The following is a 119,885-nucleotide window of genomic DNA, read 5'->3' on the forward strand; positions in this document are numbered from 1 at the left end:
GCTCAAAGGCCATTGCCTTTTCATCAACCCTTAACCCTAGGTCCTCACTCTATACCCACCTGTGATACTGTAATTTTTCTTGGTGTACATCTTGACTGCCATTTAAAGTTTAATCTCCACACTGATCACCTCAGAAAGAAAACTGCATTCGGAATTCGGGCTATAATAAAAGCTCGTGAAGTTTTTCATATAAACGTACTTATGTCTCTGTATTTCGCCTTCATTCATTCCCATATCATGTATGGTATCGCTGCTTGGGGAAACACGTATGACTGTAATCTATCACCCATTCTGAACATACAAAATCAGGCGATCCGCATTATCACTAATAGCTCACGATACTCCAGTGCAGGCCATCTACTCCAAGACAACAAAATCCGACCTGTTCGTAAGTTATTTTTTTATAGCATAGCCGTTCTTCTGTTTCAATTGCGCAATGCACTGCTACCGTTTGAGTTCATTGATTCAGTTTTCTTACAAAACAACAATGTAACCAGATTTGCAATGAGCCTTAACTTTTTGCTACCCGCGTCGCGCACAAATTATGGAAAAATGACCACTGCCTTTGCGGCCATTACTTTTTGGAATAACATGCCTCTTTCTGTTAAAACGATACCCACATTGTCATCATTCAAAAAGTCGCTTAAAAGTTTTCTGTTAAATTATTAGCTGCCTGTATATGGGCTTTTTGGGGGCTTTGCGTTTTTGGTTATGCCATTTAGATCATTGCATTTCGATTGACAATGTCCGCCACTGAACGAGATGGTTTTTTTTTTCCCATTCTTTCTTTTTTCTTTCCTTATTTGCCTTGCTTTTTGTTGCCTGATGTGTCACTTAGCCTATAATAATTAGTTATCACTCTATATGGTATAATTGATTTCCATTCACTCGTTGCTTGTTAACTTGATCTGATTTATTGATTGTTATAATGCATCGAGGGTCCCGTTACAGTTTTTAACTTTGGGACCCTCGTCTGTATATTAATATTACTGTACTACTTTTTTGAAATGAATAATAAACTGAAACTGAAACTGAAAACACGCGTGGCTGTCTTAATAATAATAATAATAATAATAATAATAATAATAATAATAATAATAATAATAATAATAATAATAATAATAATAATAATAATTATTATTATTATTATTATTATTATTATTATTATTATTATTATTATTATTATTATTATTATCATTATTATTATTATTATTATTATTATTATTATTATTATTATTATTATTATTATTATTATTATTATTATTATTATTATTATTATTATTATTATTATTGTACTTGCACGCCCCAGTACCACAGGATGATTATGAGAGACGCCGTAAAGGAGGAGTCCGGAAATTTCGACCACCTGGGGCTCTTTAACGTGTACCTAAATTTAAGAACGTGGGGCTCAAGCGTTTGCGCCACCATCGAAATTGCGACTGCCGCGGCCTGGATGCGAGTGACTGTATAAAGTACCCTGAAAAATCAAGAGCAGATGGCGCAATTCGTTGACTCTGCTTCGAAGTATAATTTGCTGAAGATATTTGGGACAATCAACCCTATCGAAATACAAAAGTTTTATCGTGGTCCTTACCACTATTTCATGAATCAGAAGAAAGTCATCTTAAAAATGATTTTCGAATAATTTGTGATAAAATAGATGAACACATGCAAAAATCTTCAGATTTACTTTGACGGTATTATCGAAGATGCAAAGAAGTGCCTAATATACAGACGGGCGAGCATTATTCCTGCCAGTATTCCTGCCATAAGGCGTAGCAATTGCTTAATGTGTTCAGGCATGACTGAACATTCGCATTTGTGGATTTTAACATCGACATCCATGTGCAAGATGGCCGCTACACAATTGCCTGTTCGCGTGCCACCGCCTTGCCATGCTTTCTCGTACGAAGAACAAACCACTCACTTCCGATTGGTGGCCTCAATAGCCGCCGAAACTTGAAAACGCCTATCGTTGACGTCACTTGTTCGCACTTCACGTAAATATTTGATGTGCACACGCCAAGGCAGCAAGAAATTACTAAGAACCTTGCGCCACTCAAACGCATACTGTGTCACGCATGTACCCATCAGGAGCCGTGTACACAGTCAGAATCGGAGTCATTTATTTCATATCAAGCAAAGGGTTATGTGCATCGTAAGAATGTACACATAAGGAGGTTCCGTAGTCACAGACTGAAATGGTACCTCCGATGGTCGAATAGAGTAACTGCATATTCGACCATAGAGTAGCTGGTATTGCGACCATGGACTAACTTTGTATGCTACCTTCAGGTAGCAGAATAGCGCATTTGTTTTCCAACGCCGCTAGCAGCCATTCGCTGCGGGGAAGCTGGTGCACAGGCTGCACCACCGAAAGCGGTCACCGTCCACTCGGAATCTGTTAAAGTAACCATCATGCGCTCTGCAGCTCGTTAGCTGCGAACTCGTGCTTTGATTTGCTTTAGGTTCATGTCCTTAAGCTTCGACAACAATGTACTTGCGTGTATTCGGTCCCATCTTCGAACAACATACTGAAATAACCAATGTTGTAGGCTAATTAATAGGGCGCTCTTTTAATCTCGGAGGATCTACATTTTGTCTTTGTGAGTTGTTGCTTATCTTCCATAGATGGCGCCACATGACCATGCAACAGTGGCAGTGCATGTTGTTGGGCACTATGCTGCGCCTTTGCGCTTTGCGTTACCACACCGACTAAGAGAATGCTTTTGAGCTTCCGTGGCACAGTCCCGAAAGCAGGCGTTCCTTCTTCGCCTGTTGTTCGAACGCCAGGCACGTCGACTAGCGATCGGCGACAGGCTTTATCGAGGTGCCTGCAAACACGGAGCTTGGCTTCGCCGCGCAACCATCGTTGCTAAACAGGCAAGATGGCGGAGCTATGCGCTACTCTGCTCCCGTATGGGGCATATACAGTAATATAAACTTACTCTATGGTCGAAAAGGCTGCCGCGCTGTTGGCGAAGCTCTTGTATGTGGCGAGAAAAGAATAGTTTTGCGCTTTTATATAAGTTCGCGTTGATTTGTGAATGTCGAGCCAAGGTGCGCGAGAGGCAAAGTCAATGCTTGGGCGTATATATTATCTAATCGGCTTTTTTGCTGCAGATTTGAGCCGCCCATATTAGAGCACTTATAATTGCGATACCTCTGCACGAGATCCGGATGTGCTGGAAACTTACTGTACTTCGATGTTTACAGGCTGTATAGTATGGAGGGAAATGCTGAAAAAGAAAAAAAGTGTACCCTATGAACAGGCGAAGTCAGAAGAATGCCGCGTTCTCCGCTCACGGGTTACACTCGATTGAAGGGGTTGATTTTTAATTCCTTTCAAGGAACTAGCAATGCTTTTCATCGTTGCCAGAATCCTCCTGTCGAGCCACAGGAACAGGGAGGAGGGTGCAGGCGGTATCTATGTGTCTCGACTGTCTAGACTGAACGTCGCCGGTTTCGCGACGACCACGGGCTGGTTACAGGTACGTTTTGGTCTCCTATAATCGCCCATTTGCACTGTGAATTTTACGGTCTTCAATGGATACGTTGGACAATGTACGAACGAACATAGAAACTTTTTGTTGCATACCGTGTCTACCGCTTCGTATTCGGTCCAATAAGTCTTGGTTCGCAATACTCCCGTCGTGGCCTCTATCAGTAGAGAACTATCCCGAGTATTATTATGGATCCTTTCCTTGACAATTTCCTGCTTAACAGTTCGATATATCTCTAGTGCCGACTTCTTAATCATGTCAATTCTCCGCGTTGCGGTCTTCGATTCCTTCACCTTATTCTTAACCGACATTTCTGTTTAGTATGGCACCCTACTGTTTTCTAAGTATTTATTCATCAATTTTCTTGTTCGCTTCCTCTGTTTTGTATCGGCGTTCCTCGTGTATAAATAGCTGAATACTTTCCTAGCCACACACTCCTCCACCACTTCGCTCAATCGCTTTTCAAATTTTATCTTGCTGGTAACTTCCCTGCCCTCGAATAATGTTAATCCCATATCACCTTGTGCTCCCTGATTTGGTGTATTCCTCTGAGCTCCTACTTCGAGCCTACCTATTCCACGCTGTTTTAATTTCTAATCTTGCTTAAACTTCTGAATTCAAGCACAAGACCGCATTGCCGAACATCAGACTAGGAACCATGACCCGTTTCCAAATTCCTGTCATAACATAATACCTAATGTAATGCCACTAGGATCCGCGCCCTCTCGCGGTAGCCGGGTGCGTGAGGCGATACTCGGTTTTGCTGCGGAGTGCGGCGATTGGGACGGCTGGAGAGAAACAAGCCGCCCGCCCGCCATCTCGGAGGCCATGCGCAGAGCATAGACACGCCATGCAGACAGTTTAAATAATTTAATGCCACGCTGGAGAGGGAATGAAGCAAGAAAAAGCGCCAAACAAGAACAACCAAACCAAAACATGGACTGATTTTATATAAGGTAATCCACACAGCCGTCAACAGAACCTCGAATTCAAAGGTCTTCCCAGGAAGCCCAATGAAAAACTAGCTGATACAATTTGATAAGTTTGCCAGAAAAGAAACTAGATCTTTCACTGACATGCACAGATGTAGGCGTAAGTAATCTAGTAACGAGCGAGGAAAAGGAACGGCCAAACGTGGTCGCGAAGTTCATATTTCATTCAGTCCGAGATAACGTTTTGAAAGGTGCTAAAAGCTGAAGGCTTGCTCCGTCATACTTTGGACATGAGGGAAATCACGATGTTTATATCAATCAACATCTTCGCATTGAAAATAATTTGCTTCTTGATAAGGCTACTGCACGCAAAAAGGGAAAAAAAAGAAATGGAAGTATACCTGGGTTGCAAACGGGAAAATTCTTGCAAGGAAAGCAGATAATTCAAGTGTTCTACATATTTAAATTTAAAAAGATCTACTGAAGATCTGCTAACACCCACAATAATGGCTACGAAACAGTTATTGAGTGATAACAGTAAAACTTCTATTTTGTTCTCTGGAGCAATGCAACGTGCGCAGCCTAAACAAAAATATTGGCGCATGCACTATGCTCTTTCTTAGATATGAATTTTATTTTATTCTACTTCATAGCTGTTTCTAAGATCTGGCGTAACTCAGGTGAACTCCAGAATATTCCAGGTTACTCATTCACTTTTATTGGTAAAATTCTCGCGCATGAGGAGAAGGCGTTGGTCTATTTAGGAGAGCAAACATCAAATGCGAACTCGTCCTTCTGTTTTTTTTTTTTTACTCTTATCTCCAGGAATTTCAATTTCCTGTCGTGAAATCAACCTTCGTTTTTTTATTGCTGTTATATATCATGCTCCGAACCAAACCATGCAAACTTTATGAAACATTTAGAGGCATTAGTAGTATATTTTACCAACATCAACTCAAAAATAATCATTTGTGGTGACATTAACATTGATTCCCTGAAAAATTGGCAGATCCCATGTACCGTGGGAATCGATGACCTGCGAAGCACGAATGAGGAAGGGTGATAGTCACTTTAAAATTACCACAACGTTGCGAGGCAGACGTAAATTATGCCGTACGTGACTTTCATGTCGTGATTATCATATTTTGACGTGTCATTTACCTTCGTCATGCATTTACGTCCCGTAATGCCAAATTTGGCACATGTGAAGCTAGTGAAACAGCCTCGAGCGCATCATGAGTACGGCATGTAGTCATGTTATTACATGACACGCATGTCATGATTATCACGTTTGAACGCGCGATTTGCCGTCGTCATCCATTCGCCTCACGTAATACCAAATTTGGTATATTTGGTATTCGGTAAAAGGAACAAACTTCCTGATAAACGTTTACTGTTGGGCAATAAGTATAAGAGCTCGCGTACACGAAACGACCAGTCTCACACGGCCACACCCACAGATATTCAGTAGTGAAACTCATTTAATTGAATTTTCCTGTAAAACAAGCGGAACCATTCCCTCACCTTAAAGGCGTTCATTGCTCTCATAGGCAATTCGTAGCAGCCACATTTAGCTTCCTCAAACGGCTCTCAATCCAACGGACACCGTCCACCGCTTCCTCGGGGGCTGGTTGCTAGGCAAGACTGGCATAGAAGGTGGCCGCAAGGAAGCACGAGAATCTTCTTGGGAATCATGCGGCAGAGGCAACACACACGCAGACTGGGCACCTCGTCGACAAACCGAGTCGGTCGCCAGTTGACGCCTGCGATGGCCTGGTCGCGGACACGATGCACTCGTCGAAAGTTGGACATGGTGGTGTTATTACGGAGCAATATACTTTCGTGAAGACTGGCCACTCAAGTGGCTGTGCAAGAGGCACAAACGAGCGCTTAAGAAAGCGCGCGTCCCCGATATATGACGGCGGCGCGAATGCGAGGCACCTATCTGACGCGACAGAAGCAGGATCAACGAAAAAACAAGTATCAGAAGACGCCGCGCCCGCGCCTCCTCTCCCCTTCGACACGGCCACCGCTAGGGGGTGTTTCACCAAAAGCACAAGTGAAAATTAAACCCTTCACTGCAAAGTACAAATCCTCAACCTCAAAATTTAAAGGGAAAAAAAAAGATAAATCTAGTGGTTAGTTCACTAAGTATTACGGCTAGGTGGCGTTAGCCGCCGCCCGGTCTAAAGGGTACAGCCACATCCATCCATCCAACCATCCATGGAGTCGAACACCGAGTGAAATCCAGAACCATCTAGAACAAAGCGTGACAAGGAAAAGATGATGCAACGCCAAGTCACGCCGCGATGCGTTGAAACTACCAGAAAGGAGAAGATCAGTCTGGAAAGCTTCGAGAAACCAGTGGCGAGCGGATCAAGGCTCCCCAACGCTGCGGATGGATAGATGGATGGATGGATATGGCTGTACCCTTTAGATCGGGCGGTGGCCAGCGCCACCAAGCCGTAATACTTAATGAACCGAAACCTAGATTTATATTTTTTCCTTAAATAGTGAGGTTGAGGATTCGTACTTTGCAGTGAAGGGTTTAATTTTCACTCATGCCTTGACTTAAGCCACCAATCAGATAACCTCCTTCTAGTTAATTCTACCCGCTTAAAGTCTATTTTGCCCTCACTGTCCCTAAACCCCAGTGCTTTGAAAAGCTCTGCGCCATCATCCTGAACTATAGGGTGAAGCCCTTTACAGAACATTATCAAGTGTTCGGCAGTTTCTTCTTCCTCTCCACACGTGCACTGCATACCGTGTCTGCCCCTTCGTATTTGGCCCGATATGTCTTGGTTCGCAATACTCCCGTCCTGGCCTCAAACAGTAGAGAACTCCCCGAGTATTATCATAGATCTTTTCCTTGGCAATTTCCTGCTTAAAAGTTCGATAGATCTCTAGTGCGGACTTCTTAATCATGCCAATTCTCCGCATATCGGTCTCAGCTTCCTTCACCTTCTTCTTAACCGATAATTCTTTTTGGTTTGGCCCCCTGCTATTTTCTAAGTATTTACCAGTCAATTTTCCGGTTCGCTTCCTCCATTTTGTATCGACATTCTTCATGTACAAGTAGCTGAATACGTTCTTAACCCAACGCTCCTCCCCCATTTCTCTCAATCGCTTCTCAAATTTTATCTTGTTGCTAGCTTCCCTGCCCTCAAATGATGTCCATCCCATATCACCTTGTAATCTTTGATTTGGTGTATTCCCGTGAGCTCCTAAGGCAAGCCTACCTATTCCACGTTGCTTAATTTCTAATCTTGCTTGAACTTCTAATCTCATGCACAAGACCGCATTGGCGAACGTCAGACCAGGAACCATGACCCCTTTCCATATTCCTCTCACAACATCATACCTATTGTAATTCCACAGTGCCCTGTTTTCATGACCGCTGCATTCCTGTTACCTTTAGTCGACACGTATATTTTGTGTTCCTTTAGGTACTCGGCCCCATTGCTTATCCATACGCCCAGATACTCGGCCCCATTGCTTATCCATACGCCCAGATACTTGTATTTATCTGTTATTTCTAGCGTGACCTCCTGTATTCTAAGCTCACTACCTTCATTGTCCTTAAAAATCATGACTGCTGATTTTTCTTTACTGAATCTGAAATCTAACCTATCTCCCTCATTACCGCAGATGTCCACCAATCTCTGCAAATCTTCCTTGTTGTCGGCCATTGGCATTATATCATCTGCGTACATCAATGCTGGTAGTGCCTGTTCAATGAGTTTTCCTTGTTTGACGAAAAAGAGGTTGAAGCCCTGTCCACTTTTCTCTAATTTGGCCTCTAATCCTTGTAGGTACATCATGAATAATAAGGGTGACAGGGGACACCCCTGCCTAAGCGCCTGTTTTACCTCTGCGGCTTGGATACGTGTTATTCCCCCTTTATAGTTACCTTGTTACCTTTATAGATATCCTTTAAAAGATTAGTGACTACATCTTCCACGCCTAGTGTATCCAGTATTCCCCACAATTCCTCTTGAACCACGCTATCGTACGCTCCCTTGATATCCAAAAATGCTAGCCACAGGGGCCTGTGTTCCTTTTCTGCTGTTTCGATGCATTAAGTCAGTGAGAACAGATTGTCTTCCAACCTTCTGTGTTTCCGAAACTCATTCTGCAGTTCCCCCAGCAACCCCTCATCCTCTATCCATGCCTTCAGTCTTTTCTTTATAATCTGCATCGCCAGCCTGTAGACCACTGATGTCATTGTTATAGGACGGTGACATCAGTGGTCTCAGGAGAGGCAGCGCCATCCCTGGCAGAACTGGGAATAAAGTCACGCGTTTTCCCGCTTGTTTCCGTGCGCGTGCAGAGCTCTCACGCTGCCCTTGAAGCAACTCGCAATCTACAGCTTGAAAAAAAATCTGCCAGCTGGACAGAAGCTTCGAAAAGCGAATATAATCATAGGAGAAAAGTTACGTTTGGGATGGCGAACAAATGATGGACGACAACGACGCCCGATAGAACACGAGATACTTTTCCGAAGACCGTGACATTGCTGTACGTATATGACGGTGTGACGTTGAATAAAGAAGAAATTTAGAGAAGGCAAACTGTAGCCTTGACAATAGTACGCAAAATAAGCAACGGTAGCGCATGGGACTACTGAGGGCACTTCGGAAATAGAAAGCGTAGGGATATGGTGGCTAGAAGAAGAGGTGTCAGCATCGTCCTTGCCGCACCTTGCAGAGAAGCGTGCTGCTATTTCAGTTCGCCGTGGAGCGACGCGCAAGTCGCCACCGTCATCGGTCGAGAGCACTCGCAAGCCGCTCGCGCGGCACTTTTGATCGCTTGCCCGTGTGCTCGCAAATTGCAACGTCTATGCTTTGCCCATTTGGACTTGTTCGGGATCAATGCGGGCCAATGTGATCATGCCACAGTGATGGGTAAACAGCAAAGACACTGTTTTGCATCTGGATGCAATGCGGTATATGTTTCGGCCCGCAAACAAGGGAAGAAAGCGTCTCGCTTCTCTGCTCCCGCCGTCGATGAACGGCACAAGGCCTGGGAGAGTGTGATTCCTCGCGCTGAGAAACCACTGGAAAATAAGTACGTTGTGTGTGAAGCTGATTTTGACGAAAGATTAATCATCCGTAGCTACATTCATGTTATCAACGGGTTCTTAGCAACTTGGGAAATAGCTGTACCTAAGAAGGGTGGGTTGCTGAGTGAATCAACTGCCGAAGGACTTTCCCCGCTCTAACCAGCATCCTTTCCATCCGCCACTATGTCACGAAAACCTTGGGCTATAAATACTTGATGACGTCTCGCTTGTGCCAATAAGCGCTTAAAATCTTTTTCGGAACTCTGAAGCAAATGTCTAGCTCGAACGATCACCCTTCGCCGGCACAATTTTTTATCTCTGTGAATTGCCTCAGTTTTTACAGCTTGGCACAGTCACCCTCCAGTGGAAACATACCTTCTGGATTCCTGATCATCCTTATATGTCCCGCATCCACACTAATTCAATAAAATTGCAGAAAAGCTGGATGAGCTTCTAGCTATGGGGCACCTCAATGAGGTTCATGAAATGATTGTTGCTTGTGAAGCCCTCTCTGACCACACTGATCTCATTGGACGCAAAAGTGCCTGTCGGATCACTTATTACGTCAGTGGCTATGTGGCCCATAAGATGGTGAAAAAGACAAAGTACAAAGAATGTAGCCGGTTGTTGCTTCACTCTGAGAATTCCTGCTTGCTTCCAGCAGAATCACGCGTTCTGTACCCGTTTGAGTCCTTAACAGACCTGGTCAAAGCTATGGAAGATGCATTCACATATTGCTTCAGTTTTAACAAGTTGAAAAGTGACAGCATAACAGACCTTATCTCTTGCCTATCTGTGAAGATGTTAAAAGTAGTCGGCTCTGAACACCACAAACTGGAAGTGACGAATCAGATAATTAGATTATTTACAATGACCAGAATGCATTTTCTCGTTGCTGGAGAAAATGCGTCCAATAAAAAAAGAAAAAAAAATGAAGTTCTTGAAGTTGAGACGTATGACCTAACTGTCATAGCGTTAACTCAGAGAACAAGGTTTTATTTTATGGTATTGTGCATCACTCACACTGTGTTGTTTCTTGTGATTTTACTGTTGTCTTGTTCAGATTGCAACAACTGTGATGGCACTGTCTGGCTGTGTTTCATATGCAGAAATAAATTTTTTCGTGAACTGGTTTGTGTCAATGTTTGCCGTGAACTGGACAATGTTTGCCAATCAAATCTCAATGGCATGTGTGTATGTATGCCCATTGTATCATCGTATATTTACTGTTCTTTTTAGTTGCCTAATTCACTTGCTTTATCTGAGTTTCTTATGATTTGCAGTTCTCTCCAACCTCAATGCATTGGTTGTGTTTATTTTTCATGTTATTTTTCGCTTTTGTGAAAATAAATATCTTGCTTGTAAAATTGGACCTTGATTGCGCAAGTCATAAAAATAATGGTTGCCGATTCCTTTATATGCATTGAGACTTCACGAAGAACACCGCGGCATCGAAGTGAAAACTGCACGGACTTTGTTTTGGTGTCAAGCTCACGGCAAGTTACTTGATTCTCGATCTTCTAAGCTTCGTTGCCCGTATACTACGAAGTGAATTGAAAACACTAGTTTTCAGTGACAATACGTGCTTTACAGCGCCCCGCCAGAATGGTGACAGGTAGACTTGGTTATAATCCGCAGAATAACGTGAAATATTTGCAACGAAATACGACTGATACGCTCGTGCGGGTGTGAGGAGGGTCATCTCGAAAGCGACTGCAGCGCCGCTGCATCCGGATGAATTCTCGCTCGCTCTCCGGCACGCCGATGGTGACACCTCTCCTTCTAGCCACCTTAGTAGGGTTCCTCGATGCTTGCTTCTCCGCTCAGAGTGAAGACATCTCCGTCGTCTGCTACGGTGGCCGCCATTATCGCTTCCGCTGTATACCGGTTTAGCGGCTGCAGGAAGTAGCTTACTAGTTTAACGCGGATGATTTTTGCACTCAGGAACGCGATATTCACGCATATCTGGCCAAAAAAAGTGCCACGTGAGCCCTCGGGCTGGCTGAAGACGCTGCAGGTACTACGATGGCGGGCAAAACAGTGCAAAAAGTGGTAGCACCCTGAGCGGGGGCGCGCACATCGAGGCACTCTAAGAAAGTGGGAAACAAAATTTATTGTTTTTTTGTTACTTTTTAGGTAAAGAAAGAAAATGGCCGCCTTTTATTTATCAATATAGCGGGTGAATGCGCATACGCGGGTGGCTCGGCTGCTTCTTTATTCTATTGTCGTACTTTTTCACCAAAAGTGGGCGAAAGAAACCGGGGCTCGTGCAGGGCTACTGGGGTCTCGTTATCTTTCGCTCGCTTGTTTTAAGTGCATCGATACGCCCAGCAGCATGCCAAATCGTCGGAACGCAGTGCCTGTGCGTACAAAGGTTATGTGGAACCGAAAGGCATTCATTGGCAGCTGGCCTCAGCAAAAAGAATTGATGAGTGAGTATGGAGAACAATATGATTTACTGACAGCAAACTGGCACTGATGCTTCAATGCGAAAAAAGTAAATCTATCTGGTTAGAACCTTTATGAAGAGTTCGCACGCGGCACAACTTCATCTCCAAAAGGCAGAACGATCAGAAAAGCGTGTGCTGCTTGTAGAAATTATCATTGCGAAACAGACGTAAAATGCAATACAACATGCTTCGCTCAATGCTCCGAATTTCAGCTCTTGCTATCACCGAGCATGGCTTAACACTGCAACTTTTTTTGCATTACGAGATAGTAGCGTCAAGCTGAGGACACTAGTAGGGGGGGGGGGGGGTTTGTAATCAAATCACGGTGGAGCGAAAATCGAGAGAAGCGGAAACATTAGAACCCGTGCAGGATCAGTGCAAATGTGCATAGTATACAAATACACGACACTGACGGTGGTAACAAGGCCTCATCACCATAGAACTTGCAGAACTCGAGCCATACGCAGCTATACAGTTCATGCGGCCCCATACAACAGTACACAGCTTTTGTGACATACGGAAGCGAATAAAAAATTGCTTGAAAGAAAACGGAACGCCGAGGAGCACGCCAACCATCGGATGAAAACTAACTGCGTAAATGCGCGGCCTGCGTTGAAGAGCGGCGGTGCATCCATTGAAAAACATAAAAATTAAGAGAGGTCACTCTGACCAACAGCGGCGGCGCTACGCAGCTTCACGTCGGCCGTGAGATGGCAGCACATCTGTCACTGCTTCAAGGAAACGCGCGCCCTAGTTATCTACTATAGTACCTTTTTCAGTGCATTATACGTCTACGTGTTTTTCACTAGCTCGCATTGCGGCTCTTAATCCGTCTTTATCACCTGCAATTATATGGTGCGATATCGTCGGGCAGAATCTCTGGCATGAATCAGATGCCATAGAAGTGCACGTGGCGTCGACGTGACGGCGACGTTGTTGAGCTCCGTGTTAGTGAGCATTTAAGGCAGTGAAGTACGGACAGCACCAGGAGACGCCATAAAATATGCGCAATAACGTGCCCGGCATGCGTCATGGTCTTCGCTCGTTTCATCTGGCCCTTAATTTCGCTGCTGCCAAGTACGAATGCCATCAAAACTTTGTAATGTGCGTATTGCATTTGTCATTGAAGTCTTAACCTAATATTCCTGGCATTGTGTTGTTCGGCGCAGAGATATTTCGATGTTCCTCACTTCACGTATCATTTTCGCTGATTGCTTAAAGTAAAAAGATGTCTGGAATACTTGGCGGCTCGATTGCGAGAAAATTGTTTCTTGGCTCAAGAAATTGAGTCGCCGCTCGCGTTGTTAGGTTTTCTTTCTGCCGATACATGTTTTCGAATTCACTGCTTGAGTGAGATTTTGTGAAAATTGCAGCTATGCTTAGTATATATATATTTATGTGGCGTTCGCAAAGTGCTTAAAGCACTAACTAGCGCGATAAGGCAGACGTGTTAAATCTAGAAAAAATGTTTGTTAGCTAACTCTAGGATGTAATCTTTGAGTAACTACTCCGGCCTCGTTAACAGCTTGCATGACACATAAAATGGCTTTGCTTTTGCTGGCGTAACTGCTTGTGACTGTTTTTCGCGACTCAGCGATGTAAAATGTGTAGAAGAAAATTTGTGCGAAGGTGGGAAAGAAAATGTAGCCAACATTTTCTTTTTTCGGTTCATGCCAGAATCAAGTGCTGAGGCAACTACTGCTATGTCACTTTGTGCAATGTATGTGTATTTGTATGCATTTATTGCAGCTTTACTCTTTTGTGGGTCTTCTTATAATGTTGCCTGTATGTTGATTTTCTTGCGTGTAATTTATAATCATGATATGGCAGCTGTAATTGCGCGTCTTGCAGTGTAATGAATCTCTCTTCGCGCCTGCCTCCACATTTACATCAAACATCAACAAAGTGGACATGTGCTTACGAAGAATATCATTTGAAATTAGTAGCATTCGCTCCTCCAACGATTCTCATGTTTTATTTAAAATGTATACATAGACATACATTGGCATCGTGCGCTTGCAGCTCTGGCGGTGCAGCTTACACGAAGCTAATCTATGCAGGCAAACGACGCGTTAAAAGACATGAAGGTGTAGCCTCGGAGACGAGCACGCACATAGAAGTGGTCTCGGAGGCTCTATAATATTTCTATTCGCTAGAAAATGGCATTCGAGACATCCTTTTCTGCGATCTCCCATCTCTGAAGCTGCGAAAGTTCGCAACGACCGTTTGAAGCGCTGCGAACCTAAACCGGCCACAGGGGCCTATGGGAGTCTCCCCTCCTAACCTTATGCGTTCCTCTATATGGTGCATATGGTGCATAAAGAAAGCAACAGAATACCAATCAAGAAGGGTGTAAGGCAAGGGGACACAATCTACCCAATGCTATTTACCGCGTGCTTACAGGAGGTTTTCAAAAGCCTAGAATGGGAACACTTAGGGATAAGAGTTAATGGAGAGTACCTTAGTAACCTGCGCTTCGCCGATCACATTGCATTGCTGAGTAACTCAGGGGACGAATTGCAACTCATGATTATGGAGTTATACAAGGAGAGCAGAAAGGTTGGTCTTAAAATTAATCTGCAGAAAACGAAAGTAATGTACAACAACCTCGGAAAAGAGCAGCGCTTCGAGATAGGTAATAGTGCACTTCAAGTTGTAAAAGACTATGTCTACTTAGGGCAGGTAATAACCGCAGAGCCGAACCACGAGATTGAAGTAACTAGAAGAATAAGAATGGGGTGGAAAACATTCGGCAAGCACTCTCAAATTATGACAGGTAGATTGCCACTATCCCTCAAGAGGAAGGTATATAACAGCTGTATCTTACCGGTACTTAGCTACGGAGCAGCAACCTGGAGACTTACAAAGAGGGTTCAGCTTAAATTGGGGACGACGCAGCGATTAATGGAAAGAAAAATGGTAGGTGTAACCTTAAGAGACAAGAAGAGAGCAGAGTGGATTAGGGGACAAACGGGGGTTAAAGATATCATAGTTAAAATAAAGAAGAGGAAATGAACATGGGCTGGGCATGTAGCGCGAAGACAGGATAACCGCTGGTCATTAAGGGTAACTAACTGGATTCCTAGAGTAGGGAAGCGGGTTAGGGGGAGACAGAAGGTTAGGTGGGCAGATGAGAATAAGAAGTTTGCGGGTGTAAATTGGCAGCAGCAAGCACAGGACCGGGTTTACTGGCGGAACATGGGAGAGGCCTTTGTCCTGCAGTGGACGTAGTCAGGCTGATGATGATGATAATGGTGATGATGATGATGATGATGATGATGATATGGTGCATGTTTCATCGCCGCCACCTATAAGAGAATCCATAGCAGAAGTCACATGACACCACGATCGCTAAACAAATTTAGTGCTCTTATAAATACTACGCACAACGCGGAATTGAAATGTTACCCTTAAGTTGTTTAGAAAAAAGTGATTTTTTGCTAAACGTATGGCTCTATTCGCTTTAAAGCTTGAGCTTACTATGGTGCCCCTAGTGGATTTTCGCCATCACAGAGGGCAGATTTGAATGGAGTCGCTATGGTTCTTTTTTAGCTTTTGATTTTCTTCGCCCCCCTACGGCGATGGGTGGAACTTGGGACTTTCCATGACCTATCAAGGTAAGCGTCATAATGTTGTACGTTAATTTTACACAATAATCTATATGCAACACGAAATCAAGCCACCCACTCAGTCAACGTGCCACGTTGTCAGCAATAAAAAACATTGTTTTTTTTGTTTTTTGCGCATGTTGACAGTAGCAGACGTGTACTGTCGCGAACGAATTTTAACGGCGTGCAATAAAAGAAACAAAGCCATAAAAGGTCCTATAAGGTTAGAGTGATGTCCTCCGTACCACCGAAACATCACCCGCTGTGCTAGCTTAGCTCTAAGGGTTGCGAAGCAAGTTGAACTGCTCGCCTAAGTGTTTTTTTTTATTATTATTGTTTTCGCGTCGTGTTTGTACAATGACTGTACATATACTAGTACTGTACTGTAAATATATTAGTATATCGACTGTACAGGTGTGTGACGCCTGCCGTGCGAACACGGCTCTGCGTGGGAGGTGCCGAATTTCAGGCGCGATGCATTATCGGGCGCGCGACGAGCTCGTGCAATGGGCGCATACTCGAAGCACTCGATTCTTGGCCAATCCGCCACAGTGGGTATGCGCCACTAACAATAGGAGAACAACAACAACAACAACAACACTGTACGGAGCGTAACACGCTCAGACGCGACACTCGTGAAAGAAAACCGGACATCTCCCACGGTGGCAAATTGCAATAGTTGCACTAAATGCCAGTGATATTTAGCGGCTCGAATAACAAAAAAAAACGTCAGCCTCCACGGAAGTCGCAGCACAGTCACGGCGAAAGCTAAAGGAGTGGCATTTCTGAGTCTTTCGAAACACTCATTGGTTAACTACTGCAAGCACACTTGGGTGGTAGTATATATAGGCCGGCATTCGCCACGCTATTTTTCGTCATTCTTCTGAGAAGCGTGGTATCAGCTGAACACTTACAAGGATTTTCGTGCCAATTGTTTATGCAGTGGCTGACGACGATGGGGAATTATGGCTGAAGTGGGCATGCGCAACAGTTAATAGGGGAACAAGAACAAGCTCAACACTCGTCATGTTCACACGTGGTTTCTTACACCCACGCGTACGAACTACGGCAAGGAGATGCTGCGCTTTCTATTGCCGTTCCATATGAATGAACTAACGCTGTAAAAATATTGCTAAAGATGCGTTTTTGTCCTACCTGTGTAATGCCATTGTATTTCTTTTTTTCATTTGTACACTCCCATTGATCTTTTATGTGATTATCAAAACTGAAGTTGGTACATTGTTTTAAAGGTTTATTTTTCGATCTGTTTCACTTGCATTTTCTGTCTATATATGTTTATGTGTAAATATTTATGCATTCTTTACAGTACTATTATGCATTCCTTTACAGATCTAACTGAGCGACATAGTTGTTGTCTGATTTAATTTATACTATAATGCACACTCGCCTATCCCTGCCACTTTGTACGGGGTCGTGGTCCTAGTCAAGCCCGTGAAGAGGCTTTTTGACCTCGGTCCTCAGCATCCCTAATGATGGTATGTTGGAAAATAAAAAGTTCAAAATGAGCTTTTGTAATGGGTTGGGGCACTGGATGACCCACTCATTACGGTATTCGCATTGTGCAGCGACAGGTTGTTCTTTCTCTGTTTTAAAACGCTTTAAAAGTCGTATTAACGCAATTGCTTACCAGACATCAAACCTGTCTAAGGCAAGTTTGCCCGCAAGTCACAAGCACCAGCGTAGCTCAGTGGTGGAATACTGGGCTGGTACCCAGCGAACTCTGGTTCGAGCTCCACTGTGCCTTTGGTGCTAGGTCTGCCAACAAGTCACAAGCACCGGCATAACTCAGTGGTATACTGGGCGAACTCTGGTTCGAGCCCCACTGTGCCTTTGGTGCTAGGTCTGCCAACAAGTCACAAGACCCGGCATAACTCAGTGGTATGCTGAACTGGCACCCACCAGACCCCAGAGTTAACTTTTTTCCCTAATTTCGCGCGATGTGGTTACGGACACAGGCGGCGGCGGAGAACTGCGCGTGACCCGAATTGTGATCTCATAACAGCTTTCGCTGTAAAAATAAACTCGACAGACAACCAAGAATTTAGTGCACGAGTGCTTGAAAAAAAAAGAAAGTACAAAAGCAAAATGAAGTTTGTGTGATATGTGTGGTTTAACGTCCCGAAACCACCATATGATTGTGAAAGACGCCGTAGTGGAGGGCTCCGGAAATTTAGACCACCTGGGGTTCTTTGACGTGCACCCAAATCTGAGCACATGGGCCTACCACATTTCCTCCTCCATCGGAAATGCAGCCGCCGCCGCCAGGATTTGATCTTGCGACCGTCGGGTCAGCAGCCGAGTACCTTAGCCATTAGACCACCGCGGTGGGGCCAAATTACTTTCCTTTACGAATGGGAGCATAGTCGCGTGTTGTTTTTCATTATTCGCGGGCTTTTTTTATAAACAAGAAAAAAGTGAGCAGGCAATTAGTACGTTTTTGAAAGTAGCACAGGCGTATGTTTCAACATGCGTACCTCTGCCTCAGTGACATTTTGGCAGTTTGTAGAATTATATATATGGTTTAATAAAATGAATTCTGAAAATGCAAAATAAGGTAGCTACTTTTTAGGAGAACACGAATAAATGAGAAGCGGGAACCCATTGCAAATAATTTATTTGAGCCTGACACTTCAATAATAATTTCGCCAATCAGGTTAAATAAAATTGCCCTTCGCTTTTTTCCTCATCTTCCTTCCCCATTTTCCTTAATGCAGGGCAGCGAATAGGATGCCCCAATTTTTGTTTAACATTCCTGTCTTTCCCTCATTTTATTCTCTCTCTCTCACCAAGCAGGCGTAAAACTTCATGGTGAAAATGAAATAAAATGAAGCTTTAGCAGCACCATTCGTGCCGATGGCAGTGTGGCCGATTCTCCTTGTAGGTATGAACCAAGGTCTTTTAGGCGACAAACAAACGAGCAAACAAACCCTTGACTTAATCTTGACGTTTCGCTGTCGCATCAACTACAACGCACGAAACTATTGAGCCAACAAATGAAACAGAGGGCACGACCAGTGAAGCGCAACTCTTGCAAGTTCAAGCGCCTCGTAATGGCTGCAAGTTTCACGTGAAGTTGCGTGACATATCGATTTCGAACATCATCATTCCGTCCTTGATGTAATCATTTGGTTCGTCGCAGTCAGCTGGGAAACGAAATTCGTAGTGACAATGTGCGCGAGTGTCTTCAATATGTTTACAGACGCACTCCCATTCGTAGCAAGCCATCGAAACCATGCGCGATCTTCTCCAGCAGTACACTTTGACGTAAAAAAAAGGTGCCGCACATGAGTCTCCAAATAACCCTTCAAACTTAATACGTACACGAACATACCCATAACAATTACAGACTTCAACTGTAAAGTAGGCATCACTCGTGTGCAACACTGTGATCTGTGCGATCCTCGAGTAGTCCGCATATATCAGATAACCAGCGTCTACGAAGTAGAGGTGATAACTTATGTTTCTGAAAGCTTCCCTCCACGTACGCACCTTCGCCGACTGCTTTGATAGGCATAAACGACATTCAACTGTCGAGCCACCGTAGATCTCAATGAAATGCTGCGGATAGTCCTCCCCCGAAGTTTTCCGCATGCCCAGCAGTACGTCTGCCGGCAAATTCGGAAAGTTGCCAAGCTCTCGTGGCGTTACCAGGTTCTCTGACGCCGACTTGCCATCCTGGTTGATGCGATCCCGCCCAGAAGCACGTTCCAGCTGGAACGTGGACGATGACGTACTCGCCGCGACTTGAGCCTCTAGCGACCCTACGCGTTCCCCGACCTCGCGAGTGATCTCGGCGAGCGTGGATTCTTGTTTCCTGACTTGTTCCGCGAGTTCGTTCACCTGACTCTGGATCACGGGCAGCAGCTCGTCGCTCTTGGAGTCATTCAAGAGCGACTTCATTTCCTCAAAGGCAGCAGTGACGTCCTCCAGGGTCAGGGCTCTAGATTTCGATGGAGTCTTCCCAGGGCGGGCTGTAGCACCAGCGACACTGCATTCTGCCACGTAGTGCCCGGCCAGTTCCTTGTGCAGGACTGGCTCGCCGCATCGTAAACATTCCGCTAAGTGGAAGGTGCATTCAGTCTCGTAGTGTCGAAGCATGTCTTCCATGGTGCCCGAAAACTGGCACCCATGACTTTCGTTCCAGCAGTAAACCTGCAAATGAAAAGCGAAATAAAAAAAAGTAAAGCACGACTTTCTATGCAAGTATGTGCAACCTCATATTATCCTTCCTAGAGGCGCGAAAATCGAGTGGGCTGTCTTAAGGCAGTACATGCAAGAATATAGATGGGGAAATTTGCTGAAGGGGTTCGGGACAACCTGCATGTGGAAATTCGAGAGCTTTATCATTGTCGTCAACCCTCCACTGCATCAATATGAGAATCATATGGAAAATTATTTTCGTAGGTTTTATCACAAGTACATGAAGAACAGATGAGAAAATTTTTTCGGAATAGCTGTTAGACTTACCGGAAATACACGTTAGGGCCAAATATACAGATGTATGAGTCAGTTTCGCTTCTCAAAAGAGCGTGGTATTGCTAGCGCCATCATAAGTACATGGAAAGCGAGACGTCAAGTGCGTGAGTGCTGTGGTGTTTGTGTTGGCGGCTAGTTCTCCGTATCATCCGCTGCAATGGCACCATTTCCTAGCTTGAACGAGCTCCTAGTACTCTCCGATAAGCTTTCCGAGCTGCTTCCGCTGAACAATGAGCAATATTTTGCACCCTTCAACGGGTTGGACGAGCAGTTTGGCTTGTTATGACTGGCAATGCATGTATCCGGCCTGCAAGAGACTCATCGGCATGCCCTCTCGACGCAGTCCGCGTCCTGCACGAACGCAAGAGGTGGCTCTGTGCGCTGCAACATAGAGTTGCCTAATATACACTAGTGGGAATTCTGGCGGGTTCCCTCACGTGTATAAAGAAAGAAAGGGAAGTGTATTGTACACTTAACTTTTACGTACACGAACGAAACATCGAAAACAAGTAAAGACAGTGTATACATCTTACAAATGAGCACCAAAATCTAATTGATCACTGGGTATCCAAATGTTACAAGTCAAAGGAAAATTAAAACGAATCAAGTTAATCGCATTTTACAGGATAACATTTATGCATGCGTATACTAGAGTGGGCGCATGGCTAGTACGGGACAACTGGAAATCTCAGCTGGCCCTCTCTTACTTTGAAGAAACGTGTGTGCCATCGTCTAAGGAAGGCCTCTTCGCCGTGCGTTTCCAGCTGCTGATCTAGGTAATTCCACACAATGAGCAGTATATTCTGTAGTGCGGGATAGGCGCCTCTGTGCGGCTTGTGCCGTACTTCCGCTAAACAGCGTCGCCGCCACAGTACGTACAAGGTTACTGCAAAGACCAGTCTTGCAAACTGCCCATGTTCTGTTCCCATGCGCGCCGTGCGAAAGCCAAGGAGGCGTTGTACCATGTGCCAGACGGCCCTTGCCAACGAGCACTGAAAGAGAACATGTTGGGTCGTCTCTCTTTTGCCGCAGTTTGGGCAGCGGTCATTAGGAACGACTCCCCAATGTGCTAACCGGTCACGCGTAGGCAATGCCCTCCATCTTCTCAACCAGTCAAATGCTCACCTGGTACGTTAGGTACGCGATTGCAACGCCATCGTTTCCATTTTTTTCGTGGAGGATGCTGTTTCTTCCTGTTTGCTCATTGTGCTACTTGTCACCATTTCGCTTATTTCATGCGATGAAACATCTTCGAAACTTCCAAAAAAGAAAGGATTTGAAGAAGCATATAAGGATGGCAGTTGTTCACGTGTTGAACCCGTGCATTGAAATATAATTCACGCTTGTCTTCTATGCTGGTCCGGGTTTCGGAGGCGTATTAAATTTAGAGAGCATACATGGTTATTACTCTGGCACTCTAACCTTCTGAACTGCGTCTACAGCACCCGCAACAAAGACTATTATATATAATTTGTATGCACGCCATGCAATATAGGGTTGAGCGAACGTTGTGCGAAGCCCAGATTTCGGTAGCTATGGCTAGGTTCACGAGAAAACACCAGGTGTCGGTGAACATTCCTGGATGCGGGTGTACACATGTAGGCTCCCGAGCATCCGAATTTCTATCTGTTGCTTTCCTGTAATAATTGTTTTATTATTTTTATTGCTATTATTATCCACATTTCACCCCGAAAAGCATGATATGATGTAAGAGATGCCGTATAGTGAAGGGCTGCGTGAATTTCACTCATCCGAGTATTAACGTGATCCTAAATCCAGGCATACTGACCGCTACTACCATATTCACGCACATAATTTGCACCCTCACATAATTTGCGCACCCCTAATAGAGAGTGTCAGCAAGCTACGGAAACAGGTTACGGAAAGGTGGCAACACGGAACCGGCTGACGGGTGCGCATGCGCGAACATTGTATGCGCGTACGTAAAGGAACCATGTCGTATTTCTGTAACCTGTTTCCGTTGATTGCCTAGTGTTTGCCTAGTGATCTGACTAGTGTTTTTTTTTCTTCGTGAAACATTTTTTATGTTGTTTGAAGTGCTTTGTTCTGTGTTGACTGCAGTATTGTACTGTTGATTTTGTTGTACTATGTACACCCACTCTGCTATGGCCCCAAGTTGGGGCTAGCAGTATTGCTAAATAAATAAATAAATAAATAAATTGCTAAAACTCGCTAATATTTTGCCAGCATAGCCTCCTAGATTTCTCTTGCCTGCCGGATTATCGGCGGTCACTTGAAAAGCGGCCGTCATCGGAACTATGGTGGTGGCGCCACCTAAGTAGGGGGGTGTCTTCAAATAAGTTTTTACGTTTTTGGAGCTTATATGCAACAAAAAATAACGTAAAAGGGTTTTAAAAAGGCATAAACGTAATTATAGTTGACCCTACATAAGTGACACCGTCATTCAACAGGCAACTCCTTCAATGCAAGGCATAGCCTCTGAAACTGGTAACAAACGTCAAAATTGCCGATCTCGAAGGCCGAGTACAAAAACCCTTACGCCTACGTAGGCAGCGCCGCCATAGATGACGAGCGTTTCGCGCTCATCCGTCAGGCAAGGGAAATTTAGGAGGCTATGTTTGCCAGCTTTTCAGGGGAAAAAATATTCACTGGCATATTTCGCGCGTCCCGACCAGCCCGAACCAGCTCGCCGGTGCACGTAACCTTTGGACATTTCGACGATTCGGCCGGGTGCGCGCCTCGCGGAGCAGACGAGCACAGTCAAACAGTTCTGCCAGTGCAAAGTCTTGTCTTCCGAAGACTTCCTCCAAACTAGGGTCCCTAGAATACCGCACCCGAACACAAACCTGTCGACGGGTCGCCGAAACTGCTCGAGCGTTTGCCTTCCCCTGTCTCTCCACATCTACCAGCGCAATAATGGCGGGGATGCACGCTCGCGTCACGGTGCAGCCGACTTTCTGCTTCAGAGGTGTACGAGGGTTTGTTGCACCAACTGTTCTCGTTCTCTGCGTCCGCTCTGCAACGCACCTTGATTGATTTCGGAAGTTTAGGTTTCACCATCCGGCCGACGCGTTTTGGCGGTTTCCTTGCGATGTGCTTCAGTAAATGTATATATACGGCGAAGTTGAAGCTCGCCGTTGTAAATTTCGCTAAAGAAAACGGGAAGCGGCCCACCGCAAAGCACTTCAAGGGGTCGTGCAGACTTCTACGTAAAGACCGGCGTGATCGGTACGCGAGAAAGCAGAAGAGAGTGCGCTTCCCACTGATACTTTCCAGCCATTGAAGAAGGCCTTTTTAATTATGTGCGGATGCTTAGTTTTTTCGGTATCGCCGTGTCATAGGACCTAGTTTCTCCCTGCATTGTCGAAAGAGCTTCAAGAAAAGGGGGCGTTCGAACGTGCTCGACGGAACCGAGGACGTTGCGCTTCGGGAGAGCGGTGGCAGCGGTTGCGACGATGGTTCTCAATCGGAACTCTTGATCAGTGATTCCCGCTAGACCGCGTGTGACCGGGTCGGACTGGTTAAAGTACGCGCCGATTCTTTCGAAATTAACAAGTACACTTTGTTTGCGCTCCAATTCATTTCTCCTTTTTAAATGCAAAGCATTTCTTAGTGAACTTCGGCGACTTTGAGCGTATCTATCTATCTATCTATCTATCTATCTATCTATCTATCTATCTATCTATCTATCTATCTATCTATCTATCTATCTATCTATCTATCTATCTATCTATCTATCTATCTATCTATCTATCTATCTATCTATCTATCTATCCACTTACGCTTCCGTGCTCTCGTGGTCACACCCCTAACCTAGCGTGAACCAAAATTAGCATGAGAGGGTAAGATGGTTTTACGAATATGACGCGCTAGTCAAGAATTGCATAATGTCACAATCCCGTCGCGTACGTCGTCAAACATTTCCTGTCACACACTGGCAAATACCCACGGGCGTGTATGTGCCACCGGTATGCGGGTATGTGCCACAGGTGATCAGAGCCGTTTCACTTATTCGATCTGAAAGGGGAAGAACTTACGAAAAGGATAAAAGGGAAAACAAAAAAATAAAAACAAAGTGGCTGGTCATGCCCGTCAATGCCAATCTTCGGGCGCCTCTATTTTCCCCGTATGAGAAAAGTGCAATACCTTTTTCTGAGAAGCAGCCGAAACGATTGCCTCACCTTCAAAGCATTCCATTTCCTGGTAGGCAAATCATAGTCCGAGCATTCCGCTTCCTCGAACGGCTCCTGATCCAAGGGACACAGCCCGCTGCAACCTTGGCAACTTCCTGCGTGGCACGACTGGCACAAAGTGTGCCGGCATGGCAACAGCACAATCCTCTTCGGAATCATGCGACAGAGGCCGCATACACGCGAACTGGGAACCTCGGCGACAAAGCGAGTCGGTCGCCAGTTGACGCCTGCGATGGGGTGCTCACGAAAACGGTGCACTCTCTCAAGATCCGGCATGGTGCGTGTAAGGGCAGACACGAATGCTGCAGACGCGGCGACTCGAGCGTGGAAGAGACGTTTTTTTCGGGAGCTTAGCGCTATCTGGTGGGTCTCTCGCAGTTCGGGTGTCGTATTCACTGAACAGGTTGAAAGAGGCCCCCGTTGTGTTTCGTTATCGCGAGTGCGATAACGTTCACTGCTCCAGCCTTGACATTTGCCGATAATGCGTTCGTTATCACCGGCCGCAGACGTTTTGTAGATACCAGGTGCGGAAAAATACAACTAATAACACAAATATGTCCCCTTCCTGATAGAACTAAGTGCCGTACCGATTAGCACGCCCGCTGTGTAATGCCATCTTCCCTTTTGACGCCCCTTCCGATACGACGCACATGTCTGTAAACGGTGTTGCTGCAGCCGCCGCACCCTCACTACCTGACGAAGACGTTCTTTCGCGTAGCGTGGATACCAGTGCAATTGGGTTTTTCAACTGCTTAACCGTTTACATCCCGACTTCGACCACGACCAACCTTCCCTGGGACGCACGTCCCTTGTCGCTCACCATGTCAACACGGATCATGCATGATGAGCTGCGTCAACGTCTCTAACGTATCTCACAGGCTGAGTGTGGCGTCATCACTTATCACTTCAACGACATCCTTCGACGGGGCGTCATCCAGCACTCACACAGTCCTTGGGCTTCTTCTCCGGTGGTCCTCGTGAGAATAGAAGACGGCTCCATAAGATTGTGCGTGGGTTATCGGCAAGCAAACGAGATCACATGTGCAAGGAGGAAGTTTATCCCCTGGCACGCATTGATGACGCTCTAGACTGCCCTCAAATTGCGGAGTTTTAAGGGCTTACTCGTCAAGCTTCTTATGCTCCCGCCTTGTCCGTTGTTGACGGCGTGTACACTAGTTTCATTGCTCCCGCTAGAGGCACTGCTATAGGCCCTCTTGGATAAAGCTCTCGTGGATCCGGTGAGTCGTGCAAGCGGCGCGACGCCGGCCACGCCATAATTTAGAAAACCAGTTTAGAGAAAAGAAAGTATCCTTGACAACGGTACGAAAGGTAAGCAGCGGCTACGCATGGAACTACTAAGGGCACCCAAGAGATGGCGTTGCGCGAACAAGACGCGGAAAGTGACAATATTTGTCTTTTGTGTTCTTTTTTAGGCAGAACAGAAAAATGGCCTTCTTTTCATTGAGTACGGGGTGTATATGGAATTACGAGGGTGCCTCGGCATGGTTCTTTATACTGTAGCCATTCTTTCCAAACAGAAGAAGGCGAAAGAAGCCAAGATATGCATAGGTCTACGGCTGTCATAGCGCCCGTGTTGTGTTCTTGCTGTGTCCCCGTGTAAATCTTTCACCCGTTTGTTTTAAGCGCGTCGATACGACCAGCACAACGCCAAAGTAGACTTTGGAACGCCATAGCTGTGCGTTCAAGGGTTACGTGGAACCGAAAGGCACACATTGACAACTAGCACAGGTGAAAAAGATTCACGAGTGAGTACGGAGCAGAGCATTGTTCACTGACAGCGAAGCAGCGCAGATATTTCCATGCAAAAAAAATAGATTTGTCTTGTTACAAACAAAATCTTACAAATGGCCGCATGACCCAAGCCGCCAGTGGACGCGAAAGAAGCTACTAGCGCATTCCACTTACATGCGAAGCGGAGAAGCAGAGCTTCCGTGGCAACCCTCCTCCTCCCCCCGGTTCTTTTCTCATTTCCCTTTATTTGATAACCTCACTAGTGACGTCATGAAAGAAATGTTATGTTCGTGATTCATTTCCAGTAGGGTGCGTGGCAGCCGCCAGCGATAAAGGCGGCGCTGCCACTGCGTATCAGCATACGAGTTTCCGCCCCTGGTTCTACCCTCTCTCTCCTTTTCCTGATCCTCTCCCTCGCTCCCGTTTTCCGCCTTTTTACCACATAGAAACATACTTACATAAAGGGTGGACACTCCCGTAGGGCCCTGCGGCCAAGCAACTGCGCTGCTTTCAGCGCCACGAGTTGCTGGTCAGACCCGAATGTCTCCAGCCTAAATCAAATATTTTTTTTCCCTTTCCGACGCTGGAATTTGAACCCGCACCCTTATGCTTCGATAGCGAGTGTCTTTACCACTACGCTACACACCCATGCTTCCACAGAAGGAATACATGTACAGTAGATCTAAACCACATCAATGTGCCCTTCTGCGCAAAACAAATGCAAAAAGACAGCATTTTCTAGTCACACTTTACTGTTTTCTGTCCTAAGACAATAAACGTCCTCAGCGGGACATGATGTAGAACGAATATGTAAAATTGCTCAAATCAATAAATGTTGCTCATTGCAAAAAAAACTGATGCCAAGCTTGGGTAATCACTGTCCACTTGAGGCGGCTATTATGTGTATTAACAAAGTAATAAAAGCGAGCATGGGTCTGCCGTCGAGTAGTTGGTCAAACCCGTTCTTACTGGGCCGCAAAAAGGCTCCGAAGGCCATTTATATAGTATATTTATCTACTATCTTACCATACAGTACTGTACGTGGCCAAACTATGCTGCTATAATGGCATGGCCGCCCCTCATCCCGGACAACATCAGCGACAAAAGACAATGCCGGCGTGGGTTCAGTTGCTGGAATTAAACCAAGCTGCCGAAGCTCCTCCCTCAAAATCTCCCGGATGACTTCCCGCAGAGGCCTGTCCTTGTCGCAGAGGCCCCGTTTGGTGGTCTATTGGCTAAGGTACCCAGCTGCTGACCCGCAAGTCGCGGGATTGAATCCCGGCTGCGGCGGCTGCAATTTCTATGGGGCACACTGTAGACCCGCGTGCTCAGATTTGGGTGCACGTTAAAGAACCCCAGGTGGTCGATATTTCAGTTGCCCTCCACTATCAAGGGCAGAAACAGCGCACAAACTCACGGGACGAAGAGAAGAGACATAAACAAGCGCTGACTCTCAACTGAAGAATTTATTGAAATATACAAGTTATCTGAACACATAAGATAAAAACGCATAGAGCATGCACAGAAGGCCGGCGTTCTATGCGTTTTTATCTTATGTGTTCAGATAACTTGTATATTTCAATAAATTCTTCAGTTGAGAGTAAGCGCTTGTTTGTGTCTCTTCTCTTCGTCCCGTGAGTTTGTGCGCTGTTTCTGCCCATAATGTATCACCAACTAGCCCAACTTTCAGTCTTGCCCTCCACTATACGGCGTCTTTGATAATCACATGTTGGTTTTAGGATGTTAAACCCCACATACCAATCAAGGAGCTGCTTGGCCGATAGCCGCTTTCAGCCAGGCCCGCGAACCGGCAGATCTATAAGCAAGTATGGAAAACAAAGTATTGCTTACCAGGTGCCTCAGGTTTTAAATACCCTTGCAGATCAATTGAACTTTAGGGCTAGTAGTGCGACTTTCAAGAAACAAAGAACTTATTCATAACCACCGGTCTACACTGTCGAAACTACGTATTGGAGTCTCATGCCTCTACAAATGCTTAAATTGTTCATAAACTTATAAGTCAATTATACGAGTGTATACCGCGGAATTCATTGTATCCACATGCCTCTTATGTCTGTTTTTGAGTTGTTTTATTGATATTGTTTAGTTGTGAATTATAACGAGAGTGACCTCTAATTTTTTTAAATGTGTTATGTAAACTTCTTATGCTATTTATGTTTGAATTTTGTGTTTACAATTTCAGGTTGCTTGAAACTAATGTATTGAATATATATATTGTTTAAGCTTGCACTGTCACGGACTGCGGAGGGACAAGGGCCTTTGTCAGGCTGTTCGCCTTTAGCCCTTTGCCCCTGCAGTGAGCTCTGTATCTGGCTTACTGTAAATAAAAATACTACTACTACTACTACTAAACAGCTGCATCTTTCAAACCACGTACCGTTCCGAAACTATCAGTGACACGAAGCACACGTATTCGACTGCCCTTAGGGCACGAACATCAACCGCGTGCAGATAATAAGGTATCAATGAAACAGTGCAGAAGATAAGAGATATAACTTCCTTAATGAGCCAAGGCCTCGACCCACGCCTGTCGTGCAGTAGTGGCGAGGCTTTCACCACTTGTCTTTCATTGAAACGCCGTTGAGCAGCAATGTGTAGCTCATTTGCAAATTTTGACTGTCAGCGCCGCTTTGTCTCCTTGAGACTTCCGGGTGCGTTAGCGCATCCGGCGTCGAGCATGCGAAATTTCGAATGTATATTTGCGTTTAAAATAGTCGAGGCTGGACGTGAGCTGAAAAGAAAGTGGCACTCTGGTTCGACATGAAAAAGGGAAGGATGGTGCACTACTGGTTCAGTCTAAACGCACTTCGTTTGAAGTGAGAGATGCAAACTGCAACATCGCTTCTGTAGGATAGATGGTTTGCCCTGACGGTACTGAAACAGCTCCGTTTGAGCACCGACATGGTAGGACGTCAACTTTGTTATGTCACGTCATTGTTATGAGTGTTATATCGACATCGCCGGTCGGTTCTTTCGTTATCGGTGCACAAAGGTCAAACAATGTTCCACCAACGTCGTTATTACACCAAAAGAAATTAATCTCGGTGCTACAATGTTGCCATCAGAAACGTTGTAGCGTTGAAGTAACACAAGCGATGAGAAAAAGAGGGAAAAGGGAAAGTCAACCACAAAAGCTTTGCGGACTGCGCGAACGCGTGCTGAACTGCACGTCCGTGCCACCTAGAGGAGTGCCATCTACCGTCGACCGCAGTTCTAGGCCGGAAACTGCTCTTCTTGTTATTCACTGGCCCGTTTTTTTTAGTTTTCTATTGCCGCGAAGCGCATTGTAAGTTCCAAGTTTTCACGCGAAGCGCTGATGTTCAGCATATGAGCGTCAGATTTTTCATAGCGAGGCGAACGCTATCACGGTCTGCCTCGAACGGCCTTCGCTTGGCTTGGTATCTCTTTGTGACAAATATTGCGACTGATAACAGTTATGCTCATAAACTGCTCTCGAGGTAGAAGCGTGGAGAAACATATTGTCGCCAGGTGAAAATAACAGAGCACAGGACGACGGTGCGACCAGAAAAACGAGGTCTGTATTAACAGAACAAAAGAGCAGCCACTTCGACTTCTTCTTTCTCAGAGGAATCATGGGTGCTGTCCACGCTCATCACTTCGTCGTCCTTTGTCTTCTTGCCCGGCCTTTAGCCGTGACATTAGCCTCCCATTCAAGAAAGCATCGTCCCGATGCTTTATAATCAAAGCGGTTTGTACTCGTTGGAAACGCATGAGTTCATTCGGCGAAATAAGGCTTCATGCGTACCACGTGCACAACTTCTGGAGCATACCTTCGACGCCTTGAAGAGTGCGCAGTATCAGGAACAACCTCATAATTAATGTCACTGAGACGTCGCAGAACTTTATAGGGACCGAAGTACCGTCTTAACAGTTTTTCTGAGAGGCCACGGCGCCGAATAGGTGTCCATATCCAAACTTTCTCTCCTGGCTCGTAGGAGACTGGTCAGTGACGAAGGTTGTACCTTCTTGAATCGTAGTCCTGCTGGCGACTAATACGTAGGCGTACAAGCTGTCGGCCTTCTTCGGCCAGCTGAGTGATATAATCAGCATCCGTTTCAGCGTCTTAGCACTCGTGCGGCAGCATAGCATCCAGCATAGTGGTGACTTCACGACCATGAAGAAGGCGGAATGGCGTTGTTCTTGTTGTTTCTTGATAAGCCGTCTTATAGGCGAACGTGACATACGGCAAGATCTCATCCCAGTTTTTATGCTCCACATCGACGTACATGCAGAGCATATCCGCTGGTGTCTTGTTGAGACGTTCCGTAAGACCATTCGCTTGCGGATGATACGCCGTTGTTCGCCGGTGGGATGTGCCACTAAGTCTTAAAACTGTCTGTAATAGTTCGGCTGCGAATGCAGTTCCCCTGTCAGTTATTACCACTGATGGAGCACCATGCCTCAGCGCCACATTCTCTACGAAAAATCGGGCTGCTTCACTTGCCGTGCCCCTCTCCAAAGCCTTGATTTCGGCGTAACGAGTGAGGTAGTCGGTGGCTACTATAATCCATCTGCGACCTGCTGATGAGGTTGGAAATGGGCCCAAAAGATCCATTCCGACTTGAGCGAATGGAGTAACAGGCACGTCAATAGGATGGAGGAGGCCTGCTGGTTTGACGGGTGGAACTTTTCTGCGCTGGCAATCAAGGCACGTCCGAACATAGTGTTGAACGGTTGCCGTCAGTCGTGGCCAGTAGTATTTCTGCCTCACTCTGCACAACGTACGCGTGTAACCCAGGTGGCCGGATGTTGGTTCATTGTGGCATGCATGTAATACTTCGCTCCTTAGAGATGTTGGGACGACGAGTAAGTAGTCGTTTCCGTGTGGCGTGAAGTTCATCTTATACAGGACGTCGTTGCGCAAGCAAAATGACGAAAGCCCTCTCGCAAACAGTCTAGGTACAGCTGAAGTGCGACCCTCTAAAAAACGTATTATGGGTTCTAGTTCGGGGTCGTCTCGTTGCAGCTGTGCGACAGTTGCCGTGTTTACAACTCCGACAAAGGCTGTATTGTCATCTTCTGCCGTCGCAGGTTCGTATGGCGCACGAGAAAGGCAATCAGCGTCTGAATGTCGCTTCCCCGATATGTAGACCACCGTCATGTCAAATTCTTGAAGCTTCAGGCTCCAGCGCACCAACCGTCCTAAAGGGTCTCTTAAATTCGTCAGCCAGCAGAGGGAGTGATGGTCGCTGACAACATTAAAAGGACGACCATACAGGTATGGGCGAAATTTTATAACCGCCCACACCACCGCAAGGCACTCTTTTTCCGTAGTGGAATAATTTTCTTCCGCACGTGAAAGAGTTCTGCTCGCGTAAGCAATTACTCGTTCAGCGCCATCCTGCCACTGCACGAGTACAGCTCCTAAGCCGACATTGCTAGCGTCGGTGTGCACTGTTGTCGGTGCGTCATCATCAAAGTGTGCGAGGACTGGTGGCTTCTGAAGGCGTTGCCGCAGCTCGTCGAATCCTTTTTGCTGCTCTTCATTCCATACGAATGCGACGTCTTCTCTGGTAAGGCGAGTCAACGGCGAGGCAATGCGCGAGAAGTTCTCAATGAAGCGTCGGTAGTAAGCACACAGTCCTAAAAACCGTCTGACGGCCTTTTTGTCAGTTGGCGCTGGAAAATTCGTAACGGCAGCTATTTTTTCAGGGTCAGGCCGCACACCTTCACTGCTGACAAGATGCCCCAGGAACAGAAGCTCTTCGAAGCCGAAATGGCATTTTTCCGGCTTAAGTGTTAGTCCAGCGGAACGGATAGCTTGAAATAGTGAGTGCAGTCGCCTGACGTGTTCGTCGAATGTGGCAGAAAATACGATGACGTCATCTAAATACACTAAGCACGTCTGCCACTTGAGGCCTGATAGTACGGTGTCCATTAGCCGCTGAAACGTTGCCGGTGCTGAGCACAAGCCAAATGGAAGTACCTTAAATTCAAAAAGGCCATCAAGTGTCACGAAAGCTGTTTTCTCCCGGTCTCTTTCATCGACTTCTATCTGCCAATACCCACTCCTTAGATCCATCGACGAGAAATAACGCGCGTGCCGTAGTCGATCGAGTGAATCGTCGATACGTGGAAGTGGGTAGACATATTTTTTTGTCACCTGATTCAGCTTGCGGTAATCCACGCAGAAACGTAAGGTGCCGTCTTTTTTCTTCGCTAATACAACCGGCGAAGCCCACTGCTTTTCGACGGCTGAATAACGTCGTCTTCAAGCATCTGTCGCACCTGCTTTTCGATGGCTTCACGTTCTCGCGGAGCTACCCGGTACGGGTTTTGCCTGATGGGTCTGGTCATTTCGTCCGTTATAATTCGATGTTTCGTCAGCGGCGTTTGACGGACCCTGGAAATTGAAGAGAAACAATCTTCAAACTTGTTAATAAGCTGCATGATACTTTGCTTCTGCGACGGCAGCAAACTTGGGCCAATATCAACAGATAGAGGTGCAGGGGTGAGATCAGTTGAATTATCTTTTTCAAGAGTTAGGCAGTCTGTCATCTCGGCGAGCTCTTCCACGTACGCGACTGCCATGCCCCTCGTTAGATGTCGGCGTTCAGAGCTGAAGTTCGTAATAAGGACGTGCGTGTGTCCGCATTTTATGCTTACGACGCCTCTTGCGATAGATAAACCATGGCTGAATAGCAGTGTTGGAATTTGCTCGGCGATGTTTTCAGAATCGCTCGACGTGTCACATGTCACAGCCACGAGTACACTCGACCGCGGTGGGATGGTCACGTCGTCTTCGAAGACACGCAAAGGCTGACGTCGCTGGTCTGTACAGGGCACATCCGAAACTTGATCTGGGGCCGTCCAAAACGTAACCGATCTCTCAGGAATGTTGATAATGGCACCGTATTCACGCAAGAAGTCCATGCCCAAGATCAGGTCTTTGCAGCACTCCGGTAAAATTACGAAAGTAGCGATGAAATCTGAACTGCCGATATTAATTCGAGCTGTACATTTGCCTGTCGGCGTCACCAATTGACCCCCTGCGGTTCTAATGTTTGGTCCCGTCCATATTGTTCTTACTTTCTTTAGGCAGTCGGCGAGTTTACGGCTGATAATAGAGAAGTCCGCACCAGTATCTACCAGTGCTGTTATTGGGCGTCCGTCTATACAAATGTCTAGATTGGCGCTTACGATTTCCGTTGATGTCGGTGACGTCGTATCGTCCTTGGTATCGTGCGTCGTACGATCCGTGGTATCATTCGTCGTATCACGTCGTAGAGAAGATGTTGGGGGTGTGTTAGCATCTCGACGGGCGGCAACCTTCCCCCCAAAAGTCGCAGCTGTTAGTTTCCCCGACGAGGGCTAGGAGATCTGCCCCGGACCACCTCGGAGTACCTGCGCTGCGGCGGCGAGTTCGGTGCAGGTGAAGGAGAGCGGGGTCGACGATACGGCACTTCGGGTTGCTGTGCTTGCGGGCCTGCACTGCTGTCACGGCGGTTATCAAAATAGGCACGAGGGGAGGTTTGTAGAAAGTTATGATGTCTACGGTCACGGTACGGGCAATGGCGGAAAATATGGCCGGCTTCTCCGCAATGAAAGCAAAGTGGTCGACGGTCGACGGTGCGCCACAAGTCCGTCTTACGGATGAATGGTCGACTGGTGGGCATACCTTGCGACCAAGATGCAGATGTCGGCGGAGTGTACATTGGCGCCGTTTGCATAGGCACGTTGAACTGTGGATACGGCTGCGGCAGATTGGGAGCTGGCGCCCACGGCTCGTTGTAAGGCCCTTGGCTCACGTCACGATAAGCCAGTGGTGACGAGTTGTAGGACACTGGAGTGGGTCGACAGACAGCTGATGCGTAGCTCACAGACCACTGGTCTGAGGGCGATTCGGGCAACGAAAATGCCTGGCGGAGTTCTTGCCGCACAACTTCTGCAACGCAAGCCATGGTATTTTCTTGCGGAGTCACTAGGAGGTTTAGGATCTCCTCCCGAACGACCTCACAAATGAGTTCGCGCAGAGAACACTCACTACCGGCACTCAAAGCAGAGAGACTGGGAGATGTTTTGATTGGTTGGTCATGGTATCGGCGCCATTGCTGCAGTGCTCGCTCGATTGTTGTAGCCTCTTTGACAAATTCGGCTACGCTTGTTGGTGGGTTGCGTAGGAGACCGGCAAACAGCTCTTCCTTGACGCCTCTCATCAAATGTCGTAGTTTTTTACCTTCAAGCATATCGGGGTCGGCCCGCTGAAATAGGCGGGTCATGTCTTCCGCAAACATGGCAACGCTCTCGTTTGGTTTCTGTATGCGTGCCTCGATGAGCTGCAAAGCAGAATCACAGCGGTCGGTGTTTGCGAATGTCCCGAGAATTTGCTGCCGAAATTCTTCCCACGAAGACAGCGTTGACTCGCGGTTCTCGTACCACGTACGAGCGCTGTCTGCCAAAGCAAAGTAGACGCGCGATAGCTTTTGTTCAGTTGGCCAGCGGTTGGATTTGGCGACTCGCTCATACTGGGCTAACCAGTCCTCGACGTCTTCATAAACCTCACCGTTGAAGGTCTCAGGAATTAGAGGCTGATCAACAGTAAGCTGTGAAGGCCCTCCGGTAGCCCTTTCTCCCGGTACGGTGTGTTGCTGGAGAAGTTCGAGCGGGATCACCTCGGGACTAAGGCCTCGCTGTCGGCGACTGTAGCAGTGGACAGGAGTATCCACTGCAGGAACGGATTGCGGTAGTGGACTCGATGTGCTAGGGCGCGGAGGTGTCCCAAGCATGAGTTGGAGAAGTCCAGCACTTCCACCAATGTCGCTAGGTGAAAATAACACAGCACAGGACGACGGTGCGACCAGAAAAACGAGGTCTGTATTAACAGAACAAAAGAGCAGCCACTTCGACTTCTTCTTTCTCAGAGGAATCGTGGGTGCTGTCCACGCTCATCACTTCATCGTCCTTCGTCTTCTTGCCCGGCCTTTAGCCGTGACAATATGCTAAAACGTACGTCGCGTTAAAAGGGGAAAGGTGAGTGGGTGAGTGAGCTAGTGAATGAGTGAGTGACTGAGTGAGTGAATGAGTGAGTGAGTGAAATAACCTTGTTTAGGTCCACAATGGACGCGATTTAACTCAGCGTTACCTGGCTAAGCCCACTCGGGGGCGGTCAGATTTAAACCTGACCGCCCTCGCACAAGGCCTCTTGGACGGCCAGGATTTGATAGGTGAAGTCCTGGGCCTTAATCAGCTTGCTCCCTTCCTCTTGTTGAAAAGAGAGACCGGCAAAGGCACAGCGCCACAGGACATGCTGGAAGTCCACATAACCGTCACACAAGGTGAAAATTAATTGTACCCAGTCAGAAAGCAAACATGGCCATAGATAAAGGGAGGGATGTGACTCGGGCGCTGGGTGCTGTCGATCGCCGCTGCCGCAGCGCAAGTGTCGCGAAGAGGCTTTTGGCCACGCACTCGCACGGTCTTCAAATTTTTGTGGTCGACTGTACATATATGCAGGTTGTGGTCGCGGTGACTAACAGAGCGATCAGAAGCAGGTACGTGCCAATCACGCATCAGCAGAATGTCCGTACACGCGCTGTTCTTTTCAGTTGATGCGTGTTGACAGGTGTCTGGCCTTATACTCGTTCTGTTAGCCACTGGAACCACACACCCTGCATATATGTACCACTGGCTTCGCAAATGAAGCTAATGTGAAAGTTAGCGCTCGTCTGCGTCCCTTCTTTTCCCGTCCCTTGTGTTACTTCCGCAATAATACGTTTCTTACCATGGAGTACCAACTGTAGCACTCTAACAAAAGATTGAGTAAAAAAGACGTCTTTTGGTCCCACAAGTTCCTTTGCGCTGTCGCCGCGCACCCGGTATGTAAATTCTGATCACGATCGAGAGGCGTGTTATCAGCGTTGTATAGCATTGTCGAAAGGAAAGGGACCAGCGCCGAGTTTTCAGGAAAGGAAGCGCACGCAAGTTCGATGACGATTATTCTTGTAGGACAAAGAGACAGCCTTTTTGCTCGATCTTTGTTAAAGTGCCCGATTCGCCGTCCTTCTATGTTATAATACTGCACTGACGTTGTTTAAGCAGGCATGCTAGAGCCACGTTATGCGTCCGTAACTTGACAGCGTGAACGACAAAGAATGAGTGGCCTGAGGGCCTCTGAAATCAACCAACATTCGCAAACGCAACGATACCATCCGATGACGACGTATGTGATGGAGTGACAGTTTTTGAACCGTTCGCGTTGACGACGTCGATGGTTGCGCTTCCTGTTTCATGAGATGCCTATGACTTTATTATTAGTTCTATTGTCTGGAACAAGAGCTAAATTACGCGTGCATTGTTGGCTTGCTCATTTTGTGCATGTTATATTATTATTATTATTATTATTATTATTATTATTATTATTATTATTATTATTATTATTATTATTATTATTATTATTATTATTATTATTATTATTATTATTATTATTATTATTAATATTATTATTATTATTATTATTATTATTATTATCATGTTGTTGTATAACAAGAATATTTATTTATTTATTTATTTATTTACAAGTACCTTACAGGCTCCTCGGGGAGCATTGAGTGAAGGGAGCATCACAAAAACAAATGAAAAAGAATGTGATACATGAGTCTGGAAAGTGCAACAGTAACGTACTTGCGAGACGGTAAAACAAATTGAATTACATGGCGAAATAATACTAAGAGTAACACGAACTACCAACTAACAGCGCAATAATATGAAAACAATACTCAGGAAAAGTGAAAATAAGCCACGAACTATTAACTAACAGAGTAATACTAAGAAAACAGTACTCAGAAAGTAATGAGAAGTAATACTCGTTTTTGCAAAAAGAGCAGCACGCAAGTTGTGTAAAAAATGTACATCACCTGTGCACTCATAGAAACCAGAAAACAAAGTAGAAAGGAATTCGTAGCACGGAGCTTCGCACACACTTCACTCAACGAAAGGAAAAAGTTTCCGTGACGCGATACGGCTCGATGTATAATGTCATGATTGTGAATATTTGTTACGATGAATACTGTAGGGTCAAGAGTTGTCTAAATTTATCCTTATCTGCTTGCGCAACAGTGTCGTTTGAAAGCGACATTCATAGGCGTATGGCTCGTGGTAAAGCTGAGAAATTAAAGGCGTGAGTTTTTTCATAGATGCGATTGTAGCTAAAGTCGTTGTGAAGACGTCGTGGTGTGCAGGACGCGCGTACCAGTGGTAACTCTGATGCCTTTTTTTTTGGTAAACATATCTATGGCGTAACGACAACAGTGCCATGTCACGACGATTACTTAAAGTTTGAAGGCAAAGGTCGAGTTTTATCTGCGTTACGCGCAAGCACTGCCCTTACAGCGAGCTTACCACAGTGCAAAGCCGTTCAAGCATGCACTTCTGTAGTGGTGTGACCTCCTCTTTTATTCCCCTTTCCCGCCTCTCGCCATATAAGTTTTTCTTTACCATGGGGGCTAAAAAAACGCATAATGCTTCCGAAATAACTTTTGCGGTCACTATTTGTTCAATTTTTTCTTTACCACTGCTTTTAGTTTGCTTTTCTAGTGTCGCTCTGTTCGCAACTCGCGTAAACTTCCATTTCAATTTCATCGTAAACCATCTACTGATGTCGCTTGCAATTCGTTCTGCGCTGTTTTTCTCCGATTCTCCGCGTGAATACTTCCACGAAACGCTTTCCTGGCATGGTCGGTATTTACTTAAGGACAATAACTTCAGCCGCAAATTAAAGCACACCCAAAAAGGGAGGAGAATGAAAACGGGACGAGTGGCATGCAGTTCCACGAATCCTCCACCTCCGTGTCCTTCTATTATCAGCGCGCGAAGATTGGAAAACCAAATTATCATTGTCATCGAGATTATTGTGTTTTCTACACTGTTCCATCACGCGCTCTGCCACACCATTGTTCCGGGCAACGTCGTTGGCATCTCTCGACAGGTATGTAGACGCGTTAATTTATTATGTGGCTCCCTATGACGCGCTGCGTCATGTTAGCCGGGGAAGGCACCAACCACGGTCATTTAAACTATGAGAGGAGCAAGTTAACCAACTCCCGTCAATGACGTGAGGGAGCACCGCTATGGAATTTCAGGGGTGGGGGCACAGGTGCGTTGTGCCACCACTGGCTACGCCGCTGGCTCGCGATACATGCGATCGTGGTTACGGTTCGTTTACTTGAAACGTTGCTCATTCTTTGTTTCATTCGTATGCTTGCGGACACCATTCCATGGCGAGAAAGCTATACGGGAGCGGAGCTACCGCGTAACACTACGCGAAATAGTCGGGTATGAGTATCGCACAGCCGTGGAAAGTGATGAATGTGCGCGATCAGCGTTTCATATTGACGCAGACACTGCTTGGCAATTGAGGTAAACGTAAAAGCCACGTTTTTTTTCACGCATTCATGCCAAGGCGTGGAACGCTGGAAGCGATCGGACGCGTCTGCACTGACCTCCGGTGTTTTCCGATGCTTCAGTAGGAAGACGTGCCCATAGCTCAACGTTTCTTAAACGAATGGTTTTCGCAAGTCATAGCGGTCCCGAGGATACAACTTTCCGATAGATATTGGTCACCATTTTCAAGTAAGCTTTTCATCTATTCACGCCACGCCGGCAAGCCTCGGCACTGGACGCCTAGGCCTAGCGACGATGCACCGGACGCCGATCTCGCGGCCACCGGTACACCAGCCAACATGCAAATCGAGGTCGACGGCGTCGAAGTCTCTCTCGAGTAATGGTCAAGCGATTCCTGTACACCACCTCATGGTTTCCGAGCCCAGGCGAAACGTCACCAGGCACTGAAGCAACAAGCCCAAATGAACGACGCGCAAACAAGCAAAGCCCCCAAAACTCCACTAACCCCCCGGCCTCCGCCAGAGCTGAAACGCCATCCCTTGCCAAGACTGCCGTCGCATACGTACCACATCGTTGGACGCCCCAAGACACCCATAGACCTCACGCATGCATCACCCGGAGACTTGCAAAGAGCACTGCTTAAAGCGGCATCTCTGTGTGACCTGGACATCGCCAAGCGTGACCAAATACGCATACACCCAAGGAATAGCACTTCCACCGTTAGTGTGCCTACCGCCGACCGAACAATCGCGTACCATCGCATCACGTCAATCCTCCTCGGAGAAGACCGCCAGATTGAGCTACACATGTACGCCCCGCCTCCCGATGACGTGATGCGAGACATCGCTTTGTACGCCCACACGTTCCCCACCGATGATGAGACGCAGAAGGACCTTCAAGGAAGCAACCCTGACTATCACGTTTTTCCCGTGGCAGACGCACGGGAAAAACGAAGAATTTACTCATAAGGCTGCTCGGGGACCACCTACCTAGATGGCTTCTACACTGTGGAGGTCTCATCCGAGTATACCCTTTCTATCCCAAAGTAGACGCATGTTTAAACTGCCGGAAGACTGGGCACCGCTCCGATGTGTGCCTTCAACCTAGCCACCGACGCTGCCTGCGTTGCGGAGAAGACCACGAGCCACCTCCACAAAGAACGCCACCAACATGCCAAGCACGCCGTATCGCCTGTCAAGGAGGGCACATGACTAATAGCTCAATATGCCAGTACCGCTTCGCCAAAAAGCCTGAACCACTTAACGCCGCACAAGCAGAAAAGACGCTACAAATCAAGTCACCAGCGATGCAGCCAACCTCAAATGACGATAGCCCGCCTGCCTTGGACGAGTGTAGCTATCCCAGTTTTGGGACATCACAAACGCCGGCGAAACGAGGCAGCCGATTGAAGTCACGATCTCGTCAGGGTCAAGCAACCTCCCACTCAAGGCCCAAATCAAGAACCCGATCATCAAGTCACATTCGGCACGCCGATTTATCAAAAACATCACCAAGAAACCCTAGTGTGGCATGGGCTCAAAGCATAGCGTCTCCGCTTCGATCACATCACCCGCAGCCATCGAAATCGTGCGCCTCGACGCATGACCCGCTCGTCAAGGCACTTACGCAAACAATCAGTGCGTTGAAATCTCAAAGGGCGACGCAACAAGCTAATATCGAAACGCTGCTTGCGCAGAACCACTTTCTAGAAAGTCGACTGGCAAAGGCCAGCCAGTCCGTGCATAATTCAACTGCCCAGCCCTAACCAGCCGCAGCAGCCAAACGTAAAGCAACGACTTCCACGGAAAGGCTGCAATCCGATGAGGACACGACGGTGACAATAGAGAGCTTTAGTACTGCGTACGCTGCGTACGTGGCGGCGTTGCGTACGTAAGGACGCCACGTTCTGCGTAGTGCGCATGCGCAGACCGCAACGCGCACGTATAGCATTACGTACGCAGCCGCTACGTACGCACGCATGAGATGCGTGCGTGCGTACGTATGAGGTGATCGCGCCGCTCTCGAACAAGTTCGCGACAGCGCGAGACTTCGTTTTGCAAAATGGCGGCATCGAAGGCAAGCACCGACCGGCTCTGTGGCTTAAAATATGGCCATAATCTGGCCATAACACTTCGATTGGCTCACATTGGCTGTCAACAACACGTATTTCTATTTTAATCTACCAGATGACGCAACACGCTTCACGCTCGTTACGTACGCGGGTACTACGGCGTACTAAAAGCCGATTAGTGGCAAAAGACGCCACGTAACGCAAGGCGCTTGCGTGATGCGTACGTAGCACCATTCCGCAGTACTAAAACTCTCTAATTATTCAAACGGTCAGCGCATCCGTGGCCGAAGCTCTCCGCACGACAGTCCATGCCACGGTCGCCGATGCCGTTCGCACCGCCATAACAGAAGCCTTCGCAACCGTAGACTCACGCCTAACGAAAATAGAGACACGATTCTCAAACATGGAAGCCACGGTAAACAATACAGTAGCCGGATTAGAAGCCCTCAGAACTGCCACAGACATCAGTTTTGCAGTAATTGAACAAAGCATGGCCAGAGCACCAGCTATCATACGCAATAGAGTGTCTTCTCACTCTTCCACCCGGCCCAGCGAACCCACGACTCCCTCAAGGAATGCTCCAGCTGATACATCATGGCCAGCACCCACTTGACTATATGGCAGTGGAACTGCAGGGGCTTCCGTAAAAAGAAAGCCCACCTGCAGCTACTCGTACAAGAAACACAACGGCCGAATCGCCAAACGCTTCCAGACGTCATCGCACTGCAGGAAACAACCACTGCTATCTCACTCCCGGGTTACATCGCTTTCCAACAATTCACCGACCAGCACAACCAAGAAGCCCCAAGTACAGGTACGCTCGTCCACAAGAGCCTCACGGCGAAACAACACGACTTGGACATTCCACACATGGTTGTGGAAATTCTTCCACGAAAACGCTCGCATCGGTCAGTCTTTATCCTCAACGTATAATGCGCACCCAAGGCACGCGCCGACGACATCAACTTGCTCTTCCAGAAAACCACATCGCCATCTCGAAGCACACAACTGCTTATACTGGGAAATTTCAACGCCAGGCACCCTGACTGGGGCTACCCGCAGGCAAACAAACGAGGCAAGAAGCTATGGCAACTATGCCAGGACCTCCGTCTCACTCTACTAAATGACCTGCAGCAGTCCCCGACACACATAGGAAACAGCTGGTGTAGGGACACGTCACCCGATCTCGCATACTGCAAGAATATTGCGCAGTCCAGGTGGAAGAACACCTGTCAACTCGCTGGTAGTGACCACTACATCATTTCCATCCAGGTACAGCCGTCCGCTGCCAAGAAAGTACACAAAGCACTCGCTCGAATCATGGAGTGGGTCAAATTTAGAGACGTCCGCGAACGTGAAGCCCCGGAACGCATAGCAAACTTCAAGGAATGAACAACCTCACTAAAAGACCACGTGCGATGCACAAAGCGCGAAAGTAAAGCAGCATAGGAAACGCCTGCCACGCAGAAACATGTCACAGTGCAATACTCAACTCCCCGCCCCACCTTTTTTTCCATGACTACCCGAGATTGTGGCAACCTTTTCTATACAAAATGAAACGTTTTCATTTGCATTTGCCTTGGAATTGGCAATGGACGAGTCAAAGTCGAAAGCAATTTTTGTTTTCTCCTCAGTCGATTGTATTGGCCTTTCCTTTATTCTCTAAAGCTTTCTGCACACAGCAGCTATCTTTCCATGGCGTCCGGGATCAGCAGCCTTTTTAGGCTTACACAGTTTTTCGGTACTTGCTGAATCAGCACATCAAGCGAAAACGTCATGTTATATCATATGGAGATGCCAGGGTACATGACGTCATGGCGGAGTACCATTTAGGGCTAAATGTGACGTCACAATGAAACATCATCTTCTAATTATGTTTTTAAGTGTGAATACACTTTATAAGCGACCCCAAACCATCCACCGCCGTCGGCGGCGTCCGCAGTCTTCTCTCTATCTTTAAAAGAAAGAGGACTTGGCGGGCCGCAGCGCGACGCTTAACCGAATAAGCCACGGACGCGACGCTGATATCGGTGTCAGTAATGCGCCCTATATCTTTAACGCCACTGCGCGCGTCCCCCTCCCCCTTCGCTCGCTCCTCCGCTCTCCTCGCTCGCTGCAGCTGCGCGCGCACCCCTCTCTCTCGCGCGCCCGCCTTCTCTCTCAGTCTCCCGTCGAGAGCGGGTCGTGCGATGGATGTCCCGGAGGCAACGCTACCATCAACAACGAATGCAGTACAACCGAATGCCAGCACTGCACCCGTCGTTGGAGGTGACGGTACCGCGGTGGTTTCGCCGACGTTGGAAGACAAGGCGGCGCTGCGAAGGGCTCGTGAGACCGAACGTAAGCGGGCGAAGCGTGCAGCGGATGCCGAACTGCGTGCTGGCGAGGCCGAGTGCAAGCGGGCGAAGCATGCAGCGGATGCCGAACTGCGCGCTCGCGAGGCCGAGGACAAGCGGGCGAAGCGTGCAGAGGATGCCGAACTTCGCGCTCGCGAGGCCGAGATGAGGCGTCAGCATCGAGCCGCGAACGTGGCCCAAGAAGCGGAACGACAACGCAAGCGTCAGGCGGAGAAGGGCGATGAAGGCCGGCGTCTAGACGCCGCTCGCAATCGTCAACGGCGAGTGGACGTTCCCGAAGCCGTTCGAGCCAGTGATCGTGCCGCGCGGGAGAGGGTGCGAGCCCTGGACTTTGCTCGTCCGGACGCGCGTTTCAAACGCGACTTTGTGGATCGCAGCTTCGGTCACAGCTGCGCCGTGTGTGACCGGCTGTGGTTCGATAACAACCTGAGCTGCATTTCCGGCGTGAGGAACGAGACCAACAGGTTGAACGCGTTGCGGGTTCTTTGGAACGAGTTCGGAAGACGGTCGGGCGAACACCGATGCGACGACATGGATGCGCAAGACCCGCGGCTGGCTCCCTTCGGTGCGTTCCGGCTGTGTGCGTCTTGCCGAGAGTCCCTGCTGTCCGGGCGGGTTCCGACGTTGAGCATGAGCCACGGCTACGCGTACCCGCCTCGTCCCGCGGACCTCCCCGATCTGAACCCGGTGGAAGAGCGCCTCATCTCGCCTCGACTCCCCTTCATGAGCATCAGGCGGCTCACGCGGGGCAACGGTCAGTACGGCATTAAGGGACAGATCGTGAACGTGCCCATCGACGTTCCGAGCGTGGTGGAGTCTCTTCCGCGGCTCGTTCCCGAGGACGTTGCGATAGACGTGCACGTGAAGCGGAGGCTGGTGAGTCCGGCTATGTACAGGCGCGAACTGGTGAAGCGCGATAACATCTTGGCGTGGTTGAAGCACCTGGAGCATGCGCCGTTGTATGTCGCTAGCAGCGTGCGCATCGACTGGAGTCGGCTGGGTGTCTTCGATGACGATGATGCAGCCGTTTGTGAAGGTGAACGTGCCCAGGGGGAGACGACGCGGATGACATCGAGACTGTCCCCGAGAACATAGATTTGGACGACCCCGTGCAACTAGCCATTGCCCTCAATGCCATGTCAAAGACGATCTTTAATGAGGAGGGTGAGCAACGACCGCGCGCTCTCTTGATGAGAGATGATGAGGAGCGAAGCGGTGAACTGGACGATGCCGCTGCCGCTGACAAGCTGATCGATCAGTCGCATAGCCTGCACCTCGCTCCGGGTGAGAACCGCGTCCCACTGGCGCTCTTCATGGATGCGTATGCGGAAGAGCTCGCCTTCCCCACGATATACATGGGCGTACCTCACAAGATCATCGGTCCGCGTTCCAGGCCATTCGCCATGGCCAGCAGCGAGATACGGCGCACCGACCGGCGTGGAGCAACGCCGGAGCACGTCTTGTACGTGGCCGCGAAGGTGATGCGGTACAACGTTGCGGAAAGCAACATGATGTTTCGCACCAACGAGACCACTGGTTTCATCACATGTGAGCACTCGAGAGTGGCGGTAAGAAGTTCCTGGAGGAGGTGCTGGACCGCGACCTCGCATTCATGCGGGGCGTTCCAAATACGGTCCAGTACTGGCAGGATCGCAGGAGTGAACTGTTCGCAATGATCCGCCCGTTGGGCAAGCCGCACGCGTTCCTGACCATGTCCGCGTCCGAGGTCCACTGGGAGCGCCTGCTGCTAACACTTAAATTCATTAATTACACTTTAATTAACATCATCAGTAATAAAACTCCCAAGCATTTCCCCGAGGGTGAACATAGTTAAGTGCGAATGCACGGGGTGATGCTATGAGGGGGAGTAAAGTTAAAATCCGTTGGCATTCGCCAGTGAGTTAACGTAAACTCCCCCGTGTGATCAAATTGCGATTCCCAGGAACCATTACATCATAAAGGCACCATAGTGTGATTAATAAATATAATAGTGCGAATGAATAAATACCCCTCATAGCATCACCCCGTGCATTCGCACTTAACCATGTTCACCCTCGGAGAAATGCTTGGGAGTTTTTTTTCTATCACTCGTCTTCACGCCGAGGGCCAGTTTTCGCCCTTATAGTGATGAACGTAAGGATGTCGCTTTAACATAAATGGAAGTTCTCGCCGAGTTGTGTGTTTGAGTGGGAATGCAATACGCAGAAACAAAAAAGCGTGAAATATTGCGGGTGATTTGTCTCCTGCGACTAGCACTGGTCGAGCGACGAAGTCGCAAGGAGATTGGTTGTAAATCGGTGTTTCGGTCACAAAGCAGCTGCGTCGGCTCAGTCGCTCGCTTCTCGATTTCTCAGTCGTGCGTCTGCAGTCGTAATCATCTGAACCGATCAAATACGCAGCAAGAGAACGTCAGCTCATTTTGCTTTCTTGTGTGATTCTTAAAGAGAAAAGAAAAGAAAAGGGAGCCCCGTAACTGTCTGCATCACAGTGCCACACCTCAACAGTATCTCACGAGGGATGGGGGTAAGGAGGGACTAAAGGATAGGATTAAAGGTATAGAGATAGAGAGGGGGAAGGAGAGAGCATGGCGCAGGGACGGCGACATCCAGAAGCAAGAAGATAGGAAAGATAGACACGGTCGCAGGAGCCCGAGGACAGGGCACCACTCAGCGAGAGCTCTAGATGGCGGCAGGAGATGGCGTAAGGCGAGCCAGTTGGTCAGAGCTGTGCTGTCGTCGGAAATCGCAGGGGTACAACCAGTTGGCACGAAATCCAGAGAGCGAGTTCTCGTTCTGCTCGCATAGCTGCAGCAATGGGAGCAGACGTAAATTCTGTGTCTCGACAGGTATAAGTCGCACGCAGCTGTCCAGCAGTCTTTTAAATAATGAAAGCGTGTTTCAAGCAACAAAGTTCGAACAAAATCTACACCTCGGATTAAAGTTAGCTGTTATATTGCGTATATATCATATCGGAGCGTGAGTTATATTAGCGCAAGGTTCACTTAAGTTTTATGGCAATCAACTAACATTAACTGACTGAGGGCATTGAAGGCACCCACTGTTTTCTCGTGATCATCTGCGAGCATTTCGGCCCCCGACGAAGCAAGTTTCCAACACGGGTTTCCTCAACATGGCCTACGAGATTCATTTCAGAAGTGTGGACAAAACCCAAACCTAAGCAAAGGTACATGTACACTGGTAGCGCAACTTTCTTAGAAGCCCATGTATCAAGCAGTTCGTGGTTCATTGCCATCTACGTATATATTTCGTGGACAACTTACCGCACCGGAAAAAAATAAATAAGAATTGACATCTTAACCGAAAGCGGTCGGGACGTCACGCATTTTTTTACGCTCATGCGAGAAAAAAAACGAAGATCGAGAAGAAAAAAAAATGTGGAAGCAAGGTCTGCTTATAATATGCACAAAGCACTTTGCCCCTGTCGAGGAGAACCATGGCACTGCAGGGATACAGCGGGCTTGGAAATATCACATCGTAAATCTTGAAGTGCAGCGTTCGTTCGCTTAACGTGCCGCATACGCCATCACGACTGTCACGGGCACGCCGGAGTTTCCCCAGCGAAAGCAGTCTTTAGTCATGAAACAAGCAGTTATCGACACTTTGCTTGAACCAGTTGAGCTCTGAGAAGTCACGCCACTAAACACACACACACACACACACACACACACACACACACACACACACACACACACACACACACACACACACACACACACACACACACACACACACACACACACACACACACACACACACACACACACACACACACACACACACACACACACACACACACAAACACACACACACACACACACACACACACACACACGCACGCACGCACGCACGCACGCACGCACGCACACACACACACACACACACACACACACACACACACACACACACACACACACACACACACACAAGCAAATAAATTGATTGATATGTGGGGTTTAACGTCCCAAAACCACTATATGATTATGAGAGACGCCGTAGTGGAGGGCTCCCGAAATTTAGACCACCTGGGGTTCTTTAACGTGCACCCAAATCTGAGCACACGGGCGTACAACATTTCCGCCTCCATCGGGAATGCAGCCGCCGCAGCCGGGAGACAAGCAAATAAATAAGCAGAAAGAACGTGAAAAACCATCCCGCAAAAGTTGGCGATGCCTCGTGGACCCTACAACACGCTGAACTAAACGCTATAGCACACATAGCAGACTGACTGCATACGCCCCTTCTCCTCCTATTTAAGGCGCTCAGTCAAAATGAAAAATGAGGGAATCAACTATATAGGAAAGTGTCAGAGAAACCGTAAAGAAAGTTTCTAGTTTACTTTGGCGAATATAACATTAGGAATATTAACTAAAACAAAACACAGCATATCCAAAGAGTGAATGGTGATGAGTGGGGTGAAACGTCCGTCAGCCCGTCCATGCTTCCGTCCATCCCTTCGTTCTTGCTTCCAGCCGTCCGCGCAACCATCCGTGCGTCCATCCATGTGTCCGTCCGTCTGTCCGCGCGCCCGTCCGTGAGTGCATCCATCCATCTGCCTGTCTGTCTGTTCGTGCGTCCATCCCTCCGCACGTCCACGCGTCTATCCATCCGTCGGTTTGTACGCTAGTCTGTCTGTCCATCCGTCCATGCGTCCATCTAGTGAACACTCCAAGTACCGCCATCTCCCATCTCGCATCCTCGGTGGCACGTACCCGTTACATACTACTACACCGGTGGCTACGTACTACTATATACATACAAGGGATGGACAGACCCACGCCTTAAGGAGTTTCGCCCCTAAAATTCTGTTAAGTTCTCGGTTGTCTTAATTCTTCCCTTACCTTGTAGCGCTTCAATTGTAAGGCGGGCGTTGATGTCTGAGACAATAGTATTTCGACCACCTTTGGTTCCAAGTTTTGCGACAAATATAATTTGACCTTGCACAAGTCACTAGGGCACACGAACGCCGTACCAGATATATATGTTACGAAATTTCTTTTTTTCCTGACTATTCGGTGAATGGCTAATTATTGCTCAACCGGAAATGCATCGAAGAGTGTGTCAAGCTTTGCTCATGTCTCTACAATTTGATGCAGGATTTTGAAAGCATTGTGGGCTCATCCACACAGGGGAAACCAAAAATCTTTTTTTGTAGAGTGGGAACGGTTCAACCGCTAATTATGCACGACCGCGATTGTGTTTTTATGTATTCGTGTATACATGCACACTCAAAATTAATACAAAAGTTCGACAGGGTACAGTTTAGAACCCCTCCCACCTACTGACCATGCCAATGCATCCGCAGTGTGAAGGCATACAACATTAGCTTATTAGTGAATCGGGCTCCTTCACCCGTAATTATCTCTGACCGCAGTACACTGCAACCTTGGAAATAATCGAATATTGTGTATTTTTTATTGCGCAGGTTCAATCAGATAAGCGGGGTTGAACGATACCAAGGCGGAGCGTTATGGACAGGATTCACCCAGAGAGAGAGCAAGACGCATCGCTCTCAGCCCTCGAAAAAAGCGGCGACGCAAGCGCCGCCGTGAATTCCGCAGACGTCGATCGTTACCGACCGGTTTGCACCTCGAGCAATGATCAGGTGTGCCGGATAAACAACTGTCTGCCATACTGCAACAAGCTGCTCTTTGACATCAACCTGGAGCTCCGGGAACAAAGAGGAGGCTTGCTGTCCTTGGCGAGCATCCACGAAGAGTTGGTGCCTTTTGCCATTCCAGAACCGCACCGGGCGATTCCCTTTCTACGCTGGCTACTCAAAACCCACGTATGCATCACCGCACTCGAGATATGGGACAGCCCGGGGAAGCCACACGGCCAGACCGTTTTGCAGGAACTTCCGGAAAACTCCAGGATAAAGAAGCTGACACTGCACCTTTTCGAAGAAGACTGCAGTGCGCAGGGCCATGTCACAAAACACCTTCCTAGGCTTCGCAGTCTGGAAGTGCTGAGTTTATCCGGCATGTGCGCATGCGCAGATGCCACAAATGACATATCGACGCTTTTGAGAAGTACGAAATGCCTTACTTCCCTGGTGATCCATTCGTCTTTCGGGTTCAGCCAGCCACCCAAAACACTTATCGACGCTCTGGCCGCCAACTCGACGCTTAAGTGGGTTGACCTGGCGACGTATTGGAACACCGCCAAGCCACCAGGACCACTCGGGAAATATGTGAAGAGCAATGGTTTCCTTCAGAGTCTGACGGTTGCCGGCCACAACGTGGATTGCGAGACGCTCCTTCTTGACAAGGTCCTCGTCCGAAATGACACCCTCTCTACGCTCCGGGTTTTAGATGTTTGTGGCGGCGAAAGGACCGTGCATTTCATCACCAGTATACTGACAGAATGTTGCACCTTGAGGGAACTTTATGTTGGCTGGGCAGGCAACGCGTATGCCAATATATCGGAGGTAACACTGACACGCTTCGCGGATGCATTGGCCCTTAACCGGACATTAGAAAAGCTTGCGCTTCCGTACTGCTTGTGGCATCCGAATAACTGGATTGCCTTCTTCGCCCAGCTGCCGAGAAACAAACATCTCAAGAAGCTCGAGGTCATACATAGGCTCACCCGAGACTACCAAACGTTTCCTCCTGTACTGGAAGCATTGGCACTCACAAAGCCGTCTGCACACGTTTCCTTCGGACTTTACGTTCATGGATTAGGAGTAAATCTCTTACGTTTCGGTGTCTTCGCGGGCATCTACCTCGGCAGAGACGAGAGCGTACAAATTGATGGTTTACGAGAACTAACTACTTTCGATAACGTCACCTTCATCTCTCTGGACGTATTCGAGGCTGGCGAGCTTTTGTTCTCTGCCCTGGCTAAATACATCCGGGAGACTACTGCACTTCGGAAACTGAGACTGATGGTGACAAGTCCACTGGAACCGGAAACCACCGCTACCTCACCGTGCTGGGAACTTTTTTTCGAGTCGATGTCCGCCAACACCAGCATCTCGGACTTCGATATTTTCATCAACGGCGATTTTTGCTACACTGACTGGCTCGCTCACACCATAGGCCACAGTCGGTACATAAGCCGAGTGTCGTATCTTGAGAACCCGGCACTTGGAGACGCCACTGAATTAGTTTCGCTCCTGTCGGAAACCGTTGACGACAACTACGCTCTTCTCGAAGTCAACCTGCACGCTGCGAAAGTGAGCGTCGATGTCAAGTGGGGCTTGTTCACAATTCGAGAAATGACGCGAAGGAACTGCGGCCTCGTGGAACGTGCAGCTGCCTTCAACCAGACGCCACCTCTCGATAGGTTCGTCTTTCATGTTGTCTTTTTTATTTTCGTTTGTAAATCGGATACAGTGCTTTTCCGGTACAAGGGTCACGCCTTGAAAATGTATATTTGGTAAAAAAGAATGTTATACACTGAGGTGTGAATTACTAAAGAAGACAGAGTGATTAGTCGCTCTGGAGGTTAAGTGTACTGCTATTAACACCACTTCCTATAAAGAATGAAATATTCGTACTTTATTTTGGAACAAGCTTTAAGGGGACAAACTGTTACTCCCCTGCAGTTTCAAGAAGATGATGAGTTAAAGCATAAGGTTTACTCCTTTACGGTAGTAACTCATTTGTCCCAACAACTCGTCTCGAAAAGAATAACCGTGAATGGACGAGTTAACTCGACAGTATATGTTTTTGTCAGGCCACCTGAGAAATGTGAAAAGTGCTACGAACAAGTGGCGCCCGCGATTGGCGTCAGCGTGGAGGTTCAACAGAGATGAAGCCTCGTGGCGTGCTCCTTTTAATGAAGAAAGGAAATTTTTCGAGGGCTTGTTTGTTCGTGCGACAGAAACTTACTGAAAGCGAGCGTATATATAATCATAGGAAGTTATACAGTGGGACGTCAATTGTACTGCTTCTTCATTGACAAAGGACAATACCACGTACTAATGCTCGACATTACAAACATTCAACCAAGAAATCAGACAAACCTGCAGATTAGCTGTAGTAAGGAGTGGGGAAGCCATACCGCACGACGTGAAAAGTTGCATGAAAATTATAAATTTGGTACTGTGGCTAAGATTCGTACCTCAAACTTCTATGATGCAGCAGAAATTCAGAGGTCAGCCTAAATGCACAATTTTCTGGTAACAAAGCTTAGCCTAACGTCAAAGTATGCAGTTCCAGACCACATCAACTGCAATAAAGATTCATTTAGTGGAATTTTTTTTCTACTTACATCTGTCTAGCAACTAGCGACTGCATGCAGCGTTTTTGAGTTGCATATCATTCGCAGGAACTGATGCTAAAATGCTGAAAATACTGCGCACCCTAAAGTTATTAGAGCGAATGTACATCACCGTCCACATCTGTTTAAGACGGGACTTGCTATCTACTTGCTATCTTTACCCTGCGGAGTGACGCGGAGGCAAGTTTCGTGGTCAAATATTGGGTATTGAGGCATGTGCGTGGCTTTACAGACAAGCAGATCTGCGCACGTTGTGAATAACGTTGTTAGTTGGCGCCTTGCTTTGCAGACTCCTCCACACATGACAACGGCCGCAAGGGGACCTCCTGCAGAGCAAAGGCTGTTGCTTGTGCGCTTTACGCAAAAGTGGACGAGGCTGTGCTTAGCGTACTTTCGTGATCTCATCAACTGAGCACTTGCAGCTTTCTTATTAAGTGGTCCTTCCTCCATGGGGTAATTTGACTCGATGCGTGTCTTTACGGAAGTCCACCACAACAGGGTTTTCCTATGCACGGAGTCTTTAGCACGATTGTTTCGAATCAATACAATGCATGAATGCAGACAAACATCCACGCGTCTTTGTGGCTTCAGAAAAAAAAAGCTTGCTCATTAGCTTTTAGTGGCTGCTTGGTGTTAAATCACACTCACATCACCCGTTCTTTCGGAATGACTGCTACTTTTGCCACCCATGTCTTGGCAAACAGGTACACTGCCAGCGCATTGGAGAGAGTCGCACGAAGTCCCGCGCTGGTCAGAGAGCTCGCCCAGAAGACGGCCGTCGCAGCTGCCGAAGTCGCCACGACACTCCGACGCCGCCTGGGGAGCGTCGAAGGGCTGCACGACTTCATGAAACTCACCGGCGTCGTGAAGAAGCGCGTGACGTGTGCGCCTCCAGCGGAAGGCTGCGGAACGCAACTGCCTGACCTGGGCGACGACTGTTGGCGCCTCGTGAGGCAATACCTGAGCTTCGACGATGTCAAGAGCTTCACCTTCACCAGCACGTGTTCCTGAAGCTGAACATCAAGGACCAAAATCACATTGGGCCAATGGAATGGAAGAGCTCCGGGAGAAAGTCAGAAATAAAGATTGCAATGAGACAAAGGAGCGCAACCACTGGTATGATTAACCTCTTCTGAATAAGAAGCCCATCAACATCTTCGCACTTGAATGTGCGAACGAGTTTAGTTGTTGTCTCCGCAGTTCCTATATATGAATTTCCGAAAATTTCCCTTCTTAAAAATCTTCTTACAGAGCATATCCGTTACGGTTTTCCGCGATTCTCACGCAGATTTGGGCGTAGCCGAGGGAAATAGTTGTATAAAGATGGGACGAAAGACATCAATCGCAGAGCTCATTCGTGGAACGCCAGGCGGGCAACGAATTAGCCCATTCAAGCGCTTGAGGTCCTCCTGCAATGTCTTTAGCCAGGCACAACCCATCTAAAAGCAACAGTCAACAAAGCCTTATTATTTGTAGCATTAACAATTGCGTAATACCTGCGCTATAACAGACAGACGGACGGACGGACGGACGGACGGACGGACGGACGGACAGACAGACAGACAGACGGACAGACGGACAGACGGACGGACAGACAGACAGACAGGCAGACACATCTTTATCAATGTGTCTTGAACATCACCGCTCAAAGCTAACCTCCCTGTCCTTCCTCATTTATTCCTCCTCCTCACCGCTCAAGGCGGTAGAGCAGCGGGCCGCTCCCACTTATTGATGCATGGTTTGACCGAGCCTCATCACCGCGCCGCGGGCCCTCTGTATGGTCCTGAGTCGATATTAAATGTCTGAGATCCTGAGCGTAGATATACAATCCTGTTTGGCCATGCGTTCAGAATTCTGTAATTAGGTTCGCTGCCAGAACATGTGGTCTAGCGCAGATGAGTTTCCACAGTGTGTGCCTGCAGAATCAACGCCTTCAATGAAATGACTGTCGGAACTGTTTAAAGCATGTGGAGAGTAGATGCCCGTGCTCTAGAAAGTTTCACACCAGGAAGGGTAAAGACCCTTCTACCCAGCTGGCAATACTTCGTCATCTCGTTGAAAATTAGGAGAACACCACTGGATACCTTGGAGTCTGAAGATCCCCAGGCTGTCCAGCACCGTAAGTACGCGTGCTCGGGCATGGGTGATCTTGCTTAGGTTGGCCATGGGGGCCAGATGGGATCTGAGGTCAGCCAAAAACCAAATGGTGCACCATTTGGTTTCCGGCTGACCTCAGGATATTGCCAGATGACCTCCGGCTGACCTCAGGATAAAGATATTTCTCCTCACACCAAGGTGTGAAGAGAAATATCCTTATGACCTAAAGACAAGGAAAAAAGACAACCATCTGTTTGTAGCACGAAGCCACAAGGAAATGCATACGAATTTCTCAGAAAGAAAAGCCTCTTAGTTGCTGAAAAATTCGTCCTGGTCCGGGGTTTGAAACCGGGACCAACGCCTGTCCAGGGTGGTCACTCTGGCAATTAAGCTAACCAGGAAGCTAGCAGTTGTGTTCTGTATACCTAGCTGCAAGAGGCATTCCGTTCTACTACCCGAAGGGACGCCTGGCACTCTTTTGATGCTCTTGCGGAGTAGGAGATTAAGTTTAGTATTTCTCAGCAGTACATGGCATACACGTAAGTATGTATTGTGGCTCATTAAGAAAGCTTGGAACGACTTTAGTGAATTGTCCCCCCGGAGGGCACTTCTAGCATTGGAGACCCGAGTGATGAGCTGCATCTTGCTTTTCGTATTAGCTGTGAACTCAGTTATTGCATGCACATTAGTGCCATTAGCCCCTTTAAGCATCCCAAGAATTTTGATGACTTCTACATTGGGATGAGATAATCACAAATTTTGATGGAGTTTACCAAGGGCTACGTAGCTCCTATAGCTAGTAAAAGTGAAGCGCAATGTCTTCGGACGGGGCGAGCCAATGTCTAAAAAATAGAGAAATACGCGTTTAAATGCATAACGCCACGCGTTCAGATCTTGGCGGGAAATTTAAACATTGTACTTCGACCTTGATTTTTACCTTTAACAATGAGCCCTTCATGACAGCATTAATGGCATACGAGAACACTTTATGAATTTAGGCCTATTCGTTATTCACTAAATATCTTGGCACAAAAAGTAATTAAGTAATATTGTGACGACATACACTTGTTCCTAAGTAGATATTTACCAATATTTCGTCCATTTGGCAGCCTCTGATGGGGCAGATATGTTATAGGAAATTTCGTTAAGTTGCGTTGAGACAATTTTATTAATTTAAGAAAAACACTTTTTGAAGTCTGTGACAACACTTCGGTGATCTCGGCAGAAACTTGAAAATGAAACTAATCTATCCATAAACTTGAAATGCTACCATTAACGGCGTTAGAGTTCTCGGAATCAATATAAACTGGTACAGTGTTTCACTTCATAGTCCTTTTAACGCCCATTTCGCGACGATAAGGATTTGGTGCTTGTCATGGCCGTTTTTGTATCACTAAACAAACGAGGCATTTCCGTGCGTGTCCTCCTTCGCAAGACGTTTTTGCCTGCAACAAGGAATCCCTGGTACGCCGCCTGTCGACAGGAAGCACACACAGGGCCAACGTACATTGTTTACACCTATCACGTCAAGATGGCGCTACCGCTTCCTACAACATAGGGTTCCTCGATGCGCGCTCTCCCCTCCGCCGCCTTGGAGGGTGGAGTCATTCTGTGAGGGGGTGAATGCCGCCTTCCGATCGGCGGCCGCCATTCGGCTCCCCCCCCGCCTCGCTAGAGTGTGCTAGCCCCGTCACGTCTGGTTTGTGTGAGACAGGTGCGCGGCGTTTTATAGCGTTTTCTCGGGCAAAATGCCCGGGTGTTGCGTGCCACAGTGCACAAACCACTCGCGAAATGGCTATAGGATGTTCAGATTTCCGAAAGATCCGAAAAGGCGACTCCTGTGGCTGGTAAAGATCAAGCGCGACAAGTGGCAACCCACGGACCGTTCGTGTTTGTGCAGCGTAAGTTATGCCATTTCAGCATTTTTCATCGCGATCGAGCCTGATGTGATTGACTCCCTTATACGCAAGCTGCAGAAGGACTGTAGTCGATGAGGGTTGCAACGTGGGCTTGTTGGTTACTCATGTGAAAGGCTTTTGGTGCAGAAGGACGCCAATGACTGTTCAGAAATCTGACCCCGATCGGGCTTAATCGCTATCACCAGTGCACCGGGTGCAATACTCGTTCATTTGCATGCTATGTACATGCGTATTGTTCATTTTGGATAGCACAAAATGCGTTGTTCTTGATCGCTTGTTGTGCACAAGCTGCAATTGCGCAGAGATGTGCGCCTACGTTGTCGCTTGTTGCTACCGGCGCCTTCAACAATTTGTTTTTGTAACATCACATTGAAAGCACACATCCCGTCAGTTCATTATCAAAGAATATTTTCTCACTGTCCCTGTTTTTTCAGAAAGAAATTGACAATTTTCCCTTCTTTATTATTAACTCCAACTACAACAGCCCCTAAAATTCCCTTATCACTCTTTACGCATGTCCCTGAAAGTGTTGGCTGTTGTGGTCTGCTTAGAAGGTTTTTGTGAAGATCTTTGAGACCTGATCATCGCGTGTTTCCGCGCTGCAGGGACATTTCGAAGAAACCGCATTTGAGCAGAACCGTGCGGACGGCTGGAAAAAATTGAAGCCGAATGCTCTGCCAACAATCTTTTCGTTCAGAGGTAGGAATCCACTTATTTTCGCGTTAACGGAAGTTTGCGAGTTTGCTTCCTAATTTTGTTCCTTGTTCCAATCTTAGTCAGTTCCACGTTTAGCACTGTTATTGCCGGCCTTCTTAAGAGTCACATGGAGGGTCTAACCAGGTGTTTCTTTAAAAACAGAAAAAAAAAACGCACATTACAGAAAAACGCTCTTAATACCTTCGGTCAATGAAATCGCTCGTTTCCTCCATTTTTATCGAGAGGTGAATTAACCGCACCTGCCATCCAGAAGCAGGATAATGACAACTTCGCACTTTGTTTATTTTTATTTCTATGCGTAGCGACGCTCAGAGCATGTTCGTTCATAATGATAAAAGAATCTGCCAGCTGATATGCAACATATGTGTGTTTTTTTAGCGATGCCTAAGCACAGGAAGCCACCAAAAGAAAGGTTTTCACCACAAGGGACGCCTGCGGCCGCAGAAGAAAGTTGTTCTCTGCACAGTCAACCCCATGCTTCTGATACCTCAGCGACAGAAATTCAAGAACAACATGTCAACGACATAGCTGGTATGCAACAAACAGCAAATCAAGAATTGCAGCCACTACCGAGTGATGGCACGGAGATGTCTCGTGATCAGATGAGCAACTTACCTAGCCCAAGTGCCACGGCAGAAACTGAAGTTCCTACAACAGATGATTCTCAGCTAGTTGCATGCCCACTTTCCGCAACCCATGTTGAATTGTCGGAAGAGAAGTGCAGTAACAGGTCGTGTGCTGAAGTGAATAAACAGCTACAGGACATGAACGCAAAGTACGCGAAACTCCGTGAAGATCATAGCAAAGCAAGTGCTAAAACTAATTCAATTAAAAAGAAGCTTCAGAAGTTGGAATATGCCAGTGGGATTTTACGAAAAAAAACTGAAGTTCCTAAATGAAGACCAAATGCGAGTCTTATCACGAAACAGCAACCGAGGTACTACCTGGTCATCAAAAACAATTAAACAAGCCCTTCAGATAAAATTCGCAAGTGGAACAACAGGCTATGAAACCCTTAGAAAACTTGGGTATCCACTGCCTTGCAACAGAACTCTTGTCCGTCGTCTTCAAGGGCTCAAGTTCCTGCCTGGGATTTTAACGGAAGTTACTGAGTTGCTCAGAGCAAAAGCAGAGGGCTTGGAAGACGTTGAAAGAGATTGTGTGCTTTATCTCGACGAAATGGAAATTGCCCGCGGGTATGAGCTCGACCGTGCTGAAGACGTCGTGTTTGGAGGAAAGACACTCCCAGCGGAACCAGATGAACCCGCCTGTCATTGCTTGGTGTTTATGGTCGGAGGATTGAACTCAAGATGGAAACAAGTCATTGCGTATCATTTCACTGGAATCTCGGTCGACGGCTGTCTGCTCAAGAATTTTGTGCTGGAAATCGTGCAGCTCTGCGCAGATATTTCCCTGAGAGTGCTTGTGGTGACCTCTGACATGGGAGCCTCCAACAGAGCGATGTGGCGCAAGTTTGGTTTTTCTAGCCATAGGAACTCAAACACGGTGTGCGCAATCCCTCATCCTGTGCTTGAGGGAAAGGAACTCTTCTTCACTGCAGATGCCGCGCACGTGATAAAAAATATTCGAGGCCAGCTTTTGAACTCTGTTGATTTTACACTGAGGGACGCAACTGTCTGTCACCATGGCTTACCCTCAAACAAAGTCAAACTGGAGCATGTGCGTGCTGTCGTAGAGTATGACTCCGATAAAGAGCTGAAAATTGCACCCAAACTTTCAGAAGTACACATCAGCAAAGGCCATTACACGAAAATGAAAGTCGGCATAGCGGTGCAGTTTTTCAAGGAATCCCCAGCTGCCATTCGTTGCCTAATTAGAGAGAAAGTGCTCGAACCAGAAGCTGAAACTACAGCATAGTTCCTGGACCTGATCGCAAAATGGTACAAGCTGATGTCCTCGCGACATCCGTCTGTCGCACTTAGTTGTCGAGACATGGCAAAGTACCACGAGGCCCTGGAAACGTTGCGCTTGACATTGGAGACAATACAAGGCATGCAGATGGGAAGTACATCCCAGTGGAAGCCCTCACAGGCTGGTCTCATGGTTGCAACGACAGTGGTCCTTCGTTTGCAAAATATTTTACTGAAATCGGATGGCTACAAGTTCTTGCTCACTGGGAGACTACTTCAGGACTGCCTGGAGAATCTTTTTTCTGTCGTGCGCCAAAGGAAACCCGTCCCTAACGCGTACGACATGAAATGCGCTTTAAAGCTTGTGTGCGTCAGCCAGTTTTTGCACACGCCAGCGAACTCTAGTTATGAGAATGACGACTCTGAGTACCTGGTTGACATGATTTCCCAAGGGAAAAGAGAGTGTCGAGGAGATGATGAAGAGGAAATTGATGATGGGGAAATTCTTTTCATTGAAGCGTTGACTTCAATAGAGTGCAGCATTTTACACCATATAGGTGGATTCCTTGTGAAAAGTATATTGAAGAAAACGGACTGCAAGCAGTGCAGGGCTGCAATGCAAGGCTCGGCGAGCCATGAACACGCATATTTAACTGCACTAAAGGAGTATGTTCAGGATGGTGAGAACTTGTGTTATACGAGCGGTGAGGTTATGAGCTCGCTCATATCTTGTGAAGAACACTTTAAAGGGATCACATCCTGGACAGACAACCTGTTCACCCTGAAGTCCCCTCTCAAAGCTGTAACTGAATATTTAATCAAGAGGACCAAGTGCAGTGTGCAGGCATGCCAGCAACACAAGGGTTCTCTGGAAAAAATGTTGATATCCAGTTATGCACGAGTAAGGCTTCGCATTCACCTGCGCCAGCTCGAAACAGCGAGAACCAGTGGGAGTGGAAGCAAGACATGCGCTGCGGTTAACTTGCAGTGAGTTGTAGCACTTGTTTTTGAAATATATTAAAGTTATCGATGAAATAAACAAGCTATGGCATCAGAAATTGCCGTATATTGAACGCAATTTGCTTTCTTATTGTTGAGAAGCCGTGTGGTCGCTTCATTTTAACGATATCGACGAACGCTTTATTACAGTTACTAATTTATAATATATTCCAGCGGAAAACACGCTAAACCTGGTTTGATAGTCAGTGTCTGCGTGCGAGTCATGATTTAATGCCATAAAAGCCGTATGTAGAGCCCCAAATAGTATATGTATTGAACAATTTTTTTGCCCATCTGCTATTTACAGTAAGGTAAAAAAGATGAAAACAAAATTCAGAATACTGTGCGTTGCAGGGTGCGGTCCGTAAATGGAGTAGCTGATGAATAATTCGAAAACTAGATCTGAAAATATAGTGTGCAATCACAGTTTTTCTCTTTTCTCGTGACAGCACGTTGTTTTTTTTTAATTCTTTTTTTGACCGGCAGGCAAACTGTTTTTACACTTTTGTGAAAGGCACAAAACACACAGACACAATGAAAGGTTATGGGACTTGCGTGCGTGTGTTTCGCATCTTTAACCAGTATAAATAGTTACCGACTAGCCCAAGAAGATGCTAACTGAAGATGTTAACGTGGCTGGCGTGGACGGTAGTATTCTGCTGCGAACAACTCCAGCTGCTAATGTCGCTTTAAAAATAAAGATTAGAGAATAGAAATCTGAGACCTTGACACTCCCGATGCGAAAACTTTGTATTTTTGTCATGTTGTTTGAGTACCACTCGTTTTGACACAACGAACTCTGCATGCAGCCGCGCGACGCCCGTTGGCTGCCTATCGTGGCTATAGGTGGCCTGCGGAGAGGGCATCCTAATGGCGGACGCCGTAGCAGACGACGCTGTTGTCTCCACCCTGCAAGGGGGCGGCGCATCGAGGAACCCTACTACAACAGTTCGTGAGACGAGCGAGGACACCGGCCCGTGCCAATGGGATCCCGGACTAAGGAGCCCACTCACCGACACTCCTTCCTGTGTCGCAAATAAATGTTTTATTCCCTTTCTCGAGTGGGAAACATTGTCGCACAGCTCAAACGGATCCTACGACAAAAACGGTCCTTATAAAACGTGCGGACAATGGCCCTCACCAACGTGATCTCGGACTAGAAATATCATTCACAGGTCTTGTCACGCAGAACAACTAATCAACGTTTTATTATATCTCTTGGTGTTTGTCATGGCTGTTTATGTAGCACTAAACAAACTGGGCGTTATCCTGCGTGTACGACGTCCTTCTTCGCAGAACGTTTTTGCCAGCAGCAAGGAAGCTATCGTACGCCGCCTGTCGACAGGAAGCACATACAACGTCTTTCCTACAGAACATTGTTTCTGCTTGGCAGAACAAGGTGGCGCTGCTGCTCCCATTTCTTTTACTCTAAACTTAAGTAGCCACAACTCGCACAACCACGCAAGATATTTATTGCGCATAAACGGAAACGTACGGCAGTACAACTCGCACATGCTACTAGAAAGACGTCAGCAGGTATACTACGCGTTGGCACGGGAAATCATAATTACTTGAAAGTGAGTAAGACCACTACAAGAGGTTCTTAACAAATGCTTCGCACACAAGGTTGACACGTTGACACTGTGCGCATTAGGACGCATTAGGACGGCGAAATAGAATATGGTATAAAAACTAGTAAGGCTACTATAAAAGCCTCCTAACAAATGCTGGGTACTCAAGATTGATATTGACAATGCGTGAAAGGTAAGTCTTCAATGAGCAACTTCCGTTACTGAGTTTGAGCTCATAGCTTCGACTCCCTGCCGCGGCGATTGATCTGATGAATGTCAGCTCAGTTCGGAAACACTCGCGCGAACAGACATTTGTGATCATGGCAAGGGGGCAGGAAGGACAGCCGCTTGCTGTAATCATCTATAGGGCGAGGGCCGCCAACTTTGCCCCACAGCTTTACCAAATCGGTGATTTCACGTCATTCTTTAATGCGTAGGATTATGCCTATGCATGTTTTCTTTTCTTTTTTTTTTTAAGTCAATGGCGACCAAGGGCCGCTTATGTTGTTTCCTCCTTGGTTGGATTTAAGAACCTGACAGTCTGACACCGTAAGTGCGGGCACCAATGACAGGCCGTGGCTGCCGTTAGCAGGGACGGATCCAGCCACTCATTTTAGGGGGGGGGGGGGGGGGTCGCTAAAGTAACATTCGAAAGGGGGGCGTGGTTATGACGATTTTTGTTTATACTAGCAGAAAAAAACCTTCATAGCAGAAATACTGTTAATGGGTCCTCACAGTATTTCCACTCATTTGTCCTGAATGGTTTAGGAGGTGGACTACGAACACTGAAGTGAGGGAGGGAGTGCTGACAAGGACGTTGGGGGGGGGAGGCGATTGCTCCAACCGACTCCCCCCCCCCCCCCCCCGCTTTTGGATCTGCTACTAGCCGTTAGCAGGGTGTCAGAGCACCACTTTCATTTTTTTCCCTATGGCAGAGCTCTTTTTTTTTTGTCGGCCTCTAACTACAAGGGGATGGCACTGTGGTGAACCTTACCCATCCCCGCCACCCCTAATTGAAATCTTTGTGCGGATCTGCGCTTGTGCGCCTAAGTTTAGGAGCCAGTGTGTCGAAATAATTTGGGAGTATTTTTCGCTAAAGCATTTCACAGGGTGTCTTATGCATCTTCCTAAGTATAATTGAGGGCAAGCACCACCTGCTTTTCCTCTCGAGTCTGAGACAATGTATCAATTCTCTTCTGAGCCAATTTGTTAAGTACACGGACCAGTAGCATTCTCGGCTCCAATCTCAATGCGGCCACGGCCTGTGGACGCTCTTTTTTTTTTTTTGTAGGCTGCTAGTGAAACAACATGCTTGGAAAAGTGAGGAAAGGGGTGTGGGGAAATCTTAACGAGGCTGCAAAACAGCGTATTCCAAGCTGGTGGCCAGGTGGCTTTAACCCTGGAGTATGTATAAAGTACTTAACAACTGCATTCTTTTAGCTCACTCCTTAGCCCCATTCACCAAGGTTTCTGCTTGCATTGTAAGCTTTCTTTGTTCGTAAGGAAAGAAATCGAAATGAGAAATTAGAAAGAACAAAAATGTAGAAAGGTTAAAGAAGCAAGAAAAGAAGAAAATGATGAAACATGACAGAACTCAATTGGCCTTTGCGAGGAGGAGGTACTTACTTGCCAGCTCTGCTGTTTGCTCAGACTGCACAGGCATAAATCTGGCTTTAATCTTTTGTTTTACCAAGCGCACGAAGCCATAGGCGATCGGAGAGATGGGGTCACAATGTCCTTGTTTAACGAAAAATTGATTCGAATTTCATAAAACAGGAGGCTGCATTCTGCAAGGTGATTATAAAACAATACGATGTCTGTTGTTGGCGACAGAAGTTAGATGATTCAGAGCGCTTTCAATTGAAAATAGATGCTTATGGGGTCCTTTATGTGCAATCGTCTGAGATGCCCAGTCGAAACAATTGATTCTGCACTCCATACGGTGAGTATGAAACACTCTTTTTTTGCCTGTCCGCGTCCCGTAGCACGTGATATTATTACGATCTAGAAGCTGTCGAACTATTCCTCGCATACTACCTAAAGGCATCAATTCTGCCAGAACTAGACCCTCTTTGTGAATGAAGGCAACACAAGTTTATTTACAGACTCGTTTTTTTTTTGTTACCCAGACTATTGAAAAGACTCAACGGAATAGTAACAGGTGCGGCGGACTGACGCTGCCACGCCAAAGAGAACACACACACCCTATAAGGTGAATGGAGGGATGGCCGACACCGTAGCACAGCGGTAGAACATCAGACGCGTTGTTGGAAGGTCGCAAGTTCGGTCCTTGTCAGCGGCAAGTTATCTTACCGTCCGCTTTTCTTTTTTTGTGTGTACATTAAAAGTACACCTTATAACATCCCCCATACTTTCCTTAGCATTATTGTCTGTCGGGTTTCATTAAATTGTGTGTAACAAATGGAACGAGGCCTTGAATTTACACTTCTCTGATTTTGTCGTATGAATTTCGCCAAGCCCACCTGCATTCCCAATGTTCTTTTTAGGACCTCAAATGCTCTTAGCACATTGTGGCAACGCTGCATTTTCAGAACAGCGACAAAGCTATATTAGAGACAGACGTGTTGTAAGAAGGCTTTCCTCTCCTCTCCCTTACTCACCATTTTATTCACATGTCCCTGCGACGACCGAAATTGATCTCCTGTTCTTGTCGCACCCAAACCTCCGGGCTCTCCGAGATCCCTCGAGTATGGGGAAGTAAGACTTACGTTTTACAGGGATCAAAAAAGCAATCACAAACGCGCCTTCAGTACTCGCAGCAGTTCGACCTTAATCGCATCAAACTTATAATCGCAGCAGTTCAACCTTAAGGTCGAACTGCTGCGACCATAAGCTTGGTTGATGCGAATAAAATAGTGAAAAATTAATGTTAGGAATTGAGGCTGGGATGGAGGTGCTTAGGCACGTTTAGGAGGCCATCTTGGGTTGGGTACAGAGTGTTTCGAAAAACTGCCATGTGTAGCAACCTTGTTTTCCTTCTATCTGTGTCTTTTTTCCAAAGAATAAAAACGGTTTTTACTTATATACCTACTCAGTTTTGTGAAGATTTAATGCTCCATTTTTAAACCACTGCTCTCCAGTTAGTGACGTGTTGCAATCCTCAAAACAAAGTGAGGAGTTCTCGAGATATAAAAAAACAAAATAGAAAAAGATCTGTTAAAAGTTTATACTTCGAGATCCATTTTCCACGGATTTATTTTGCTGGAATTCGCGCTTTCCACCAAATCAATCTGACTGACTTTCGGTTGCCTTATTTCGACTCCATACACCTATTGCACCTAGCAATCCACTCTAAAGCCGCCTGACGGTATTACCACTTGAACCTGCAATGCCAAGAGCAATGTCTCCTGCAATATCTGAGACTCTATCTTGCAAAGACGGTTCTAGGCTTTTTTTCTTCAAATTTTGTTTTCCTTGGGCTCCTCCTAGAACTAATCGAAGTAAAGCGTATCTGTGTTACCTTTTTTATGTTGCTTCCTTGAGTCGTTCTTCAAAGCCGTCTTTGCGTAATAGTACGCGTATTTCCCAAGGTGCTATACAGAAAGATAAATGACAGTAACTCAGTTCGTTCTCTAACGTTTCTATAGACGAGGCTTTTAGTGATGTTCGCGTTGCGTAACGAATCCATCAAGCTAAGATCGCCGAGTGCCACACTCTTCTGGTGCTGAACTTTCGATGCCTGGCAGAACACAGCTAACTTTATTTTGAAAGCGATGACTGCCAAACAAACCTGTCTTCGATATCCCCTTTCGTTGCTCTTCACGTAATGCTATAAAACCCGTAGACATTGGCGTAGACTTAAACAGAGACGACACTGGAACGGCTGTTTTACGGATTGCTGTACGCGAAGAAAGGCTCTCGATACCGCCGTATCATTATATATATATATATATATATATATATATATATATATATATATATATATATATATATATATATATATATATTTATACGCGAAACAGAGTATCACATGACTTGCTTACGACTCAAACTATAAGCATAGCCCTCGCGTTTAAGATGTGCTAACTACAGTCTCAAATTATGAGTTTTCAAATAATGTGATTTGATTGATATGTGGGGTTTAACGTCGCAAAACCGCCATATAAATATGGAGACACCATAGTGGAAGTCTCTGGAAATTTCGACCACCTGGGGTTCTTTAACGTGCACCCAAATCTGAGCACACGGGCCTACAGCATTCTCGTATCATCAAAAATTGATCCACCACAGCCGGGATTCGATCCCACGACCTGCGGGTCAGCAGCCGAGTACCTTAGCCACTAGACCACCGCGGCAGGGCGCCAGATGAGCATGAAGTGTCCACGAGTCATGAAACCGACTGGGATAGCACGAACATAATAGGAAAAGAAGAGAAGAAAAACAGCAAGGCTTCATCTAAAATCCCACCACAATTGGACAATTGATAACACTCTCAATCGCAGCTCTAGCAATTTTCCTCTATATGCACTCGATGCTAACGTCACATCATCAAGACAATACATAAACCACGTTCCCGAAATACTTTCATCCTCCGTCAACAAGGCCTCGGTAGCGGGATGAAAACGCAATGTATGTTTTTATTTACATTAATTGTCGGTGTTCACTGCTGCCAGCCATTTAAACGCACATCATTCATGCGCAGGTATCCATGAAAAGGCAATATCCGTGGCCTTTTTTCTAGTTTACTTCCGGGTGTTTCACGCTGTAAGCCACTATAAATCTTCACCAACTAGCCCAGTTTTTCATCTTGCTTAATAATATCTACTTTTGTCCATTTTTGAAAAGATTTCCTTATAGAATTGTAAGGTTATTCCCAACGATTAAACCAGAAAAGTTGGGTAATCATTGTTGAAGCAATACAGAATAAGACAAAAGCGCAAAAGCGAAGAACGCAGCAAAAGAAGCCAGAGAACAGGTTGGCGCTAACAACCGTTTAGATGACATTTCACGCTTCCAGATATCAGTTTTTGGTAGAGCTCCTATTGCCTTGCACGTGTGTCAGTTGCATCTGATATAGCACATTTAGTATCACATACTGATAATTTGTCTCAGAGGGAGACTGTTTTTTTTTGCTCGGGATAGAGCGCTACTCAACGCGCTAAAGCGCGTTCGATGGGACAATTTTTTATCAGTCCATCCGCTTTTTGTGTTGTTATCAAACTATACTCTGCTGGAGTTAATGACTAGCTAACCGGCACAGGAGAACGATCTGTGCTCTATCAATTCTTAAGTGGTACTACAAGTGTTCGTTAGTAGGACAATTTAACACCTTTTTTTTTCTAAAGTCGATAACTTAACAGCAGAAGATAAAGTGGCGCTAAGCTAAACAGTATACGCAGCAAATATGTAGAGATGAGAGAACGAACTGTTCTACAATTTAGAAGACGTCAGAAAACTGGCGTTATTGCGCCGCACGTGCTGTTTGAATATCCTTAACAAGGGTGCCCAGACGCCTTCGTGTCTTAATTAGACAGTCTTCGTGTCCTAATTAAACGAAAACGCCATACGTTTTGGCGGGCCCTTAACTTCCGTGAAAGGCGAAAGAGACACGGAATCGATACAGCGGGAGTCTTTCATAATACACATCCGCGTTTCGGTTCCCAAGGCCTTGCTCATTATTACAGAGCTATCCTTCTCTTCAGAACTAGATGGCAACGCATGTCTAACGTAGAAGTCATTGATCGTCCCGCGCGCCTACAGGAAGATCTCACTACCCGAAACAGAGTTCAGACTGCCCTCTTCCTGGGATCAAATCTGGTTGCGTCCATCCATGGTTCGTATGCATAAAAATACCTGTAATGGTCTTTCTGGTGTAGATTCTACTAAAGCAAAGCCTAATTAGCGAGAAGCTCAGCGAATGCATAAGACAAAGCTCTCTTACATATTGGGCCAGTTGCGTATGATACGTACTGATTTGCGAAGTGTCATGGAATGAATGAATGAATGAATGAATGAATGAATGAATGAATCACTACAAGATTGCATGAACGAATGAATGACTACATATTTGCATGGATGAATGAATGAATGAATCACTACATGATTGCATGAATGAACGAATGAAGGAATGACTACATATTTGCATGGATGAATGAATGAGTGAATGAATGAATGAATGAATGAATGGATGAATGAATGAACCTTCGCCATAGAGAAGAGTGAAGTTCACTAAAGAATAGCATAGGCCTATTCTTTTCGCTTGAATTTAGTGCTCGCTATGTCTCTTATTCTATTTTGAGAGTTTATTCTAATATATTTTGTTGAATAGACCATGGCGGATACGGTGATCATTTCTACGCCTTTGGCAGAAAACTGAAAATAGCGATGAGTACTGAAGTAAGGATCAGCGCGTAAAGTTACATCCAATGAAAAAGTCATTACGGATGCATCAAGCGTTCAGATATAAAGTTATGTCATAATAAATATTTAATTAACCTCTCTGAAGACAGTGAATTGTTCATGAATAGGCAATAAAAGCTATAAAGCTGGAAATTTTTTATTCTTATTCCAAGTGTGAGATCATTACATATGTAAGGAGGTGATTACGCTTGATAGGATAAACACGGGAGCTCATATAATAAACGAAGAAATACAAGGGAGCGAAACATCAAATAAATTTTGCTATCTATTAAAGTGCAGCTGTATAAAAATCCACTCCTAATTGCGTCTGTCACACTGACATGTAAACGCCTCCTGAGAGAACAGTTCTGCTTGCTTAACTGCTTACTGGTCTACACAGGCTGCACGGGTTTCAGCAGTGCTGTCTAGTTTTTTTTTTTTTTTTCGGTAAGGCCATGCGACTGCAACCGGAACGACGCGCAATACGAGGGAATGACTCGGGAAGCAATATGCTGTTAGCGATATATCCGGAGGGACAGCTAACCTAGTTTCTTCACTGCCAGACACTTCTTGTTCGTTTACTTATGTGGCATTCACAGCGATGGAGACGTGAGTGCCAGAAACGTATCACGTTGACAGAACTTTGCCACAAGCTCAGCTTCTTTCGCTCGAAGATGTCCGGATGTGTTTAGGTGATATTGGCTCGTCAGTAGAGGCGCTGGCTATATGGGTAGAGGTGGAGCCGTTTCCCGTAGTAGCGACTCATAGTACATGCTCCGCTCGGTATTACACTGCACGATGCACGAACGCCATCTGCTCAAGACGTTCGTACAAGCATAGCAGATTCTAGTCTGGAACGTGTCATAAGGGTGGGTGTAATGAGAAAAACCCAGGCCAGATGCTTGAAGTGGATGCATTTGTCACTTTAAACAACCAAACTTCAATATAACGAACCTAGATAGAACAAACTATTGGTTATAAAAAAGGAAAATAAATATACTCTTGCATTAGATACTGTGTTAAAATATACTTTTATAACAAAATTTTGGACATAACGAACTTATTTTCATCAGGATGTAATTTTGTAATAATGAGGTTTCAGTTACCGCTAAAACTGGGTTATTTGTCACTGAAACTCAATAACTGCCAATCAGCGCAGCGGGTTTAACTAAATTCTCCAAGCCGGCTGTTTGTGAGATTCATAGGCGAGTTTTATACGTAAATAACCGAGTGGTAGCCTCGAATGGTAAAAAAAAATGGCAGCATATCCGGTGAGTGAATGATAGAGAGTGGGGCGAAGCATTCGTCCGTCCATTCGCTTGCTTCCGTCCGTTCATGCGCCCGTCTGTGTGACCGTCCATGCGTCCGTCCACCCGTCCGTGCGTGCGTCTGTTCGTGCGTCCGTCCCTGCGTTCGTACATGCGTCCGCCTCTGCGCCCGTTCATGTGTCCATTCTTGCATCTGCCTGTGTGTCCGTTCGTATATCCATTCAACACTCCAAGTACCACCATCTCGCATCTTTTCATCACATATTCCCCATATAGAAGCACCGCCATCCAGCGGACAATCCGAGGACTAAACGAGAGGTGGCACACGAACACTTTCTTACGGCTTGCACTTCGGGTCTACTTCCCACCTTTAACCACCTCGAGTTCATGGTGTATACTAGTTCACTGTATTCATGGCACTGCGGCTCAACGCTCGCTAAACCTTTCTAAAACTAAGGAGGTTACACCCAGCGAGTATAACGTAGCAACCCTTTCTTGTCAGATCGTGCTCAATGTACATGCCAATGGCTGCTAATCTGCTAATGGGGAATGAGAGACAGAAGTATTCGGCTTTTAGTTAACGCGCACGCCGCGAACTTTTTATTCTTCAACGAAGCACAGGAGAAATCTCCCACCGGCACCATTAGGAGGTCAAAATGTAACACTGGTTACACACTACGACTACGACTACGACTATGACTACGAGGGACGAACGGGTGTTGCTCTGAGGAGCTTCGCCCCTAAAACGTTATAAAAAAGTTTTTGACCCATACAAAAGGTCAAAAGTGGGCACACCAGGACATTGTCGCGTTCGCCAACAAGGAAAATCGCATGTACTTGTTACGTACTACCAAAGTTGCATAGTTCTCCGAGGCTAGAGTTCTTGACTCTTTTTTTTTCATACGGACCTGAATTGACAATAAAAGACGCGAATTAAAGGAAGTGAAGGGCAATAGTGAAGTTAGGCTTTCAAAAATCAATTTTGAAGTAAATGGCATTGTAGTACAGTACTGAAAAGATGTTAATATTGATGCGTAGTTTACTGTACCTAAAAAGAAAGTAAGCGCATTTGATTAACTGTGGCTTGCATTTTTCAACCCCGTTCATGAACCTCGCAAGTGCACTTGTATGTTTCGCGTTTATATATATATATATATATATATATATATATATATATATATATATATATATATATATATATATATATATATATATGTGTGTGTGTGTGTGTGTGTGTGTGTGTGTGTGTGCGTGTGTGTGTTTGAATGTCAGGTTTTGCAGTAGCCACGGCTGCCTCTTTTGTGAAATAAAGGAATATAAAAGTTCACTAATAAATGAAGACTAATCACTGCTTCCACAAACCATAGAGCAATTCATGAAGAAAGAAGAAAAGGAGATGGTAAGAATGCGTCTTCGATCTGATGCTAGGCAAAGGAAACTCAGAGACAGCAAACAAAGTCTCATCGGAAAAGAGGACTAAGAAACACAAAATACTGATGGATTTTGCACAGAGTCTGAAAAAATAAAACGACCTTTGAAGTAGCGCTCTGAAAACAAATGGTTGACCCAAGGAGAAGCGCACGGCAACGCTTACAGCCTGTAATTAGGAGTGATAGTGGTTGCACCATTGCCGTTAGGAAATCTTTCAGTGGTCTCGCAATAGCGCTGATCTAGTAGCCGCGACCGCCTCGTCTTTCTTCTTACGCGACCCTGTCTCTCGCTGTGTTCAGGGACGAATGGTATTTGCACTCCACAGTTCACAACGCGAAGTGCGTGTGACATCGTTCACAGGTGTTAACCCCAGTGACCTTAAAAAGGTCACTATCATGTCTTTCGGCGACTGTCATGAAGGCACGGAGTGCGACAAGCCAATGAAATATTACCGTTAACATTTGATATTGTGTAGTAATTTTGATGAAAAGATGCATTTTTCTTTTTGTTGATTCCATGTCGTAGTTTTTGGGACGTAAAACCACAGATATTATTATTCATGTTCTTATTGTCACGCGTGTTGTTTTAATGTTTCTGGTTTAGACTCACAAAGACTGAGAGCAATATTCGTCGCAGGTCGCGCCTCAGTGTTAGAAAAGCTTCACGTTCGTAGTATAGATCATTTTGTAAAGGTTGCGCACAGGACGCGAACGCTCAGGATTATTCCTCAGCTTCCACGACCACCAGCGATAAGGCTGGAAAGTTCGACGCGTAATGTATAAAACACAGTGGCACCCAACGATGATCAGGATGCCCCGCCGCGGTGGTCTAGTGCCTAAGGCACTCGGCTGCTGACCCGCATGTCGCGGTTTCAAATCCAAGCTACGGAGCCTGCATTTCGGATGGAGGCGGAATTGTTGTAGGCCCATGTGCTCAGACTTGGTTGCACATTAAAGAACCCAAGGTGGTCGAAATTTCCGAAGCCCTCCACTACGGCGTCTCTCATAATCATGTGGTGGTTTTGGGACGTTAAAGCCCACATATCAATCAATCGTTTAAACTCAGTAGCACGTGGTACAAGACTTCTAATGATCGGCTAGTCATACGCCCTTCAAATTTGGTAAGGACAGACTGTAGACAAGCCCCGAAATGTACGTGTCAGCGCTGGTTTGATTTCCTTGTTTTGGGTCCAGTGTTGGCCGTTACAAATCTGGAAAAGTGTGGGCGTGATAACCTATATATTTATTTTGTGGAAAACCTTAGCCTAAACGTTCTTCCTCTTGCTGTAACATCGATTCGTTAGAAAGTGCTCCGGTATCCGTTGTTACTCAGTTATGTACTTATCTTTGGTCAGGTAACTGCATAGAAAACTAACAAACACCAATAAAGCCCACAAACGCATAGGTGGTCGATCGCATTGCAAAGCCTCTTGCAAAGAAGAGTTGACAGCATGAGATTACTTTTTTGGGGGGACCTTCAACAAACTAAATGACGAACGAGGTTGTAAGTATTAGTATGGTTTCGTCCGCTAAGATACAAAAAAAAAAGGAAAACAACCATTGATACTAGCACAAGTGCAGACGCTCGACAGTTATGCCCCAGACTCATGTCATTACGTTAACGTAGGCACCAAAGATCACATTCACCATTTAAGGTGTCCCACGTAACTTTAACCAGAGTTTAAAAATATGTCAGAACACGTAATTGCGACGCGACCAAATGCATGTTGCTCAACGTGTCCTGGAGTTAGACTATTTTTTGTGTTCTCATATATTGTTTAATTAAATATGTTCCAATAATTGGGTTTTGAAGTAACGAAGACGGATAACAAATTTCAATGAGAAAGTTGTAATTGGTTTGCAAAACGTGCGATTAGACAGTTTTGAAGTTTATATCTGTTAGGTATTAGTGTTTTTCGGCTAATTACAAATGCCCGCGAAATGCAAAAAATACCACGTGACGAACCCGCCCGTGCGCCAGTGCGCACAATTATTCTAGTGCTCCATAACGATGGCGGTGACTTTACGATGAACACGTTTTGCTATCGGCCACAAAAACGATAACCGCTCTGACTGCTTGTCGCTGTTATGAAACGGTGCGAGGGAAGCGTGTCGTTCGTACGCGGAACGTTAGGGAGCACCAGAATCATCGTGCGCACTGACGCGCGAGCGGGTTCGTCATGTGGCATTTTTTTTTTTTGGTATTTCGCGAGCATTTGTAATTAGCAGATAAACACTAATACTTAACAGATATGACGTTCGAAACTATCTGTTTGGACGTTTTCCAAACCGATATACAACTTTCTCAATGAAATTTGTTACCTATCTTCTTTACTTTAAAAGTTAAACAGATCTAATGAAACATTATTTGAGAACCCAAAAATAGTCTGACTAACCCCAGGCAACGGTGAGCAACATGCATTTGGTCGCGTCGTAATTACGCGTTCCGGCGTTATTTTACACTCTGGCTAGAGTTACGTGGGACCTGTATAGAGGACTCAGCAATAATGGTTTGCTGACAAAAAAGGCGTACTTTTGTCTTTGCACACAGTGGGAATCCCGTACAGTGGGAATGCGTCACAGTTAATAGCTGTACAAGATCAAGGTTTTGTAAACTAGTGAAGCGTTTGACGACCCACTCGTAGTGTATTACGTGACACATAATTGTTCCTTTGCTGTTATAAAACACTTTATTACTCATATTAACGCGATTCCATGAAAAGGAGTTTGAAAAGGAGTTTGAAAAGAAGTTCCAAGCACAGGCGTGGCTCACTAGTATAATGCTTGGCTGGCATGCAGGGGACCCGGGTTCGAATGCCATTGTGTCCTTAAATGGTGTTTTTTCTTATTTACGAAGTTTTTTTTCTTTCGTGCTACAGCGGTTACAGACACCGGCGGCGGACAACTACGGCGTGCACGCGAACCGTGTTGTGATCTCATAACAGCACTCGCTTTAAAAATTGGAATAAGAAGTATGAGAACAGTTAGATGGAAACAAACATTGCGCATGAGACGAAACGATTTGTGGGATAAGCGCAATCTTTCGCTTTAGTATATATATTGCCAGAAGCATGCCACTGCACTCGTGCTTCGTCCCTATAGCAGTCATATCGCACAAGATATCCTTAGCACGGTGCGCTTGCACGTTGATTAACTGGCCGTACGAAGCACGTGAGTACAGCGGTGAGCACTGTTAGGGTAAACACACGTGCGCGTGGCAAACAGCACTGCCAGTGCCCCAGTAATACCCAATAATCGAAAACACTGCACATGCGCAGCATGTGCTTAAGTGGTACAGTCCACCACGGGCACGCATACATTTCGTCGTCGTCTAATATCCGCATTTTCGTCGGCTAATCTGACGCACTCTGCGTTTCAAAGTCCATATAGTCCTAAATATAGGTGCCTGTATGCAAAAATCAGTATAAAAACAGTTTAAACGAACTATTTGTTGAAAAAAACTTTGAACAAGAAAATAACCTAAAATGCGTGGTGTATCAACCAAGCCGACCAAAGTGCGGTAAGCAGACAATCGAACAAGTGAATCTATGACGTGGTGTGCGCGGTGGAAAGAGCGTATCGCAGCTGACACGCTAAGTTTGTGCAATGTTTCGTACGATGGATGTTTTAGGCGCTGCGCTGTGCTCCCTACCATGCTGCAGAAATTAGGCTCCTTCTTTTTCTAACCACTACCACGACGAAGATGGGTCTTACGCGGCTGGGATAGTCCCGTCCACCACGCGATCACGTGTTCACCCCGAGGGTGCTCACTGCTTTACTGTATACGTATTGACCTCACAGTAGCCTTCGCACGCGGAACTGGCACCTCGCGTAATTGTTATGCGCACCTAATCCAACTGTCCTAGTTTTTTTGTTGTTTTGTATGTTTTTTAAGTGTGAATACACTTTATAAGCGACCCCAAACCATCCACCGCCGTCGGCGGCGTCCGCAGTCTTCTCTATCTTTAAAAGAAAGAGGACTTGGCGGGCCGCAGCGCGACGCTCTACCGAATAAGCCACGGACGCGACGCTGATATCGGTGTCAGTAACGCGCCTTATACCCCCTCCCCCTTCGCTCGCTCCTCCGCTCTCCTCGCTCGCTGCAGCTGCGCGCGCACCCATCTCTCTCGCGCGCCCGCCTTCTCTCTCAGTCTCCCGTCGAGAGCGGGTCGTGAGGGGGAGTAAAGTTAAAATCCGTTGGCATTCGCCAGTGAGTTAACGTAAACTCCCCCGTGTGATCAAATTGCGATTCCCAGGAACCATTACACCATAAAGGCACCATAGTGTGATTAATAAATATAATAGTGCGAATTAATAAATACCCCTCATAGCATCATCCCGTGTATTCGCACTTAACCATGTTCACCCTCGGGGAAATGCTTGGGAGTTTTGTTGTACTTTTCCCGTGTCACACAGCGGAGAACGATGGCCGCAGTTGCCTGAGTGACGGCACGGACGGGCAAAGAGAAAAACAGAATCATTACTTACCGTTCGGGTTCCGGACTGTGCGGATTGCGCGCGTCACTCTGTTCGGCAGTCGCCGCGGCCGGCTCGGTCACGGCCCGTGATTGTCACGAAACGAACGCGCTCGCAGTACGTCCACTTTTATGGCCGTCGCGACGCGCCGTTCACGTCCAGCGTTGCGGACACAGTCAAGCTGCTAGCACAAATCGCGCAAACATGGCTGACACCACTGAGCGATCCGGAAACTATCATTACGGGGCGAGACATAATGGCGACACTGGGAAAACGTGCATGCCAGGCTATGCGCTGCTCTTTGCCTCTTACCGCACCCCCCCCCCCCCTTTTTTTTTTTCATTTATTGGCCCGTGCCAACCGCGCATGCGTTGTAAAGCCATAGTGAAATCATATTGGTTTGAAAAGTTGGAACAAAGAGCGGTGGTCGAAAACTTGTTGTCAGAAACATCAACTCCCGCCGTACGTTTGAAGCGTGACTAGGCGAGAAGGGCACAAAAGAAAAGCAGAAACTCAAAATAATGTTTTTGTTCAAATAGTCACGATTTCAAATATGCCTGAGTAGAAATTTACTTAAGGTTTATCCGACACTTGAGCGTCTCTCATAATCATATGGTGGTTTGGAACGTTAAACCCCACATATCAATCAATTTATCTGACACTTGGCTAAATGGCTGAGAGCCTCATGTTTTCTTCGAGCGCCACAAAATGGAGGTGAGGGGGGGTATGCAGGTCATCTGCATTCCGGGCTTTTATTTAGTTCAGCTCATTGCCATTGGCGAGCGTAACTTCCATAGAGGCCTATGAATCCAGTAATTTGCGGCTCGTTGTCACAGTCGCCACCTACGCATGTAAGGAACTAACAAAAAAATAAATGACGTCATAAATGGAAGAGGTAGCCACGTGCCGAAATCGCCCTAGGTGGTGCGAAATTAAAGTTCTTCTTATGTGCTAACCTTTTTACATGCCGTAATAAATTCGCGATTTTATTCGCGCCTTATGTCTCGGTAATTGCGTGAGCGAAAAAAAAATACCAACAAGAAACATTGAGAAAGCAATGATGTTTTATTGACCGAATAGTGTACTTGCTATATACACCGAAAACTTTGCTGACCTAACTGTACCAACTATTCACGAGCACGATAGCGTAATAGTTCTAAAAGTCAAGTTGCACATCGCGAAAGACCACTGCAGCGAGACAGCGGCCTAGGGAATATCTGCTTTGGCAGCCATAGAGTAATGCGTATCGTTGCTTAGCGTGTCGTATTCACCGGCCCAAAGGTGAGGGCAAGCCGGCAGTGCGGCAGCGAAGACTATACCTACACACTCTGCGAGCTAGTTCAGCTCTAAAATGTCTCGCCAGTGAACAGCACACAAGCAAACAAAAAATAAATTGTAGAAAATACGCACCTTTGAGCGCACATATGAAGTGGCCAAGAAGATGTAATGAAACATATTACGGTGAGCTCCGAAGTCCTGAATTCATTTCTTTTTTTTTTATGCGCACGAAAGCAGTGTCTGATAAATAAAAGAAGAAGCATCACCTAAAACTTTGGAATATTAAGACGGTCTAGCAGCTCGAGAAGTAGTCATGCATGTCTTCTTGCGAGACGAGTACTTAAAGGTCGCCCATGCTGTTACGATGGAAACCAACGCGTTACAGCAGGCGGAATTTCGAATACGCAAACAAAATGTAGCCTTGTAGCTGCGGCGTCATCGCATACGGAAGGCTGATATCCACGTGAGCACCGAAGTGTTTCCTTTCATTCCCCCGTTGCGCACAGAGACGCCAAACGAAGGCAATAAACACCGAGCAGTCCCAACACAACTCTAGCAATACCAATGGTAACACCCAGTCCATGGGCCAAGTGACGTTACAAAGTGGAGCAAAGTGGGAGCGTGAATGGATGGCGTCCTTCGTGTGCAACTCTGTGACGCGACGAAATACTGTCACTTTTCGCCAGTACAGATGGACAGCTTTCGAGAGTGACGAAAGACATCGCCCCGCCTAACACTTTCCATGTGTATGTCGTAGACAGCGGCTTCGTCAATGTTAAAGGACTTGTACCGTTAGAAGTAGGTCGAAATAGCCGATAAAATGGAGCAGTATATCTTCCGTGGACGTTTTCTGCATTCTCGCCAGAAGGTGACGTGAAATGTTAGGAAAGATTTGAGGCCCTTGGTTCGTCAACATTTACTGGGAGCAGAATGGGGTCGATTTTCACATGCTGGCTTCTTTCGCTGGATTTTGCCGGGAAGCCGGTTCCTGGGAGGCAGTCGTGTAAGCCGTACCGGAGTGCTGAACAGTGTCTAGAAGTACAGATGGTCCGACCTCACCTGTGACTACGGTGACCCTGGATTCCTTGTTGCATACTTTTGTCAGCCCGTTCTCACAACTTGGACAGGCGGGAATCACCTTGTCGTGGTTCGAGTCGCTTAAGGGTGTCTTCCCTTCTACACTCTCCACGTCTTCGAGCGTCAGTGCTTCAAATTTCGACACTGTGCTCTCTGTGCATGCTGGAGAAACACTTTTACTACATCCAGCGACCTGCTGAGGTTCGACGTCTTTGTTCAGTACTGCATCGCCGCATTGCAAATCTTTAACCGAGCTGAATGTGCAACCGTTCTCGTAGTGTAGAAGCATGTCTTTCAAGGCGCCCTTGAACTCGCATCCTTGGACTTCGTTCCAGCAATAAACCTTCATCGAAAAACAAGAAAATAGAAACGTTAAGATCCACGTTAGTCGTTCGCACTGAAAATTTGAGACAACCCCTGACCTAATTCAGTGCTCCAGTATGGAAATGCTCGAACACGTATTCCTTATTGCAAGATCTAGCACTCTACCAGGAGAAGCGCGAGAGGGCATAAGATATATTAAGCTCTCGCATTATTATACACTGCATTTTGTGCCTTTTAACATTTATTGGTGATGAAGAAAGCACGCTTATAGCGTTAAAAAAAGTTGGCTTTCTTTATACAGCAGGGCTGCCCCCAATAGCTATTACTAAATGTGTATGCTTCGCATTCTGCCTGTAAGATGGGGTACAGTGTGTCACGAAAAAAAATTACGAGCTAATAGTGTCCTGTTATATCGTGCTTCCCTGAAAAAATAGCAAAGCGAAGCAACATCCGGCATTTACTTTGTACCGTAAATTAAATGCGAGTCGGGCGAAAGCATTGTATTGAGAGGCGTTCTTCAATGTACACCATGTAGTGTTAGCCGCCTTTTACCGAAGACGCTTTCACGATGCGTGTAGCCATGTGCACTTCATAAATGCCATTCGAATCAGTAGTGCTAGGTTTTTTCCGGAAAACAACCAATGCTACTTTCTCACCTGGAAGGCCTTTGCTGTTCTGAAGGGCAGATCGTCGCTGCGACATTGCCCTACTTCGAACTCCTCTTCATCAAGCGGACAACGCACGCGGCCGCGGCCTGCGGATTTGAATGCGTGGCACCAATTGCATAGACGATGCCCACATGGCATCCACACGGTCCTCTTCGGAATCATGAGGCACAGTCCGCACAAGCAGAAATCGGGCACTTCGTCGACAAAGCGAGTCGGTCGCCAGTTGACGCCTTTGATGGGGATGTCGCGGAAACGGTACACTCGGCTGAGATCCGCCATGACGATGTGAATTCAGACGCGAATACTTCACGGGCACTCGAGACAGCACACTGGCCGTATGTTTCAACGGCCCTACCGGCACTGAAGGGTTTCATGCACCACGGCCGCATATATACCAACCGAGAAAGATAGCGGAAGGAATTTTTTTTCTTGATATCGCCCGTACAACAGGCTCAGTTCACGCCCCCTTAACTTTCTGAACTTTTGTGATTCGAGTAAAGTATTAACGAGAAAACATTAAAGATAGCTCGTTTTGCAGAAATATCGATATCCCCGTTGGTGCAATTTTCTGTTGCCAGCTTGAAATCAGCAATGGCCGTAATCAGATATTCGAGGTAGATGCAAATGAAGATATCAACCGCAGGGTGTCTTGACGAAGTGCAGGCAGGTTAGCGATTAGGAAGGCGATAGTGTGCGTGCGTTTGTGTGGCTGCGCGTTCGCACATGCAACGCCTCTTTTATTTCTTTGAAGGGCAGCGCAAACACATGCTGCTCATCGGGATCCGTAGGTCCGCCTTAGATCAGGGAGTTGTCGTGTGGCGACACCGCATGCTGGGTAGGGCTGCTGTGGCGCCACACGTGAGTCCGAACGCTTTCCCGTGGTGATGTGATAGACGTGTTCCCATCTTCAGTATCATAACTCTCTGTCCAATTTGTTACTTTGTGCTCCTTTGTGGTGCGAAGCAATGCCGTCGCCGCATCATAACGCTAGGGATGCAGCAGTGTCGCAGTGAGGCATTGGTTGCCCGCATAGCGCCACGAACAGATACGCGCTATCTGAAAACACCCTTGGAAGGCCAGCGCGTGCGCCAACGTTGTGAACACCAGGAATGCAAGAGGCCGCCCCACGGATCTCTACACAAATGGACATGAAATAAGGTCGCATGATTTCCGTCGTGAGCTTGTCATGATTGGTTCTCTCTTCATGACTGCAGAGCACACGTGAAGGCTAGGCGACGTGCGAGTCGGAAAGGGCTAAAGGGGAGTTCACTGGGTGCATCTGGCTCACATTGATAATGCAGAGGAGGTGCTGGTACTATCGCGCTCAGTATGAGCTACAACACGCGACCGCGTGGCCGAGCGCGCTGCAAGGTTGTACAGTAGCGCCGATCGTGATATATTTTCGAGTTATCGGAAGAGGGTTTGGCCGATCCTGCGAATGCACATCGCCCCTATTTGCTTTCACGCTCGCCCTCGTTTGGCCCTGCAGTGATATCAGCTTCGAAAATGATAACTGCCACCGTGTCTTGAAGACCGAATTTCGCGCTCGACAAGCCGAGCTTCACAAAACACGTGATATCTACCTCCGTGATTCACACGTGACTCACAAGCGTGAAACACGTGATTCACAAACGCTCCTCGACTAAGACGTTCACCGTTCACTTGACGGAGTTGAGCAGTGTGCCACTGCTCGGCTGAAAATGACGCTGCGCTATACGCAAGAATCCCAGCAGATTATCCTTGATATGCAGCGACTTGCCGTTCTTAGCATGTGGGGGTGATGTACATTTGCAGGATCAGCCAAACCCTCTACCGATAACTCGAAAATATGTCCCGATCGGCGCTACTGTACAACCTTGCAGCGCGCTCGGCCACGCGCTCACGTGTTGTAGCTCATACTGAGCGCGAGTATTGTGTGCGGGTATTGTTTTCGCATTGAACGGAATAGAAAACTGTAGCGATTCGCGATTCTCGATTTCGTTGGTGACTCGGAATCTTCACCTTTCATACCACGCTTACGTAAATATTTTTTCGTGACATTTTGTTAAGAAATGATGCAATAACGCGCAGACATCGACTGGAGTGGTTTGGCGCAGTGATTTTGGGGGTGAAGCTTTCTATGCCGCAGGTCGTGCGTCTGCGATGTATGCAGCAGTAGTAGTAGTAGTAGTAGTAGGTAGCCACCTCCACGGCCCGACTAGAGGAGTGGCACGCACGGACGCTTCTCAATTGAGGAGGAAACACACGTTAATCTATCTATCTATCTATCTACCTCCCTGCCAGTGTCGTGCGGAAAGCAGTATGGCTGATAAAGTATAAGATATTTGAAACAAGTAATGAAAAATTTGGCAGATACCATGTACCTCAGAATCGACGTTATGCGAAGCATGCGGAGGGAAGGGGCTGGGTTGTAATTTTTTTTTATTGACGACACATCATGAAACGATGCTCAATATATGTATACATATATTGGAAATGCAGCCGCTCCAGCCGGGATTCGATCCCGTGACCTGCGGGTCAGCAGCCGAGTACCTTAGCCACTAGACCACCGCGGCGGGGCTCTTGTCATGGTGATGACTTCGCATTGCGTTCACAAAACCCTGGTGAATTTGAAATTTCTTCCGTCTAATCATTATCTGCATGTAGGCGCCGAAAATTTCAAACAACACGTGCATTGTGTGCGTGCACTGATATATATGTGAAGAAAAAAAAAGTGCACTGATATAAATGTGAAGAAAAGAAATGTTTGGTCATTCCTATGCGCGCAGATCTTGCATGCCTCCATTTGCTCGTGAGAATGAAGCATGGCAAGCTTTGTTTTTGCACTAGTGGTATTTTATTGCCATCACAAGGCTACAGTGAAGAGCACCGAATTTGCCGGGCAGGAAAGACTCGCCTGTTTTCGTATTCACATCACCATGTGTCTTGGGACGCTGTCGGCCCATCTTAATCCGTTTTGTGGTAAGATGCCGCGGAGTAAAAAACAAACAAGGCTAAGAATAAATGAAAACTATGATGTGAGAGAACTATGTGGATGGATGAACTTTATTTGGTCCTTCGGAACGTGCTTTAGCACGTTGCTGGCCGCTCCCACGTCAAAACAGAAAGACCAAATCTTTCTGCTTCGTCGCGGGCCTGGTAGACTGACCATAGCTGTTGTTCAAGTCCGGAGCTTGCAATAGCCCCCCCCCTCCCCATTTAGACGGGGTCATGACTTCCCCACAGCGTAACGCGGGGCACCGCCAGAGCATATGTTCCAAGGTAGCTATATCGTGGCAGCTGGAACATGTTTTAGTTGGCTGTATTTCGCGATACCTGATGCTAAATATTAGACCTCTGACAGCGAAATAATAATTACCCTCTTTGTCATTCATCCTTGTGTTCTTACTGAAACAACGGTTGTAATTCCATGACAATGCAATTATAAAACGGCCTTGATAAAAAAAATACAGCTATGTGCTTTCTAAATTACGTAGTGTCTCACAGAAGCTCAGCAGTGTTGTTTTATTTAGCATTCTGTGAAAGTCTGCGCTAACGATAGTTATAGCGCGAGAACAAAACGACGACACAGAGGCAAGAAGGACACGAAAGACACGAGCGCTCGTGTCTTTCGTGTCCTTCTTGTCTCTGTGTCGTCGTTTTGTTCTCGCGCTATAACCATCGTCATGCCAAACCAACTAGCCCAAGCTGCCACACTTCTGCGCTAACGTTCTGTGTGTGCTTTTAGGGGCATGAGTCGGCGTAACAACGTGTAGCGCAAAAGTGTGAATCATGACTGGCCTACCACGTTGGAGTTTTCAACCTGCTTCTCAAGAAATAGGTGAAGAGGAGAATGTCACACCTGCGAGAAAGGAAGTGAAGGCAATAAAGAAAATAATCTCGCCCTTTTGGAGGATTGAGTGTGTTAAAGGAAGTTTCAAATTAAATCAGCTTTAAGGAGGATTATATGTGCTCGCACAAACAGCCCCGTGGACTTATGCAAGGGCACTCAAGCTATTTTGCTTCGCTGAGCCAGTTCATTACGTACAACTTACCACACCGCCGAGAGGAACTCTATGGACGCGTTTAGGACTACAAAAGGATTACCCTCTTTAGAAAGAGATCCTGACAGCCACGCATTCTAATGAATGGGCTTCGTTACATCGCGGTGTACTTTGTCGGTCTCTGAGGGTCTGTCGCAGCTAGTACCTACAAGTTCCGTGCGAGCGATTCGCGAAGAACTTCAGTGTGTCCTGCATACGAAACGACCTGAGAGAGGCCTCGCGTGAACATGGTGGCCGCGTCCAACCCCGACATCCCCTAATACTTCATCGGGCAACACTGAACGAGAATCATAATATAAGCTTGTTAGTAGACGACGACGACGACGACGACGACGACGACGACGACGACGACGACAACAACAACAACAACAACAACAACAACAAACAAACAAACAACAACAACAACAAACTGGATCAAATAAAGCGCCATGTCCTTTTTAGCGCTTCTTTTAACCTTCAGTGAAGTTCACGTTGTACGATGCTGCTTTCGAAGACCACAGTAGCAAAATGAAGACAAAATGTTTTGGTCAGGAGGGACCCCGTACGTAAATAGCTGTATTGAGGCGCAGCTGGACAAGGCATCGTCAGCGCCGAATTTCCATTCATGAAAATGAAGTGTACTGTCCCCCAAATGATATATAGATGAAAAAAAAAAAAAACGCATGGTGCCTTTCGCGAGTTTGGCGTTAGTAATTTTTCTTCTTACCTATACAGGTGCCACTGAGTTTTCTGGCGCGCACAGAGGCGCGCATGAAAGAACAAGGAAGAAGGCACGCACAAGCACGCGCGCGCATGCATGCACTCACTCACTCACTCACTCACTCACTCACTCACTCACTCACTCACTCACTCACTCACTCACTCACTCACTCACTCACTCACAAGCACGCATCGATCTCTCAGCCATGCCACGCAAAATCTCGTGACTTCTTGACACTCCTAATGCGAAGGCATGCATAAACACTATCGCAGCAGGGGTGTAAAGATGGGCTTGTTCGCATAAATTCATGGTGAAATACTGGCAGCGCAAACTAACGGGACACAGATAGACAAATATTGTCGCTGGCGTCAGTAACTCCTGCGATGACTGCAGCTTTAAGTCGAACTGCCGTACACGAAAACTTTTGTAACCACATGCTTGACACTAATGACGCGCTAGGATGGAACACTAACGCACACTGAAGCACAGGTAGGACACACACGAGAGTGAACTAACAACTGTTGTTAGTTGTTGTTAGTGTTGTTGTTAGTGTTGTGACAGTTGTTACATAGTTCGCGCTCGTTTGTGCCCTACCTGCGCCTCAGTGTGTATTTTAGTGTTCAGTACTATCGCGTCGTGGGTGTCAGCCATGTACAACCAACTAGCCCCTACTCTGGCCCTTCTAACCACATGCAGGCGTACACTGACTGAAATTACTGGTAAAGTAATTACAACTAGAGTTAATGTAGCTACTAAAGCTTCTTACAATGAAAACTTGAGGTGCTATGTTGCATAGACAGCCCTATTCGAGAAATCCAATGTTGCCCCAGTGTGCAGCGCCTTTCTCGTTAGCCTTTATCGCCTATTCACAGCCTGATATTTTGAAAACTAGTTCACGTAATTTTCTAAGTCGCGTGGCCGTTAAATTAGAAATCAAAAAATAAATTATGTCGCTGCCTCTTAACAGCACGAGCCAGAAATTCTAACACCAGTCTGCTTCAAAGTGGGCACATGCAAGCGGGAATATGTGGGCAGAATTGTTTTCGTTAATCTGTAAAACATGCAAATAAGCAGTAGTTTGTGAAATACAGCTGTTGCAAATTTATTTCTATATTTCTTTTGCTGTCATGCAAGTGTGTGCGCGCGATGCCGAGCAACAATAATGGCATGCTGGAAAACGATTTTTTTTTTTTATTTTCGCTGTTTCCAGCCATGTCTCATTACAAACCTGCAAACGATTCGAAGACAAAACTTGTTCTTGTTTACCGTGTTTTAAGTAGAAAACAGGAACGCTCTGCTCGGGGCTCACTTTTTATTTTTTTGTTTGCATTTTTGGGTACCCTTCCGACTTCGCGAAATTTTCCCAACTACACAAGAAGCGTCAAAGCGAAGAGCCCCAAAGGCGGACGTGTGAGTGGTTTCCTGCCGCGTGGTGTTGAATAACATCGCCATTGTAAACACCCAGGCAACGTGAGAAAGCGCCGCACTGAATCACTGCAATAAACGTGTATTATGAAAAATGATGTGCCAAGAAAAACACGCATAAGCAAAATACAAGCAGGCAGAGCAATGCCTTCGTGTCCTGTCATGACACGTTTTGTTGAGAATTTCCCGCTTTTGTTTAACGATGCTGAATGCTTGCCGTAAAACTACTGAAGTAAACAGTGGACGTGGAGGGCCTTCTATTTGTGTGTTGTCTCAAACTAACAATATAACAGTTGGCGTTTTACATCACCGAGTGGCGATATGGTTATGAGAGATATACCACGAAGAGAGGTCTTCGGAAATTTCTACCACACGGTATTGTTTAACATGCATCGTAATCTAAGCAAGCGCAACTATATTTTTCACCTCCATCTCAGTGCAGACCCCACGCGTGGAATTCGATCATGTGACCGACGGTCAGAATTTGAGTACCACCATCATCACTACACGACCGTGGCGGGATTCAGCCGCTAAGTCTGCGTCTGAAGCCCAATTGAGAATCAATCCAGCTGCTCTCTGGAGCAGTAGACGACATACATCGGGAGCCACTCTTGTGTACGGAATTAAGATACATAGAACAAAATGTACGCCGTCATATATTATAGCAGGTTCCATACAGCTATGCTGAGGAAATGCGAAACAATAAACACGAATTGAACCTGTGTTGGCTTATTTCTCTGTTTTAGCGTTTTTACATTAGAAAACTGCGCTAACAGCCATTCCAAACCCCTAAAGCTAGAGGCTGCTTCATTAGACTATACCAAATTATTTTTCACGTATTTCAGGCTATGAAAAGAATCTCAATACATCTCAATGTGCATCTAAATGTGGACAAAAATGACGATTTGTTGAAGATAGTGATTTTGTTTCTCGTGAAGCTTAGCAACTTCAGGGGTCTAAAAATATTCTCTCCCCCCCAAATATTGCCATAAAAATGCTAATATAAAACTTTTTGGCTAAATTCTTGGAGGCATGTGTGCCAGAAAAAATTACGCTGTTACTCACCTTAATGTACCTTACCTACGCACTTATATTTATTATGTCGACCAAGTTTGGTATAGAAAGAAACAGTGGTAATTTTCAAATAATGTTTTTCAGAAAAAACACAAAGACAATATTCTGGGAATCTCGGAAGGCACCCACATGACCAAAATTTTTTTCTCTCCGAAATATTGTACCAATTCAGTGATTTCAATGAGGCGAATAGCATGAATTTTTTTTAATACATTTGAGATGGTCGCCAAAATGGCTGGAACGTTTGGTGTGGAATGACCTCTCAGTGACTTTGAGAAGATGAGAAAGACTTATTTTTATACAGAACGTGCGCACATAGAAAGTGAAGTAGATTTTAGGCAGCCCGGGCCGGCGGCCTTCAAAGAACGTAATTTGTCTATTTCTGGATGACCCGCTGATCAAAAACAATATCTTCCATTCGCTCTCAATTCGCACAGGTCTTTGTTGAAATGGCTTGAGCGGCCAGCAAACACAGAGATATAATATCGATTAAGGTGTGCGGCTTTTGTTATGCCACTATGAATCAATTTTCCGTCTAGATGAAAAGCAGCAATAGTAGCAGCTGTACTTTTCAGTTAGTTAATGCTGCGGTATATAGAAAACAGCCTTTGAATATAAATGAAGGTATATATGCCATACACGAGCTACGATTTAGGAAGAATTTCTGTTCGAACTGCGTAATGGCGAAATGCGTAACCAGACACCACAGTGCTTATCCAGACATTGCAATATGGCGGGGACGACTTATGAAAGAGGTATGAGAGCATTTATAGCCTGAGAGAGATATAGCCTGAGCTATTCTCTGGTGGATTATACTTCATAAGAACTTGTTGTTGGGTGAGTTGATGAGTGCACAACATCGTTATATTTGCGCTAAGAAAAAACGAACACATGAACGAAGACAGGTGGTTCCTGTCTTGTATACCGATTATATCTAGTATTCTCGTGTCGGTGATTTCTTGAAAATAATCACTTACTTAAACAAAAAATCAAGTACATTTATCGACACGTTGGGCGGGGGTGACAATTGCAAGGTGGCGATAACGTGTATTTACAACAGACCATATCCCGATACGCACGTTATCCTAGCTGTTATGGGCTACGACAATATTGCCAGAGCACCATCAAAGTGGTGACTTTGACTTCAGATCCACAGAATTAACTCGAAATAAAATTCTGACAAGTGAGAGATAAAGATTATTGCGCTTTTAATAACGGTGCATGCAGGATAATTGTAAGAAGCAATAAGTTAGCTCATACCTTTAATACAAATGCGCAATTGTAAGTACGAAAAAATCCCGCTCATATAGCTGAGAATCCGATATGCGTTCAAGGAAGACCATTCACCCGCAGGTGCCAAGCTTGTCTATGGAGCGCCTCTTCGTTTCCCGGCAGATTTGTTCGACGCCACTAGAGCTGACTCTTCTCCCGCACCAAGCGAGTACGTGGACAAGCTGCGCAATATCTTTCGGAAGTTTCGACGACAACCAAGGCGAGCGTGCCACTCAGAATTTTCGTCACTCCAGACCTACACAAAGCCACGCGTGTCTTCATGCGTGCTATGGCTCTGTGGGTGCTCTCCTGCAACCACATTATCTCGTGCCTTTCCATGTATTCGAACGTCACTCCTCAACTTTCATCGTGGGCCCTATAGAATGAGCGGTGCAGTCGCACTCGAGCTCCTGCAACCAGGATACGTACAGCCCAGTTTCTTGCATTTCAGCGTCTACTACGTGTCCCCTTACAGCGCTTGCAGTTCTTTACGACCAACATGAAGTACCCCCAGTTTGCCACTTTAACCGGAGTTAACTAATCGTTCGTCACTTGGGCTTCCTCTCTCAGGGGGGAGGAGGAGCTGCGTTGGTTGTGGTGGTAGTGGTTAGAAGATGAGAAATGGCACCTAATTTCTGCAACCCGGTCGGGAGCACGGTGCATGCCTTTGCGTTGAGCGTCGGAACTCTCCAGCTCAAGTTGTGTTTTTCCCTCTCGTACTTCCGCACCCAACCGTAACAATAAGCTCTATGCAGTAAGCCGTACTTCGTGCGTTACCTATTACACTGTGCTTTTGTACATGCGTTAAATAACCTCTTTTGTATGCTTTCCTCTTCCTTTTTTTCCTTCCTTCTCTCCCGGTGATGCCCCGCACAGCCACCGCAGCTCAGCTGAAGGAGAATGAACAACCATAACGCACGGATGTCTTATTTTTGTAGTTAGGTAATCTATCGCAGGTCCTCTACAGACGCATTCATATTGTTTAGTTATACACGCAGGCACAATCATTAAGTGTGGCAGCATAGCCAGGTGCTCAAGACACTCGCCTGCGGCGCATGAGGGCGTGGGCTCAGATCCTTGCACCAGAAATAAAATCTTTATTGTTCTTTCCATCTAATTTTTTCAAGGAAATTATCGCCCCAAACCTCCGAACCATTTGCCCATCTGAGCAGAGAGGCCCGTGGCGTTGTCAGCAGGCCCGCATGAACCTACGTGGATATCCGCTCTTTACGTAAGTATATTTCTCTATGGTTCGATTGCCCCGCCGCGGTGGTCTAATGGTTAAGGTACTCGGCTGCTGACCCGCACGTCGCGGGCTCGAATCCCGGCTGCGGCGGCTGCATTTCCGATGGAGGCGGAAATGTTGTAGGCCCGTGTACTCAGATTTGGGTGCACGTTAAAGAACCCCAGGTGGTCGCAATTTCCGGAGGCCTCCACTACGGCGTGTCTCATAATCATATGGTGGGTTTGGGACGTTAAACCCCACATATCAATCTATGGTTCATTTATATGCGTATTTCTATGTCTAGCTATCCTTGTTTTCCTTTGAAAGGTAACCCCCATTTTCTTGGTATTTCTTATAACGGTTCAAATGCACCGAAAGGGCGAATCAACAAGTTTTATGTGACTTCATTGACGATTTCAAAAGCTGGGTGAGCTAGCAGCTGTCATCTATAAACATGGTTATTCAGACCTAAGCTTAGTGTAACACTAATTACAAGTAAGCAATAGGTGCTAGTCACCTTAAGTTCAGCTTATATTACGTTACTCGTTATTATGTGTGTACTTTATTGTGCAATGTCTAACACGCTCTTCGATGTTAATAAAATTTGGTAATGCGGCTTAAACTTTGCGATTGCTTAACGTTTATTTAGAAGCTTGATATAGCGCACGCTATTCTGTATTTTCTGCTACCAAACCATTGTTACCATAAGTTTGTTTGTATTCGGTGATATCGTTTGCAAAACTTAACGTGACGTTACAGTTAAATATGATAAAAACAATGACACGCCGATTCAAATTGGGTGATGAAGAAAGCCTGTACAAGGCTAGGAAGCGCTCAAACAAAGTAATAAAAAGTTAGGCATACGTACTTTTTGATGTTGTACTTCGTGATGCTATATTTGCTCAGGAAAGCACTAATTGTTTGTGCAGAAAAAAAAAGGGTGGCATGCATTCTAAAATATACGTAAGAAAACAAGCGATTATTTGAAATGCATAAAGAAAGATTTGGGATGGAAGAATTTCGAGCTTCAAACTGTGCTTTCCTGTTCCGATCAAAAATGAAAAATTAAACTAAAATAAATTAAAACTTATATTTACGTTTAGAGTGAGAAATTATAAATACAAAATTAGAATTTGCTAAATTTATTGGGACCAGCTATTTACGAACCCCCACCGAAGAAATTGAAGCCACTCAATTCCTTTTCTCGGTTCTGTCTTGGCTATGCGTCTCAACCACTTTGTGCACAGAGGGATTCATTCTGGGGCCGGGAAGTAACAGATGATACGACTTTTTTTTTTCTAAATTACCGAAACATTTCATTTTATACTTAGTGGAAATAGTGTATGCACAAGCTGTCCGCATACAACAACCGCCACAGAAAATTATAACACACAAATAAAACACTCGCGAAGTGCGACACAGGATACGTATAGGCAAAATAACTGCGACGATAGAATGACGTGAAAATCCAAAAGAAACACACGATGACACAGAGCCAATGAAGTTATCAGTTAATAAAAGCACGCAATGTCTCAACGCGCCACCTCCCTTTGCCGCAAAGCTTCTCTGAATGAGGTAGTTGAAGTGTGTCTCACCACGAAAAGTCCATGTTGTCGGGGGCCTCGGAGCTAGCTGTTCGAGTCGGAGCTTAGGGTTTATTCCTGGGGTCACCAGTTTTTCCAGTGTAGCTGTATGCAACTATAATCAGGATCAACATTGATCCATTTATCCCTCATATATATATATATATATATATATATATATATATATATATATATATATATATATATATATATATATATATATATATATATATCGAAATCGAACAAGTGCTTCCAAGGCTGAAAAAAGAGTGTGTGACCTTCATTTCGTTTTTGTTTTTTTTATTTTTGGAGGATCAATACGATTGTCTGCGAAGATATGGACGACTTTCGCCATCAACTTACCTTAATCAATGCTTAAGAGACCACTTGAATTTCTTCTCAATGCTTTCACGTAATATACTACCTACAAAGTTTGGTTGTTATTCGAGAAAGTACGCAGCCTTACCTAACCTCAGCAGGATGGTTTGATTTTTCATGCTCATTTTGTTTCGTTGCATGCTTAAGATTTTAAGCACATGCCACTGAGTGCCTGTAGTATTCCTTAATAGGCACTTTCCAGCAACCACGCGCTAATACCTCACGCGTTACTGTACACGCCCCTTCTCCCCGAAGGCGCTAATTGAGGTGTTACTGAGAGATCTACGTCGTTCAGCGGCCAAAAAATATTACTCCTTCTAGATATGACACCCTAAAAGTTGTTAGCGATGGGTAGTATAGCTGACTGCTTTTCTTTGCGTTTCAATTAGCGCACCTGCGAAGTTTACCGAGGTAAAGCTAACGATCTCACCGACTGGCACGGCTGGGACTTGGGTTGGAAGGCAACGATGTACATTTTGCGGAGGCGTAGGTACGTGTGTACGGATAATGAGATAAAACAGCCAAGTTTGCAGCCTCGGGGTGGTCCGATAATGTAATGCCGGGACATTTAACCAATGCCCTGCCTTTGGTGCCCATCCTTTTCAGTTACTTGGGGTGAGGTTGTTGATTTCATGGTTAACGGTTAAGTGCGGTTGCGTTAGACTTCGTAACACAGTATCACGTGCGCCGCTGATGAAGTATCCTGTGCTGACGTGGCGAGACATCCCTAGGAGAAAGGGAAAAAAAACTAGATGTCTTTCTGGTCGTAAATTTTGCTTTTCTGACACGGAGGGAGTTTACAAAAAGGAATAAAATTGCGCAGTTAATAATAATACACAACGAAAAGAGATGGCAACACCTGCGCAAACACCTAATTTAACCGGAACCCTCTCACAACGCCTTGAAATTGTCGACGCGTATTACGCAAGGGCCACGATACTCGGCAACAGCGCTTCCTTCTAGTTGCTCTTCAGCTTAGCGCCAGTTTTGTCACCTCTTTCCTTGGGTGTCTTTTTTCTTTGCCCATTTTCGCGGAGTACTTACTGCTTTCTTTTAAGCGATGCACAGGATAACCCTTAAACGTGTGATAACAAAAGAATATGTGAACCAAACGAAGGAAAATTGTTTGAAAAATGTTGATGTCCTGTATGTTAAAGGCTGCCCGACCAAAGCATGAGGACAAACACGTTGCTATTATGTGATGAGGTTTCCTTCACGTGGATTTATTCTGGAGTGAAAATATGTGTTTTCGGCGAGGACACATGCCTAATTTAGAAGAGTATTCGGTAAAAATTACCGTTTTTATTTGCATTGAGGAGAAGCAAAGATCACGACATACAGCTGCGGCCACGTCTGTGTAAAGTAGTAGTAGTAGTAGTAGTATTTTTATTTACAGTAAGCCGGATACAGAGCTCACTGCAGGGGCAAAGGGCTAAAGGCGAACAGCCTGACAAAGGCCCTTGTCCCTCCGCAGTCCGTGACAGTGCAAAGCTTAGACATCAGCACTGACAAACAATATATATATTCAATACATTGGTTTCAAGCAACCTGAAATTGTAAACACAAAATTCAAACATAAATAGCATAAGAAGTTTACGTAACACATTTTAAGAATGAGAGGTCACTCTCGTTAAAATTCACAAGTAAACAATATCAATGAAACAACTCAAAAACAGACACAAAATGCATGCGGATACAATGAATTCCGCTGTATACACTCGTATAATTGACATAGAAGTTTATGAACAATTTAAGCATTTGCAGAGGCATGAGACTCCATTACGTAGTTTCGATAGTGTAGACCGGTGGTTATGAATAAGTTCTTTATTTGTTTCTTGAAAGTCGCACTACTAGCCCTAAAGTTCAATTGATCTGCAAGGGTATTTAAAACCTGAGGTACCTGGTAAGCAATACTTTGTTTTCCATACTTGGTTCTTGTACTAGGAGCTCGTTTCTTTTGTTCTCGGAGACTGTAGTGTGGTCTTCCGGTGCAACTTTCTTCATATAGCGCGCGAGGAGCCTGTTTTCGCTCCGCGTTGCAAAAATTGGAAAGAGTTTCGTGCTCTGATGTGGTCAGCCTGACAAATAGGCCGCACGAGATTGTGATACAGCACTCCAGAGCCAGAAACTGCCTCGAGGTTTCGCCCCGCAGAGCAAAAACCGGCTTTTCGCATGCTCTACACAGTCGCGGCCGCGGCTGTACGCATACAGACTCAAGCCACCTAACTTTCTGCCTCGCGCTTGTCCTCGCACGCGCTAGCCTTCTCTTGGAATCAAGGCCTGGCTAGCCTTCTTTTTGAATCAAGCTCTAACCATGCTCATTCTCGATTTCGAGTAAAACGCCCTTGTTTTCCTACACTCACGAGGCTCTGAAGGGGAAGCTCGAAAATCACAAGCTTTTACAAAAAGAAACTATTTATCAGTCTAACTTACAGCCACTAAAAAATAAACTCACATTACAACCAATATGTGTGGTACAGTGATAGCGGAAAGTGCGGACGTCGAGTGTCAGCTAATCTGATAACCCACCGAATGTCTCTATTACTAAAAGACACATTCGGTGGCCTCAAATGATTTTTTCCCATCCTCTCCCATCAACTGACTCTGTGTATAAAAGTCTGAACGTAGCACCATTCTCAGAGTTATATCAGCTTTCTTTGGCAGCAATGATTTTCTACGAATTTAAACGCGATCGCACCATGTTCTCAAGCAAATATCTAAATAGACAAGTGGCATATGACCTTCGCACTATTTCATTTGTGAAGAGGTTTATTAGCCGTTAAAGGCAGCGACGAGACAGCGTGAAGAACCGTCCAGCGATCGGCACAGCAACGAACCAAAGCACGAGCCGAGAGAGCCGGGCGTTGGCGATGCTGCTTGCTGCTGGCACATCTTCTTCTTCACAATCACCCCCGCTGAAAAAAGAGCCATCCTGGCGACCTAAGAAGTTTCAGGGAGAGGCTCATGATACGGTTTTAGGCGGGAAACATGGACGATGTCACGTGCACGCCGGCGCATGTCATCTGATCGGGAAACTGGCTCAATTAGGTAATTAACTGGAGAGGTTTTCTCTAAAACGGTGTAAGGCCCCTCGTACCGGGGGACAAGTTTTGATGAGAGTCCCGGAGTTTGGTATGGGATGGCAAGCCACACGAGAGACCCTGGGGCATAGTTGGAATCCGGAAGAGAGGTGCAACGGTTTTCTTTCTGGCGTTGCTGCTCGTCCGAGGTGAACGCACGGGCGAGCTGGCGGCACTCTTCGGCTTGTCGAGCAGCATCGGAAATAGGTGGACATTCTGAAGCATCAAGATGGTAGGGAAGTAGAGTATCAATTGTATGGGAAGGGTCACGTCCATAAAGAAGAAAGAAAGGTGAAAATCCCGTGGTTGCTTGTATTGCAGTATTGTATGCAAATGTCACGTATGGGAGAACACGGTCCCAGTTGCTATGATTAGATGCCACGTACATCGAGAGCATATCACCCAGCGTGCGGTTAAACCGTTCCGTTAGCCCACTAGTCTGCGGGTGGTATGCTGTCGTTTTCCGATGAATGACGTGGCATTCCGAAAGCAGAGCTTCGACGACCTCGGAGAGAAAAGCGCGGCCTCTGTCACTAAGGAGCTCTCGAGGTGCGCCATGTCGAAGGATAAATTGACGTAAAATGAAAGAGGCGACATCCTGAGCGGTAGCGCTCGGTAAAGCGGCTGTTTCGGCGTAGCGTGTTAGATGGTCGACCGCCACTATAATCCACCGATTGCCATCTGATGTCAATGGAAGGGGGCCGTAGAGGTCAACGCCAACGCGATCAAAAGGCTTGGCAGGGCACGGAAGTGGCTGCAATTCGCCAGTAGCACGTAGCGGTGTTGATTTGCGTCGCTGGCAGTCAGGACAGCACTGCACAAATTTGCGTACGAAATTGTACATGCCGCGCCAGTAATAGCGATGGCGAAGGCGTTCATATGTTTTGAACACCCCGGCGTGGCCACATTGTGGATCGTCGTGAAGAGAAGCGCATACCTGCAATCGCAAAGCGCGTGGAATGACCAGTAGCCACCGGCGGCCATCAGGAGAGTAGTTGCGTCGATGGAGAAGTTGATCGCGGATGGCAAAATGGAAAGCTTGACGTCGGAGGGATCGAGATACCGGAAGGTTGGGCGTACCGGATAGATATTCGAGAAGAGATGCGATCCACGGGTCACGACGTTGTTCGGTGGCAATTGAGTCAAGATTTAACGATGACAAGTACTGGAGGCACGTGTTTCCGCCCGTCGGATCTGGTGGCAAAGGTGAGCGGGACAGGGCGTCAGCGTCAGAGTGTTTGCGTCCACAGCGGTATACGACGCGAATGTCGTACTCCTGGATGCGGAGTGCCCATCGCGCAAGGCGGCCAGAAGGGTCTTTCAGCGTGGAGAGCCAGCAAAGCGCGTGGTGATCAGTTACTAGATCGAACGGGCGGCCGTATAAGTACGGCCGGAACTTTCCAAGCGCCCACACCAGAGCCAAACACTCTTTTTCTGTCACGCTGTAATTAGTTTCGGCTTTCGTCAGAGTGCGGCTAGCGTAGGCTACAACGTATTCTGAATAGCCGGGTTTTCGTTGCGCGAGGACAGCACCTAGCCCGCCGCCGCTGGCGTCGGTGTGCACTTCGGTAGGAGCCGTCGGGTCAAAGTGGCGAAGAATGGGTGGCGAGGTGAGCAGACGGCGCAGAGTAGTGAAGGCAACGTCACATGCAGGGGACCAGGAGGAGAGGTTCACGTCACCGCGAAGAAGCTGGGTTAATGGTGACATGATGGATGCGAAATTGCGAACAAAGCGCCTGAAGTATGAGCATAGGCCTACAAAACTGCGAAGTTCCTTCATGGTTGTCGGCTTGGGAAATTCTGCGACTGCTCGAAGTTTTGCTGGGTCAGGTAATACGCCGTGCTTCGACACGATGTGGCCTAGGATGACGAGCTCGCGTGCAGCGAAGCGGCATTTTTTCAGGTTAAGCTGCAGGCCAGCGTTGGTCAGACAAGTCAAAACCTGCCTGAGGCGAAGGAGGTGCGTAGGAAAGTCGTGCGAGAAAACCACGACATCGTCGAGGTAGCAAAGGCACATATTCCACTTGAGGCCACGTAGCGTATTATCCATAAGTCGTTCAAACGTGGCGGGCGCGTTACAAAGCCCAAAGGGCATGACGTTAAACTCGTATAGTCCGTCAGGTGTAATAAATGCAGTTTTTTGGCGATCGGCTTCAGCCATTGGAACTTGCCAGTAGCCAGACCGCAAATCCAGCGACGAGAAGAATTCCGCTCCGTGAAGGGTGTCGATGGCGTCATCAATGCGCGGCAAAGGATATACGTCCTTGCGGGTTATCTTATTCAAACGACGATAGTCTACACAAAATCGGATAGATCCGTCTTTCTTACGCACCAAGACGACAGGAGACGCCCAGGGACTGTGAGATGGTCGAATAACGTCTCTACGAAGCATATCTTCGACTTGATCGTTGATGACGCGGCGCTCTTCAGTGGAGACACGGTATGGTCTTTGACGCAGTGGCTGGTGTAGGCCAGTGTCAACATGATGCTTGACTTGCGACGTGCGGCATAGTTGAGGTTGGGACACATCGAAGGAATTCCGGAACTCATGCAGAAGATCAAGCAGATCGGCATGTTCGGTGGGAGTAAGGGTGTCGGCGATGGCGCTGGAAAACGTATCCTTAGACGACTCCTCGAGGGCCGACAGTGATTTTGGGTGGTCGCAGTATTCATCCGGGACATCAACCAAAGACGAAGGGTCGAGATCCTGCACGTGGCCGAGACATTCTCCCGCAAGCACAGTGACAGTTGTGGAAAGCGGGTTGAGTATGAACATATTGCTTCTTCCGGCGGTAAGGTCAATCGTTGCGAAAGGCAGCGGCAGAGCTCGACGACTCGTGAAGATATCGGAAGGCATAAAAAAGACTGTAGCGTCCGTGTAGGCGTTGCATGAAATCGGAACAAGTGCGAAGTTTTCAGGCGGAATATCGGTGTCTTCATGCACAAACAACTTCGGCGGCTGATGAAGAGCGTCAAGTAATGGGACATCACAAAAGGGTGAAAACTCAACTTCAGCGCGTGCACAGTCGATGACGGCATTATGGCGGGATAGGAAGTCCCATCCGAGGATGACATCATGCGAACAGACAGCAAGGACAATAAACTCCACAGTGTAAACAATGCCTTCGATGGACACTCTTGCAGTGCAGGCTGCGAGAGGCGTTACTTGCTGTGCACTTGCGGTGTGGAGTGACAGTCCAGAAAGCGGCGTCGTGACTTTACGTAATACACGGCAGACATTAGCGGCAATAACAGAAACAGCGGCGCCGGTGTCTACAAGGGCGAAAGTAGAATAACCTTCAACTGTTACTGCGACCACGTTAGCAGGAGAGGGGCGAGGGCTCAGACAGTTCGAAAATGGCGCAGTTCTTGCCTCTTGAACTGCGGTGCTTAGTTTTCCTGGTCAGGTCTGGGCCGGCGACGCATGGGGGAGGGCGATCGCCGACGAGGAGAGGGTGCGCGCGGCGTCACGAAGTCGGGGTCGTTAGGAGGGGCATAGCGAGGTGACGAGACCGGCCCGTATTGCGCGAAGGGTTGGCTGCCGGTTTGCGACGATCGGACATAGTCGCCGAACGCCTGAGGTCGACGGCGGCAGTAGCGAGCAACGTGTCCGGGAGTGAAGCAGGCGTAGCAAATCGGTCGGTTATCGGGCGTCCTCCAGGGATTGGCGACTGGTGCTGCCGCCCAAGGTGCAGTGTAAGCAGCCGGGTGTGCGGGCTGTGAGCGCGTGGTGTAGGATGGTTGCGGAAGCCTACGCACAGCGTCTGCATATGTGAACGGCGCTGCTACAGGCTGCATAACTTGCGAGCAGGCGACAGGAGGAGCCACAGGCTGTGCTGCATACGTTAGGGGCGCGGCCACAGGCTGCATGGCTGGCGGATAGGCGACAGGAGGGCCTACTGGCTGCGCGGCACGCTGGCAGTGGGCAAGGCTGGATAGAGGCGGCTCGTGGTGCGCAACAGGAACAGCTTGGGCAACCTCTTCCGAAATAGCAGTGCGAAGCGGGGCAGGTAGACGGGTGGTGGTCTCGTGAGTGAAGGGCACTAAAGAAAGTTGGCGGGCGACTTCCTCACGGACGAAGGCTCGAACTTGCTGAAGCAGTGGTGAATTGTCCGGCAGGGTGTCGAAACTGGACAATGACTCACCACCATGCTGAGGCTGCCGAGTCAGAGTGCGTTGCTTCTTTAACTCGTCGTAGCTCTGACACAAGCTGACGACTTCGGAAACTGTGCTCGGATTTCTTGCCAAGAGCATTTGAAATGCGCCGTCGTCGATGCCCTTCAGGATGTTTTTGACCTTGTCAGATTCGGGCATGGTGTCATTCACACGTCGACAAAGGTCGACGACGTCCTCAATATAGCTGGTAAAGGTCTCGCCAGTCTGCTGAGAGCGGACGCGCAAGCGCTGTTCTGCCCTCTGCTTGCGGACAGCCGGCCGACCGAACACTTCGGCACATGACGTCTTGAAGACGCTCCATGTGGGGATGTTTTGTTTGTGGTTATTAAACCACAATTCGGCGACGCCAGTGAGATAAAATATCACGTGGCCCAGCTTGTCGGCTTCATCCCACTTATTGTTGGCGCTCACCAGTTCGTAGTGCTCGAGCCAGTCTTCGACGTCGGTCCCATCCGCACCGCTGAAGACCTTCGGCTCCCGTAGCGTAGGATGGCCAGGGCAGTTGAACTGGAGCGAAGGCGTCGATGTAGTGGCGTTGGCAGTCATGACAGGTGGTAGCGTGCGGCTTCGCAGCTCCAGGGTGTAGCAACGGGGATTAACAGCACCTTCCACCAAATGTGAAGAGGTTTATTAGCCGTTAAAGGCAGCGACGAGACAGCGTGAAGAACCGTCCAGCGATCGGCACAGCAACGAACCAAAGCACGAGCCGAGAGAGCCGGGCGTTGGCGATGCTGCTTGCTGCTGGCACATCTTCTTCTTCACACATTGACGGGATCAAGACCAAGAACTAATTATGGTACCAAAACTATAGATTATCAGTATATTTCATTGCTCAATGCATACCCATCCCTAATCGAATTGGTTAATCAGTACTCAAGTATGTCTCGTTTTAAAAAACAAGTTAATTTACTTTTCCTGCCTCCTTGAAATTACAATTATTTTGCTTTGAACACGAAAATATGTAATTTTGTATATTTATGTAACTTTATAAAACTGTTAAACCTGAACAATTTAAACTTTGTATATATTTTGTGCGAATGTGTTTTTTGCTGTTCGTTTTCTGTTCATGTAAGTTGTGCAATGAGCATTGTACTTATTTTCTCTGATTTTGCTCCTGGCTGTCCGACGTGTAAGTCCGGGGTGAAGGACTCGTCAGGAGACATACGAGTCTCCTTTTGCCTTGCCTCGCGGACATATTTCATGTCATGTAACTATGTTCGAAATAAACTGAAACTGAAACTGAACTGAAACTGACAATTGACAGAAAATTTCCGGGTTATCACTACGGCTTGCGTTCACTACCGAACAAACTTGAATTCACGTTTATTGCGCGCAGTTTAATCAGAACCGTATAAAGCCACCTCGAACCTCCGTGAAGATTTCGGACGGCGTCTGTGTCGAGCGGTGCAAAGTTTTTCTTTTGTGTGTGTGAGGGATGCCGGTTTGCATAAAAATGAACAGAAACTCACATATTGCCTTATACGCATTTGTCAAAGACGGCACAAAGGCGGAATTCGTGTTTTTTTTTTGTCTCAGTCGATGTAATCACCTTCTCCACTCTAATAGCCTTTTGCATTAAATGTGGTCTTGCTCTTCTTCCAGGACCACAGTCACTGGAAGTTTTCTACACCTCGTCCGTTTTTGCATGACCTCCACCACCATAGGTTAAGCGTCTACGTCGCCTAACATCCGCTGGCGAATTTTTTCGTTTTAATTTACAGAGCTCTCTCCCTCCCCGTCTCGTTCATTACAGTAAATGACCTTATTTAATGCTTTCTTTACTCAGAAAACTATTATTAGGTATTTTTTACACGAAGATATGAAAATTGGATCACTTACGAGGCATTTAAGCACATTCTAACAGAAAGCAATATGTCAGAACTTTTTTTTAACATGTTTCACGTAGCCATGCTTACTGCCACAAAACATCTCACACTTCCTTAAAAAAGAAGAAGAAAAAGTAAGTTAGGCCAATAAGAGAGAAACAACTTTTATTGAAACGGCAAGTGTTAGAGGAGTTGACTCCCCTCCCTTAGATGGCAGCTAGGAGTCCTTGGGCCCTAGCGGCATCTTCGGCTTGCCTGATGACCTGTAGTTGGTCCTCGATGCTTGAGCTTAGCAGCGCGGTCTCCCACTGCTCCGTATTCATGTATGTGTTTGGCCCCTTCACGATGTTATGCCAATAAAACAAATATTTCTACGAAGCTCCATCGAAGATGAAGATGCAGTCATCATGAAAGAAGATGTTCCCCGACAGACCATACTGTGTAGTCTGAATGAAAAAAAAAACAAGTTTTGTGGTATTTATGTTTTTAAGTACCTTCTTTCTTCTTTATATTAGGATTATTTATTACTTGAAAGTTCTCAAAATATGATATAACGAATTCTCGGCCTATACCCATGAGTGTGCCCCGTCGCTGTGGTCTAATGGCTAAGGTACTCGGCTGCTGACCCGCAGGTCACGGGATCGAATTCCGGCTACGGCGGCTTCATTTCCGATGGAGGTGGAAATGTTGTAGGTTCGTGTGCTCAGATTTGGGTGCACGTTAAAGAACCCCTGGTGGTCGAAATTTCCGGAGCCCTCCACTACGGCGTCGCTCATAATCATATGGTGGTTTTGGGACGGTGCACCCCGCATATCTATGAATAAGATCACTGTTTTATAAGACTAGTTTCTAATAATAATAATAATAATAATAATAATAATAATAATAATAATAATAATAATAATAATAATAATAATAATAATAATAATAATAATAATAATAATAATAATAATAATAATAATAATAATAATAATAATAATAATAATATAACACAAGGATTTTCACGTTCGAATTTCCTAAAGCTGTCGACTATCCCTTTCGTACATCTTTCCCCGCTTTTTGTGCTCTCTCTCTCTCTCTTTTACAGTGAGGTTCTCCGCCACCACCGCCGCCGCCGCCGGTGTCCATAAGCACCTTGCCCAAAGTTAGGAAAAAAAAAAATCACAGCGTATCTACGGAGTGAATGACGATGAGTGGGGCGAATCGTCCGTCAGCCGTTCAGCCCGTCCGCGCTTCCATCCGTCCGTCGGTTCGTTCTTGCTTCCATCCTCCACGCGACCATCCGCGCGTCAGTTTATGCGTCCATCCATCTGTCCGTACATCCGCGCGTCCGTCCAGCCATCCGTCCGTCTGCTAGTCTGTCATGCATATATGTTCGTCCGTGCATGCATATAGTGAACACTCCAAGTACCACCATCTCGCATCCCTTGTGGCACATACCCGCTCTATAGCGGGCATGTGCCACCGGTGGCTACCTACTACTACTACTATATATCAGAGGGTGGACAGACCCACGCCTTAGACCCACATCCGAGGGTGGACAGACCCACATCAGACATCGGACAGACCCACATCGGACAGACCCACATCAGAGGGTGGACAGACCCACGCCTTAAGGAGCTTCGCCCCTAAAACAACCTAGTGCCAATGACACAGTGTGGCTCGAACCCGGGTTCTCTGCGTGTCATCCCAGTATTCTACCGCTGAGTTGCGCTGGTGCTTGTTGCTTGCTGGCAAACTTGTCTTAGGCAGGCGTGATGTTGGGAAAACAATCGCGTTAATACGGCTCATCAAGCAGTTTAAAACAGGAAAATAACAACCAGTCGTCGCACGATGTGATAACCCTAACAAGTGGGCCACCCGATGCTCCCACCCATTACAAAAGCTTGTTCTTGTTTCCCTATTAACTGTTGCGCATACCCACTTCACCCGTAATTCCTCATCGTCATGTGCCGCAGCACGAACAATTGGCACAAAATTCCTTGCAAGTGTTTGGTGGACACTACACGTCTCAGAAGAATGACGAAATATCGAATAGCAAATGCCGGCCTACTACGCAAAACGTTTTATTATTAATGCCGTAGTGGGTATCAAGCAAGTGTGCTTGCAGCACTTACCCAATGAGTGTTCCTAAAAGGCTCTGAAAGGCCGCTCTTCTAGCTTTCGCTGTGACTGTGCTGCGCCTTCCACGTAGGCCTAGTATATTTATTAGTTTCTATGTTTATTTGCACAAATTCTACTGCAGCAAGTTTTGTGGCTGATTCCCCGTGGTGTGTTGTGCCAATCCTACAGGAATAAACATCATCATGAACCCACATTGTTTAACATGGCATAGGACTTGCTTAGCTGTTTGTTTCCTTACATCAAGAACGGAAAATCTCATGGTATCAAGAGCCCATTGCCCCCATAGGGTACACGTCTATAATGGTACAGTCGAACCTTCTCATAGTAGACATTAACGTACGATACATTGCTCATAAGACACAGCAGTGTGCTTAAAATAAAAGGGGGTTTGATGAAATGCATACATGGCAGTCCAAGTAGTAAACACCTCACATAATACTGTTGTGTCGTGATTGGCTGCCCGCGATGCCGAGGAAGAAGAACAAAGACTAAGGAAAGACGTGTATGCAGATGATATTGCTTTCGTTGCAACAAACAGTGATCTGCACTCATTGTATCAGGCATTACAGAATTACATGAGCATGCTAGGAGGATAGCTTGACAATATCCATTAGTGATTGAACGTCAAAGAAGTGCGCTTCTGCCGTTCTCTTTTAAGGATCGTGTCAACATTTCCTTGATGTATCATGACGAGCTCATTCCCCAGGTCGATTTCCTGAAATACCTATAAAGGCATCGTATATAATAGGACGCTAAATTGGAAAAGCCATATAGAGGAGGTTGGCTGTAAAGCGTCACGTGCCTTGGGGTGGTTACGAAAATTGAGAAACAGAAAACAGGATTGCGAAGGAGTTCATTGATAATGAATTACAAGATGTATGTGCGGCCTACTATGGAATGCGGGTGCGTATTATTTTCTTGCAGGGCGGCATACAAGTAATACAGTTAATAATATTAGAAAGTGAAGCTTTGCGCTTGTGTCTTGGACTCCCCAAATTTGTGGCAAATAATGTTTTGTATGTGGAAGGGCGTCTTCCACCTTTGTTAAACTCAGTACAGAATACTTACAGCTCAAAATTTCCTAAAAATATACAATTCGCCTCCGAGACAAGCGTCTTACCTTATTATTCAAGAACCAACCGCATTATTCGGAACACAATGGTATAGACTACACTCCCCTCAGATTAGGTTCGTCCCAGCGCTGCTAAAGCCTTTGAATGTAAGTGTTTATCAGATTACAATAACAAAGATGCCTAATTCAAAATTTGAAATTAAATTTCATGACATTTTACACTCTAATGCGAAACAACTGCCCCTTCAATATTTAAATAATTGCTTACAAGATTAGTTGACTCATCTGTCCATAAACAACATAATTGCGACGGATGCATCCGTATTAAATGAAAAGGCTAGAGTAGGCATCTTCTGTACTTCTCTCGACCGGTCTTTTTCAGTTCGATTACCAGATTACACGTCTATACTCATCGCTGATTTATTTGCTATAATTCTAGCACTTCATAAACTTTCTGCAAGCGAATCAGAAGCAGTCATACTTACTGAATCTCTCTCAGTATGCATTGCACTATATACAGCAAAAATAGGCATTATTGAGAATGATTAGTAGTTTATTACCAGCAAACCTGAAAAAAATTCCACTTGCAATGGGTACCTGGCCACTGCGGGATTTATCCAAATGAGATGACAGAGTCGTTCGCCAAAGCATCTTTAAGGGGAACACTCTTACCTATTCACCCTGATTTCGCCTATGTAACAGCACTCAGATTTAGAAATGCTTGTTTGCACAATGAAATAGAAAAATTGTTATAGGATAAAGTCAGAGACTTCGTACATCTAAGATTTTGCTGGAACAAACAGTGGTGTGTATCTCGGCCGTTAGAAATTACAAGCACCAGATTACGATGAAGAATTCCGCACCTGAATTATTACCTAAATGAAGCTGGACTCACAGCATCTCCGTTATGCCTCTTTTGCAAGGAATCAGAATCAACAGATCATTTCTTTTTATCCTGTAAACAAAATTCTTATCAAAGGAGAAGATACCTGGTCGAACCAATTGAGAAGCTAGGTTTAAAAATAAACGTCGAACTAATTTTATCCTTCGGAGGGATCACATTAGGTTATAGCCACAGGGAGGTTTTCTCTGCTGTGTGCGAGTACATAAGGGCAACAAAAAGATTACCCTATTAGCCTATTGTTATTATTTACGGCTACGAGACTACCTGAATGCCTAACTTAGCACACTTGATGATCCTGCAGCCCGGTTCTTGGCCGATCCCCCTTTGTGGGCGAGTGCCACCAAAGCTAAAGGCTCATCATCATCATCACCAGCCAATCCCGACACACAAGTAGACAATTGATCTGCGGTTAATGCATCTTGTAAAATAGTTACGCTTTATAGTGAAATAGCAATTGGCGCAGTGTGATGGCAGGATGCGAGTACATACGGTAGGCCAAATGGCTACTATACCTGTGTCACTAATCGAGAATGAAGTGTGTACTAATGTGCTCTCTGCCACGAGAAAGCAAAAAAAGAAAAGTAGGTTCAAAGACGCGTGCCTTCGGCAGCTCTCTTTTATTGACTCAAGAGGATGGCACGTCTACATCCTGGGGAACGACCTCCAGCTTCTTCTTCAACTCGGCAGCAGCTCCAGGCCCGGCGTGCAGGGAGGCGTGGACAAAGATCATAGCCGTGGTAGTGTCAATAGACCACATGACCGCGGTCCACATGTACCCGATGTACAGCAGTGGCAGCGCCAGCACCACGGCCACCAGCAGCCTGAGGTTCTTGCCGCCGGGCATGGTGGTTTCGGTGTCCCAGAAGGTCGCTTTGTTTCCTTCTTCGTGTAGCTCGAGCACGATGCAGACCAGCACTACCGCGGTGACGGTCAGTACCAGCATCGTGTCGTCGATGACGTTGAACGCCAGGTTGATGAGAAACAGAAGGAAGTAGTTGGCGCGAAAGGCGACCAGGTTCAAAGGAAGACGCTCAGCACACTTCTTGATTGACCCCGGAGGCGAAATTTTACCGGGGTTGAAGAAGACACTGAAAGGTTCGGCGTGGTCATACTGCTCCCAGCACCAGGTGAGTATGGCGTGGGCCAGGTCAGACTCTTCGTCAGCGGCAGCCTGGAAGAGGCACCTTCGCTGAGGAATTGGTGTGGGCGATCCAGTGGAGACTACAGAATCATCTTCGGGACATTCCTGCTCCGGTGGCTTCAGCTCTGGAGACTTGAGCATGGAGCTGTCAAAGCAATCTCCGATGTCACCTTGTTGGCGGTCCATGGCGTCAAACTCGGGTATTGTACACGACGCTGTGCTGCAGCGACGGGACACTGGTTGGAAGACACTGGCCTGGGCCTACTGGGGGCAGGGCCGCAGTCACGTGGCTCGAGCCGCCGGTAACACGCGCTTCGGCTCACAGCATTTCTTTCGTCGTCGGTGTCTGGTGGTGACAATGATGCTGATACGTGTTTTTTTTTTCAGGCGCCACCAAGACGGTTTTCGGCAGAAAATGACTAAGGTTAGAAACAGAACTCTCGCATAGCCTTACCAGGTAAGCTATAGTGTGTTGGAATAATTCTAGTATACTATAGGATGAAATAAAGGCAGCGCTAGCACCTGCCGGCCATTCGCCTCCGATCTTAAGCAATGTTTGCATAAGATCGGGGCATCTTATGCAATGCAGATGCCCGGATCTTATGCAATGTTTTTTTTGAGGAAACTTGACACAGCAGTAGGTAAGGAGCTAGATGGTATGGATCTGAAGCTGTTCAGATTTGTAGATGACTACCTTGTTTTGGTAAAAAAAACAATCCATGTATGAGCACGTTAGTGACTGTTTTAAAAGCCTTTAGGAAAAACGGGTGTGGCTTACAGTTCACCTTTGAGGTGTTAAAGGAACGACGCATTCAGTTTCTGGACCTAAAGATTGATTTGTCTCTTTTTCACACGTGTTGAATGTATCACCCTAGATCGGAAAAACCACTGCTGAGCTATCATTCGGCACATTCAAAGATAGTAAAGAATGGGATTGCAACTTCTTGCATCAAAGCTGCCCTCATAAAATCGTGCGTACACTCAATGAATGAGTGTTTCCGCGCAGATCAACCACTTGAGGGGAGCTGGTTACCAAGATGATTGTATCCTTTTGGCCTGTGAGAAGAATCGTCGGGAAGTAAAAAATGCAATCATTGGCACAAGCGAAGAGAGGAAACAAGTTGAGGGTGAAAGAGAGTGGACAGTGGTGATCCCGTATCTGCACAATATTTCACATAGGTTGAAAAAAAGTTGCGTTAAGGTATGGCGTGCGGGTTGTTTTTTCAGCTGAAAACAAGTTATCAAAGATTTTTCCAGCAGTAGACAGGCTAGTCAACAAGAAAGGAACTGGAGAATCAAACAGATGCAGCATAAAGCACGGCAGGAGGTACGCTGAGGGCAAAAAAGATGTTGTATACGGAAATCCTTTCACATGTGGAAAGGAATACGTTGGTCAGATGGGATGGTGCATAAATGTGCGCCTTCGTGAACATGAGAGTTCACTAAAGGGGGCCCCTTACTGACACTTATCGATGCACTGCAAGGAGTGCACCTGCCAGCCGAAAATTTCCGGAACACGACTGATTGACAGGCACAACAAGCGGACGACGAGAGAAATAATGGAAGCGTATAGAATAAGAAAAGGAGGGGACAGTTGCGTCAGCCAAGCGTCCGTTCTACTAACAGATGCGGAATTTGCTTTTTTGGACGTCACATAACCCAGTGTTTTTCTCTGTGTACGTTTTTTTGTTGTTTTGTTTCTTTGTTTTTTACGTTTTTTTTCGTTTTCTTTTCTTAGTTCTTGGCACGTGTTTGTTTCCGGTTGTGGGCGCGTGCATATTTTGTGATATCACGTTGTTGGTGATGACAGGGGAAGTCGGGAATGACATACATGCGTGCGATGTATTTATTAGTGTTCGCTTCGAAATAAAATTTTCAGTTGCTACTAAGCGCTTGTCTGTGTCCTCTCTGAGTGTGTGTATTTTTGCGCTTGTCTCATCATGAACAAAGTACACCATTAAAAGGTGGTAACATTTTGAATGCAGCAGGATGTGTGCTGAAGCTACAACGAAATTGTAGTTTCGAGTTACCATGTCAAACCTCGTAATCAATTGAATCTCTTGAACTTAGAATATAGCTGTATTAAAAAACAAATATGAGTAAACCTATGAAACAAATTCGTGGTGATCCAACTGAAAGAAAAATAGAAGCTTTTATGGGAAGGGAAACTTGATTACCTCAAAGAGATTTTGCTGTCTTTCTAGTAGAACTGGGCGCTAGCGTACGATAAGCGTAGGAGAAAATAGGGAAAACCCTATAACCACTACTTCAAATAAAGAGCGTAAAAAAGGCATGATTTTCTAAGCTATATTGCGTAAAAAAGTTGGAGACATTATTTCCACTTCACGTTGCGGTTTTTGGCCCAAAACGTACGCAGAATGTTGAACGTTGCAAGTGGCAAACTTATTTCAAACATTAGTCGTATACACCACAACCGTTTGGAGGTTTGTAATAACGTATGAAAGACATCGCTTAAAAATGCGAGATAGAAAATTCGCGTGCTTTCAATAAAATGATACGGTACCTGGAGCCTAAATTGATCGCGACATTCGGCTTGCGATGTCGCACTGCGAGAAGCTGAAAGTACCCATTTCACCCCACCAGAATAACCCGAAACAGTATCGCGGGCATTTTGTTCTCCCTCGTTTCGTCAGCTATTCATAAAATTTATCACCAGGCACGTGTTTTACGACCGAGTTGTGGGAAGGAATCTATCGTTACGCACTCGAAGATAAACTGCCGCCTCTTTTACGAAAGGCTGGGTATACACTCGGACACACCAGCACTAAACATTCTGCCCAGGAACATCGTGGTTTCAGTTTGTGCAGGTTTCAGTTTTTTTACCCGGCTGCAGCCTTACGAAAAACAATTGTATTAAGGGTTGCATGCAGCGCACCCTTAATACGAGCTTTGAGTGCTCGTGTAGTCCTCTTTGCCTTCCGTTCGTCGCCCTCCGTTCACTTTCCTTCCAGCACTTTCGTGCTTGCGCTGCAACCCTTGAATATAATGAAATTTCACCGACTAGCCCAAATAGCCGTTCTTCTTCTTACAAAAAAGGTCGGCTGCAGTGACCCACCTCGCATTTCTTCTCCGCATTTAGAGGCGCATGATCAGCACTCAGTCTCTTCCGATTGCCGTCTTACCAATACAAGACAATACAATACAATACAATACAAGACAAATACAAGACAGCCCCATAGACAAGGAATAATTTGAGCAGCATTTCTTGGCAAAGGTTCTCCATGTGTGAGTGTATGTTGTCCTGCTCTACACTTCAAGATCGTTTCCTTTCTGGTACACCTTTCTTTACCAAAATTTTAAAGAAATAAGCAAGACGTGCTATTGTTGGCTAATTTTTATGCGTTTCCTTCTTCGCTGCCTTCTTCCTTTTCCACTCTCTCTCCTTTCGCTCTGTAACGTGCACTGCAGAAGGTAGTTATTCAACTGTGCCAAGGTCGTTCCAATAACTGTACGAAGCAGTGTGTAACAAGGACAAAAATAAATGTGAGGAGTATTTCTGACAGTTTATCTAATGATAAAGCTGTTCTGAAAAAAAAAAAAAAACTGATCTCTTCTCAGTGCCTTCACTGTGTATCTCAGACTGAATGTGTTTTTTCCAGCATGATTTGACTTGCAACATTGATCCTGGTGTGTGCCCTTCATAATGAAAATTCAGACAAGTTCTCGGTTTTGTAATATTTTAGAGATGGGAGAAAACAACTTTTTGCATCTTGAAAAAGTTTTGGCTAGCAGGTATGCATCATGCCAGTATGGCCAAACATGAATGTAAAAATTTTAGAGACGAATTGTTAATAATAATAATAATAATAATAATAATAATAATAATAATAATAATAATAATAATAATAATAATAATAATAATAATAATAATAATAATAATAATAATAATACTAATAATAGTATTAATAATAACAATAGTAATAATAATAATAATAATAATAATAATAATAATAATAATAATAATAATAATAATAATAATAATAATATATTGATTGATTGATTGATATGTGGGTTTAACGTCCCCAAACCACTATATGATTATGAGAGACGCCGTAGTGGAGGGCTCCGGAAATTTAGACCACCTGGGGTTCTTTAACGTGCACCCGAATCTGAGCACACGGGCCTACAACATTTCCGCCTCCATCGGAAATGCAGCCGCCGCAGCCGGGATTTGAACCCGCGACCTGCGGGTCAGCAGCCGAGTACCTTAGCCACTAGACCACCGCGGCGGGGCAATAATAATAATAATATATTATATTAAAATACTTACAATTATACCGAACGTTAAACGTCCCAAAATCACCTTATGGTTATGAGGAATGACGTAGTGGAGGGACAAATGAATGGAAGGCAACACCGTTTTTTATCAGCAACCGCTCATCTGCTCCGACTCATTCTGGTGGACTTATTTACCTTCTTAAATAATCGCACCTTATCAATTGAACACCAGGGATGAAGTGCTGTCAAGAGCAGCGGTTAAAATGGCAGGTAAGATTCCAGTCCAGGTACACGACAGTTTAGTTCACATGAAAGGCCGCGCAAAGGTAACAATATTTTAACAAATAACGCTGTACCTAAAGAGCAGTCCCGTAACAGCGAAATTGACACAAAGCGCATGCGCACGGACATGACATAATTGTGTTCATAAAGCCACACTTGACGAGATATTGTGATGTTGATGCGTATGTAACTTCAACTGTGTGTGCTAAATGGTTATTTCAACCATTTGAAAGGTTATATAACTAGTGGAAGCTTTTTTAGTGGTGATAGCTTCCACTCTTACGCAGCTCTTGCGTCGTCTCAGGAAAATAATAAAATTGGAGGCCTGAAGAATATCTTATACTTCTTTCTGAAGTTTTGAAAATTTTCTCAGTGAAACTTTCTGCTCATAACTTTTTAACACAACTTACACCGACTTGTCTGGTTATCGTAACTTTTTGCGAGCGACGCAACTGACAAACACCCAAAACACATATAAAAAGAATTTGGTCTAAGTAGTATGATCTAGATTATCAGCGAGGAAGAAAAGAAACGTTACTAACTCACTATTATAGTGATTTTTCAGAACAATGTGATTGGAAAAAGCAATGTAAAGAATTAGAGCTGTGAATGTGTTAGAGACGCAGCTCCTTGAATACAAAAGCCACCAAGAAAAAAAAAAGTATATCTGTAAATGATACGGCATTTGTACCAGTGATAGTCTGAATAGATTAGACATTGGTGCCTTTGTGTTTTTTAGGCTGCGCTACGATTACCTGCGCTAACCGTGAGAACAGCAACGCCACATATTCGAAGTTTTCACAACCAAAAGCTTTGTAGCAGCTTCCAGCATTTATGTTCTTCGGACTTACTATAATGAACCGGTGAGTTCTAACAAACTAAGCGCTCATGCCTCAACTCTGTTAGAAGGCCCAGTCACAGGGAACTATGCAAAACACGCACCTTCCGCTCATTTTGTCGGAAATTAAAGCGTGCCAGCCAGCGCAACAAAGTTTCGGAACTGCCGCAACATGATAGCACAAAGAGCAGCACATTACGAAAAAAAAAATATACTCGAAGAGTCACAACGCCAGATGGCTGTAAAACGAGATGTATAACGTTTCAAAGCTTTTCCAATGCTTTTTCAACGAGCTTCGATACTCTGCAATGAAGTACGCTCCCTTTTTTAATGTACGTTTTGTTTGTCGGGCATGGCGTACTTTGAAACCAGGGGTAGCCATTTATTAAATCACATGGAGCTTTTGCAACTCGATCACCCCCCCAATAGCTCATTGTTGAACAACAGACAAATCTGCTACCACTTATGAAGATGTCTGCAAGCTACCTTGAATACAAAACGGAAGCTGAGCACAGAAATGCCCTGGAAACAAAACAGCTGAAAAAGAGGCTAAACAATATTGCCTTTTTTTTACTGGTCTATCGTTGTTCTTTTGTTTTACTTCCGATTTTCACGCCTGACCTAGTTCTGTGCCAAACAACACAAACGACTTTCTAGGCCGACATAACGTCGATCGTGTACATTTCAGTGTATCGGCAGAACTTCATACATCTTCGTTTCTCGCGACCGTATGCGCTTGCTGCATAGAACTTGTTTCGTTATTGAGTCTTTCTAGTTGCGCCTTTATTCGATTTCATCCCGTCTTGCCATGTATAGATGTTGAACAACCCTATTTGTTATAAGAACCGTACCAGCAGTGAAAATGAATAGGTTCTGCACGACTCATTTATGGAGAGCTTGTGACGAGAATTTCCTATTCACTGGTTTCCGAATGCGTTTTTCTTTTTGCTTAATTTTTTACCTCAGTGTTCGTTCTACCTTCTACTGCTTATGTGACCATTTGTTGGCGCAATTTTTCGCTGTTTCCATCATTGTTTAGTCTAGGATATATATTAGAAAAAAGGGGAGGAAGAAAAGAGTGAGCATTATGATGCGAACGTTTACTGCACCCCCTCTTCCCCCTTATGGCTTGCTCTGTCTTTAGCGCAGGTTTCAGAAGCGATTCGGCACTAAAAAAACTTGGGGCAGCGTTCAGAAATCTAGAGTATATAAGAATGCACCATGAGCTATGTTGAAGACTGGGCGAGTTTTAATTAATAAACTGGTCTATGGAAACGACGCATTGGAGGAATAGTGGGGGCCCGTCCACAGTAGCTTTTAGAACAGCAAAACGATATAATAGAGCCATCATGACCCAGTGCTTCCCTCAACTATGCCGCATGAGTTGTGCTTTGTGGCGTCAGCTTTCTCACGTCATTTTGTCGATTTTAAAGGGGGAGCCTCAATAGAACATTTTCTAGGGGTTGATGGGAGGAGGTGGACTACTTTGATTTGAAGTGTGGGCCAAGCAAGAATACATCGAGTGTTATTTCGAGTGCTCCATGCCGTGGGGAAAGATGTCGCGGGGGGAGGGGGAGGGGCATGAGCATTGTGTGATCTCTTGGCTACGCCGCTAGTTGAAAGTTGATATACTCCAGCAGAACACGCAAAACGTACAGTCGTACCAGCAGCTAAGCTAAGTAGTTTTTATATTCCCAAGCTTCCCTGCAGTTCTAACCCTGAATGTCCGAAAGCAATCCTAGGTTTCAGGTAAAGCTTTAAGATCTCCTGACGACCCTTAAAGACCTTGACAAGACACTCACCTGCCATACACACTCCATGAGCTACTATTAAGCCTGACTTCCTGAACTCAGGAGCTAGAATAATGACCCTCTGAACCACTTCTCTTTTACTTCATACAAGCCACGAGAAAACATCTTGGTAGGGTAATGTTGTATGGAAGCACAAAATAAAAAAAATCAAAAGGGTCTGGCGTGAATCGTACAGAATACTTAGCACTGCCTTCGGACAAAAACTCGGATGAATATGTATAAATTAAGTGTGTTATCTTTGTAAATTTTGCGTGTTGCAAGAAACCACTAGGTATTCACGCGCCAAATTTACAATGGCTGTGACGTCCAATAATGGGATACCCCAAAATAATTTTTACCTTCGGGGTTTTTTTTTTAGTCAAAAGCGAGGTACGCGGGTGTTTTCGCCCATTTCATGCCTTATCGAAATGCGGCCCCGTTGTCGAAAATCAAACCTCGTTCTCTCACTTAGCAGTGCCACACTTTATCTGATAACGCACTTGGTAGGTAGTGTTGGTGTTTTTCTTGTGGCCAACTGCTTTGGAAATATTGAACGTACATCAAAACACGAAATCGAAAACAAATTCTACGGTTTCATTCTTTTGTGATATAAAAAAACTATGCAGGGTCTTGATAATACTTAGCTGCTGCCGGCCTTTCGATATGAGAAATTATTTTATGAAGTATGTAGCAGTGATTTCTGACTTATACTAGTGTTATGTAAAGCTAAATAATACTAATAATAATATAAGTAATAATGATAGCAATAATAGTGATAATAATATATGATAATTATGATTATATATGTCAATAATCATTCCATCAATCATTTATTAACCGTGCCCTGTAAGAACCATGAGGCCTTAGTGCAGGCGCACGCAAAAATAAAATACAAACTAACAATACAATAGAGACAGTTCTCAGAAAAATCGAAGAGTGAAAATACACAGAAAAAAGAAATCAGCGCAAAATGGAAAGAATAAAAAGACAAGACAGTAATCGTGGAAAGGAGGTGAAAATAAACGGCAATATACACAACAATGTAGATGCCTTCATGAAAGACGAGAAAGGGAAGAATCTGTACATTGTGAAAAACTGTGCCACAACATCGCAGAGCTGAGATAAAAACAATAAAAGTGGACTGTAAAAACCTCATGTTGATGAAATGTGACATTATTGAGGCTTTGTATTCTTTGATCAGTTGAGTGCTGAAAGAAGTTGGTACTGCGTACGTGAATGTTCGATTCTCTCTGGTTAACCTATGTGGAATCCGATCATTTACCCAACTGAGAAGGGAAGGGCAGGATATTTATTTGTTTATTATATCCTCAAATCATGGTCGATGATTCTTTGCCACACACACACACAAAAGAACCAGCTAGTTTTATGGTGGTAAAAAAACTTTATTTGTGTGAAGATCAATTGAAAAATAATATTTAAAAAAAAACGAAAAGCAGCATTGTGGGTGGTCTTCAGTGTGCTGGTAGTGGCGTCAAGGCAGTGCCTAGCCGTGACGTCTTCCACCCAAGTCATCAGCTGAAGTTGTAGCTCCGTCCTGGAGTTAGTGTCATCGCTAACTCAATTTGCTCGTTTTATTGCAAAGACGTGCTTCGCCGCCTAACGACTAATTACGCAACAGAGCCGACATGAAAACATTCAGGAAAGCACATTTTACGGGGGCTATTTCATGTCTTTTTTCTGGATAGGCAGTGACGTGTTAATAAAGACTTTAAGATTGATAAAAGACACAATGTGATTGTGTAGTGTCGACGCAGTGTGAGCCGAAGGATATGAGTTGTAGTTACAGAATCCTTAAGTGGTCGAAATTTCCGAAGTCCTCCATAACGTTGTCTCTCATAATCATATGGTGGTATTGTGGAGTTAAACCCCAATTGTTGTAAATTATATTCGTAGTCGTATGTGGGAGTTTATTTAAAGACAGATGTTCATGAGTCCACAGCAAATTATTATAACAGAATGGGTAGGATTCGGTAAAAAAAACTAAAAAAAGGCAGAATAACTCTGCAGGGAGTTGGAAATGCTTCGTCATGAATGTTTGTGAACTACGTCACTGAAAACTGTGGCGCAAGTAACAAACTCAAGTTTTTTCGAGATTCGCCGAACTTAAGGCTTCGTAGCATTTTTGTGGTGATCGAACGCTACGGCGTCCAGCGTAGAAATGTTTATCTCGAGTTGAGGCATTCATGTGAGCAGTCATTGGGTGGCATTTACTCCTATATTTTGAGTAAACATTGTAAAATGGCATCCAATGATTCGGGTGCTTTTAATGCGGCAAGTAAACCTAGTTTGCAGCCATAATTTTTTTCATTATGACATCATATAGGTCATGAATATCCCACATATGAAGACGAAAACTATTCCACATTTTTTGTAAACAAAATTTAAGCAAAGAATCATGCAATAGAATAATTAAAAAAGCTCTAAAAATGCCAGGTGGACACGCTCAAGACGACTAAAAAACGAGAGCCACGCCCTCTTTCTACTAAGTTGGTGTAGTGATTTTCTCTTCTACCCTCTCTACTCCACCCTTTACAAGCTAACGAGGCATCGCCCTGCCTCCTGGCTAGAAGGCAACGCTATTTTCTTCACCTCACCTAGTTTAGACAAACTGCCTCAATGATTACGCCACCTTTGCCTAAGAGAAATTTCGGCTCCTATGAAATTATCATGCCGGGAGGTGGTGATGTCATCGCCTGCTAAAGATTATTTCTGGAACAACTTGCCTGCCTTCGCCATGCACCACTCCGACCCACATGTATTCAAGACCGTGATTGAATCGTTAATATGTTGCTAATTATGCCCATCCTTCATGTAATACCCCGACTGGGGCCTTTGAGGTATACTAAATAAACTAAATAATCCCTCGTTCAATGATCAGCAATGATCAGTTATCACAGTTGTATGCAATAAAAGATTCGGCAACTTTACTGAAAAGCGTGCTTTGCTGCATTGTGTACCATTGTGCAACAAAGCCAACGCAAAATTGTTCAAGAAGCAAGCCTGAGGCATCTTTCGTTCACTTGTTTGTCGTTCTGGATGGTCAGTAACATATTAATAAATACATTTAAACAAAACAATAAAATTTTAGGGTTCCAAGCTTACAATAAGAACGCCCTAATATTTGTATTTTGAAAATAGGAATAATGAAGACCTTCGTAAGCCAGCGTTCTGATACGAAAATCAGAAAAGCAGCCAGCATTCAGGCACACAAGTGTGAAAAACGAAGGATAAGTATGCATATTGGGTGCTAAGAACTTAGCGAGCAAACTTACATATCATACACTAGCCTGATTCCGAAGCGAGGAATCGCCAAGGTATCGAGCGCGAAAGAGGATAGCGAGTTGGGTGAGTGGAAAATAGTCATTACAGCCAGCGGAAACGAAACGCGGACAGAGAAGAAAACGACGTCACAACGCATTCGAATGGGAAAGAAAATAACTGCGTCAATGACGGCTTTACAGCACGCACCACGGGCACCAGTGATGAATTGTGAAGAGAAGTGAACAGCAGTGCGCAAAACCTGTAATTAAAAGCGATAGCAGTTGTACCATTGACGTCGCGACAGCGTTTCGCAGTTGCGCAGCGTCATCGAAAAAGCAGCTACAACCTCCTCAATGTTGAAACGCTTATGGCCCTGTATCAGCTGCCTGCGGTTTTAGCACCGGTTGTTCTTTGTAGTTCCCGGCTCGAAAGAAATGCCAGTGCGCCCACAGAGGTGAACGTATTACTGGCGGCACTAAAACAGTGCAGTGCTTCTATATAATACTTGATGTCGTGGGTCTGCATACTGATGGTGAAAGCTGCTATCGAAAAGGCAGGTACATGTACATCCCAAATATAATGATAATACGTTCCCTCTCTATTATTCGCTCCTCGTAGCAATTACATATAAAATTTGAGGTAACAACAACAATAACATCATCAAGATTAATAATAATAATAATAATAATAATAATAATAATAATAATAATAATAATAATAATAATAATAATAATAATAATAATAATAATAATAATAATAATAATAATAATAATAATAATAATAATAATAATAATAATAATAATAATAATAATAATAATAAAAATAATAATAATAACAATTATTATTAATAATATTAATATTATTATTATACAAGGACATTAAAACCAATCCTATCCCCCTGAGTGTGGCGAAAGCCATAGAGGAGGCGTCGATCACCATCACCATCATCATATGAAAACCACGATGAACAACTAATCCACTTTCATTAGTAAGTGCGACAACTGATATTTATAGTTGAAGGTCGTGGGGTCAAATCCCAGTTGTGGCGGCCGCATTTTTATTGTGGTGAAACGGTAGGGGCTCGGGTATTAAAATTGGGTGTATGTTGAACAGCACAAGAGGGACAAAATTTTCGGAGCCCTTCACTTCAGCGTTTCTCGTAATCATATCCTCGTTTGAGGATGTAAAACGCAAATCATTATTAATAATTATTCTTTATATTTATTGTCCCAAGAGGATTAGTGAAACCCACTTGTCTTTTGCGTTTCTAATGCATTCAATTGAACATTATTCGGCATATTTCTGTGTTTGTCATTTTAGTGTGAAAAATCATTTTTTCCGCGTTGCCGTAGAAACTTTCTAGGCAGTCTCTGACACGCATGTACGGCGACACATTTTTTTACCTCTGTTTAAGCTGTTAACAGCTGAATCGCAGGACCTCGCTTCTTCCTTTTCATGACCCCTTCCTCCTCATCCACACCCACAAAAAAAATGAGAGCGCAAAAATGGGCAATAGAAAGAAAGCCGACCGCACCTGTCTCTGTTTTTCACGTTGAGCTTGTTTCGTCACGTAGTACATAAATATTATGCTCTTGAAGCATTTGGCACTGTAATGCAGAGCGCACGCAATTTAAGCAACTTTGTAATTGATTGATACGTGGGGTTTAACGTCCCAAAACCACCATATGATTATGAGAGACGCCGTAGTGGAGGGCTCCGGAAATTTGGACCACCTGAGGTTTTTTAACGTGCACCTAAATCTGAGCACACGGGCCTATAACATCTCCGCCTTCATCGGAAATGCAGCCACCGCAGCCGGTGTTCGATACTGCGACCTGCGGGTCAGCAGCCGAGTACCTTAGCCACTAAAAAAGAAGGAAGAAAGTTTACGCGGAAAGACAGAGAGGTTAGCCAGTTTTTAGACCGGCTGGCTACCCTGTGCTGGGGAAAGGGGTGCGGGGACTAAAAGATGTTAAAAAGAAATGTCGCAAAGAGAGGGAGAAACTACAAGAAAATTGTGACAGACGAGAGGCAAGATCAAAGAGTATAAGAGACTAAAGTCTGTCTCTGAGGCCAGTTGTCCGCAAAAAGCAACTAGACCACCGCGGCGGGGCAATAGCAACTTTGTAGGATGTCTCTGAGTATTTTTCACTCACTCACAATTACAGCCTGGGGTTACTAGAATTTAATTGGGGAAATGGATGATCTACTCTGCGCTTTTGATGGTGCGACACAGGTGACGACAGAGCTGCAAAATAAAAAAAAATCGCGTCGTTCCCACCGGGTTTCTAATAGGGCCCCGTAGACAGCCGTGTCACTTCCGCTGCTGTGAATACAGATGAGTTAGTGAACCGATATACCTTCGTTTTGTCGTAATGCTTGTAGTCTGTGGAAACTGGGAAGTTGGTTCGCGTATTCTGAGAACTATGCGCGATAGAAAGACTATGGTGTTTTTATGATATCTCTGTCTCTCACTCATTAACTCACTCACAAACTCACTCACTCATTGCTGTTGGACATTGTTAAAATGGCGTTGTTTGACAGTCATGTTACGTACAAGCATGCTGACTCTTCGCTCTTCCAATGCCTTATTTGGTATGCACAGACATGTCGCGAGAAAGTGTGACCTCTGTTTTATTCTGTGCCTTTCACGCCAATAAGCGATCTCACAATGCAAAGAATAAGCGACACTTTATGTAGAGCTATCCTTATATTCGGTACCATCTACCGAATATATTTGTACTTGATGTATCATCGACATTGTAGCATATAAGTATTCACGCATCTTAGCAGCGCGTAATGCATAAATATTGCTAGGCGTCATGTTTTTCGGTGTCGGCGTCCTAGGTGGAAAACTCCGTGCCGGCCAGCGTACAGAAATGCCGCCTTCACAGGCGCACAGATTACATGCGTATGTGCATGCTCCGTTTTTTATTTTTTTTATTTCCGGGTACTGTTGGCCGACTGGGCCATTACAGGGGTGGGGTAGAAAACTGACATAACAACCGTCATGTCATGCGTAAAAAAGAAATGCATAGCCGATACAAAAGGAATACATCACTATACAACGTTCTACGACTTACATGCTACATCACATACATCACAAAATACACTTCCCAATATTACATCCTACAACGTACATGAGACAAGTTACAGCAAAGAAGTCAAAAGATTACAGGCACACACACCAATAACAGCAATCACTGTTTACGAAGATTCACTTAGAAAATATTTCGTAACATTGTTTTCAAAATGTTCTGCAGTTTGACAATCACGTATACCATCGGGTAATACATTCCAGTCTTTTATTGTTCTAGGGAAGAAAGAGTATGCATATGTGTTCACACGACATTGAGGAACTAAATATTTTCTGAGGTGGTCACTTCGTAGGCTCCGCACTTGACGGGGAATTAGGTACTGCTCTGCATCAAAGTTAAATGTATTTTGGGAAAGCAGGAACAAGAATTTAAGTCTGGCTATGCGACGGCGGTCCACGAGGGGCTGTAAATTTAATTCTTGCAGCATCTGTGTTACAGAATCTTTATGAGAATATTTTGAAAGAATAAATCTAACCGCCCTTCTTTGTACCCGCTCGATGTTTTTAATTAATCCTTTTGATAAGGGTCCCATATGATGCTTGCGTATTCCAGTGTAGGCCTTACTATTGTTAAGTACGCTGTTAACTTTACGGGGGCTGGAGCCAGTTTTAATTTGCAACGTAAGAACCATAACTTTTTTTCAGCAGTAGAGCAAATATTACTGATATGTTGGGTCCAGTTCAGGTCTTCAGATATTGTTACTCTTAAGTATTTACTTCTGTTAACGGTAGCTAACGCAGTGGAACTTAGTTGATACTCGAAATTTTTGACGTGCTTTACTTTGTTTGTAACTCGCAAAACAACCGTTTTTTCTTTATTTATTTGCATTTTCCATGTTTCGCACTATTTCTCGATAGATGCCAAGGCATCTATCGAGAAATGGAGCTATTTGTGGTGCTTCATTCGACCTGAAGTGCACATCATCGTGTTCGCCATCAGAAAAAAAAAATCTGATCTCGCATCGCTAGCGCTGAAACAGTTGTCCCTTATGCTTTTGAACGAGAAGTGCAACAATTACGTACATGTTTATACTGACGAATAAACCACTCTTCAGTGTTCGTCTGGAGCAGTGGTCGTCCGAGCGAAAGATATTACCTTCAGTTTCAAGACAGACCACACAACGTCATCGATGGCTGCAGAGCTCTCTGCTCGTCGCGTTGCACTTCACGTAGTCAACCGCAAGCAACCTCAACATTGGTCAGTCTTCAGTGATTCGAAGGCAGCTCTGCAATCTTTTATAAGCCTTGCGGCACGGACCATACGAACAGCTGATTTTTGAGGTTCGGTATCTCCTCCATACTGCGTTTGAGAAAGGTCACCACGTCACATTTCAGTGGCAGCCAAGCCACTTCGGCGTGATAGGCAATGAACACTCTGTCAATGCTGCTCGATCAGTGCTTGAAGGTAACAGGCTTGAGACAATACCGTTATCAAGGACAGACGCTACCAGTCAACTTTGGGTAGCCCCACAGGAAATCACTCTCTCTACTTGGAATACAAGCAGACAGCCCAGTTGACTTCACTACAGCCCAAACGCGCTACGACTACAAATGCCTACCGGACTACGCCGAAATGATGCCACTCTTCTTTGCCGTTTATGGCTAAGAGTGGCTTTCACAAAGTCAGTCTCATTTCATATCGAAATGGCTAACCCCTCCTGTGACAACAGTGGTAGTGAGAAGACATTACAGCACACATTCTGCGACTGTCCTCGCTACAATTACTATGTTCCGAATGTGCGATTCAGTGCCTATAGCATTGTCGTTTGCTTACTAGCAGACGCTGCCTGCGTCGACCTTGCGAGGCGAGAGAGGAGGAGCGGCGCAACAGTGGCTGTGTTCCAATTCTTAGACAGCAGTCCACGCAAACTGCTTAGAAGACGGCATCGATCCCATGCTGTGCGAGAATCGGTACACTTTTAGCGGCTTTTACGCGATGATGCGCCACCTTGCGTAGAGAAAAAATAGCTAAAGTAAACAAATGTAACAGTTGTGTTTCCTGGCTTATTTTGTGTTGAAATCAAAAACAAATAAAAGTTACTCACATTGAGCGTCTGGGAAAGCGTCTGTTTGTGTGCAGACAACCATTCCGGCGAGATTTGATCTATGTGAGCGATTCGTGGAGCCGCCATCTTGTCTAGACAGCAAAATAGCCTGAATCGTGTTTGTCTACGATGTGGTCTTCTCGGAGCTGCTTTTACTTTGCCGGCTACGTGAGAATCGGAATGGGACTTAAGATGGCCACCGTCCATTTAGCTGTCTATTTAGCCGTCTACGGTGAGTATCGGAACAGAACCAGTGTTGCGGGTGTCTTCCTGGGCAGGCACAAGGCGCGAGGCGCCAGTATGCGCAGTCGGGGTGTGGACGGCGCTACCGCCAACGCCGAAGCACGACATCGTGCGACTGAGGAATGCTTCGCAATTAAAAAGAAATCTATACTAATATGAGGTTGTTCGAGAAGCCTCCACAGCGCATGCAGGTGGACACTGCTTGGTAAAAGCGCACCAGGCATGAAGGCATTAGTTGCACAATGAGTGTGTGGTTTGAAAGGCCGCAAAATTTGATGCCAATGACGCAATTAATCAAGATTGTGAGCAATGGCATCAATTAACCACATGCGCAGCTGCACAAGAGCGCGTGTCTCCTCACGGACGCATTGCGAGTACTTGTTTGCATTTTCCTTACTTTTCTGTCTCCCATTTTTCGTTCCCCAGTGCAGGGTAGGAACCAGACAATTGCTCTCTGGTTAACCTCCTTGCGTTTCTTCATACCATCTTTCTTTCTCTCTCGTTGCTGATTTGTAAAAGGAAGAAATATTGGTTGGTGGACACTTCGCAAGTGTAATTAGTGTATGCATCCTGCGATAGTTAATGCTACGTGTACATTCACTTTCGGACAGCACCACTGACTCATGCACCCAGAACCGAAACTGAGCTAGCAAATTAAAATGCGGTGCGCACTGTGCCATATTACACTATCACGCTTTTACTCTTGAACGCGAACCATGCATCGTTGAGTTGTGTTTTTTCACCGTGCACGCGGGCGAATGAGTAGTTTAGCCACTGTTCTGCAATTATAATCACTACGCGCTACACAGAGTACCCATTGCAGTGATTTGCACGACACACGATCAGCCCGTCCACAATTCTTGAGGGCACCATCTCCGAGCAACCACCTGTGAAACCCTGCACTGCGAGTGCGGTGTGTGTGGTGTGCAATGTGCATTCCTCTACCCAGGTGCACGG

The 119,885-nt window shown here is 45.8% G+C and overlaps 3 protein-coding genes and 1 long non-coding RNA gene across 5 annotated transcripts; 2 read left to right on the plus strand and 2 right to left on the minus strand.

The window, feature by feature from the left end:
* Positions 1 to 18,173: 18,173 nt before the first annotated feature.
* LOC119186885 (uncharacterized) lies at positions 18,174 to 26,772 on the minus strand. Of its 2 annotated transcripts, none has more exons than XM_075885629.1 (2): positions 24,216 to 26,772; positions 18,174 to 19,728 (listed from the first exon to the last, which is right to left on the minus strand). In XM_075885629.1, the coding sequence occupies exons 1-2, from the start codon at positions 24,501 to 24,503 to the stop codon at positions 18,640 to 18,642; spliced, it is 1,377 nt and encodes a 458-aa protein (XP_075741744.1). In that variant the 5' UTR covers positions 24,504 to 26,772; the 3' UTR covers positions 18,174 to 18,639. The 2 variants fall into 2 exon arrangements, with proteins under 2 accessions (XP_075741744.1, XP_075741745.1); XM_075885630.1 differs by having other exon boundaries at positions 24,181 to 24,377.
* An 18,187-nt stretch (positions 26,773 to 44,959) lies between these two features.
* Positions 44,960 to 52,135, plus strand: LOC142792333 (uncharacterized). Its single transcript, XM_075885624.1, has 2 exons — positions 44,960 to 50,095; positions 51,739 to 52,135. The coding sequence occupies exons 1-2, from the start codon at positions 48,276 to 48,278 to the stop codon at positions 52,043 to 52,045; spliced, it is 2,127 nt and encodes a 708-aa protein (XP_075741739.1). The 5' UTR covers positions 44,960 to 48,275; the 3' UTR covers positions 52,046 to 52,135.
* A 2,750-nt stretch (positions 52,136 to 54,885) lies between these two features.
* Positions 54,886 to 56,389, plus strand: LOC119181689 (uncharacterized). The gene is made up of 3 exons (XR_012890837.1): positions 54,886 to 55,032; positions 55,656 to 55,749; positions 56,146 to 56,389. It is a non-coding gene; the product is annotated as an uncharacterized LOC119181689 (long non-coding RNA).
* Positions 56,390 to 74,788: 18,399 nt separating this feature from the next.
* Positions 74,789 to 78,419, minus strand: LOC119186752 (TNF receptor-associated factor 6). The gene is made up of 2 exons (XM_037435179.2): positions 77,078 to 78,419; positions 74,789 to 76,440 (listed from the first exon to the last, which is right to left on the minus strand). Exons 1-2 carry the CDS (start codon positions 77,366 to 77,368, stop codon positions 75,964 to 75,966), a joined length of 768 nt encoding a protein of 255 aa, XP_037291076.2. The 5' UTR covers positions 77,369 to 78,419; the 3' UTR covers positions 74,789 to 75,963.
* Between the last annotated feature and the right edge of the window lie 41,466 nt (positions 78,420 to 119,885).

This window comes from Rhipicephalus microplus, unplaced genomic scaffold (assembly GCF_043290135.1).
Source record: "Rhipicephalus microplus isolate Deutch F79 unplaced genomic scaffold, USDA_Rmic scaffold_214, whole genome shotgun sequence".
In the NCBI taxonomy this organism is placed as follows: Eukaryota; Metazoa; Arthropoda; class Arachnida; order Ixodida; family Ixodidae; genus Rhipicephalus; species Rhipicephalus microplus.

What these genes read in the sequence shown, in the direction of transcription:
- LOC142792333 (XM_075885624.1), top strand. Translation starts at nt 48,276, where the DNA reads ATGGACAGGATTCACCCAGAGAGAGAGCAAGACGCATCGCTCTCAGCC. An exon ending in CAGACGCCACCTCTCGATAG is followed by an intron (nt 50,096 to 51,738) that starts GTTCGTCTTTCA and finishes CTTGGCAAACAG; the next exon opens with GTACACTGCCAGCGCATTGG.
- LOC119186885 (XM_075885629.1), bottom strand. Translation starts at nt 24,503, where the DNA reads ATGCCGGATCTTGAGAGAGTGCACCGTTTTCGTGAGCACCCCATCGCA. An exon ending in GGAAATGGAATGCTTTGAAG is followed by an intron (nt 19,729 to 24,215) that starts GTGAGGCAATCG and finishes TTTCATTTGCAG; the next exon opens with GTTTACTGCTGGAACGAAAG.
- LOC119186752 (XM_037435179.2), bottom strand. Translation starts at nt 77,368, where the DNA reads ATGGCGGATCTCAGCCGAGTGTACCGTTTCCGCGACATCCCCATCAAA. An exon ending in GAACAGCAAAGGCCTTCCAG is followed by an intron (nt 76,441 to 77,077) that starts GTGAGAAAGTAG and finishes TTTTCGATGAAG; the next exon opens with GTTTATTGCTGGAACGAAGT.